This window comes from Podarcis vaucheri (assembly GCF_965113315.1).
Source record: "Podarcis vaucheri genome assembly, chromosome: Z".
Lineage (NCBI taxonomy): Eukaryota > Metazoa > Chordata > Lepidosauria > Squamata > Lacertidae > Podarcis > Podarcis vaucheri.
Genome location: NC_138758.1, coordinates 32,933,577 through 33,076,684, shown reverse-complemented (window position 1 = coordinate 33,076,684; position 143,108 = coordinate 32,933,577). Strand labels below are relative to the sequence as shown.

The 143,108-nt window shown below is 46.0% G+C and overlaps 3 protein-coding genes and 2 long non-coding RNA genes across 7 annotated transcripts in view; 4 read left to right on the top strand and 1 right to left on the bottom strand.

Moving 5' to 3' along the window:
- The window catches only part of UBAC1 (UBA domain containing 1), a 13,379-nt gene extending 3,163 nt beyond the window's left edge, over positions 1-10,216 (top strand). The window contains exons 5-10 of the mRNA XM_082208577.1: positions 4,188-4,290; positions 4,550-4,658; positions 6,288-6,525; positions 7,137-7,223; positions 8,484-8,622; positions 9,336-10,216. Of these exons, the coding sequence (XP_082064703.1) occupies positions 4,188-4,290; positions 4,550-4,658; positions 6,288-6,525; positions 7,137-7,223; positions 8,484-8,622; positions 9,336-9,451 (792 nt within the window). The 3' untranslated portion in view covers positions 9,452-10,216. The remainder of the gene's footprint in view (positions 1-4,187; positions 4,291-4,549; positions 4,659-6,287; positions 6,526-7,136; positions 7,224-8,483; positions 8,623-9,335) is intronic.
- Positions 10,217-28,995: 18,779 nt separating this feature from the next.
- GABRA3 (gamma-aminobutyric acid type A receptor subunit alpha3) lies at positions 28,996-72,669 on the top strand. 3 transcript variants are annotated; one of them, XM_082208551.1, is made up of 10 exons: positions 28,996-29,387; positions 39,196-39,326; positions 43,019-43,143; positions 47,382-47,449; positions 59,929-60,149; positions 61,025-61,107; positions 62,967-63,101; positions 64,190-64,342; positions 65,051-65,262; positions 66,574-72,669. In XM_082208551.1, the coding sequence occupies exons 2-10, from the start codon at positions 39,238-39,240 to the stop codon at positions 66,928-66,930; spliced, it is 1,443 nt and encodes a 480-aa protein (XP_082064677.1). In that variant the 5' UTR covers positions 28,996-29,387; positions 39,196-39,237; the 3' UTR covers positions 66,931-72,669. The 3 variants fall into 3 exon arrangements, with proteins under 3 accessions (XP_082064677.1, XP_082064678.1, XP_082064679.1); XM_082208552.1 differs by lacking the exon at positions 28,996-29,387 and adding an exon at positions 30,169-30,437; XM_082208553.1 differs by lacking the exon at positions 28,996-29,387 and adding an exon at positions 30,481-30,692.
- Positions 72,670-72,773: 104 nt separating this feature from the next.
- Positions 72,774-74,405, bottom strand: LOC309524153. Its single transcript, XR_014215820.1, has 2 exons — positions 74,335-74,405; positions 72,774-74,048 (listed from the first exon to the last, which is right to left on the bottom strand). It is a non-coding gene; the product is annotated as an uncharacterized lncRNA (long non-coding RNA).
- A 745-nt stretch (positions 74,406-75,150) lies between these two features.
- On the top strand, positions 75,151-80,559 carry LOC309524161. The gene is made up of 2 exons (XR_014215827.1): positions 75,151-75,224; positions 78,843-80,559. It is a non-coding gene; the product is annotated as an uncharacterized lncRNA (long non-coding RNA).
- A 16,318-nt stretch (positions 80,560-96,877) lies between these two features.
- LOC309524137 (gamma-aminobutyric acid receptor subunit gamma-4-like) lies at positions 96,878-138,794 on the top strand. The gene is given in 10 exon segments (XM_082208550.1): positions 96,878-97,968; positions 97,970-98,113; positions 114,094-114,245; positions 116,206-116,273; positions 125,041-125,261; positions 125,692-125,774; positions 131,923-132,060; positions 133,514-133,666; positions 136,569-136,771; positions 137,547-138,794. Coding segments are annotated over 10 exon segments (1,545 nt in total). The 5' UTR covers positions 96,878-97,894; the 3' UTR covers positions 137,856-138,794.
- Positions 138,795-143,108: the final 4,314 nt, after the last annotated feature.

Sequence of the window (143,108 nt, the reverse complement as noted above, 5' to 3'; positions counted from 1 at the left end):
AGAACAGTTTCAGGTTAAAAATGGACCTCCCGAACGAATTTAAGTTCATAACCAGAGGTACCACTGTATGGAGGAAAATAAAAAAAAAAATCGACCTAGTATCAGGTTTTAAATTAAATAAACAAAAACAAAACGTATAGTTAAAAATGTCTCAGGACAAGATAAAATTAAGATAGAAGAGAAGGCAGGTATAAATATTTATAAAAGAGTGAATTCTTTAGGAATTTGGCCAACAGGAAAAATATAAATATAATTAAAGATAACTATGAAAAAACATGGAAAGAGATAAAGAGGAATTTAGAGATTTGGAGAAGAATAAATATGTCATTGATAGGAAGAATATCATTGATAAAAATGAATGTGATAATAGAGTACAGTGGTACCTCAGATTAAGTACTTAATTCATTCTGGAGGTCCGTTCTTAACTTGAAACTGTTCTTAACCTAAAGCACTACTTTAGCTAATGGGGCCTCCTGCTGCCACTGCGCCGCTTTCTGTTCTCATCCTGAAGCAAAGTTCTTAACCTGAAGCACTATTTCTGGGTTAGTGGAGTCTGTAACCTGAAGCGTATGTAACCTGAGGTACCACTGTATTGTCAAGAGTATGTAGCTTGTTGCTTGAATGGGATACTAAGGATGAAGATGTCAAATGTGTAGTGATAAAGTGGGCCAAAGACATGGGACATAATATCCAAATGTCAGATTGGAAAAAATTGTGGGGAAATGATTTGTACATTGTACATTGTTAAAAGAAAATTATATGAAAATGATGTATAGGTGGTATTTAACGCCAGTAAAATTATCATAAATGTACAAATCAGAAGAAATGAAATGTTGGAAATGTAAAGAGGTAGAGGGTACATTTTATCATGTGTGGTGGCAATGCAAAGTTATAAAGAATTTTTGGGAAAGGATATACCGTATTTTTCGCCCTATAGGACGCACTGTCCCATAAGGCGCACCTAGTTTTTTGGGGGGGAAATAAAGGGAAAAATAAAGGGAAAAAAATATTTCCCCCCCAGGCGCGGGGCTGGGGCGGCCCGAGCTTCCCCTGACCCCAGCCCCCAAACAGGCAGCTCTCTGCAAGCCGTGGGAGCCCAGCACTGGCTCCCGCGGCTTGCGGAGAGGTCCGTGAAGCCTGGACGCGCTGATTTCAGCGCGCGCAGGCTTCGGGATGCCGGCAACTCTCCCCAAGCACCTGGAGCGCTCCCGCTGCTTGTGGAGAGGTATGCGAAGCCTGGGCGCGCTGATCTCAGCGCGCGCAGGCTTCGGCATGCCGGCAACTCTCCTCAAGCAGCGGGAGCGCTCCCGCTGCTTGCGGAGAGGTCCGCGAAGCCTGGAGAGTGAGAGGGGTAAGTGTGCACCGACCGCTCTCACTCTCCAGGCTTCAGCGAAAGCCTGCATTCGCCCCATAGGACGCACACACATTTCCCCTTCATTTTCGGAGGGGAAAAAGTGCGTCCTGTAGGGCGAAAAATACGGTATAATGAATTGGAAAAAAAAACTTAAAATAACTTTTGTTAAAAAGACAGAAGCCTTTTTATTAAGAATAACAGCAAGGGAAATACCCAAAAAAATATAAAAATCTATTTGTGTATGCAACCACGGCCGCACGAAAATTGATAACCAAATGCTGGAAAGAGGAAAAAATTTTCACGAAGAAAGATGGGCAAATTAAGTTGATGGAATATACAGAGATGGCAAAATTAACAGGAAGACTCAGTAAATTTGTTAACAAATTTAACAATGAATGGGAATTATTAATTTTTTTGCATATATGTCAAAGCATTGTATACAAGTTGATACATCAGGATTCGAAAAACATTTGCAGTATTATGATGATAGATAAGAATTAGATATATACAGATGGAAAATATGACCTGGACATGCTTGATATAACCAAAAATAATGGAACCATGGAGAGGGGAGAGGGGAGTCACAGGATGGGAAAATTCCCACATTGTGATATTGTATCAATGTTTATTTTATATGATGTTCGTTATGGAAAAACTACTTTAAAATTTTATTTTTTTAAAAAGAGACGAGCACCACACCCCATAGTCGATTTCAACTGGACTTAACTGTCCAGGGGTCCTTTACCTTTACTCTGTTGGCTATGAGCACCCAGGGACAGCTGCTCCCTCCTGCCCTTCAGGGGCCCAGTTTACAAATTATGGTTCTGTTTAGCCATCATTAAAAATAAGTGATGGTTCACTGCAAAGTAGTTGCATGCTTCTGTACTAATGAATCCTCGCTGGGTCCCTACACTGCTTCCTGTTATTGCTACATCAGGTCATAAACAAAGCTGAGTCTGGCTCCCATCTTGCTGGAGTCAGGGCAGCAGAAAAGGTACCCAGTCCAGACAGCACTGGATTCTAGCTGTGGCTGCCTCTCTGTCAGTGTCATGTGTGGAAGGTTGGCTGCTTAGGAATCTCAGACCAAAAGGTATTCTCCACCCCTGTGTTAAAGGTAAAGGTAAAGGTACCCCTGCCCGAACGGGCCAGTCTTGACAGACTCTGGGGTTTGTGCGCCCATCTCACATCTATTGGCCGGGGGCCAGCGCTGTCCGGAGACACTTCCGGGTCACGTGGCCAGCGTGACAAAGCTGCATCTGGCGAGCCAGCGCAGCACACGGAACGCCGTTTACCTTCCCGCTGGTAAGCGGTACCTATTTATCTACTTGCACCCGGGGGTGCTTTCGAACTGCTAGGTTGGCAGGCGCTGGGACCGAACGACGGGAGCGCACCCCGCCGCGGGGATTCGAACTGCCGACCTTTCGATCGGCAAGCCCTAGGCGCTGAGGCTTTAACCCACAGCGCCACCCGCGTCCCTACCCCTGTGTTAAGCCCTTATTTATTTATTTATTTATTTATTTAATTTTACTATATGCTACAAAAAAAGGAATAGAAAAAAAGAAATAGAAACAATACATAACCATACATAAAAACAATTTGTCTACACAATTTTCCAGAACGCAGACTAGAAAAGAAGAAAGACAAAAGATAAAAGAAAGAAACAAGAAAAAAATGAAGAGAAAAAATACTTTTCATAACCAGTTATTCCAAATTCATACTTCAAACATTACAATATTTAAATCCTAGTTAAAATATTATAAAAGACTTCCACCACATTCACCACACGTCTCTTGGTTATCTAATTCACCTTTACATCTGTTCTTCAGTCCCTTCCTTTCCTTAAATTATTTCGGAGTCCATCTAATCTTTGTATTCTCTGTATTCTTCACAAGGTTAGTCTAAGCACAACCAAACTTTCGTGTTTGATGCCTGTTTGTGTAAATATTCATTTAAGCATTCCCATTGTTTCTGTACCATAGTTTTAGATTTATGCCTTATTATATCCGTCAATTTTGCTAACTCCAGATACTCACATAGTTTACTTAACCATTCCTTTTTTTGTTGGGATGTTATTTACTTTCCAGTAACTGGCCACCAACATTCTCGCTGCTGTTGTTGCGTATAGGAATATGTTAATTTTATCTTTGGGGATATCTTTACTCAAAATTCCTAATAAGTACGTTTCTGCCCTTTTGTTATATGAAACCTTTATTATTTTTTTAATTTCTTCATGGGTTGTTTCTCAGAATTTTTTGATCTCTGAACATGTCCACCACATATGGTATAGAGTGCCCTTCATCTTATTGCATCTCCAACATTTATTACTAATCAATCTATTCATTTTTGCTAGTCTGTCTGGTGCCATATACCATCATTTATTTTTAACTATGGTTGAATGTCACTAGCAAACCAGGCCAGTGATTTGGCATCCTCCTTTTCTTGATGGAACTAATAACTTGTGTGTGTTGGAAAGCAATCAGGTTAATAAGATGTTGTGATCTGATTGACTTTTTGCAAGATTTCATGGATGGTGCTTTTCTAGTATTAGCGCAATATGAGTGTATTCTTAAGCTGCACCTCTTTCCCCGGGCCTTTGACACCTGAGCCCCACAGTGTTTTTCTGATTTGAACATTGTATTGTTATTTTATTGTAACCTACCTATAAACCTTATGGTGAAAAAAAGGTGTTTAAGAAACCCCCCATACCTTCCTCACCCCCTTCATTCTGCTCAGTACTCTTTGCCCTCCCTCGCTCCTGGCACAGGAACAAGGGCGGAAGGTGCATGCCTGACAAGTGACCTACAAAATGCCTTGACTGCCTTCCCTCTTTCAGTTCCAGACGGAGCTTCGGAAGATCTTGGTTTCTCTCATAGAGGTTGCCCAGAAGCTGCTAGCTTTGAACCCAGATGCAGTTGAGCTCTTTAAGAAAGCAAATGGTACGATGGGGTGTTTTCTGACCTTCTTCCTAGGACTTACATCCTGAGGTGTGTTTGGTCCACTGGTCATACAGAGGGGCTGACATGGCTCCTGCCGTGGACTGCAAGCACTGTTTTGGAGATTGGGAAGGTCTGGTGGGGAGCAAGTGCCCCCCTGCTTTCGTGAGTAGAGATCGATGCCCCAAGCACACATGGACCTGCTTTTCCGCAGCACTGGTAGAGCTGAGGTGTGAACTGACCTTGCCATTCTTGTCCCTAGCCATGCTGGATGAAGATGAGGACGACCGAGTGGATGAGATTGCCTTGCGCCAACTGACAGAAATGGGCTTCCCAGAAAGCAGAGCGGTCAAAGCCCTTCGCTTGAACCAGTAGGTGTCCCTGGCAATTGAGCCTCCCCTTGAGATGGGTCCCCGCCCCCCACAGAAGACTGTAAGTGAAGACTCATAGAATTGTAGAGCTGGAAGGAACCCTGAGGGCCATCTAGTCCAACCCCCTGCAATGCAGGAATCTCAACTAAAGCACTGATGGCAGATGTCCATCCAGCCTCTGCTTAAAAACCTCCAAGGAAGGAGAGTCCACCACCTTCCGAGGGAGTCCATTCCACTGTTGAACAGTTCTTACTGTCAGAAAAGTTCTTCCCAGTGTTTAGTTGGAATCTCCTTTCTTGTAACTTGAATCCATTAGTTCGGAACCTACTCTCCAAAGCAGGAGAAAGCAAGCTTGCCCCATCTTCCATGGGACAACCTTTGAGATATTTGAAGATAGCTATCATATCTCCTCTCATTGTCCTCTTATTGTCCTCTTCTCCTGGCTAAACATACTCAATTCCCTCAACTATTAAGACTTGGTTTCCATATCCTTGATTATTTTGGTTGCCCTCCTCTACACACCTTCCAGCTTGTCCATATCCACAGCACTCATTGAAATTAACCAACATGACAACAGGAGCTATAACCCTTTATATTGAACTTGTGCTTCGCTTCTGAGGATGAGCTGTTCCCTTTATTAAGCATTATATATATATTAAGTGATGGTCTGATGACTTGATACCAGTAAATGAATCCGAATTGGAGAGGCTCCTTCTCCCATGATTGCATTGCTATTTGGGAATGCTATGTATAGGCATGCTTAATTTTTTTTAAAAAAGAAAGGTTCCAGGGAGAGCCACCATGCGATTTCTCTCCCTGTTCCCTTTCCAACATATTCCCCAAGCATATTATAGGTTTTATGAGCCAGGGGAATGGCAGGGGGCTGTTGCTGGTAGACAGAACTGCAAGTGAGTGTGAAGAGATGGTTGGCTGCCTGTTTTCAAGTGACAGGAGCAAGTAGAGTTGGCCACTTGCTGCCTCTTCAGTTTTGTGAATACACAGAATATACAGAGGTTGTAGCTTTCTGCTGCTCTTGAGGGAATTGGTGGTGAATGGTGAATGCTCGAGCTTAGAATGGGAGGCCCAGCCAAGTTTCCAGGCTGAATTAGCCAGTTGGCGTTGAGTTCTGTGAGCACTTGCCATAGTTCCTGCCCCTCTATGGCTTGCTAAAGGTCCCCAGCAACACCCAGGTCTCTGTGTTCCAGGAGTGCAGTTCCACAGAGTTTCAGCTGTCCTTCATTTCCTCCAGCTTGTTTCTGGTGCACACGCATAATGCTCTTTCTCTCCCAGGCTCTCTTGTCTCATAGAATCATAAAACTGTAGAGTTGGAAGGGACCCTGTGGGTCATCCAGCCCAACCCCTTCAGTGCAGGAAGCTCAGCTAAAGCCACCCAACCTCTGCTTAAAAACCTCCAGTGAAGGAGAGCTCACCACTTTGCAAGGGAGTCCGTTCCACTGAAGTACAAAAGTGTGGCTGGTAGTCACTGTGGTTTGCAGGGCCACTGGCAAAAGTGGCAGGAGCCAAAGTCCACTGAGAATCGGCAAAGGGTAAACCCCCACCCCCACCCCAGTTTGTTTCTGCCCCAATGTAGTTGGTGCTGCTTCCTTACTTGTCAACTTTTTCACCCAGCATGTCTGTGACTCAGGCCATGGAGTGGCTGATTGAACACTCGGATGACCCCACCGTTGATGCCCCCCTGCCAGGTCAGTTCTCTCTGGAAAATGCCTCAGTGGAAGGAGTGGCAGCCCCCCCTGCCCAGGCGCTCGAGGGGCCCAACCAAGAAGTAGGGAGAGAAGAGCCAAAAGATGAGCTGACAGAAATATTCAAGAAGATCCGCAGGAAAAGAGAGTTCCGGCCTGATCCGCGGGTATGCTTTCTGTATGTGCACATGTGTTCTTTTGGATTTTGGTGTGAGAGTCTGCTGATGCCACTGGAAATGGTCCATAAATTCTCAGTCCACAGTGTGTCAGATTCCCAAAAAGGACATTTGATTCTATACAGTGGTGGTATTTTGTGGTAACTGCTTTTTTAATCTGAAAGCTGTGGCCGTCTGTTTTCCCCCCCAAAAGCCAACATGATAAAAATGCTTTTGGGTAGGATGGTAACCATTTAGAAATTGTTCAGCTTCCCAGCTTGTCCCCTGGGCTGTTGCAGGCATCTCTAGTGCTGCTGCTGTCAAAACACCCACTTCAAATTTTACAGCACTGACACCAAAAGGGCCCAATCTAGCCTGAGATATATTTTTGCATCTCTTTGATTTCACAGAGAGTGGTGACAAGTGGAGCTCAGCAAAATCAATGAATACCCTTTTATGGACAGGCTTATGTTTTACAATCTCCTTGCTCCTAGAAACTTGGCCTCTCTCCTCTTCTGCCTCGTACTTGGGTATGGCCGTCACCTCCTGGCCCTTGTATGTTGTAGACCTTTGGAAGGGCTTTGCCCTTGTCCCTGACATAAGCTCTGTGGTTCTGCTTTCAGGCTGTCATTGCCTTGATGGAGATGGGCTTTGATGAGAGAGAGGTGGTGGATGCCCTCCGAGTGAACAACAACCAGCAGAACGCAGCAGTGAGTACCTGTACCATCATGCCTGGGGGCTCTGCCTGTTCTCTTTTGCCTTCCAAACCATCACATGCACCTTGTGGGTGCCTTTTGTGTGATGAGCCTCATGATGTGGGTGAATTCTTTCAAGGTCCCTTCTGTGGGGAACGTTTAGCAGATGGCATGGCTTTTTCCTAGATGCACCAAGAATGGATCCTTTCATTTGAGAATGTGGTGGAGATGCATGTAATTCTCCCTCTTTAAAAACCCTGGGCCACCCCAGTGCAATTGAATTGGCACAATCCTTGATCCTTGCCATCAAATGCAGTAATTCCTGCTTAGTGGAGAATTTTATAAAGCTGAAGCTTATTTCAGCTCATCCTGTTAGGACTCCTTTGGGCTTGGGAGTTGGAAGCCACATGTGAGGAGCTAGTGTTAAGCAGGATAGCACATGGAAGTTGTACTTTGCAGTGGGTGGCAAATGCCAAGCCTTATACTGGAAAGGACCATTGCTGGGCTGGGGTGGTAGTAGTAGAGAGGGGTTAGAGCAGGTAGCCTGCTTCTGTGTGAAATCTCCATTGGCTTCCTTGGAGCTTGTGTTCGTCTGCCATACTTTTGTTTCCCTCATCAGAAAACAAATGTTGTTAGAAGATGGATGCTCTGTAAAAGTAAGCGAGGAGTGAGGCTGTTGCACTGGGGGGCTTTTCTTTAGTTCATCTGGTGGGCCACTGTGAGGACAGTATGCTGGGCTGGGTGGGTCTTCTGCTTCATCTGGCCACCAGATTCTCTAGAAAATGCTTGAAAAGCAGGTCTGTGTAGCAGGAGAAATTGTCTTCTTCCTGGGTGAGCTTCTGCTGCTTTCAGTTAAACTCTTAAGAAACTTTGTCTGTGTCTGAATTGTAACCCTTGTTTTTGTGCGGAAACTGTACTAAGAGTTCCAAACTAAGCATTAAAAAGCAGAGCCATGCATGAATTGTGTTTACAGCGAAAGGGAAGTACAGTGGTACCTCAGGTTACAAACGCTTCAGGTTACATATACTTCAGGTTACAGACTCCGCTAACCCAGAAATATTACCTCGGGTTAAGAACTTTGCTTCAGGATTAGAACAGAAATCGTGTGGCGGCGGCGCAGCAGCAGTGGGAGGCCCCTTTAGCTAAAGTGGTCTTCAGGTTAAGAACAGTTTCAGGTTAAGTATGGACCTCTGGAATGAATTAAGTACTTAACCCAAGGTACCACTGTAAAAGGATTTGCTGCCTTAACGTATTTCCTTCTGACTTGCTCTGCAGTGTGAGTGGCTGTTGGGAGACCGGAAGCCCACCCCAGAAGACTTAGACAAGGGAATAGATCCTGCCAGCCCCCTCTTCCAAGCCATCCTAGAAAACCCAGTGGTACAGTTGGGACTCACGAATCCTAAAACGCTACTCGGTCAGTACTCTTGGGCCAGTGGAAATCTGTGTGGGCTGAATTAGTATGACTCTTTGTAAAGGGACCCCTGACCATTAGGTCCAGTTGTGGCCGACTCTGGGAGTGCGGCGCTCATCTTGCTTTATTGGCTGAGGGAGCCGGCGTACAGCTTCCGGGTCATGTGGCCAGCATGACTAAGACGCTTCTGGCAAACCAGAGCAGTGCACGGAAACGCTGTTTACCTTCCTGCCGGAGTGGTACCTATTTATCTACTTGCACATTGATGTGCTTTCAAGCTGCTAGGTTGGCAGGAACAGGGACCGAGCAACAGGAGCTCACCTCGTCTTGGGGATTCGAACTGCCGACCTTCTGATCGGCAAGTCCTAGGCTCTGTGGTTTAACACACAGCGCCACCCGTGTCCCTTTGTGTTAAGCAGCCCCAAATCCTGCAGTATCTCAGGAGGCTTACAAAAAATGCTATTGCGTTTGAAATAAGAACCTAAAGACAGCAACAAAATGGAATCTGCAGCAATTAAACTGCAAAAGTAGTTCAGCCTATTGGACCAGTTACTTTTTGTAAGGGAATTTTCAGTCTCTCCAGTTGATGCTTGTTTTGGGGCTGCTTAACTGGACTCAGAGTCCAGGTTGGAAACTGAGATGGGGAAATGCATAAAATGTCGTAGTTTATCTTGTATCTTATAAATTGAACATCCCCACCCTCCTTTCTTTGGCAGCCTTTGAAGATATGCTTGAAAACCCTTTAAACAGCACTCAGTGGATGAACGATCCAGAAACAGGGCCAGTCATGTTACAGATTTCCCGAATCTTCCAGACGCTGAATCGCACATAGGAGGAAGAAGAGGAGGAAGAAGAACAAGATGACGAACAAGAAGAAGGGGGGAGGAGTAAACCTCCTTGCTTGTATGGTCATTTTGGACTCTTTTTGGCCCCGAGTCTCCAGAAGAACAAAAAGGGCAAATTGTTTACCAGGAGAGAGCAGAAGTAGTGTGTTGGGTGTTCACTCTTTGCATTTTGGGGTTGCTGTGTCACCCACTTTTTTGTTTGCAGTTCTGGCTTACATACTGTGTGATTATTATTATTATTCCACACACACACACACACACACACACACACACACACACACACACACACCGTGTTAGTGGAAGATGGTTTGAAGACTTAGGTGTTTGTTTTCTTTCAAGTGTTTCTATAGAAACAGGAAATTATACATCTAAATACATGAAAAGGTGTTCACAGTTATCTCAGAATGTGTTTATTGAAGAAATGAAAAGATAATTCATGTTTTTAATGTTCAGCCTGAGTGCAGAGGCCTCTTCCTGGCTGGCCCCACAGTGTCAGCTCCAGAATGTTTGTTTCTCCTCCTACAGTTACCTCTGCACTGAGATAACGAACGCCATTCTCGCATTCTGTTTTTTGTCATTGTAGAATAGAGAGACCCTGGAAGTAACCTTCCTCACCCCATCTGAAGGAGCTGGCATTAAGAACATAATAATTGGTCACCCCCAGCTTTTTCTTTCTGTCTGAAGCCCTTCTGAGGCCGGGTCTGGTTTTGGTCAGGGTTCCTTCGCAGAGAATAAAACACATCTTGCATGTGGCTGTCTGTGCTAGTTGTTTCTTGAGGGCAGCATGACCGGGTGGGGGGGGGGGAGACCAAGTGCTGTTAGACCTCTGGGAACAGGGTTGGTTTGTGCCTACCCTAAGAGCAGATTTGGTGTAACCAAGAAAAGCTGATTTGGTGGCTAGGAACAGGGTAACTGAATCAAGGCCATTACATATATCTTCAGGAACATGTCAACGCAAGTGTTCAGGAAGAGTAGCAAAGAAGGATAAATCCTGGCATTAAGCGGCTAATATCATGTACCTTTGGCCCTGTGAGAGAGGGGAGAAGTGTGCCGTTGTGTTAATGTTCCCTCATACTCAACTAGCAGAGAAATATTTAGCTTTGCACTCTCCCTAAGGTGCAACTAAAAACCCTAGGCCAAATGAACCTATGAATTGGATATGGAGGAAGCAGAACAAAACCAGTGTGAGTGCACCTATGCATGTAGAAGATTCCTAGTTCAATGCCCAGATACAGCTAGGAAAGACTCCCTTTGAGAGCAGCTGCCAGCCAGTGTAGGCAATACTGAGATGGATGTGACCAACATGATTCAGTATAAGGCAGTTGCTGCATGTGTTCTGTGAAATCTCTGAGCTTGGATTTCACAGGAGCCTTTCCAAGCATACTTGGACAATATAACATTTCCGCACATACAACAATTGATATGGACCAGAGGAACTACTGTCATAATTTTCAAACCAATTTATTATTATCATTATTATTATAATATTGTTTATACCCCGCCCATCTGGCTGGGTTTCCCCAGCCACTCTGTGTGGCGTCCAGCAAAATACAAAAAATAATAAAATGTCAGACATTAAAAACTTCCCTGAACAGGGCTGCCTTCAAATGTTTTCTAAAAGTTGTGTAAATCTTTATCTCCCTGACATCTGACGGGAGGGCATTTCACAGCCACTGCTGAGAAGGTCCTCTGCCTCTTTTCCAATGCAGACTGGAAAGGGATCTGCACTCTCAGCAGCAGTAGATTTCGGATGGCCTTGTCTGTTTTCAGACCCTCTTTGGACAGTTTCTAGCTTGAATGCAGTTCATGCAAAGTTGGAAAAATTAAGCTCAGCAAAACAAGATTACTGAATTTTTCAGAGTATAAGTATAATACAATGTTTCTTGCTATAAAAGTTTGTAAAAAATTGGGGGCCGTCCTTATACAGTGAATGCACAGGAGTTCGGGCTCTGTCGTGGGTGGCTCAGGTTCTAGTTCTGGTTCGGGCAGTCCAGGCTCGGGTTGGGTTCTGGCATGGATGTTTAAAATATTGATTTCTTAATTTGGGGTTCAGAAAAATAGAGGCCATCTTATACGTTGGGGCGTCTTATACACAGTATTACTCTTGTTTAGAGGTGGAAGCTTTTCTTTTGTCAATTAATTGACCCTTAGCTTGAAAGGAACTTTATACATTCAGAAAAGAGCATAGAGGAAGGAAGATTCCTTGCACACTGAAAAGTAGCAGTCATTTTTAGGAGGAGGCTCAAACCCTTCTTCTTGACACACTAGCTTTATTAGCATGAGGTTCCTTACTAGGCAAATGATTCATCCTAGCCATCCTTTCCTTGCATCCTGAAGTCATAGTTCCATGAAGGCTGCATCATGGGTTTTTTGTAAATAGGTCCCAAATAACAGAACAGGGAGTTGGAACTGTTGACCAGAAATAATACTACAGATTAAAACTGTTGCATACACAGGAAAGAGGGCAGGTTGGACTATTACACTCATCCTAAAGTGAAAAGGTGGGATGAAATTGGCTATCTGCAGGTGTTAATAGATGTGTGTTTCAATCTCTACTTGTCCTGTGGTTTATTGCTGTAGATCAAGCATGTCCAACAGGTAGATTGTGATCTACTGGGTGTTCCTGGTAGATTTGGCCCCGCAGTGATCTCCCCCCTCACCAAAAGGGAAAAAACCCCCACTGTGGCTTCCTGAAAATAGCTCAGCAACTTCGCCTTTTCAAAAAAAGCTGAACAACTCTAAAAAAAAGCTGAACAACTTTGGACCATCCAACGACAATGGGTAGATCACTGCCAGTTTTCCTATACTGTGAGTAGATCACAGTCTGTAGACTATTGCATAGGTATGACAGGAGACCTTCCACAATGAACTCTGCTGATCTTACTCTTGGTACAAGTCTGATCTCCAGATGTGTCCCGAAGGCATTCAGGAAACATCATGAGTTCCTCACACCTTGCATAAAGGTCAGCATGTGTACATTTTGTTGCTAGTTGTCTTATTTGGTGATCACTCGTAGCTGAGTAAGATTCCATGAACATGGTCTTAAGAGTGAGTCCGTAAGTGACTGTGGAGGCCAATTCTGGATCCACACATCCTTCCACAGTGGGGATGTAGGTTTACAGGTAGGAGTTGATCACAGTGAGGGTTTGCCAAATGTGCTTTCCTCTTAGCATGTTTCTCCCTTTTGTCCTGAGTTTGAGCATCTTCACAGTCCATGACACCTTTGGTAAAGGCTGTTCTCCAACTGGAGCACTCGCAGGCCAGTGTTTCCCAGTTGTCAGTGTTTATACTACATTTTAAAAGATTTGCCTTGAGAGAGTCTTCGTTGGCAACCAGCATTATGCTTTCCATTTTTAAGAATAGAGTAGTTGCTTTGGAAGATGATAATCAGGAATCCGAATAACATGACCAGTTCAACGAAGTTAATGTTGAAGAATCATTGCTTCAACACTGGTAATCTTTGCTTCTTCCAGTACACTTGCATTAGTTCACCTGTCTTCCCAAGTAATGTGTAAAAAATTTCAGTGACACTGTAGATGGAATTTTTCAAAGAGCTGGAGATGGCGCTTATAAATGGTCCAAGTTTCATAAGGATACAGTAAGGTTGGTAGTACAATAGCTTTGTAAACAAGCATTTTGGTTTCCCTGCAAATGTCCTGGTCCTCAAGCACTCTGCACTTCAATAGGGAGAAAGCTGCATTCACAGAGTTCAGGTGATGCTGGATTTCGGCATCAATGTTGGCCCTTGTGGAAAGATAACTACGCAGGGCGGAGAGGTGATTAACACTTTCCAACATGACACCGTTGAGTTGGATTTGTGGCACTGCAGAGTTGTTGTTTTGTGCTTGTTGGTGCAGCACTTGGTTTTTTTGGATGTTGAGTGATAGGCTAAGCTCTTCATAAGCTTCTATGAAGATATTTAAGATGGTTTGGAGGTCATCCTCTGAGTGTGCACACATTACGTTGTCATCAGCATACTGAAGCTCTATAACAGAACTTACAGTAACTTTACTTTTTGCTTTCAGCCTACTCAGATTGAAGAGCTTTCCATCGGTTCGATACATGATTTCTACTCCAGTGGGCAGTTTCCCTTCGCCAAAGTGTAGGATCATGGCAATGAAAATAATAAACAGAGTTGGGGTTGTTTAACACCTGATCCCATTGTGAATGATTCACTTTGAGAGCCATTGTTATCTGCTGGTTGTTGCTGTCATATTATCATGGAGGAGCTGAATGATGTTTACACATTTATCTGGGCAGCCAATTTTCAGAAGGACAGTCCACAGGGCATTACAATTTACAGCGCCGAAGGCCTTAGGTCAATAAACACCATATACAGGGGTTGGCTTTGCTCTCTGCATTTTTCTTGAAGTTGTTGAGTGGTGAAAATCATGTCCACTGTCCCCCTAGAAGTCATAAAACCATTTTGGGATTCAGGAAGGGTAGCCTCAGATATTGTTAGGTTTGCTAAGATCCTTGCAATAATTTTGCTGGCCTCAGCTAATCAAGAGATGTCTTGATAGTTTCTGCAATCCGTTCTATCACCTTTTTAAAAGAAATTGATAATTTTGGCATCCCTAAAATCTGCTGGAATCTCCTCTCCCAGATTTTTTCGATGAGCTTGTGAAGTTGTGTAAGTTCAATTCTTCCCACTTTGAAGACTTCAGCAGATATCTCATCAGGTCCTCTGGCTTTGTTGTTTTCTCATTTGGTTAATAGCTGTACACAACTCTCCCAGATTTGGAGATACTAAGCTGATCTCTAATTTGTTTTTGTGGAATTTGTAACCTCAGCAACTATGGGGGAGCTGCAGTTAAGGAGATGCTGGTAATGTTATTTCCAGTGCAATGCAATAGTTTCTTTGTTTTATAGAAGTGTGGTACCATCTGTTGAGCGTAGGGGGCATATGCCATGATTTATTGGCCCATAGATGGTCTTTGTGGCAAAGTCTACTCCATGTATTTAACGTTCTTGTTCTGGTAGGCCTTTCCAGAAGAATGTGTAGCCTCCTTTTTGTTCCTTCAGTTGTCAATCTTCTGCTCTTGAAACTCATTCTTGAAGCGCTGCCATAACAATGTTAAAACGTCGCAACTCTCTTGCTTTTTTTTATGGGGATATTTCAGGTTCTACTTTGGCCAGCAGGGGGTACCAGAGCTTCGAGAACAAAATCTAGTTCCCTTCCGTTCCAGCTGTGGAGTAAGGTGGGATTCTGACTGCTGGGGAAGGAAACTGGTGTGATTCGAGTCTTGCCAAACACAGTCATTTGCTCAGGTGCAAGTCCAGGGAAGGAAGAGCAGTGCCCACTGAAACCACTGTGGAGCCAGCCTGGGTACAGCTGTGCATTAGGTAGTTCCTTCTTTAGTTTATACCCCTCTGGGGGGAACAGTCTCTTAAGTGCCAAGGCAGACAGAGCCCAGATTGAGACCCACAACTAGCGATGTTAAATTCTCAAGAATAGTCTTTAAATGTACACACCTCATTAATCGATAATATTCTCCAGAATATTCTCTACAGTGGTGCCTCGCAAGAAGAAATTAATTCGTTCCGCGAGTTTTGTCGTCTTGCGATTTTTTCCGTCTTGCAAAGCACTGTGTCGGAAAAGTTTTGGAAAAGCTTCAAAAATCACCAAAGTCTTCAAAAACCTCAAAAAAGGCTACCACACCGCGTGCTATGAGTTGCTCCTCGAAGTCAAGTCACAACTGTATTAACGGTGTTAAGAAAAAGGAAACAAACTTGCAAGACGTTTCCGTCTTGCGAAGCAAGCCCATAGGGAAAATCGTCTTGCAAAGCAGCTCAAAAAACAAAAAACCCTTTCGTCTTGCGAGTTTTCCGTCTTGCGAGGCATTCGTCTCGCGAGGTACCACTGTATTAATGAGGTGTGTACATTTAAAGCAGCTGTATAGATGACACAGAATTTACAGTTTGCGGATGATATTCTCCGGAGAATTTTCTAGCAGAGAATATTCTCACATCACTACCCACAACTGCCTCTAGGCACAGCAGGACCCTGGATGCTGTGGAAGGGGTTTATCCATGGGTTTCCCTTACCATTTCACCCCCTGAGATGAAACGAGAATATGCTGCCCTGTGCGTGCACTGCACCCCTACCTCTTTGCCAAAGCCTCACTTACTGGGGTCATGCAACTGCGGCTTCCAGGTTCTGGAGAGAACTTGCAAAAGTCCTATGAGATTGTGAGAACCTTGGGAGATTGTCAAGATGCATCTCTACAATCTCGAGGGGCTCTTGCATGATCTCGCTGGATTCTGGAAGCTGCAGCAGCCACTTCTCCATGCTTCTCTTCTGGTGGTGGCAGGAAACAACTGTGTAGCAGAGATTGCCAAGTAAAAGCTAGCACACACCATGCACTCACAGTAATTACATTGGCTACAAGTTGTCCACTCTCTGAGCCCAGAGAGAGTTCTTTGCTTTCAAAGTCCTTGTTGTGCCAAAGTCCACAAGGTACGTGCTAAGTCTAGCTGCTTTCAAAGTCCTGAACTTTCAGAGTTCTCTGAGTCCAGACATCTTTTAAGTTGTCCAACTTAAAAGTGAACGCTTCTCTTCACAAAGTTTTCTAAATATTTCCAACAAATTCTCCTACAGGGAAATGCCGTAACTTGAGCCCTTTACATACCCAGCTCTATGTGCTTATCTGCACAGCAACACAGTAAAGACAAGAGTTACAAGAGTCTGCAGCTGCACCTGCACCGTGTGGGGGGAATCATTTCTGCCCACTCAAGTGAAATTAACATTTTCTCGCTTTTCCCCTCCCTCCCTTCTTGAAAGGAGCCTTTCCCCAACTAAACTGCACCTGGTGCATGTGTGCAGCTCTTCCTTGAAAGTGCTGATGGGGTAACAGGCTTTGCTTAGTGTGCTTTTGGGAATTGCTAGTGATCATGAAGGTGCTCATGTCTGCCAACTGCTTCTTTCCCCTGGACCAAATGCAGAGGTTGTACGCTTTGGGCTTTCTTTGACATTGCCTGCATGATCTCTAAACATCCAGAAGTGGAACATTGCTCCAGGATTGGCCAAGTCAGGAGGTGTGCCTGGGGATTCTGCTGTGGTCACTGCTGCCACTACTGCTGAGCATTGGCCCTCAAGCCTGATAATCATGTGATCCTCTAAGCTGATCTGAGGATCATAGGAAGGCTTACAATATAAAAACACAAAAATATGTACCATAACTGAGGAGGCACATGAAGAAGGGCCTCAGATGATAATCAACAGCTTAAAAACTCTACTTAAAAACTTCCAAGGAGCGAGAATCCACAACGTTCCAAGGGAGTCCATTCCACTGTTGAACAGCTCTTATCATTAGAAAGTTCTTCCTGATGTTTATTCAGAATCTCCTTTCTTGCAATGTGAAGTCATTGCTTTGGTCCTACCCTCCAGATCAGGAGAAAACAAGCTTGTTCAGTCTCCCATTTGACAGATTTAAAATAGATTTTAACCCATCCATTACCACTGATATCACTGGATCCTTACATTGGGCTGGGGTGAGGCCCTGGGTGGGACTTTATGGCAGAAAGGAAAGCTTAGCTAGGAGGGGTATTCTAGTCCAGAGCCATTTCCCTTTCCCACCGGAATGTCTCAGTGGCTGGAAATAAATTGCCATGAACCATGCTGCTTTAATCACCCATCCCTACTCCCATGGCATTGCTAATCACAAACCAGTGAAATGTTGAAATTCGTTTGGGAAAACAGTAGTGGAGAGATGGAACTGGTCAAACGCCGTAAGTGTAAAGCTGCAGGAAAGGGGAAATCCCCACCTTTCCAGGGCATGCTGATGAGGTGGAGATTGTGGAATCAGGGTGTGCTGCTCCTGTCCCTGCAGTCCTGTTAATCTGGAGCTGGAGAGTGTGTGATCTTTTGACTAAGCACAGTGCTTGCGAGTTGTGGAATATCTGCTCCTCTGAATGGGGACATTGAGCTGGGTATCTAGCCAGGCAAGGAGAGCTGGGGGTCTCCTTGAGTTGAGCTGTAGATTGGTTACTATGGAGACTGGCTAATGAAGCCCTTGGCAGCAGCTGCCTTTGACGATGAGCGCATCCCCTGATTCAGAAGCAAAAAGCAATTACAGCTGTGTGTGTTTGCACGCGCGTGCGCATGCATGTATGGGCAGGAGGAAGATGAGCTCCAAGCTGATGCAGCTCTTTTGTGGTGGGAGGGGGCAATGCTTAGTGAGTCAGAGGTCTCCCTCAGCATGTCAGAAGCCTTGCCAGGCCCCACCACAGGCAAAAGAAAATGCAGGATTTTGCATCTCTGAGAGAGAGCCGGAGTCAGCTGTAAAGAGATCACAACAATGGAACCATACTTCACTATGCACATGGCTTCCCGAATCCCCCCTGCAATATAAATTTTAAGCCTCTCCTGGCACTCCTGCCAGTACAGAGCTGCTGTTACTGCACACGTTGGCAGCCTCCTCACCACTCTTTCAGAGCTGTGCTTTTGTGCCTTTATTAAATGGGTCACCATAAAACATCCAGGTGCCAAAGGTCCTTGGCTTCTTCAATGCTTGGATGATTTCCTTTACAGGCTGAGAAGAAAAATGACCCCTCAGAACCACTGGCCTTTTGTCTTGTTTCCTTACAACCATATGCTTCTTAAGGGATCCGTGGGGCTGGCCAGCAAGCAAGGGCCACAGTCAGCCGTAGGTAACCATCAGACTTGATTCCAGTGGCGTAGCGTGGGTTGCCAGTGTCCAGGGCCACATGGAGGGATGGGGTAGGTGGGAGGGAGGGAAACAGGTGGAATACTCATACACATTCAACTGCCTAAGGGCATCCATGTTACCCAGGAGATTGCAGCTGCAGAGATACGAAGTCATTCCATGGTCTGAAGAGATCACTTCTTGATTTGCATGGAGAAGCCATTTTCAACGGAGACCAGCAATGGAAACATGCAGCTGTATTGAGGCAGCACCAGGTGTTGAAATTTTGTGCCCCTAACAATTTTGCACCTGGGGCAAATGCCCCTGCAGTCCCTTCCCATGATATGTCACTGCTTGATCCAAAGCTTTGACTTTTGCACAATTGCCCCTTCAGCAATTTCATTTCATTCATTCTGCCAGAAAAGCCAGTGGTAAGCAAAAGTGTAATGTAAGAAGAGCCCTGCTGGATCAGGCCAATAACGCATCTAGCCCAGCATCCTGGTCTCACAGTGGCCTACTGGATGCCCCAAAGGGAAACATACAAGCAGGAACTAAGCACAAGAGAACCCCCCCCCCCCCCGGTTTCTATGAACTGGTATTCAGAAACATTACTGCCTCTAGAAGTAAGACTTTTCCTTTATTGTTTATTTATTTGATTTCACAAAATCTATGCACCACTTGATTGTAAATAAAACACACACACACCCCAAAGCAGTTTCCAAAAGCAATAAAATCATCACAAAGAAAAAGGAACAATAATTTAAGACTATTGAAAAGTTAAAATAACAATAGACCGAAAACAGATTAAAACCCTTTCACCCCTACCACGCTTAATTTTATGCACTTCTGCCATGTTGACATATAAAACTCTAGAACTGATTCCGCCATAGAATCATGCAGGTGCACATTCATCACTGTGGCTGCTGTGGGGGGGGGGATGGAGCAGCCATGGAAATGTCTCTGGACTCCTTTCTTTCCGACAGTCCCTCTACACATATATACGAACATGTGAAGAAATTTGTCAGGGTGACCTGGCTCTGAGAGAGCAAACAGTTCAAGCTGTTTCAAAAAGGAATCCATACAAATAAGAAGGCAAGCCAAGGAAATGCCACGTGGGTGGCCGAAATCAGATGTCAGATGAGCCAGGAGCCTTTGTGTAGCAGAGAACAGCACTGAAGAATGTATCCCAAGTGATGCAGCCTTGATGAAAGGGCAAAGGCCTTCTTGTGTGTGGGAGGATGTTCAGCCAAAATCACGAATGCATGATTATTAGTCACAAACAGGGGCAATGGCACCATGGAGTTTCAGAACCTGTATAGAGAAGACCTTTATAGTGGGGATATCATAGTCATACCCCCAAACCTAGTGGTGGGAACTGACAATGGACTAATCCCCACCTCTTCCTACCTGTCATTACTCACCCTTTTCCTTACCTGCAATGAGGTCTGATGTCTGTAAGCTCTCCTCCAGATCGCACATGCCATTTTGAACTGGACTACGGACTTTTATAAAGTTTAAGAATTATTGCCTGCCTGATTTTCATGTTGAATTCTGGCAAGACTTTACTGATATGATGAACCTTTTTGTTTTCTTGTTTTACTTAAAGAGGCTGAGATTGATTGCTTGGTTAAGAGGGAAACCTAAAAAGGGAGAAGATAATCCAAGTCCACCTAATGCAACATTGGATATAATCATTGTTCTAGAAGGCTATGCAAATTTGCCCTAATAGCTTCTACAAATAAGCTGAGCATGGGTGGTGATTTTTGTGGGACATTATTGCAGTCAAACGAGCGATTCATGTTTTGCCAGATGCACACATGAAGGGGCTGAGGCTCATAGAGGTTTTCTGAAACAACAACAACAACAATAACAAACTGCTGGAAAGAACTCTGTGAGATCACTTCCTGTGTCTGCGTTGGCAAGAAGTTGTGACACTACTCTCTGTCTCTTTCTTCTTCATGCTTCCAAACTGACCACACGTGCATGTATGAGTTCTGCAGCTCCGACACCATCTTTGAACTTTCATTTTGTTTTTTCTTTTACTTTACAAAGTTATTATTGTACTTTGCCAGATCTTAACCTATTATAGTATTTGTAAGAATGGATTCCAAATACAGTGGTACCTCAGGTTAAGAACTTCTGGAGGTCCGTTCTTAACCTGAAACTGTTCTTAACCTGAGGTACCACTTTAGCTAATGGGGCCTCGCGCTGCCGCCACGCGATTTCTGTTCTCATCCTGAAGCTAAGTTCTTTTTTTAAAAAATCATTTTTATTAGCAATCTCAACATAACAAATTATCAAACCATATAATCACATACATTATTTTCCCCCTTTCCTCCTCCCTCCCTTCCATCCCTCCCCCCCACCAAAGACTTCCCTCAGCTCCTCTCTCTGATTTCTCAGCATGTATTATTCTCTTCATGTTATAAAATTTTAGATATCCTTACATTATCTATCTAACATGTTATCAACCAATAAATTTGTGTATGTTTATTCAAAACCTGCCAAGGAGTCCAGTTCATTTTGTTGTCTTTTTAAATAATTTGTAAAACGCTCCCATTCTTCCTTAAACCCACAGTTATCCTTATCCCGTAATATATATGTTAGTTTAGCCAACTCGGCATAACTCATCAGTTTCTCTTGCCACTGTTCTTTCGTTGGGATTTCCTCATTCTTCCATCCTTGTGCTATCAAGACTCTTGCCACTGTTGCAGCATACATAAATTCTTTATTTTTCTTGGCAGGACTTGTCCTACAATTCCTAACAAAAATGCTTCTGGTTTCTTGACAAATGTCATTTTAAACATTTTTTTCAATTCATTATATAGTGGTACCTCTGGTTGCGAATGGGATCCGTTCCAGAGGCCCGTTTGCAACCTGAAAAGAACACAACCCGCGTCTGCGCATGCGCGGGTCGTGATCCGCCGCTTATGCGCATGCATGTGATGTCATTTTGTGCATTTGCACATGCGTGAGTGGTGAAATCCAGAAGTAACCCGTTCCGGTGCTTCCGGGTTGCCGCGGGACGCAACCTGAAAATGCTCAACCTGAAGCAAACGTAACATGAGGTATGACTGTATATCATTTCTCAAAATTATTTAATTTCTCTACATTCCCACCACATATGATAAAAGGTCCCTTTTTTTCTTTACATTTCCAACATATATTTGACCCGGTTTTATACATTTTTGTAATCTGTATTAGTGTAATATACCATCTATACATCATTTTCATGTAATTTTCTTTCAAGAGAGAACAATTTGTAAATTTCAAGTTTACTTTCCACAACTTTTCCCAGTCTTCAAATTGTATATTATGTCCTATATCCTGTGCCCATGTGATCATAACCGATTCGAGCTCTTCATCTTTTGTTTCCCATTCTGGCAAAATACTATATGCTTTCTTCAGTAGCTTCACTTCTTCTTCTATAACTTCCTTTTGAAATCTAGAAGTTGTATAACTAAACCCTTTCTTATTATTCTCATGTAGTTGTCTGTAATGTAACCAACTCTGAAAATGATCTTTAATTTCCCCGTAATCTTTTAGCTTCCATCTCCCTTCTTGATCCTTCAGCAAATCTCTGTATGTAGGCCACTTCCCTTTTTCGCCAAGCGGTTTGAGTAACAAAGTTTCAATTGGTGATAACCACCAGGGTGTTTTTTTGTTCTATTAAGTCTTTATATCTCTCCCACACCCTCATTAGTGATCTCCAAATTATATGATTGTAGAATCCCTTGTGGACTTTAACTTTCCCATACCATAAGTATGCATGCCATTCAAATCTGTTATCATGACCTTCCAGATCTAATGTTTCTTCCTTTTCCCGTTTTATTCAGTCCCTAATCCATACCAAACATGCAGCCTCGTAGTATAATTTGAGGTCTGGGAGGGCAAACCCACCTCTTTCTTTTATATCTGTAAGTATCTTATGTTTAATCCTCAGCCTTTTGGCCCCTCCCCCCAGACAAACTTTGAAATATCCTGCCATTTTTTGAGGCAATCATCTTTCACCATTACTGGGACTGTCTGGAACAGAAAGAGCATTTTTGGCAATACATTCATTTTTATCGCTGCTATTTTCCCTGAATTTCTAAATTCCTTTTTATCTCAGACCACCCTTTTTCATAATTGTCTTTGTAAACATTTGTGGTTTTTGCTGTTAACCATATCCCTAAATATTTTACTTTTTTATGAACTTCTATCTCAATGCTTTGCATCAACTCTTTTTTCTCTTCTTCCTTCAAATTTTTTACTAATAGCTTAGTATTATTTCTGTTTAATTTAAATCCTGCCACTTCCCCAAATTCTTGAATCTTTTCTATCATTCTACTGAAACAAAGTTGTTAACCCAAGGTACTATTTCTGGATTGGTGGAGTCTGTAACCTGAAGTGTCTGTAACCCGAGGTACCACTGTATCATTGAATTTGTCCATTGCCAGTCTGCATTTATGTGCAAGTTGTTCATATGTTGCAAGTTTATATAAGTTTCCAATTCAATCATAGAAGTGAGCCGCATTTTTCTTTTTCCAATTCATCAATATCAGTCTTTTTGCTGTGGTAGGGGCACAGAGAGTCCACTCATAATGTCCTTTTGTAAGGTTCTACCTTGTACTTTTGTAACTTAGATAGTAGATTTAAACTTTCCTTCATTCTCCTACTGTAACTACTGCTTTGAGACCTAGATTAAGTAAGTAAACACTACTTTTATTCATAAAACAATGTGTGTGTGATTATTGTTTTTAAGGGGGAGAAAAGGGGTAATACCAGGAAAATCCAGTCTGCCTTACAGCACCCTGGATTATTGTTTGCAGAAGGTTAAATCAACCTTGTCTTAGCTTCCAAATTTAAGCAGCAAAGAATGGTATTCTGCTGATCTCACAAACATGAGCAAGGAAGGATAATAACTAAGCAATATAACCTCTCCTAGTGTCAAAACCCGTTCCTACAATTTTTACTCTGCTTAAATAGGTATTTGCATTCTCACACAAATGAGAAGAGGAAATATAATTAATAAATAAAATATCTTCTCCTACTCAACCAAATCCATCCAGCAAAGTGCAAGCCAGAGAGGCAGGGAGAAGCTGGAAAAAGAAAAGGGAAAAGTGGGAGTGTGGACTTTGGTGGTAAAAGGAAAGTTAAGTCCAGTCAAAGGCAACTTTGGGGTGGGCACTCATCTCACTTCAGGCCGAGGGAGTTTGTCCATAGACAGCTTTCTGGGTCATGTGGCCAGCATGACAAAACCACTTCTGGTGCAATGGAACACCGTGACAGAACTCAGAATGCACGGAAACACCATTTACCTTCCTGCCGCAGCGATACCTATTTCTCTTGCACTGGTGTGCTTTCAAACTGATAGGTTGGCAGAAGCTGGGACAGTGCAATGGGAGCTCACCCTGTCACAGGGATTCGAACCACCAACCTTCTGTTTGGCAAGCCCAAGAGACTCAGTGGTTTCTCTGAACTTCAGGTGGTGCTAGAATCAGAGATGGAAGGAAGGATCCCCAAGGAGAGCTTGCCCAGCAACTCCCCTTATCCACCAAGATAAAACTATGCAGAACAGAAAACAAAGGAGAGATCTATCTATGGCTACTAGACATGATGACTATGCTCTGCTCTCCACAGCTGGAAGCAGCAGGCAGCAATGCTTCTGAACAGCAGTTGCCTTAAATCACAGGACAAGTGAGTGCTCTTGTGCCCAGGTCGTGATTGCTGGTTTCCCACAGGTATCTGGCTGGGCATGGTGAGAACAGAATGCTGGACTAGATAGGCCATTGGCCTGATCCAGCAGGCTCTTCTTATGATTGCCGCAAACCAAGGGCAAGCTGGTGGCTGAGGTTTACAGGATGCCCCACGAGAGAGGAGCCAGGACCACCTTTGTGGCCTCCACGCCAGTGAAAAGTCAAACATGCTCTGCTGTGTTCTAACCAAACTACAAGTCTCTGAACTGACCCAAATTTCCAGCACTTGGGTGTGAATGTTCTGAGAGGTTATTTTTAAAACAATCTGCTAATTAGTTGCTGAATGCTGCTTAAGAAAAAGTAGTGAAAACAAGTTCAGACTGTGTGTCATATTGAGACCTGCTTGTCTAAAAAAGGTGTTGGTGACACAAAGGCAAGAGGCACCTGCTGTGTCACATATGAGTTTGCTCTTTTCTGTAGAGGTCCCAGTGCCAGCCCAGCCCCTGCTATGATCGTGTGATGGCAGACAGAACCACTATGGGGAGGACCCTGTCCCAGATGATGCAGCCACAAGCAAGCCCATGGATTTCACTGGGAAGGGCCCCATAGCACTATCTGGGGTTCTGACATTATTTCATGGGTGGCTCTCACATGGTTTACAAATCTAAGATTTGCCTTCCCCATGTATGTGGAACATTGTCCTTGACTCCATAGTGGCAGCCAGCCAGCCAGCCAGCTGTGGAGTTCTGAGGAGCTGCTCCACCCAGAAGAAGTCTCCATTGCCCACAACCCAGTCATGGCCCACAATCCAAGCGGGTGCAAAGGGCAGGAAAGTCACTGGCACATTCCTGGGCCAAGGGGAACTAGGAGCACAGCTTGCATCATCTACTGGCCTGGGACATTGTCTTAGAATCATAGAATCATAGAGTTGGAATAGACCACAAGGGCCATCGAGTCCAACCCCCTGCCAAGCAGGAAACACCATCAGAGCACTCCTGACATATGGTTGTCAAGCCTCTGCTTAAAGACCTCCAAAGTAGGAGACTCCACCACACTCCTTGGCAGCAAATTCCACTGTCGAACAGCTCTGTCAGGAAGTTCTTCCTTCTTGTAGTTTGAATCCATTGCTCCGTGTCCGCTTCTCTGGAGCAGCAGAAAACAACCTTTCTCCCTCCTCTATATGACATCCTTTTATATATTTGAACATGGCTATCATATCACCCCTTAACCTCCTCTTCTCCAGGCTAAACATGCCCAGCTCCCTTAGCCGTTCCTCATAAGGCATCGTTTCCAGGCCTTTGACCATTTTGGTTGCCCTCCTCTGGACATGTTCCAGTTTGTCAGTGTCCTTCTTGAATTGTGGTGCCCAGAACTGGACACAGTACTCCAGGTGAGGTCTGACCAGAGTAGAATACAGTGGCACTATTACTTCCCTTGATCTAGATGCTCCTATTGATGCAGCCCAGAATTGCATTGGCTTTTTTAGCTGCCGCATCACACTGTTGGCTCATGTCAAGTTTGTGGTCAACCAAGACTCCTAGATCCTTTTCACATATACTGGGAGGGGTGGCTAACACCCCAGAGGACAGGATCACACTTCAAAACGACCTTGATAGAGAACTGGGCCAAAACAAACAAGATGAATTTTAACAGGGAGAAATGTAAAGTATTGCACTTGGGCAAAAAAAATGAGAGGCACAAATACAAGATGGGTGACACCTGGCTTGAGAGCAGTACATGTCATGAGAGCAGTTTGCTGTCATCTGCAAATTTGATCAGGATGCCCTTGAGTCCATCATCCAAGTTGTTGATAAAGATGTTGAATAAGACTGGGCCCAAGACAGAACCCTGTGGCACCCCACTAGTCACTCTTCTCCAGGATGAAGAGGAACCATTAATGAGCACCCTTTGGGTTCGGTCAGTCAGCCAGTTACAAATCCACTGATTTTCTTGTTTTCTCTCAATGGAAGGAGAAAATCTGAAGCAGTTTTGTTGGATGATTTGGACAAAGTGCTTTACCTGTAGGCTCAAGCCTTTCCACCACCATTGCTAATTTTATCTAACAGGGAAGGAATGTCAATCTGGGTCTAGGTGGCTCTCTGTAAATGTTTCTCTAAGAGAGTAGGGGTGTCCCACTGTCTGTAAGTAAAAAAAGAAAAAGACCCCTCCTGAAAAAAATGAGACCTGTCCCTGGAAAAAATGGAAAGCTATAGGCTTTTTATGATCCCTGAAAGGAAATAGGATCTCCACCCACCCCTACCCTGAACCCCACAGACCTTTAGGGAAAGGATTGGGGTGGGGAGTTAATCTGCTCCTTGGGACAAATCTATCCTTTGCCCCATGGGTACACTTATGGGAACTGATAATGTGGAACAGGATATATGCAATATAATTCAAATGGAGGGATTTCCTTGCAATTCCCCATCCCAATTCTTTCCAGTCCCAGCTTAGGCATAGCTATGGGACTGAGTTTGGTGCCTTTGGCTGCACTACATGATTTGGGCCAGGTGCTTCTTCCCCCTGCCACCACTGCTGCTTTCAGAGGAGCCCTGCATTGTGTGCGCGCACGCTGCTATTTTCCCTTATGGGCCCTGCTCAGTTTCTCATGGCCTATGGTAACCCCAGGAGACTGTTATCCTGCAGAAACCTGCACATGGCAAAGCTGACCTCAGGGGCTGTTGCCTCCAAGAGGTTTTCCAGTGCTGCTGTGCTCAACTTCAGTAGCATCTATCTCTGGGCCCAGGGGAGAGCTTGACCCTTGCATCTGCACTGCTGGCCCCTTGGGGACTGGCACAGATGCTGTGATGAGTCTCCTGTGCCTTGCATCTGCCAAGGAAAGGCAATTATTTTGCAGTTGATTGGAGAGCATTTCAGGGCAGGCAGCAGGAGTGCACCTAGGGACCATCTGTGGCAAAGACTACATTCAGCCAAGAGAGGGGTGTGCACGGCCAAGCATATTTAAAGTCCCCACTTCCCACACCTGGCAGGAAAGCAGGATGGGTGGCTGACAAAAGCCTTTGCTGTGTTGGTTTTTGTTTTTTTTCATTCTCAGGGGTGGAGGGCTTTCCATACCCCAATATCCAAATACATTTTCACATGGGGTGGAGAAGGACATACTTCTACCCAAGCAGAGGACACTGGAGGACAGACAGATAGAGGGATCTGGGGCTGGTTAGTGAGGCCCATTTAACATTTTGGGATCCCTAAACCAACTCTGATCTCTTTTTTGCCATTATGTAGAGAAGTTGCAGTTTCTGTCTCTGTTCAATCTGACACTTAATCTGTTGTGGATGGAAGGAAATCCACTAGGTGCTCAAGGGACACATCAGGTGGCCAGGCTAAAAAGTACCCCCTCTCAAAGAGGTCATTGAGCACCATTCATTGCTGCCCTCTGTGACCATATTTATGTTCAGGCTGGTTACCCCAATGCTGTCCTCAAACCAAACACCCTGGGAAGACTCCTATTGATCATCCTCCAGGAACCCAAGATAGAGTCTGGTTTTAATGCTGCACTGGATATTTCTATGACTGTGGTATTTCACTTTTGAGTTCTTTAAGGGCTCAACAAATGTCAGTGATCCAGGCACCCAATTTGGCCTAGTTTGCTGATGCCTTGTTCTTTGCCATCTCCCTGCTTTGGTTCTGCTGAGGTGGGAAACCCATGTAGAAATGACTGAGATGTGGCTCAGCTCCTTCTGTGAGGAAGGAGCTGAGGTGGGAGAGGGGAACCTTCCTTTCCCATAGGTATCAGCATTAACATAAGTCCACTTTCCTCATTCCCCCAACATCTTCTGTGTCTGATATGGTTAAGATTTTTTAGTTGTTGCTCTTTACAGCAAAGTCATTTGAAATTTCTTAGGCTGCCTTATTTCAGGTTCCATTAAGTTTTGCTGATTTCAGGAAAGAGCAATTAGGGTGGATGAAGCCTTAGTGCATGTCATGGTCGACTTGGTGCTGCTGTGAGCCGCTATGTGCAGCCTTTTTATGTTTTTCCTTCTGCTTCTGCTGTTTTTATATTTAGCAGCCTCTCTCTAGAAATTCCACTGTTTGGAGTTAAACATGGCTGATGGGGCCATCTTCCCACCCATGTAAACATTGTCATCTAACAATGTGCTGACTGTTGCCAAGCTCTGCCTATGATAAGCTCTGAAGCTTCTCCTTTGGTTGGCTCTCACAACTCCTTAAGAACACAAGAAGAACCATGAGTCTGATCAAAGGCGGTCCATTTAAATCCAGCACCCAGTCCTCACACTAGCCAGCCATGTGTCCCAGTGTGAAGCCTATGAGGAAATGAGTACAATTCTCCACTCCTGCTCTTGATCTTGCTCCCAGGCAACTGATATTGGGTGGCTACTATTGTTGACTTTACCCTCCTCTGTTGATTGTCCATGTTCCAGTGTTTTGAGAGAAGCAAGCTCTAAAATGCTGTTTTTGAGATTAGGCAACAAAGCACTGTATACAATCTTGCTCTGTTTGATTTGCATGAAGGCCTTGGCCTTTCCTTGCATTGTATCCTCCTGTCAGCTCAGCCTTTCCAGTGGAAGCTGCTGCTTTTGCTCTAGCTTGGATCTTGGGGAGAGAGTGGCTGCTGCCCTCAGATCTAGTTTGTGGACCTCCCATGGGGGCATCTGGTCAACCACTGTGAGAACTTTAGCCTCATCCATCAGCCAGGCTCTTCTTATGTTCTCACAGACTGCAGCCACAGCCACCCTGATCCTGCCCACCAGGGCAGTCCACAGCCTCCTCCAGCAGTTCCCCTCTTCCCTGCACCACTGATTGCTCTTTCATCAGTCCACACCCTGCCTCTATCTGGCCCTGCTTTTAATAGCATTCATTTCTATTTGTCCTGCTTCTGCACACACACCCATGTTCAAGGCAGATTTTCCCCATCCACCAGGCCTTTGGGCAACAAGTGGCTTCTCCTTTATAGAAGATAAGGTGGTCTGTGGGGTCTGGCTGACACTTCAGGGTCTACCAGTGGGCATTGTGAAACGGTGAAGGAACCTGTTGGAAGGACTGGCTCAGACACCCCTGCTGATCTCTCTCGTCTACGGAGGTCCCAGATGGGCCATGCAGTACCCACCATGAGGCTAGCCGCCTGCCTCTAGCGGTGTGGGCAAAAAAGAGAGCGGTTGGAAAGAAGACCCTCCCCATGCTTTACTTCTAGTCAGTAGATGGTGCGCCATTGATGCGCCTTTTCTGTTTGTTGCTTTTGGGGAAGACGGGAGGGAGATACAGTATTGCTAAACCCTCCTCCAAGGAGGAGGAGGGGAGGGAGGAGGCTGCCTTGCTTTCCTTCATATTGTCAGTCTCAGGGTAACAGCGAGCAGAGAGTGGCGATAGAAGGCTGATCTTGCAACCCTCTGGAAGACGGAGAGACCACGAGGTTCGCGCGTCAGCCGAAACACCCAAGGTTTAAATGCGTTCATCTCCTCCTCTGGATCTGTCCACCGCTGGATCAGCCGCTGCCACAGTCTGCTCCTCGTCACCCGAGACAGAAGCGCCAGACTCTCGGGGGCGCAAAGGCAGGACTGAGAGAGAGCAGCCGCGAGTGCCGCCCCAGTAGGTTTCTGGATCCAGCAGCAGCTCCGCAGGAGGTAAGGACCTGGCCCTCGGTTGTTTGCTCTTCGGGGTTGGGATGGGGCTGGCGTCGAGGGTCGCGGGGGATAAGCCACCCGCTTGCAAGCAGCCGTCGGAGCTCTTCCTAGCCTCGCCACCGAGCGGGAGCGCCTTTATTTGCTCCTCCTCTGCGTGGGAGTGGGCTCGTGGGTTCCTCGGCAGAGCTAAGGGGTGGCCCTGAGAGAAGCGTTCGAGTGCGGTGACTATCTGGCTCTCCCGGTCCCGAAGCCAGAAGGCGAGCAGAATCCTGGCTTGCGGCCCCTCTCTGCTCTCCCGCTGTGCAGCGCAAGCAGCAAACGCCCAGCAAAGTTGCAAAGGAGGAGATCAATCTGGGAACTGGGGAGGGGTCGGGGAAAGAGAGGTTGTGTGTGGCAGGGGCGCGGGGGGACACACAAAGGCCGGCTCTTCTCCCGCTCCTGCGGGCGGCCCTGCAAATATTCTGGAGCTTGACGTGCCCCCAGCGCAGCCTGCAAAACGCACATTGCCGGCCTTTTGCTAAAACGAGTTAGCCCAGAGGACAAAGGCGCGCGGCAGCCGCTTTATCCGTTCCTTTATCCGTACGCATATGAGGCGTAGCGCTACAAGCCTTGGATTTACGCGCGTCGGCTAGTCTGGGGGTCGAGCTGCTGAGGGTTTCTAGCAAAAAGCAGGGGCCCCGCCAATTCTGCAAGGGAGACTGGGAGGGTCTCTGCGCGTGTGGCGTGGCGCTGTCCACGGTTCTGAATGGGAGGCGCGTCTTTATCTTCCTGGCTGACGCTTTTTCCAAGGGCCCGGTGGACCTGCCTTTGCGCCCCCGAGCGTCTGGCGCTTCTGTCTCAGGTGGCGGGAAGCTGACTGTGGCGGCAGTGGCTTATCCAGGGAGGAGATGAACGCATGCAGTGGGGCTCGCCCGCCCCTCATTCCAAAGGCAGGCCCGCTGGCTGGTGAGGGGGACTGTCTGGATTGCCCAGGAGTGGAGCCCACCCCCTCGCCTGCCCGCCCGCAGCTTCCAGGACGCTCTGCGTCTCCCCAGCCGGACAGCCCTCTGGGTACGGCTGATTAATGTGTTGCTGCAAAGGACGGGGAGGGAGTGTTTCTCGGTTCTTCTCAGTCAGTATAGCCCCGGGCTGCATGGAGGAAGGAGCCGCCTCGCAGGGAGGACGACTCTTGAGGGCTACGCCGAACAGGCAAAGGCAGGAAGTGGATGACGCCACTGAGCCCACCGCCTGCCGTGGCGCTTTCCGCCCCCTCCCCAGTCCAGAAACGTTCCCTGTCTTGGGATTTGGAGACCGCTGAGATTTGGGGTGAGAACTGTGAGGGCCGCAGGCTCCCCGGACCATTGCGCCCTGCCAGAGAAGGAACGGTTTAGCCATAGGTGGGAGCTGTGGTGAGCAGAGGCTGAAGGGCAGGGGATGGTGGGTGGGCGAGGCTGGTTAGGATACAGGCAGAGTGGGTGGAAGAGGAAAGGAGCAGCAGCTCTGCAGGTGGGGGGAAGGGGGGGGCCAAAAGAGCCAGGCCTCTGGAGGCTGCATTTGGGGGCGGGGGCGGGAGAGACGGGAAGGGGTGTGTGTGAAAGTCTTGGGATGAATGTGCCCATGACCTTAAGCTTTAGCACAGACAGGTTCCAAGCGAATTAAAAATAGCTCTGGGTCACCCAGGATGGAGTAGAGAACAGCACCAGCAGCAGCCCAGACTTCACAGCTTCACACAGGTGACTGATGAGAGAGTTGGATGGCTGGGCTCGCAAGTGTGCCAGCTGAGGTTGCTCCTGCTGCCCCAGTAGCAAACTGGAAAAGGCTGAGCAGAAACAGATGAACTTTCCAGCAGCATTTTGCTCCATTCAGTTTTCTTATCAGGATTCTGGAGGCTTTGCATTCAGCAGCAAACACAGAAGAGCCTAGTGACTTCAAGTGGTTCTGCATGGATGCCTGGGCAAAGGTCTGTACCTTCACAATGGAAGTTCCAAAGCAGGTGCAAATCTCAGGAAGTCCCAGGCCCCTTCTGGCTTTGCCATGGGCAGTGTGGTGAATGAGCCAGCAACCCAGGATTCAGTTGCCCTGTCCTCTGGCAGCTCCAGGGCCAAATGAACAGCAAGAGCAGTGGTGTGTCTACCGAGAGTCCAGACTTTGGAGAGATGGGCACTGGGTGGTGGGGCTGGTGCGGGCTGCTAGCCCTTAGATAGTACCAGGAAGTACCTGAGTCAGAAAGCAGGGGCTTGCTGGTGTGTTATTTGGGCCACGGGTTAGCCAGAAAGTGATCAGTTTGTACAATGACTTTGATTTATCATCACAAATAGGATAGTAGGGGGGGTCCCCCATGTGTGACTGTCTGTGCTCTCTCTCACATACACTCACTAACATACTGCTTCTCACTTTGTGCCTTTGCATGAGGCTGCTGTTCTTTGCAGAGGACACATTCTTCTCTTCCCCTCTTGCCATTGACCACCACAAGCACATCAGGCCACCCAGATTGCCTGCCCATCCATCTGGAGGATATGACCTTTCCCCTCCCTGCAGAGGGTAGCGTACATAGGATTGTTCCTTACAACTGAGGAGCACACAAAATAGCAACCTGCCTTGGAGGACTGTGGCTGGCCTGGCCATGGGGGTGGGGGTGAGCAGCTCTTGCTGCATCCAGTGCTTTCTGCTTTTTGTCTGCTGATGCATTTCTTCCCTGAAGCTGCTCTTTCTGCTGCCTTTATTCACCTTCCCATTGCTGTGTGTTGGCTCCCTTTGCCTACCTTCCCATTCAGTCATTTATCCAACTCACTCTCTCTCACACACATAAACACACACACACACACAGCTCTTTTCCTCCCGAGCCAGCTTCTCTCTCTCTCTCTCTCTCTCTCTCTCTCTCTCTCCATTCCACCCTGCATGCCCCTGGCTGTCCTCTTGAATCCCCTCAACCTCATCCTTTTGCTGTGTCTCCAGCAAGAAAACCCGTCCTACTCTCTCTGTGGGTATATCCCTGCCAAATGTTTACAACAAGTAGTTCGATGTACAGACTGAATCCTGGCATAATTATACACACAGACGGAGACCGCATAGTAAATAAGCCAGCTGCTGAAGACGCCCACTTTCCTCCTCGCTTGCTTTCATATTAGAGCTGTTGCTGCCACCGCTGCCACTCTCACCTCTTTTGCCTCTCTGCCAAACCCCATTTCCAGGGCATCAGCGAATGCTCTTCTGGAAAAGAGCTCCTGGACAACCCCTACATCTGGGGAATGAATCAGAGTTGAGAGCAGAGCCCCAGTTCAAAGGGGTGCTTCTTGTCTTGTCAAGCACCCACTTGCCTGGCTCAGCTTCAGGGAAGGTGCTTCACCCCCCTGCCCCCCACAGAGCTGGCAGAGGACCCCTGGAGTTGGAGAGGTGGGGGAGTTGGAGGCTATGGCTCCCCCTCCCCTCCCCACCACCCCACCCAACTGACCTGCTTATTTTACTGTTCCAACCGCAAGAGGGGCAGGACTACCCACAAGTCCACCATGTGCCCTTTCCCTTCCATTAAGCATCCTTCCTAAGAAAGGACAGTCAAGAGCAGAAATGGAGGGGCTGGTGGGATGGGCAAAACATCTGGTAGCTCAGCTCTATCTGTGAGCATGAACTATGACTGCTATGTGTGCAGCAGCATGATGGTGAGTGGGGAGGTTTTTGGCCAGAGCTGCTTATCTTCAATGGCAGGGGTTGTGAGTCTGGCTGGCCTGTGCTTGCTCCCCCACCCAACCCCCTGGTGTCCTGGACTAGCAGTTGCACTCTGGGACCTGTGCAGAGTTGCTGTTGCTTTGCTGTCAGTGGGCCCAGGTGGAGATTGATCCACTGACTTGGCTGGGAATCAATGTCCTCTCCTGGAGGAAGAAAAGGACACACACTGGTGTCTTATTTTTGTTTGGTGAAAATGCTGTTTGCTCAGCCTCTGGCTTGCACATCGGCCTCACCTTCAGGCATGTGTCACCAGATAAAGGCTCTGTTTGGGCATCCAATTCCCACTAAAGGCATTAGAGTCACAATGCGCCTTGCCTGCTTTTATTTTTGGGACTGGATTCTATGCTTGATGCGATGAAAAGATTTCAAGGTGCATGGTGGCTTCAGCATAGATACAGTTGCTACCTTTCAAGAGATGTTTTTGAGCTGGATGCAAGATGTAACAAAGCCAGATGGTTCTGATCTATTTCCATTTCTGCTCATGGGTGACTTTAAGTGCCAGAAGGCCAGGGATGTATCCAGTTGCTGGATGCTCTTTAATTCTTGTGTGGAACATCCCTTGGGATCTGTGGCAAGGGAAGGGAAACTGCAGACTGCCTGGTCACCACCAGCAACTGCAGTGGGGGCGGCTCCATTAGGGCAGATAGGGCACTGCCTCACTAGTCTCAGTTAACCCTCCAGTCCAGAGGATGACACCTCCTCTTCCACCTTCTCCTCTGTCTCAGCGTTACCCTTGTAGAACTCAGCAGGGAAGAGGAAAATGGGAACAAAACTAGATTTAGGACTTGTCTACACTTCTGCTTTTCCCATGCCCAGAAAGCATGAGTATGAGCTGTTTTCCCCTTTACCCCACTGCTTTCCAAGGGAAAACCCACTCTTTAGTGATAGAACAAATGGCAATCATGGGGAAACCCAGATTTCTGTTTGCTCCAGAGTAGTTTTCCTTGGGGAGAAAGCAGCAGGACAAGATGAAGTGTGGACAAACCCTTAGTTGACTCTGCCATTGGCTCTGGCTCTACCTGTGGTTGGTCTCCTTGCCTTCCACCATACCAGCCACCACTTTCTACGTATAGAGTCAATAGGCACATCATCTCAAAGACTTTAAGGATAGCATGATGCTCCAATATCTGGTTCTTCTTGTTCTGCTTGGTCCAAAACTAAAACAAACTGAAATATGTAAGAGTGAGGAAGCATAGGAAAAAAGAACTGTTGTCATATTTCTTACTTGGTTGTATGACAAACAGCATCTGCTAAATGCACCCACATAGTCAGAGGTCTGCATTATCCCCAAACAGAAGTAAACTCATTCATCTAATTGTGTTTGCCAAGGTAGCACGTAATGGGAATAAACTGGGGGACCTCACTCAGCTGGATTCCTGAGTCAGACAAAGCCCTCCTTCCCCTGATCAGGTGGCTATTAAGACTAATTACCATGAGTACCCAAACTCACTTTTCTTGGAACATAAGGCTGTCATTGGCTGCTAGCCATGATGGCTCTGCTCTGCCTCCACCATCAGAGGCAGTCATGCTTCTGGGCTTGGGTCCTGTTTGAGGGTTTCTCATGGGTGTCCACTGGGAGAACAGGATGCTGGACTAGGTGGCCTTGTGCAGCAGGGCTCTTTTTGTGCTCTTTTGCATTCACTTGTCACAAATTCCAGGTAATGCTACTCCCTCCAAATCTCATTTCCTACTAGAGAGGCTGAGAAAGGAATAAAGAGGGCAGCCTCATAATCTTTCCACTACAGGTGCTCCTGCTGAAGGAAAGCTAGACCTTGGTGGGCTTGGAGGAAAGCTCTACTCCTCCCCAGCTCGCCTTACAGATTCCCTTGAAGTGTGATGATGAGCCTTTGCAATTCATCACCTCTTGATACAGCTTTGCATCTGGCTCAGCTAACTAGATTTGTGGGTCTGTTAGACAAGAAAAGGCACTAATAGTGCGGGGTTTTTTAATATTCAGGGGGGGATGCAGAAGCGGATTTAGGGCAGCATGGCTGGTTCCTCACACACAAGGTGCCAAACAGAGAGGGCACCTTCCTGCCTCCTTCCCAAAGCCTTGTAAGCACTTACTTTGGGAAGGAGGTGTGAGGGCTCTGACAGGGTCCTAGAGTCCTCCTTTATCCTTCTCAAAGCATAGTTAACGTTTGCCCAGCTTTGGGAAGGATACAGGAAAGTTGGATGTGTGTGTTAAATCTTGGCCTTGTACAGGGTACCATATTACCAAAGTTGACCCCTGGGGCGTGGTTGGGACTTGTGGGGAAATTGCAAAATTATAGGGTGCAAATATTATCCACTTGGGTGCATGATTTCGGCTTCCTCAGCATTTAGCATTTCTTAGCATATTCCCCAAATTTTGTTCTACGGCTTTTCAGGGCTCAGCATAAACTACAAGTGTTGAAGTTCTTGGGGACCTGCATTATTGATGCTCTTCTGAATGGGCCGGTCCTGAGTGACATTCTTTGTGGAGGATGTTCCTGTGTTGATGCTGTCAAGAATACTGCAGTTTGGCATGCCAGTATTCCCCAAATTGCCTTTCCTGTGGTGTCTATCCCTCCCTCCCTCACCCTACCCCATCCTAACCCATCACCAGAAGTGTTACCTTCCCCCCCACCCCCACTCCCCAGGAGATGAGCTCTGTGTACCTGGGCTTCCAAATTCTGAGAATTTCAAAATGTTGCTTAGAAAATCTGGGGTTGTCTTTTTTGTTGTTCATTTACTTTAGTGCGAGGTTATGAGACATGGTGAATTGGCATAAATTACCTCCTTAGAGATAGGCATTCTAAAGAGTGCCTTAGGAGAGTAACAGTGAGAAATCAAGTAGAGAAAAGAAAGGCAGAAAAGAGAAGGAAATTTTTTAAAAAGTAAAAGGAGCACAGCCTATTTCCTTAAAAAACAAGAACAGCATTTGTCTTTCATATACCTGTCCCAGTTAAGGGCATCATCTGTGATATGGGTGCACTCAATCATGGGTGAGATACTCTGTCCCTTTTACTTCTTCCAAAAAGCAGTCATGGCTTCCCCAGTTTGTCTTGGGAGGAGCTGCTGGTCCTTCTTGCTTAGAGACATCACTTCTTCCACCTAAGAACAATTGAGCTTGGGTGGATGGGTGGGAGAAAGTGGCCACATTTAATTTCCCCAGTCCTTTCCCTTCTAGGATCTCAGTGTTGATGTTGGTTTGGGCAAACTCAAATGCCTCCTTTCAGCTGATCCCCAAACCATCTCAGTAATGAATTGTGGAGCACAGAGAGAACTATGTTTTTGTATTGCCACAGATTTGCAAGGGCTCTCTAATGGGACATGTGCGGGGGGGGGGGCATAGTGAAACACAGGCTTTATTGGTTTATTGTTTATTGTTGTTAATCTGTCTGCAACCAGTGTTGTGAATACATCTAAAATTTGCTTTTATGATGCACTGCTGTTTCATATGATGTATTATCCTCCTCCTCTTTTTTTGGGACACTGCTTGGATAGTTTGACGTTCAGCTTACTAAAAATTTTGCACACACACACAAAAAGAAAAAAGAAAAAAGAAGAAAAACCCCCAAAGGGATCAACCGAAATGCCACAAAAGCAGTTTATTTACTGTATTTGATTTATACCTTGTATTTCAACAAGTTCCCAAGGCATATAATGAGGGATGATGATAGGGAAGCATAATTGAGGATGACTGTATAACCCAAACATACAAAACAGCAGCAAAGCTTCGGACAGAGTTTAAGAGATGCATCTGCAGCACTCTCTACAGCTGTACAATGAAGCTGCCAGATACACCTCTGTGGGGAGGGAGTTCCACAACTTAGGGGCTGCTGCAGAGAAGCCTCTCTCTCCAGACTACACACACAACTCAAGTTTCTGGCGGCAATGGAGGAACCAAGAGGGCCACTCCCCTGCCAGTTTTAGCACCCATGAGGGTCTGTAGGGAAGCAGGTAGCCTTTTAGATATTTATACACAGACAATGTCTCACTGGCACCCGCAAGAGTTTCAGGGAGGTTGGTTAGCTGGACACAAGCCTGAGACACACATTTCATTATGGTGTGTACCCAGGGGGTTTTATTTAAAAAGGTGAATATTTGTTGAATACTCACAGACATTAAATCATAAAGGACAATATTTAAATTCATCAAACGAAAGAAAATAAAACTTAACCAAACATATTGCTTTTTTAAATTAACTTAATTACTTTAAAAATGCAAATTTTAAAAATGAGGCTCAAAAATCCCAATTTTTTGCTTTAGTGATAACCAAAGGTATGGTCAGCTCAGAGGCATGGTGGAAAAAAAGAGTCTCTTCACAGGCAGAAGGAAATACAAAGGAAATACAAAGCAAGTGACCACACACAAAGGGTCCTCTCTAGGAAGTTCAAGAACTCTTCGTTTACTAGCCCTGTTCTTGTCTACATTTTGCTTGCAGACCCCACAAAACAGGCTTAACTTGGCTGGATCTCCCCTTTACAAACCAAAATACCACCCTGCACTTAAAGAGAGCTTACTCTTCATTTTATTTTTAAAAAGAACTACTCATTAGTAGAAGGGAATTTCTTCCTCAATATTTCCTAAAGGAGAAATTCAAATGAGCCAAAATGGTTTTAAAAAATAAAGTAAGTGTTGAGGTTTTGTCTCAGTCTTACCAGTGTGCTTCTATCCATTAATACTGGTTCCCATCAAATACTTTAGCTGGTTAATTTACTATTGGAAGGTTGCATTCATAATTTACTAGTCACATTATCCTACTTCTGCTCCCACTCCCTCCCATTTCAGTTGGTTCAGTCCATCAAAACCTTCACAACTTGTCTTTCACTTTGCACCTCACCCAGCAGCTTCTCCCTCACTTTCCTCCCCACTTGCCCTATTCCACACAACAACTGCACATCCCACTGCCCACATTCATCACCACAGACAGATGCAGGCAGAAACTGCAGATTGATTCCATAGTGCCAGTTGATTGGGAACACCTAGACAACAGACTGAGCAGTCACACAGTTCCCTGGATGTATTGAATTTCTATTTAAATTACAGTAATGAAATATTTCTAAATTTGCATCTGCACATTTATGTCCTCTTTTTATGATGATGGTGGTGGTGCATTTCCTCTTTTGGGGAGAAATGGACAAGTGCCCCCCCGACCCCTGGGCAAAGCAGTCTTGCAAATGCTGCAGTATATGGCAAAGTCATGCCACATGGCCTGGTGCAGCCCAGTAGCAAAATGTTTACCAGCACAATATGAATTGTGGCCTTTTCACCAGCTGCATGTTTACACACACAGGAAATAAAAATCTCCAAAACCCAACACTTCTTACCAAAACCAAACTGTGACCATCTACCATGGCAGCCCAGATCCCCCCCTCTCTCACCTTTGTTCCTTCCTCATAGTGGTTGCTGTCACTACTACCAGGAAAACCACATATCTTCTCATATGGCATGCTGACTATTTTCACTGACCAGGAGAGCAACAGCAGAAATGGACTAGAGCCACTGACTGTGAGCCCTTGACTGAAATGATCTCACAAGGAAAGGAAGGGCCAGAATTTGCCTGGTTGTGAGGAGCTTCGGTGTGCACTCACCACTTGGGCTGTGCATGTTATGCAGACTCCTACCGGGAGAATGCAGGGACAGTGTGCTAGAAGTACTGGGATAATCGTCCTGATGAGATGTGGCCTTTGCTCTTATAAATACATGCATTTGCTTGTGTGGCATTTCAAAACCTCTGTGGTTACTGAGGTGCCTGAGTCATGTCATTTTGTAGGATGAGATGTCACAGATATTGTTTAAGGAAAGACCTCTTTCATTTCCTGATCTAGACCAAAAAAGGCAGGCACGTTTTCTACAGAGGCTCCAGTTGGCTGAGATTAGTAAGCCACACTTCCTACCGCAGATGGCCTTGGTGAAACTAGCTTGGCTAGGCTAAGTCCCAGTTGGGTCCATCACCTCTTGGTGCTTTCCTTTCCCCTTGATGTTCTGAGCCTGCTGCAGCTATCAGCTGTTTAGTCAGAGGCCCGTAAAGCACCTCAGGGACTTTCACAACAAGCTGGCCTTTGTGCACCCACGCCTCCATCATCAAAGAGAGTGACTGGTCCCCTTGACCATTTTCTTTTCTCTTCCTCCTTGGCAGGTGTGGACGTTCTGCTGGCTAGCATTGCTGCACCCTGAAGTGATGGCATTGACAAGGGTCTGGGCCATACCTCCGCTCTGTGTGACTAGCCTTGGCATTCTGCTGCTGGTTTATGCTCTCCCTGCAGAAGGGTAAGGTGGCAAGAGGCTGGGATTTTATTATATAGTGAGAGGGAGTGAGGAAGGGTCTGGGGCACTCCTTCTCAATCACTGTACCTGCAACACCCAATTGCAGTGAGGGAGGCTGTAAGGCAGGCTTTGGGACCCTGGTTAGGTTTCACCTTCTGTCTCTCTAAGACTTGGCCATGGCTCTTTGGAACCAGGAAAATCCCCAGCTTGGACCTGCAGCAAAGGCATCTAACAATAATCCCATTTTGCCCCACACAGCCACTCTCCATGCCAGCTTTTCTCCTGACTGTGCTAGAGAATGGTTGATCTGAGTAATTTGCCAAGGTGATCTTCCCCATGCCAGAATGGTCAGGACTTTTTCAGAGGCAGTTGAAGTGCCAGGGTCCAAAATGGAATCCTGCATACACAGCAGGCAGCTGCAGGCAACTGACTAACCAGATACCTGGAAAGCGCCAAGGAGCAGGTGATAGACTATATGGAATTGGCAGAAATGACTGGCAGAATCCGGGACCAGGAAGAAGAGTTGGTGGAAGAAGATTGGAAGAAATTTAAAGATTACTTACAGAAATATTGTAAAATTAATGAATGTTAGAATGATGTTGGATAGAAATTAAGTGGTTTCTAGCTGTAATGCTTTAAGAGAATATGAAACAAAGGTCTATAAATGGGTAAAAGCATAATGGTAAGGATTTGCTGAACTAATAAATTTAAGTGGAATACAAAAAAGGGAGGTATGAGGAGGTCCGGGGAAATAAGCTTAAGGAAAATAAGAAACGAAAAATTAATGTGTTTTTAACTGTTTTTATTTTGCATTTTTCTTTTTCTTTTTCCATTTTTATTGTAATGTATGAAAAAATCTTAATAAATATCTTATATATATAAAAAAGGAAAGCTCCAAGGAGCAAACAAAAAGCAGCTGGCAACCATAGAGACGGAGAGCAGTGGTTTGAATCACCTGGAGTTGCAAGTGCCCCTTTCCTTCCATTTTGGGAGACCTCCCCAGAGAGTGTTTACCTGACTTCCCTCCTCTCCCCCCTCCTTTTAAGGGGGAGGCAGAAGCTTTCTCTTCCTCTCTAAGTGATGACATTGGGAGACCCTTTGAGGAGTGGTAGTTCTGGCCTAGAGTGCCTAGGACAACAGTCTTCCCCACCCCCAACCTGATGTCTTCCAGCTTCCAACAGCCCCAGCCATCATGGACCCATGGATGGTGCCAGGTCAGAGAAGACTGTATGGTACCTCATTCACAAGAATTTTAGCTTTGTATCTCATTCAGCAAAAAAAACAAGACAAAAAAAACCCAAAACAAAAAAAACCACACACACCAGCACCTCCAACTCAATGCATTGGACACCTTCTCTGTGCTCTCTTCAGCATCTGCTTAAAGCATGTAGATGTTGACCTTTTAAAATATCTTTTTACTGCTAATTTTAAATATCTTTAAATGTTTTAAACTGTTTTTATTGCTGCTTTTCATTTTTCTAGTAAACCACTTATATATTAAGTAAAATGATTAAACAGTGTTCCCATGCTACCGGTGCCTTCATGAAGATGGTAGCACAAACGTTATTTCTTGAGTACATTTCTGTGATACTTTTGTCTAAGAGAACAGATCCAAGTTGGGTTGCAAATAATAAAACCAGCTCATGATGTGCTGGAACAGAACTCCTTCAAACACACACGCACACATACACCCAAATACAAATAGAGAGTACAAGTTGTACTTGCCCATGAGCTCAGGTGAGCTAGTTTTGTCTGGCAGCTGCTCTTGGGAGGCATAGTCCTTTCTACTGTCGTGGTAAGCAATGTACACAGAATTCTTAGGTTATCATTTCCCACCTGTTTGTTGATTTGATGGTTTGCTAATTTGTAATCAGTTTGTGTGATGATGGCATTTTAACACAGTAAGAAATGCAACTTAACAATTCTCAGTGAGACTTCTGTAATGTAAACATGTAAAAAGGTGCCACTCCTATCTCTGGGGAAGAGCAAGAATGACAAATAAATAAATGAAAATCTACATGCATGGATGGGGGTGGGGGACAAGACAGAAAGATGAGCATGTGAGGAGGCTGCAGGCCAAGGCAAGAAATGAGTGTGACAAGCACTCTTCTCCTGTGTGAACAAACAGGTTTGGGCATCCTCTTCTGCCTAGAGAAGATTCCAGCATAAATGCAACACTCTGCACCTTCCTGCCTCTCTCTACCTGCACGCTTGGAGCAAGCAGAGGCACCCAAGAGTGATGGGACACATTAGCATTGCTCAAGACACAACTGCAAGAGTTACGGTTATGTCAGCACTTTTGTAGTAAACCCAATCCTCTTCCCAGCTGGCCCAGCATAGCAAAGACTTGGCAGCTACAGCTCATAGCCTGGTAGCAATGATTTCATCTGCTTTTCCTTCCCATTTATCACAAATCTCCTAGTAACACTGAGCAGCAAGCAATAAAATTCTGGAAATAGGAAGCTTTTGATTAAAGGCACAGTTCGCCATTGGAAGCCTCAGTTGTTCTTTGCCAGTCCATGCAGGACAGGCAATTGCCACTGCCATTTATTGCAAATGATAAATTAGCCACCAATCAGGTGTAAACACAGGGTGGTATTCAACTAAGTTTTATTCGGGATTGACCTGCTAAAATCAATGGACACAACTCAGTTATGCTCATTCATTTCAATGGGTCTACACTAAGTAAATAACAGTCAGAAAATAGTTGAAGGCAATCATTTGACAAAGTAGTTGGTTGACAGATCTAACATCAAAATCGGGGTAGGCAACCTAAGGCCCGTGGGCTGGATGTGGCCCAATAGCCTTCTCAATCTGGCCCATGGACATTCCGGGAATCAGCGTGTTTTTACATAAGTAGAATGTGTCCTTTTATTTAAAATGCATCTCTGGGTTCTTTGTGGGGCATAGGAATTCAATCAGTTTTTTTTCTTCAAAATGTAGTCCAGTCCACCACATGGTCTGAGGGACGGTGGACTGGTCCATGGCTGAAAAAGGTTGCTGACCCCTGATCCAAGTGAATTAATGAAAAGTGGTGGTGGTTATGGTTACCCATGTGCTTCTCTCCCTCCAAATAGCCAACCCAGAGAAAAATGGAAGGGGTGGAGGAAGGAGTAACAGCTGACGCATCTTGTGAGGTGGCCTTAGACTGATTCACTATGCCTTTCCAAAGCAACCTCTAACCTTGGGCCCCACAAGGCTACTGTTTTGTTGCCATAGGTATGGTCTCTGCCACATGCTCTTGGCACATTAGTGGCGAATTTATTCCGCCTTATCAGTTGCTCTGCAATGCTCGCTTGGTGCTAACACATTATTGGTGTCCAGAGGGGCTATAGAGCAAGAAAAGCGAGAGGGAAATAAACCAGAGCATTTGTGGTGTAAAAAAAGTTATAAGGTTTCAGTTATGGGAAAGGCACTGACTGGAATGTGAAGCAGTGTGAATGTGCAATTAAAAAGGATGCCTGGAGGGGTCATGACTAACAGCTACTCTGTGTCCAGTTGGAGTTAACATAAGGACATGTGGAGGCAGGGCCAGGTCCATTAAAGGTAAAAAAGCAGAAAAATCTAGAAAAGGCCTAAAATCAGTGCAAGCCAGGGATGGGATTTTTTGTGTGTGTTTTTGTATGTGAGCACACACAGAGCATCATTGGAGAAGTGACAGACCTTAACCCTCCTGTTCTCCCTTGAAATGGCAGACTCGCTCAAAAGCATGGCCCAGATATTATCGATGATGACAACAAAGACAACATCACCATCTTCACACGCATCCTGGACCGGCTGCTGGATGGATATGACAACCGACTGAGACCTGGGCTTGGAGGTCAGTCTACTTCAGCTAATTGTCTGTGCAAGTTTGATGGCATTTCCTGATGTCACAGCAGGGGGAAAGTGTGGGGGTACAAACAAACAAACAAACAAACAAACAAACAAACAATATATGGACCATCCCTCCAATCTAACTGCATTTCCACTTAAAGCTGCCTGCCCCACATCCTCCTTGGAGTGCTTGCATAAGGGAAGGGCCCCCCCAGTTTGGCAGAAGCAACTCCTCCTTGGGAGGGGCTATTAATCCTAGGGCTCCCTGGAGTCTCTTGCTGGGGAATTGTGGTTTCTTGGGATCCTCTCCAGCCGATTACTTGAAGTCCTTCGGCCCAACAGTTAAGATAATGAAATGTCGGTTTCTGATCCAACAGAGGCTTCTTCATGTGGCTGTCTCATCCTTATACTCACATTCATGCACACTCTCTGCTGGCTTGCTCTCCCTGCAGAGCCCTTGAATGGGGTAGGGGTAGACTTTTCAAATTTCAGCAGTGCCCTGTGTGAGGCCAAAATTCAGCACCCCTGCCCCTTGCCGTGCGTTCTACTCAGTTTGGTACGTCATAGTTGCAACACGCTGCAACATCCCCTAGGCTTGGCACCCAGTGCAGTGCAAGCAGTCACACTGCTCAAAATCTGCCTCTGAATGGGGGAAGGAGATAAAGGTATGAAAGAAGAGAGAGATGATCAGCCCTCCTGCAGCAAGACCAGACGTTTCAGTTCAGGCATTGGCATTTTGCTTCCTGCTCACAGGGTCATAGGAAGCTGCCTTGAACCAAGTCAGGCAATTGGTCCATCTAGCTCAGTATTGTCTACAATGACTGCCAGTACATCTGTGGTTTCAGACAGGGTCCCTCTTGCCCTACCTGGAGATGCCATTGCAGAATGAACCTGGCACCTTCTGCATGCAAACCAGATGCTCCGCCACTGAGCTTTAATTGTAGCACATGCTCACTTGCTTAGGCAGACCAGGAAGATGCTTCTGTCTCCCCACCTCCAGTAGCAGGTGGCAGTAAGGTGTGGGTCCCACTGGCAGAGGAAGAGGAGTGCGGGGGGAGCGAACCACCCCTGGCAGCATGATCCTGGTGGGGTGCCATTGTGGCTGCTCCCCCGCCTGTGCTGGGTGCCATGCCCCCGCAGGCAGCGTGCCACACCCCCAGAATACATGCCACGTTCCTGCGGGCACTGTGCCACACCCCTGGGACGTGTGCCAGCCCCGCCCCACCTGCTCTCTGCCCCCTGATGCCGGAGCATGAAGCTCCGCCACTGGTGAGTCCTTCAGGGAACTTGGAAGCAAGGTGCCACCTGCTACAACTGACCTGTCAGCATCTCATTGCCACATCTAGCATCCGTGTGGGTTGGGTACTTCCTATCTGGTTTGTACTGAAATGGTGATCAATGAGGATGTAAAACCAGCTACAGGCAAGAGTGTCTGTCCCATGTGCTCCTTGCATTCTGTGCCACAGCAGCAGCAGCTAGACTGGGAATAAATGGCTCGGAGTGTGATGCTGGCCTCTGAACTCATGAAATGAGCACTCAGAGCTCCCAGAAGACAAAATGCAAGTCCACCAAATGACAATACATGAGACACACTAGGGCATTACAGAACTGTGGCCAAGAGCATCACCCAGGGCCTCATGGGAACCTATCACGAAATCAAAGTATTGTAGATTTGGAAGGATCTTCCACAATTTCTTTTTTGGATCAATCTAACTAACTAACCTCCCCAGGAGGTACTCAAGAGTACACAGTACTGGCACCTCTTTGGTTTTTTGGGTTAAAAAGTGTGACACTTTTGGTAACAACTTCATGATGAGTACCAGCACCTATTTTTCTAGAAAAAAGCACTTCTCTCTCTCTCTCTCTCTCTCTCTCTCTCTCTCTCTCTCTCACACACACACACACACACACACACACACACACCTTATAAAGTTGTAGAGTTGGAAGGGACCCCAAGGGTCATCTAGTCTAACCCCCAGCAATACAGGAATCTCAATTAAAGCATCCATGACGGATGGCCATCCAACCTCTGCTTAAACACCTCCAAGAAGGGAGAGTCCACAGCCTCCTAAGGGAGTCCATTCCACTGTTGGACAGGGCCTCTCCTCCTCCCAGAGGGGTGGAGTTTTGAGTGGGGGTAGGCGTATTCGGCTCCCTGCTCCTGATTGCTTCTGTTGCCGCGGCCAAGCCTTCCAGCCAACCAATAGGGCTGGCTAGTGGGCGGGGCTAAACACGTTTAAACAGTCATGGCAGTGCTCTGCTCCCAGTCTGTTCCTGCTTTCTTCGGATCTCCCACCCTCCCTCCTTCTTAGGTCAGCTTCTTTTTGCATATTGACCTTGCTGTAACCAATAAAAGTTGTGGCCTAATTTTGCCCATTAACCTAAAATGATGTGTCTTATTATAATCCTATGCGGGGGAGGGTCCTCGACTCACAACTCCTACTGTCAGAAAGCCCTGTTTCACACCACTCTTTATAGGGAAGGCACCCAAGGACGAACCCTCATACTGGATAGTGCTGTGTATTTTCTTGTGGAAGGACATGACTACATTGCAAAGATTAGGTGGGGTTCCTACCTTACTGATTTATGTGAAAAGTCCTTTTCAGCTGATGAAGCCAAAGGCCTTCATCAGGTCTATGAAGGAGCACCTCTGCCCTTGGCATTTCTCCTGCAGCTGGTGCAGTAAGAAAACCATGTTCACTGTTGACCTCATGGTAGTACAGCATATTATATGTAAATCATCTATGACATTTTTAAAAAAGTCTTCCTTTAGATTTGGTTCCTGGTTGTCTAGTGTTGGTTCTTCCACTTATACTAGAGGTTGCAGTTCACATTAATTTGCTTCCTGGGGCCCATAAGATCTATCTGCAGAACTAGTTCCCCACCTCTCTCTGTCCCCAGAGGTCTTCCAAAGCACCTGATTATGACAGTACTGCAATTTTGATTGTGCTGCAATTCCTGCATTTCAGTGAATTGGATTAAATGTTGCTTTGGTTCCTTCTAGCTCTACAGTTCAATGATTCTATGCTCTCCTCTGCCCTCCTCACTATGTGCACTGACATTCAGTTGTGCTTCCAGACAGAAGCTCTGCTTGTTGCTCTTCAGCTCTGCATGCCTTGATCCTTCTTGATCCTCTGCACCTAGCCTTGATTTGTCCTTTCCTTAGCATGGGGTAAGTTAATTCCTAGGCAGGCAAGTAGCTTTGAGAAGAGACTAGGCACTGATATAATGGCCCCTGACATCATAAAAGCATCCATGTCTACCCTGAGCAGAGAAGGGTGGTGCAGTGGGCCCCTTCTCAGCTCTATGTGGGATGTGCACCTGGAGACCCCTTTCTTCATGATCTTCATGTTGTGCCACCTGTCCAGGCAGCTCAGTATTCTCATCCCACCCACCATACAGGCTGGTCATCCTTGTCCAGGAAGGTGCAACTTCAGCCCATACAGACTCAGATGTTCCAGGTCTGAGCCCTCTCAGCTCCAGACAGGCAGGCAGCCCTGACAGGGTTGTGCGGCTTTGGTTATTTCAATTGAACTATGGCTTGGCAACAGATTAGCCCATGTCAACAAACAGCTCTAAGCCTTTAAATCAAGTGGTGCTAGCTTCATTTCTCACTGTAGGGGTGGATGTTCGGGAGACTTCAAAACTCACTAGCGCCTTGAGATACCATGGGGCTAGAGGTGTCCTTTTCTGTGAATGAGAGCAACCAGAGGAGAGGAGAAGGGGTGGAGGGAGGGAGGCATCTGTTGGGAGGACCTGCCCATTGCATCAGGATTTGCAAATATGTGCACCTCACCTGAGAGAGAAGCCTGTGAAGAGAGCCACTACTTGCATTTACAAACAAATCCAAAGCATTAATAAAATCACTGTTTTGTGAATTGAGTGAGTGTTTCATTTAAATGCTTCTCCAAAGGCACTGTGGAGCTCCTGGAGTCTAAGCTCAAAATGACTCTATTTTTGCAGAAGGCATTATGTGCTGTTTAAAGGCACTTGTAGGAAGTCATCCCTGATGAATGCCAGAGGGCCCTGATTAGAGGCCCACACACCCCATTTGTGTTTGTTTATGGAATTGGTCATTGTTCAGTGTCCACCACAACTAAGCACAAAAGTGGATTATTCGACTGTAATCCAGGGAAGGAGCAAGCCTGGAGATTTCAAACAAAGCTAAGGCAGAAATTACACAGGGAAACATTCACCATGCGAATCACCCCTAATTACTTTCTTCCGTTTTGCTTCTTCCAGATACAGTAACTGAAGTCAAGACCAACATTTATGTAACAAGTTTTGGGCCTGTTTCGGACACAGACATGGTAGGTGCTGTTGGGATGGATTTGGAAGGTAGGATAGGATCAATTATTTATTAATTATCCTTCCTCTTACATGCTTAAGTAATATTAGCATCTAGTTTAGCAGAGTTAAACATCCCATCCTTCGCAGTATTAACACGGAAACTAGGGAAAAAAGACTGTGTAGCTTTCTATCATTATCCAGGATGTCTTGGGCAGACTGCATCTTCCCCTTTTTTTATCCTTCTAAACAAAATAACAACATAAAAATCTGTTATTTTAGAATATAAAAATATTGTTTAGTTACAAAAAAGTTGCAGACTTGATTCAAGCAGAAAATAGCAGTGAAATAAGTCCAGAAAAATATACTCCTAGATTACAAAATACATGATTTTAGGAGCACACAGACCCTGCATCCTATCCCTACAGTTGCATGATGAGAAAAAGAATGTTCTCCGAGCAGGAAGGAAGGAATAAGAATCATATTGCTACTGCTACCTTTCCTGCCTCTCCAAGCAGAGGATGTGACCTCACAGACTGATCTCTAGGAGTTTACAGGGAACTCTATGTGCCTTAGCCTTTTGGTCACCTAGCAAACATGGAATTTTATATTTTGACTGGAGCATCATTTCCCCACATTTGTGGAGGTAGAACATAGCGATCATGGCTAGTAGTCATTGATAGCCTTATCCTGCATGAATCCTTATCCTTCCAGACCTTTGCATCTGGTCGTGACAGGCAAGGTCCCTTTGTGGGGGTGAATGGACATGTACCAGCTGCTGGTGGCAAAGTGTAAGTATCAGCTCTTCCCAGGTCAGTGCGGCTGGTGTGTCCTCTCAGCCTCTCCAAATAGCCATCCTCACCCCTGTTCCCTCCCAAAGTGGGTAGCAAGGGAAATGAAGGACAAGCTGTCATGGGAGCTAAGCACCTTTTTATGCTTGGGCAGGTAGGCAGCTCCCGCTTTCTCTACCAGGCATGCCCACTAGAAGAGCCACCTGTTTGCAGCTGATCCTTATTCCATTGGCAGCAAAGAAGAAAAGGGCAGAAGGAGATTCAAAGTGTTTGCTATCAGAAGGAAAATGTGAAGGGAGGGATGGCTGGAAGGTTGAGGGGACACAGCTGGCAGAAGTCCTAAGGACTGAATTGAGGCCTCTCTTCCCACAACTGCATGCCTAATTGAAATAGCCTAAATCATTGTCAGAAAGCAGCACACAGAGTTGCTTCTGTGCCCAAAAATCCCAAACCACAGAAAATGCTGATGAGGAATTAGTTCTTCCTGGGATTCCCCAATTAATAAAGGATGATGCAACCTTTGCGGGTGGGGACCCTCCTCGCCAGGAGAGGTGCTTTTTATGGGCTCCATGCCCTGTTTTCCTTTCGTGTTCTGAATGTGACCATGCTAGTCTGGAGGTCTCCAAGCACGTTGAACCGGGGGAGGGGGAGGGGAGAGACACTATAGGGAGTGGCTGTTCCTTCCTTGGCAACTGGATTTGTCTTCCACAGGAAGATCAAAACAGAGCCACCAGTCTATGCTGGTGAGACTTGTGCCTGATGGAGTCAGTCTAGACCATTCTTATGGTAGCCCGGTAGAATTGAGTGTTCTATTGTGCTTGTGCTCTCCACAACCCATGCATATTGCCATTTAGGACAAGGGATGCCATTTCCACAGCCCTTCTGGTGGGCTGCTCAGGAAGAGGAAGACAAGCAGCAGAATTCCAAGTCCCAGCTACTGATTTAAGACTATATAAAATAGGGAAAGGAGAGTGAGAATGAGTGTGCACAATCAAATTGAATATAAAATGCTAAATCAGAATTTTAAAACTGGGCATATACTAAGTCACCTTTGGCTTCCAACGTCAGCTGCAGGAGGGACAACAAAATACCAGGACTCTTATCCATAAGAGGTCTTTTGTGCCCAGATGACTTTAAGTGACAGGTCACTAAGCCCAGCCAGTCACAGGACAGCCACATACCACAGGGGTGATGTTGAAGAGAGAGTTTGGGAAGAGAGATTCTTACTCTCTTGTAACAGAGACAGCAGAATGGCAATTGCTCCAAACGTATTAGATTTGTTTCTGCCCTCAACCACCTTTAAACAAATGCTCCCCATGAAAATATTTATGGCTGGAATAAAGACACTTGGCTTTGCAAATAAGTGAAGTGTTTTATGCACAGAGTTCCAGGAGTTACAGCAAATAAGCTTCCATCCTTTGGCAGTAAAATAAAGAAGAATACCCCCATGACTTAAAAATAAAGAACTTGGTTTCCTTACAAAAGGATCATGTAAGATGTAAGCAGTAAAAATCTCTTTGAGAGAGATTCATTTGTTTTTTCTACAGCTGTGGGTATTCCTGGATCCTTTGCTGTCACTTGAGGCTCAGGTGGCCTCAGTGGCATGGAGTGCCTTCCATCAGCATCAGCTGGTGGCCCAGCTGCACCCATATCTGGACAAGGATAGTCTAACTTCTGTGGTCTATGTTTTGGCAATGTGTTATATGTGGGGCTGCCTCTGAAGACAGTTTGGAAACTTCAGCTGGTTCAGCAGCCAGGTTGCTCACCAGGGCAAGACGGGTTGAGCATATAATGCCATTCCTAGCCCAACTGCCCTGGCTACCAATTAGCTTCCAGGCCCAATTCAATGTGCTGGTTTTGATCTATAAAACGCTAAACACAATACTTCAAGGACCACTTTGCCCCATATGAACCAACCTGGACCCTGTGATCATCATTTGTAGCCCTTCAATGTGTGTCCCCTCCATGGGAGGTCTGGAGGTTGGCAAGATAAGGACAGTTTTTTTCTGCAGTAGATCCCTGCTTGTGGAATGTTCTCCCCAGGGATGCTCATCTGGTGCCCTGCTTACATACCTTTAGGTGCCAGGTAAAAACATTCCTCTTCTCCCAGGCCTTAGGCTACTTAAACAAACTATGGGCTTTTAAATGGGGATATTGTTTTTGTTTGTATTTTGTGTTTTTATATTCCAAACCACTCTGTGATCCTTGGGTAAAAGGTGGTATAGAAACTAGCAACAACAACAAACTTTTTAGCTTAGAGCAAAGGCAAGTAAGACGTTACATGATGGAAGTTTATGAAATCAGGCATGGCATGGAGAGAGTGGATAGAGAGGTTTTTCTCCCTCTTTCATAACTCTGGAACTCTTAGATATCCCATGAAGTTGAATGTTGGAAGGTTCAGGATAGAATAAAGGAAGTCCTCCTACATATAGCACAAACTATGAAACTCCTTCCCCCAGGAGGCAGTGATTTCCCCCCAATTTGGGTGGCTTTAGAAGAGGATTAGGCAAATTAATGGAGGATAAGACTACCAATGGTACTAGCCATGATGACTATCCATCTTCAGATTTGGAGACAGTGATGCTTCTGAATACCAGTTGCTGGAAACTGCAGGAGGGGAGAGTGTTTTTGTGCTCAATAGGCAACTGTTTTGGTGACTCTGAGAACAAGATTCTGTGTGAGATGGGCCTACTTTGACCTAATACAGCAAGCTCTTCTTATGATCTTCCATGGATATAGACTGTGAAGCTGCTCAGTCATGGGAGCTGGACTCCAAAGGATCAGGCAGAAATTGGAGTGACTGGCCCAGCAGGGCTGGGAAATAATGTATTGTAATATCCCATTTTGAGGAGTTCCCCATCAATAGGCTCTTTCTGGCTTTAGAAGGCCCTCTTCCTCTGGGGCAAGGAGTTAATTCAGTGTTACTGGAGCTGCTACTTTCCCACTTGGTCCGGCTTCTGACTCTTTCTCTGTCACACTCGCTTTTCTCTCTTCACACCAAAGCAAAGAGCCATAATATATTCAGTCATCCAAGCCTCAGGGAGTCTCTCATAATTACTTCTAAGGTGGAGCATATTTGAATAAGGAAGCTTGTATAATGAACTGTGGAGAACAGGGAAATGGGAGGTATTGAAGAACGGGGTCCCCCCCCCCCCGCTGTGTGATTTTGAAAAAGGGGCTCAGAACAAGGTGGGCTGGTAAAGAATAATATGGTCACATCCACACAAGCTTGTTTTGGTTCCACAGATGTCATCTGTGCATGGGAAATGTGATGCCCCTTTGGGTATTTTCTTTTTTGTGGGGGTTGGCATCTGAACTGAAGAAATGCTGCCGAAACTATTCCCTCTCTAGATAGAAGGGCACAGGGCTGACTCAACGCACGTTGTTGCCTGAGGAGGGGCAGCAAATGCCCCTTCCCCAACCAAGATGCACAGAAGTAGTACCTTGCAAGGCCAGTCAAGTTCTTTTGCCACCTGAGATCCAACAAATGCATTTTCCCTTCCCTGGCAGTCAACACCCAATAGTAAAAAGAGGGATAAGAATGAGATACCTTTTGATGACAACCCAAATCAGCTACGTGAGCCAGTCACATCACTCCATCCAATGGCATGGCTGGTCTCCCTCCTGCACACACAAACACCCACTCACACACCCCTTTAGTACAGGGATTATTAATCAGCTACCCTGGCCAAGCCGCGAGGAAACTTTGTTTGTGCCTTGTTGTTTTGGTTGAACTGGACATGTCATTACTATTATTATTTTCATTTAGGCTTGGGTGACTGAATATATTATGGCTCTTTGCTTTGGTGTGAAGAGAGAAAAGAGATTGTGACAGAGAAAGAAAGAATCGGAAGCCAGAGCAAGTGGAAAAGTAGCAGCTCCAGTAACACTAAATTTAACTCTTTTAAGAAAGATGTTGACAAACTGGAACGTGTGCATATGAAGGCAACCAAGATGATTAAGGGTCTGGAAACTAACCCGTACGAGGAGTGCTTGAAGGAGCTGGGTGTGTTTAGCCTGGAACCGATGAGAGTGAGAGGAGATATGATAGCAATCTTCAAATATCTCAAGGGCTGTTACATGGTAGAGGGAACACGCTTGTTTTCTCCTGCTATGGAAGGTGGACTCAAACCCATGGCTTCAAGTTACAAGAACTGAAATTCTGACTAAGCATTCGAAAAAACATTTTGACAGTAAGAGCTGTTCAACAGTGGAATAGACTCCGTTGGGAGGTTGTGGACTCCTCTTCCTTGGAGGTTTTTAAGCAGAGGTTGGATGGCCATCTGTCATGGATGCTTTAGCTGAGATTCCTGCATTGCAGGGGGTTGGATTAGATGACCCTTGGGTCTCTTCCAGTTCTAAGATTCTATGATTCTATGATTTGTATAAGGACATTATGATAATGGCAGTTTTATTTTAAACCCCTTTCCTAACAATCCCCAGCATGGAATTTGCCTTATTCATGTCTGCCACGTATTGGCTGACATCTTCATCAAGCTATCTACTATAGCCCCAGGTTCTTGTTCCTGGTCCATCACCTGCTGTTGAGGAGGAGAGGGGAGGGAGAAGAACTGCTGGATACTGGTGTGACAGAGACTTTGAGTGGATGAGCAAGAAGGCTCAGATCCAGAAGTCACGCTGTCTTTCTTGGCTGGAGAACAGGGAGTCAGTCTGTCCATGACTCCTCACATGAAGCTGCTTGCTGGGATAGCCTTGGTCCTGAATGCTCCAATTGGGGTCAGCAGGTCTTAGTTACAGGAAGGAGGCTTCAAAAGCAGCTGTACTGGTTCAAGGCTCACCTTAGCAGGGGGCATCAGAGATGAAGAAGTACCGACTTGTTGCTCGTTGGGGTGTTTCTATTCTTCCAAAGGGGAAGGAACGGGGGGGGGGGGCAGAATGCCCAGTATCTGTCAAGAGGAAGAGTAGGGCAGCACTGGATCGGGAGGAGGAGGAAGCAGCAGCAGCAACAACAACAACAACAACAACAACTGGTCATGTCTTGGGCACCATCTGCACTTACCAGCTGCACCAGCGTTGCCACAGAAACTGCTGCTGAAGGTTTTGTTTCCCTGAACTTGTTGCTGGGTCCTTGATACCACTGATGAATCATTGGGGGGGGGGGGAGTGCTTGGAGTGCTTGGAAAGAACTTTGCTACCCTTCCTATTCAGTTTCAGTGTTTGTGTAACTGAGAGGAGGGGTAGGGCAAGAGTATGAAATTCAGAGGAGAGTTGGGATCAGCTCTCTCATGCTCACACAAAGAATCATAGAACTGCAGAGTTGCAAGGACCCACGAGGGTCATCTAGTCCAACCCCCTGCAATGCAGGAATCTTTTGCTCAACACAGGGCTTGAACTCATGACTTTGAGATTAAGAGTCTCATGTTCTACCAACCGAAAACATTTTATTTGGGGGTATTTTTTTAATGTGCATTCTAATAATTAAAATAATTTGCACAAAAAAGAGAATGGTATTCAGTTAACTGCTTTTTGCAGGTCATGAGGCCTTGATACAACTTTGTGCATACACATGTGTTACTAGATTACTGTATCCCAGAATCTTCTTTTGAGATACAAGCAGGCCACCAGGACCAAAGCTGGACAGGCAGAGGGAAAGGGCAGTGCTTTTGTTTACAGTAGTTCTCTATATTCTTTTTGATTTGAGGAGACGTGAAAGGGAAAATACGATCATTTAAACTTTATCCAACCTCTTTAATTCATATACAGTCATACCTCATGTTACGTCTACTTCATGATACGTTTTTTCGGTTTGCATCCCGCGGCGACCCAGAAGTGCCAGAAAGGGTTACTTCCGGGTTTCACTGCTTGCGCATATGCAGGAGCGCAAAATGACATCCCGTGCATGCGCAGAAGCAGCTAATCGCATCCTGCGCGTGTGCAGATGCGCCGCTGCGGGTTGTGTTCTATTCATGTTGCGAACGGGCCTCCAGAACGGATCCTGTTCGCAACCAGAGGTGCCACTGTAAAGTAAAAACACCTAAAATAAGTAAAATCATTGACTCATACAACTGTAGAGTTGGAAGGGACCTTGAGGGCCATCTAATCCAACCCCCTGCATTGCAGCAATCTTAACTGAAGTATCCATGACTGATGGCCATCAAACCTCTGCTTAAAAACCTCAGTAGAAGGAGAACCCACAATCTCCCAATGGAGTCCAGTCAACTGTCGAACAGCTCTTACTGTCAGAAAGTTCTTCCTGATTTTTAGCCTGAATCTCCTTTCTTATAACTTGAAGCCATTGGTTTGAACCCTCCAGAGCAGAAAACAAGCTTGCTGCATTTTCCATGGGAAAGCTCTTTAGATATTTGAAGACTGCTATCATATTTTCTCTCAGACTCCTCTTTTCCTGGCTAAACATGCCCAGCTCCCTCAACCATTCCTCATGAGACTTGGTTTCCAGACCCTTGATCATCTTGGTCACTTTCTGCACACTTTCTAGCTTGTCTATATCTTTCTTAAATTGTGGCACTCAGAACTGGACTCAGTATTTCAGGTCTGGTCCAACAAGGGCAGAATAGACTGGTACTATTTCTTCCCTTGATCAGCACTTCTGTTGATATAGCCTAGAATAGCATTAGTTCCCCACCCCACCCCGCTGCATCACACTATTGACTCATGTTACCCTTGGGGTCTACTGAGACCCCTAGGTCCTTTTCACATGTACAACTGGCAAGCCTGGTGTCTTGCATCTTATATTTATGCAGCTCATTTTTTTCTGCCTAAGTGTAGAAGCGGACATTTGTCCCAACTGAAATTCATTTTGTTAGTTTGGGCCCAGTTCTCAAATCTGTTAAGGTCATATTGAATCCCATTTCTGTCTTCTGTGGCATTAGCTAGCCCTCCCATTTGGTGTCATCTGCAAAGTTGATGAGCTTCCCTTCAATTCCTTTGTCCAAGACATTTATAAAAACATTGAACTACTGCGGGCCTGGGTCAGAACTCTGCGATACCCCTCTTGTCACTTTTTTCCAGGATGATGAGGAACCAATAATGAACACTTAGGGTTCTGTCAGTCAGTATTTTACAAATCTACCTTATCCAGCCCACATTTTATCAGCTTCTGCGCAAGAATATCAGAGGAGACTTCATCAAAAGCCTTACCGAAATTGAGATACCCTATGTCCACCACATTCCCCTGATCTACTAAACTTGTAACTCTATCAAAGAAAGAATGAAATTCATCTGGCATGATTTATTTTTGACAAACCCATGCTGAGTCTTAGTAATCACAACATCCTTTTCTAAGTGGTCACTGACTGACGGTTGAATTATCTGTTCTTGGACCTTTCCTGGAACTGATGTTAAGCTGACCTGTCAGTAGTTATCTGGGTCCTCTCCCTCCGCTTTCAAGATGGAGACAACATTTGCTTGCCTCCAGTTTGCAAGGACCTCACTTGTTCTCCAGTAATTCTCAAATATTATAGACAGAGGCTCTGAGATTACAGTACATCTGCAAGCTCATCAGGCCCTGGAGATTCAAATTCATTTTAAGTAGCTGGGTATTCCCTTACCTCCTATTTTGGGTTGCAGCTCAAGAAGGCAATGCTTGTGGAATGTACAGTTCCAGTTTCAGGGCCAATTTTTATTATGATTCATCCACTTACTTCTCCTATTCAAGTGTGTGTGAGTGTGTTTAAGCTGTGTGTTTTCCACTTTCAGCCGTGTCTGGTTTATCAGACATATTTGCCTATTAATCAGTGATGCCCTGTCTGCAGAAACAACTCCAATCTTTATAGAAGGTGCTATGGACATAGTACCAAACACCTTAGTTCTAACTAAAGAGCTCATCCACTCTTACCTTCTTGCCCATGCTTTCTAGGCATAGGTGCACACCTTCCTGGTCTGTGTCCGAGTGCTTGGGTTTTTTGCCACTTCCCCCAGGAAAACCTACTCTTTAATGCTGAATCAGATCAAATGGCAATTTGGGTTCCCCGCAGATTGCTGTTTGCTCTGATTCAGCAGTAAAGAGTGGGTTTTCTTGGGGAAAGTACCATGACCCAAAAGAGAGAGAAAGCAGTAGGAAAAGGGGTTTTAAAGCACAGATATGTGCTTAAAAATGAAGAGCACAGGCAAGTGAGGATGAGCCCTGACTTGAAAAGGGGAATTGCAATCACCCTTCCTCCTCTATATGCACTGTGTAAAAGGCAGATTCCTTTTTTTTTAAAAAAAATATTTTTATTGGGTTTTCACATTTTATATAGACAAAAACAAAACACAGAACACCAAAACAAACATAAAAGACGACAAACATGTACAATTTCCTAACATCTTATTTTCTAACCCTAGTCCTTGACTTCCCCCCACCCCCACCCTTGCCTCCCTATTCCCAAATTTATGTCAGCAAGTTGGCATTTCCTTTTCCATCTTAATATTAATCCTTTTATAAAGAAAAACAAAAATAAATTTTCCCTAAGTTGGACCCCAATTCTCTTCCCTCGATTTCTCATTTTTTCTTGAATAATTTTCTTATTAACTAAACCCCCTGGTCTTGAGTGTTGTTTGAATTTAAATGCTTCCCTCCCTCCCATCCCCGGTTTGCGTCCTTTCCCAAGACATGTCCAAAATAACAGTTTTTAGCCTGGGTTCCGCACGTCCGAGGCTCTCAAATCTCTTTCAATCCCTCTCCGCCGGTTTTGTTGGTAGTCCTTTTTGTCGGTCATCGAGTCTCGAAAGAGTTCCTTCACAATCAATCCAATCAGTCCATAGTCTCTTCCCATATTTAGAAACAACTGCTGAAGAATTTCCACAAGGCCTGAGTCTTGATGATAATCAAAATCAAAGTCTATGTGGAGGCCCCAATTGTACTTCTTTATTTCAAGTTCCTGAATTCCATAAACTCCCGGGGCCTCCACTTTCGTCTTCTGTATCTTTCATAGGCTTAAAATGGATTTAATCCAATAGTCTCCTTGCTTGTGTTCTCCAGATGTCGGCTTCTGGTTAGTATTTTCCCACTTAACTTGTTCTCTTTCTTGTTTTGTCTTCTCCTCTTCTTTGTTTATTATTTCGAATTCAGCTGTGGGTTCTTTCTCACTCAAGTCCTCATTACATTCAGCAGAGCTACTTGTTTCAGAATTCAAGGTCATCAGTTGTTTACTCATAGCTGTAGTCTGCTCCTGTAAGGTTCCCACCAGTGAAAACATCCTTTCGATTTCTCTCAGTATCTTTCCACCCACAGCCATTGTAATTCCACAGAATTCCCCCTAGAGGGAATCTGGTTACTTAATGTTCTTTTCTCCAACAATCCTCTGTCCTGTTATTGTTTCTTTGTTTCCAACAATTTTGATTCAATTGTAACTCCTTTTAATCCGGAGAGATCTTAAATAGCAATTTTCCCACTGTTAACAGTCCATTTGACAGCTTTGACAGCTGTCAAATTCTGCTCCTCTATACAGGCTCCAAAGCAGGTCGCTCCCGGGCCCGGGAGGGAGGGTTGTTTACAACAAAACAAAGTCTCTTCCAACACTCCACTCTCCTGCTCAAATTTGCCTTTCCAAATCTTGGAAGTTGCTGTCTTTTTGAAACTCACCCTTTACAGGGTAGGCACTCCAGCTTAGCTCTTATATCGTTGCTCTGGATCGTCTGCAAGGGGGGGGGACTTCCTTTTAGCACACCCCCCGGTCGTCTCAAATTCAGAAGGTAAAATTTTTAAAGTTCAGTTCCAGATTACTCACGGGTTCTTTTTTTCAGTCCAAATTTCAAGGAAGGAAGTCAGCGCTCTCCAGTTATGGCTCGCGGCTTCGCTCAGCGGCGGTAGCGATCGACTCTCAGTGCCGCGCCGTCCCCCGTATCCCCTCCGTAGCCTTTAAAAAGGCTCTTCGCGAATCAGGGGGGGCGCTTAAGGCACCCGCCGAGTCTTCAGTCCGCAGGCTTCCGCGCCTGCGGTTTTTAAGGGTCCCCGTGTCGCCGGCACGGCAAAGACCCATCCACCGCTGAGCCGGTTCCCTCCGGAGCTCGGAGGGAATCCGCCATTTCCAGATCGCGCCAACCCGGAAGATTCCTTGCTATGGTTCATTAGAAAAGGAACTGCAAATACCATAACTCCATTTTGCATATCTATGGTGTGGCCACATTTAGAGTACTGTGCACAGATCTGTTTGCTTTACCTCTAAAAGGATATTATGGAGTTGGAAAAGGTTCAGAAAAGGGCCACCAGAATGGTCAAGAGGATGGTGCAATTCCCCTAAGAAGAAAGAAGACTTTTTAGTTTAGGGAAAAGGCAAGTAAGAGGCAACATGATGGGAGTTTATAAAATGATGGCATGGAGAAAGTACACAGAGAAAAATTTCTCTCTCTCATAACTCTAGAACTCCTGGACATCCAATGAAACTGAAAATTAGAAGATTTAGGATGGTTAAAAGAAAGTCCTTCACATAACTATGAAACTCACTCTCACAGGAGGCAATGATGGTCACTAACCTGGGTGGCTTTAAAAAGAATATTAGACACTTTCATGAAGGTGGAGAGAGCTATCAATGGCTACTAGCCAGGATGGCTGTGCTTTCATGGTCAGAGGCAGTAATGCTTCTGAATACCAGTGGCTGGAAACCACAGAGGGGAAGTGTGTTGCCCTTGTGCATGGCATCTGGGTGGCCACTGTGAGAACAGGATGCTGGACTTGATGGGCCATGGGCCTCATCCAGCAGGCTCTTCTTACGTTATTCCAGAGTCCACACCTTTTCTCAGTAGATGATCCTTCTACAGTACTGTGTTGTGTCACTTTTAACTGCCACTATTTCCTCCAGAGGAGAATTGTATTTTTGGAGATCTGTGGCACCTCTTCCCTCATCTGCATTCCAGACTCCTGGATAGAGGGGAGGGCTGTGAAAGCAGCTTAATCTGTAGATCTGACTAAATTCTACTAGCAGATCTATGTCATCCTCCTGGAGGCAGGCTAGGGCATTGCTGAGAAGGCAAAAAAGGAAGAGCCAAGATTAGCAGCAGGGAGGAAAGGTGGCTGCCAGGAGCAGATTAGAGACAGACACAGCAGCAGCAGGGAGGCAGGCGGGCAGGCAGGCAGGCAGAGCTTGGCAGGATGGGAATGAGTGCATGTTGGAGAGGTATAGAGGGGGGAAGACTATGGGGCAAATGGAAGAAGTAGTGGAAATGCTGAGGGCAGACCTCACCACACATCTGGTTCCCATGTCGGTGGGAAGAGGAGGATGTGAGCACATTGGTGGGCTCAGAATGCCAAGGACTATCCCAGTTCCTCCCCAGGCTCTCTGGCAGAAAGTAGCCCCACAACAATTATGCTGGAAAGGAATCTCTCTGTCTCTCTCCCTCTCCCCCTCTCCCTGGAAACCCCAGGCAGGGAGAGGGCTCTTGTGCTTGGATCCCACTTGCATAATCGGCATCTGGTTGGTCACTGTGAGAACAGGATGCTGGACTAGGTGGGACCCCCTTTGGCCTGATCCAGCAGAGTTCTCATATTTTCATGTCCTTATGTTCTTATATCTTTCACCTGTGGATCTAACTCTGCTGTAGGTAAGTATACAAGATAGGGAACTCCCCTGCCCCATAGATAGATGGAACAAGAATCTGCCTGGCTGAAAACTTTCAAGACCAAAGTACTTTAACTTTGTGAAGTCCACTGGAACAAGGATTTATTTTATTTTTTAGAAATATTTCTGCATATGTAGTGAACCATCTGCAAAATAACTATTTAAAATCTAAACCTGCATCTTCTCTTCTGGCAGGAGTACACAATTGATGTATTCTTCCGGCAGTCCTGGCGAGATGAGAGGCTAAAGTTTGATGGCCCCATGAAGATCCTCCCCCTCAACAACCTGCTGGCCAGCAAGATCTGGACACCTGACACCTTTTTCCACAATGGCAAGAAATCGGTGGCTCACAACATGACCACACCCAACAAGCTGCTTCGACTGGTGGACAATGGTACCCTCCTCTACACCATGAGGTAGGTGGTGGTTTTGCTTTCCAAAGGCATGTCTTCCTTACATTACCTCCTGGAAGGGATTGAGCCTCTCAGCTGAAATGGGCACCAGAGGGTTCGCCTTGGGCATCTTCCTCTGGCCTTCCTGCAGCTTGACTAGCATCTCCTGCTGCCCAAGCATCTTCACAGCCCTACAACCAACCTTAGTGTGTCACAGACACTGCAGGTTAGGCTCCACTGGGAAGAGTGAGCTGCCATGCAACTTTTCTGGAGACCACAGCTCAGGGGTAGTAGGAGGATATGATAAAGTATGCAGCTACTGGATCAATCCCGACAGCTTAGAGGAACCTGAAGTGCAGAATGGGATGGGGGTGGGGATCTCTGCCTTTCCCTGTCTGAGCTGTCAGCATAATCATATCACATGAGCCGTTGGCTGACTTAGTATGCATTTTCTCATTTTACTGACGGTCTTAATGATTTGCAGGATGTTGTTCAAAATCCATGGTTCAGTCCATCTCCTCCTCCCTTGGTCTTGTAGAAGACTTGTCACTCCAACTCACAAGGAATAAAGCTTCAGCCGAATGTTCTTGGTATTTTTTTTGCAGTTTGATGACTCCCAATCCTGCAATGCCTTTGTGTCCCTTTGTACTGGGAGAAGCATGTGCTGCTTATGCAGCTTTAAGAGTATGCATTTCAATCCCCCATGGAAATGTGTGGATGTGAGCATTTGGATTACAGTGATCATTTCAGAAAGCAGTGGCCTACAGGAGCACAACTCGCTCTTGGGAAATGTCCATTATCCAACAGGGAAACTCCTTGCTTGCAGTGGAAGAACAGGGTTGGCAACAGTGGGTTTAACACCTGGATATTCCATTGGCAGTGGTCATTGTTTCTTGTAGATTGACCATTCATGCGGAGTGTCCAATGCACCTGGAGGACTTCCCAATGGACGTACATGCCTGTCCACTGAAGTTTGGGAGCTGTAAGTACTTTCCAGACAGCACAAGCAAAGTGCCCTTGCATTCTTGGCTTGAAGGCAGCAGGTATGGGTCCTTGGCAGGCTAGCTATCAGGCGAGCAAACATCCCTGAGAGTGTGAGCTTATGCTACATCCTGCATTGCTATGAACCTCTATTTCCAAAGTGGCCTTCCAAAGTGAAGCTGTCATTTTAAGGTAATTTTTTCCTCACAGATAAATGACCTTTGAGGTTTACACCTCCATCTTATACAGAATTGGGTGAAAATTGATTGTAGGACAGCAGTCTCTAGAAAAAACCCCTTCCTGTAGAATTCCATGCTCCCCTTAATTGTCTTAATTCTTTCTAATATTGTATTTTTGAATTATTGCAATCCACTCATCATCATCTAAAACACTTATTTCACGTGTAAGGTATGGTAGAGGTAAAGGACCCCTGGATGTTTAAGTCCAGTCAAAGGCGACTATGAGGTGCGGTGCTCATCTTGCTTCAGGCTGAGGGAACCGGCGTTTGTCCACAGCACAGACAGTTTTCCGGGTCATGTGGCCAGCATGACTAAACCACTTCTGGTACGACAGTATACCGTGACGGAAACCAGAGCGCACAGAAACACCATTTACCTTCCTGCCACAGCGGTACCTATTTATCTACTTGCACTGGTGTGCTTTTGAGCTGCTAGGTTGGCAGGAGCTGGGACAGAGCATTGGGAGCTCACCCCATCGCATGGATTCGAGTCATGGACCTTCCGATTGGCAAGCCGAAGACGCTCAGTGGTTTAGACCACAGTGCCTCCCACTCCCTATTATTTCACATGTCTCTCTATGCCCTGCAGTATAGGAAATCACAAGCTCACATGCATACAGACTAGTCTAAAGGAAAGCATCAAATAACTGCAAATATTGTGCTTTGTTTAATAATGATAATGATAATGATAATGATAATAAATTGAACCCAAATCAATATTTGATCAACCAGCTAGGGGAAGATTTCCTTGGCACATGATATGGAAATGGGATCAATGTTGCTTTGCCATACTGGATCTGAGAGCTCCTGGACCTGGTGGCCCTATGACCCCCCCCCTGCTCCCCTCTGCTCAACCAGTGGAAATATATTTAGTAGACAGAGGTGCCCCACTGCCAGCTTCACTGTGTGGTGTGTCGAGCCAAGAGTCTGGTTCCCACAGGTGTGGTTCCCACAGGTGTGGCCAGCCTGGCAAACATCTGATATCTCTTTGACATGGCGCCTTAGGTGCCTCTCCTTGGGTCCCCATTTGGCCACAGCCCTGGCTGCTTTTGTGGCCTCTGTTTGTCTGCCATGAGCAGCCAGGTCTAATTGGAGCAACACATAAGCAGCACAACTGAACCTCCCAAGTCAGCAGCTCCTATCCAATTGCTGCTTCTGCTGCTTCAGAGCCCCATGGAAAGGAGGTGCTGTCACAGTGCCTACAGGGCCCCACTGAGGTTGCCTTCTGGGACAAGCCTCTGAGTGTGGGCTTATTATTTTCCACCTGCTTTGGCTAACTTGAGTGCCCACTGATGCTTCAGCATGGGCTGCAGTCCAGAAATATCTCTAGTGGTCCAGTAGCCTGGTTATTGGAGAGGCCAATGGAAGCCACTGCTCTTTTGCAGGGCGTGGAAGATCTCAGGTGGCAGCCTCCTTCCCTCCCACACCTTGAGGGAGTGCAGGGTTTCAGTCAGGCATCTCTGTGCCAGATACAGCTTTCTAATGGGTGTGTCTTTTCCTGGAGTTGGGGTTGACCTTTGGAAGCCATTCTTGGCACCATTTTGGAGATGCTCCTCATTGGGCAGGAGCTGCCAGGGTGTAGCTAAACCTCCTCCATCCCATCCTTTCTGCTTTCTCCACAGATGCTTACACCAAGACAGAGGTGATCTATACCTGGACCCATGGGAAAGTGGAGGTGGCCGAAGAAGGCTCCCGCCTGAATCAGTACGACCTCCTTGGCCACAATGTGGGGAGAGACTCCATTGAATCCAGCACAGGTAATGGAGAGCCTCCTTGGATGGTTTCCTGCAGGGTGTCGGACTACATGACCCTTGGGCATCCTTTCCAACTCTACAATTCTATGATTCTCCATGATGAGCAGCAACCGCAAAGGCAGGACTAAACATCTCACTTGTTTAACGAGGCTTACAGTACTAAAAAGCCCAAGCCCTGGTAAAAGAGGAATCGGGGCTTTTTTGCCTAGCACCTAAAGCTATGTAATGATGGCATCAGGTAATCCTCCCTGGGGATAGCATTGCACAAGTGGGGGGGGGGCTACAACTGAAAACTCCCAATTCTTCTGTCCCTACTCTCTGGACCTTCCACAGATGGGGCACTCAGAGAATGGTCTCAGGTGAAAATTGCAGGGTCAGTTTTTATGTGCATTGTTTTGCAGCCCCTCCTTTTCACAAATAGGCCACTATAGAGGTGGCATTGGGGAAGGTGCTGCCAAGGAGGAAGCAGATCCAGCTTCCAAGGAGCATGCCACAGCCATTGGTGCCACAGTGGCAAAGGCAGTGGTGTGGTGGTGGTGGCAGCAGTTGGTGATGCATTCCTTGGAGGTCGGATCTGTAGATCCCCTCAAGGTGGTCCCCTTACCTTGCTTCCTGGGTGGGCCAACCCTGAGGAGGGTGGCAGTGCAAGAACAGGCCTTTTCACTGGTGGCTCCCTGCTCGTGCAGTACTCTCCCCAGGGAGGCTCACCTTCCTCCTTCCTTACATATCTTCAGGCGCCAGGCAAAAACTTTCCTCTTCAATCAGGCCTTTGGCCTTTAACTATCTGTGACCTTTAAGAAGTGGGTGGGATGCTTTAAATGTATTCCCTCCCCTTGCTTTTAATGTATGTGGGGTTTAATCTATATGGAGTGTTTGTTTGTTTGTTTGTTTGTTTGTTTGTTTGTTTGTTTGTCTGGTTGTAAGTTGCCTTGACAAATTTAATAAACATAAACAAAAACGATTGCTTCCCATTGCAGGCTGTATCTCAACAATCATGTTTACTGGCAAGGATGCAAAAAAAGAAAAGAAAAAAGGCAAATAAAAAACCCCTTGTATCCCTCTCTACCCCCCACCCCTCCATATCACTGCAGGAACCTACATTGTGATGACCACTTACTTCCACCTTAAGCGTAAGATTGGGTATTTTGTGATCCAGACCTACTTACCCTGCATCATGACAGTCATCCTCTCCCAAGTCTCTTTCTGGCTCAACAGAGAGAGTGTTCCAGCACGGACAGTGTTTGGTGAGCTTCTGATGGAGGATGGTCTGAGGGCTGACTGGAGGAAACAGGGAGATGGGGAGAGCATCAAGACTGGTGCTGGAGAGAAGCAGCAGCAGCAGGGACCTTCCTGCCTGTCAGCCACACTCCCTTCATGTTGATGACAGACATTTGCACAAGGCTTAAACTCTGAGGTTTCCCGCAGGAATATCTGCTAGCCATGATGGCTATGTCCTCGCTCCACTGTCAGAGGCAGTAATGCTTCTGATTATCAGTTGCTGAGAACTGCAGGTAGGGATCCAGTTGGCTGCTGTGACAACAAGATGCTGAACCAGCTCTTCTTTAAATCAGGGGTGGCTAACCAATGCTGCTGCACTCCAACTCCCAGCAGCCATAGTGGCTAATGGTCAGGGATAGTGAGGATGATGGGATTTGTAGTCCAACATCACCTGGAGGGCCCTTACAGGTTCCCCATCGCCCTGTTTTAAATATCTTGCTAATTTAATTCTGCAACATAATTGTATAATTAGACACAGCTCCACTGGTGTTGAAAATGGGACTGTGCTCAGGTGTGGCACTGGCTCCTTCCACCTTTTATTGGGGCATCTAGGGCAGTGGCTGCTGTGACAAAGCAGCCCTAGGAGGCTCAATGGATCCCCCTCTACCCTCAAGAGGGAGAAAATCTCCTGTGGCCCCATTTCAGCAGTGCCTTTTCTGGTTTTGTTCCCACAGGCGTCACCACGGTCCTGACCATGACCACCCTGAGCATCAGTGCAAGAAACTCCTTGCCCAAAGTGGCATACGCAACGGCCATGGACTGGTTCATGGCTGTCTGTTATGCCTTTGTGTTCTCTGCACTGATTGAGTTTGCTGCCGTCAACTACTTCACTAAACGCAGCTGGTCTTGGGATGGCAAGAAGGTTCTGGAGGCCCAGGAATTGAAGGTGAGAGAGGGAGTCATTGGAGGGAGCAGGAGAGAAACAAAGAGGAGAGCAATCAGAACTTGATGTACAAGAAGAGGCATTGAAACCTTACTTTGGTTGTGTGGTAGCACAGCCTGGGGGGTTGGGATTCCCTAGGGCGTAGCAGGGGGTGCAGGAGGAGTAAATGACTATCAGATTTTGGAAAGCTGCTGTCACTGGATCAAGTTCATCAGTTTTGTTGAATTAATTAAATGAAAGGGTTTTAACTGGATTTTGAATAAAAGTGCAATTAATTGTCACTGTTTTGACTTATATGGTGTTGTTATCTTCCTTAGTGCATTAGGCAAACTGCTATTCTGAATAGTGCTTTTGTAGGGTAGGGGGCACTAGGGGTGAGATCATGGAACCAAGGGGGGATTGGCCCCCAACATTTTGAGAACCTCTGTCTTACTCCAAACAGAGCTAAACATCAAGGTTTTGCAGCCCAGAGAGGGGGAGAGGGAGGGAGGGAGGGAGGGAGGGAGGGAGGGAAAGAAAGAAAGAAAGAAAGAAAGAAAGAAAGAAAGAAAGAAAGAGGGAGTCCATTGGTGGTGCTGCCCCTAATCCCCCCTTTGCTTATCCTGTATGGCTTTTACGCGTCACCAAAGGAGCTCTGAGAATAACTATAACCCAGAAGCATTTTTTCACCTGTGAAAGGCCAGTTGGCTTCCCACATCAGTGGAGATGATCTCAAGCCCTGCAATGTGTTAAATGTCACCTGGAATTACACAGATGACCTGCTGTATAAAGGGGTTGAGAAATCACATAGATACTGCTCCTGTTCTAAAAGGGGGGAGGGGGAGAGAAGAGAAGAGCCCTACCTGCAGATTCCCTGTGGTGTGAGGCAGCACACGTACACGATTTGAGATTTCACTGGCCATAAATTTCCTGTTGGAGATGCCATGTTTGGCAAGGACTTGTAGCATTTGCAGCTCACAATGTGGTTTACTCTAGGAACATTGGAAGCTGCTTTATACTGAGTCAGACAGTTGGTTCATCTGACTCAGCATTGTATACACTGACAATACTCTTCAGGGTATCAGGCTGGGGATCTCTCCCATCACTGCCTGGAGATGCCATTGGGGATTGAACCTGAGACCTTCTGCATGCAAAGCAGATGCTCCCCTTCCCTCTGATCCAGGTTTGACGTGGTGCATTTTTGAATTGCACCAAGTTCATCTGGTTGGTTTTTTTTTTGGTTTTTTTTTTGCAAGCCTTTTATTTCTGCAGTAGCAAGTGTTTCTGGGAACTGTTTCTGGGCTGGTTTCCAAAAACTTTTTCATTCCTCCTCAGAAAAAAGAGCCCGTCATGCTGGCAAAGAAGACCAATAACACCTACAACATTGTTGGCACAACGTATGCCCTCAATATCACCAAGGAGCCAGGCCTGCCCACCATTGCCAAGAGCGCATCAGCAACTACTGCCACACCTGTCACGGCTGCTGCTGCTGCTGCTGCTGCTGCACCCCCAAAGGTGGCCCGGTTGGAAGAGAAGCCCCCTGAGAACAAGAAGACCTACAACAGTGTCAGCAAGGTAGACAAAATGTCCCGCATTGTCTTTCCGGTCTTGTTCACCATTTTCAACATGGTGTACTGGGCGACGTACGTCAACCGGGAGTCGGCTATCAAGGGCATGATCCCCAAGGAATGAAGCAAGCCCCTCACCCCTCTTCCATCTGTCCATGTGGCCCAGGCAGAGGAGTCTCTGTGGGGGCTCCTTTGTCCCCCGGCTGGTTCTATATTAATTTTATCTTCTTATTAATTTTATCAGCTGACTTATTCCTTCTCCCCATGCAAATCAAACTGTGATTTTTTACAAGGATAACCCCAAGAACTTTTCATTTGTTACTTGTTTGGTCTCTTCTATTTCGTTGTTGTTGTGGAGGTGTGTGGAGGTATGTGTTGAGAGGACGTATAATAGAAAAGTGGTGCCTCCTGCGTGGTGAGTCTGACATCCTTCTCCCCAGAGTCCCCTGCTTGCCCCACGTCAATGGGAGCTGGCTTCATTCCCAGTTCATTTCATGCTAAATTCTGCTGAGGAATGCAGGGCAGTTTCTTTTTCCCTTCTAGTGACCTCTAATGGTCTGCCCTGGTGTCTCCAGTGGTCACCTTTCTCATCCCTTGGTGAGTTTGTATTGGTGGTTCCTCTTCTGCTGTGCTTCTTTCCTCCAATGATGGTGGTGGGAAATTGTGGCCCTTCAGATGTTGCTGAACTGCAACTCCTATCAGCTCCAGCAAGCAGGGATGTTGGGAGTTGTAATTTGGAAATATTGGGTGGATTTGGGGGATAGGGGACAGTGCACCCCATCTTCTGATGATGAGGCCTCCCAGAACCACACAGACCCCTCCTGCCCTGGGTGTCTCCTTCCCTCTGCAGTTTTTAAGCAGGGAAAAGCAACCAGACCCTCTTTCCTTTTCCATACTCCACACAAATGAGAAGTGACCCTGTTCTCCGTGCCTACCAGTGGGGAGGGGACTGGTGGCAACCACAAATTATGGGTGGCTAGTTTGCTGAGTCAAACTTTATAATCCCTGAACAAAAGTAAGCCTGTGGGATGTTAGATGGGTTTGGAGCAAAGGATGAGATATTCTTCATTATTTATCCTTCCTCGTGCTCACTTGTGTGAGTTTATCGTCTGGTTAGCAGAGTTTAAAATTACCATCCCTTTGTGGTATAAAATGTGGAAACTTCTGGGACAAGGTTGCTTAACCTTAATAATTGTCCAGGGTGTTCTAGCTGACTGGACCTTCCCCCTTTTATCCATATAAACAAAAGAATAACACAGAAGTCTGTCATGTAAGAATAAAAAATATTGTTTACTTTCATAATGTCTCAGACTCAATTCAGCAGTAAGCAGCAGTGAAATAAAACAGGCAGAATATATTTTTTCAATTACAAAATAACTGGTTGAGATAAATAATGGAATCTGTCCAGGAAAGCACAGAGAAGCATTCCTCTCTTTAGTTACATGGTAAAGGAAAACAACAACCTGAACTTTTGGGAGGGAGTAAGTAGTAAGGATTGTTTTCCTTTTGTTACTTTCCCCCACCTAGGAAAGCAGGGGATATGACTTCACAGAATGCCCTGTCTCCATGTGTCTTAACCCTTTGTTTGTCTAGCAACACATGAATTCTTATTTTGGCTGAATGCTATTTACCACAGACTCCTCATACCTGCTCAAGGAGAAAGATGTTCCTGTTCTGGAGAACAATGCCATGGGGTGGTGATGGCCATCATGGGCAGCAGAAGGAAAAGATGCAAGGTTATGCAAATTTGGCCTGCAAACAGTCAGGACAGTCAGGGAGTTTGTGCAGGTTCTGTTCTCAGAAACTTGTAAGTTTAAATAACCTTGTTTAAGAGTGAGCCTGAGCTACAGGTGCTGTCAGCAGTAGGAATAGGTTTATCTCACTCTCTGCACTGTCTTGGCATCCCCTGGTTTCCTTGGAGATGCTTTCAAAACCTCTCTTTCCAAACAATGGATTTTGTAGTTCTGCACTGCCTGATAGTTATCTGCCATTTTGCTGGACTTGGATTTCTAGATTTTGTTTTAAAAGGGAGGTGGGACAGAGTTGACCCTTCCGGCAGTTCTCATTCTTTCATCATCCCCTCCCCCCCCCCGCTTCCCTCTTCGGTTGCTTTTGGGGTGAGATGCTAGGACAAATGTTCACACTGTGCCCTAAATGGTTTCTAGCCCCCTCAATGGTTTGTGTGAAGGAGTGGATTATCATCTGCATTTCTACTTTCATTCTTTGTGAATATAATGCTCCCTGTGGATTGTTACAATATCTTGACATTTGGGAGCATGAGAAATGCTTCTTTTAAAATGTTGTTGGGATATTACTTCAACCACCTCATGAAAATGGGCCTAGTTTGGAGGAAGCCAAAAGGCAAGTCAGCCTCTTCCCTCTTGGCAGGCCGAGGTTTGGGAGGGGACGGAAATTTCTCAGCTGCTTGTCCCTCTAAGGAACTGAACTGTTGGACAAAGAGGAGAAATAGGAAGTCGGAGTGCTGGTCTTTGCTTGGCAGCAGTGGGCAAATACACTGGGGGTGTTGTGTTCATTTGCATGTTCGTTCAGGGGGGAAGATATAGGTAGGGAAAGTAGAATTCCTGGATGCCATGATCCAAGTTTGGGACTAGTACTGTTTGGTGAGAGAACCCCAGCAGAGATTTTAAAAACATAAAGGTTGTAGACCTTTAACATATGCCCTTGAGAGTTCCAAAACTTCTCTCTTTCCCTAGCTTCTCACACATTTGAGAAGCTAAAAATGGTTTACTTACACACTCTCTAAAGGTCACATTCATGTGCTTATCCACAAGGGCCAGGAGACTTGGCTTAGTTACTAAGTGGTAAAAGTTCCTAAATTAATCAAGAGTGGCTTGTAAGAGCCATGCAGTCTGAGCTGCAACAACCAGCTCAGATCTCCTCACATGTTGAGCTTTCCTGATAGACAGTTTACTCTATGTTCTTAACCCCTTCATGCAATAATTAGACTTAATCATGTTGGGTATATGAGGCTGGTTATCTCACATTGCACACACACATATGCACATACCATTGGCCTCCACAAGACTTCATATATCTCAGGAAGAGAGCAGCCACTCACTCACTCATTCACATCCTTGCCATGATGGGTATCTGCTGCTGGGTGTCCTTTGTGGCATTCATGGAAGCAAGCCTTCTCTCCCCACCTGGACCTGTGTGCCATTGTAGGTGGGATTCCATAAAGAGAGAAAAAATGGGAATGGACAGAAGAGAGCTGCACATGGCAAATTCTCAAATGCTACCACCACCTTCTTTACTGTCTCTGAGAGGAGCTGTCCAAGGCGACCAGAGTCTCTCGCTTCCCCTGGAAGCCCCAGCCCAATTTAGAGTAGAATTAGGAATTTCTCTCCTTATAAGAAGAATGTTGGTCTTGAAAAGGGTTTTGTTTTTGTTTTGAATCAATATGCATCAAGCAACTCTCAGGGAAATCCTGGTGCTTTTCAATTTCCCTTTTGTTGGGGCTTAAAATGTTCAGCTTGTCACGTCTTGTGTGATGTATTGTGGTGCAACTATTGAAGGTTTTTTTGAAAATTTGAAAAGCCATTTTATTTTATTATTATTTTCTTTTTTATACAAAATAATATCAAGTCTTTACAAAATCGCATCACTGTGAAAATCCTTGAGACTAGTAGGGGGAGAATTGGTTTTGAAGCCACTACTTATAAATCTAAATATCAGGACAATGATGTTATTTTCTCCCCCCATCCCATGTCACTTTCCCCCATTTTTTCCTGCTACTCAGAGTGCAGCCCTGTCAAGCCTTGGCTTAACACCAGCCAAAGGCTTGTACTGGAGCATCAAAGCTGGGTAAGCCTGATTTTGTAATCAGCATCCCTTTACCCAACTGCAGAATGGCCATAATAACCATGGCCAGTCTCACAGGACAAGCACAAAGAAAGGCCTGCATTTTGCATAATTTACTGGTGTGACAGTGACTAGACTCACCCTTTCCTTGCTACGCTTCTCTTTCCTTCCATGGCACTTTCCTTTTGGGTTCACATTGTCCTGCCAGAACTGCATGCTTGAACTGTGTTTTTAAAGAAACGCTAATCTTGAACCCACACCTCTCAGTGTGCCGAACTTAATCAGATGTAGAGAGCAAAATGAATGTCAAGGAAGAGCATCTTGAGGCAGCAGGTTTAGCGGAGTTAAAAGAGCCTGAAAGAAGTTGTCCTTGGGAATGGCATAAATTCATAACTGATTTATTTTCAAAACTGCACAGTTGATGCAGGCAGAGTGTGCGCCTGCCCAAGGCAATGACTGAGTAGGACAAAAGCTTGAGAGACCTCACCTGGACCTCTCATGGGAAGTTTTGGGTCTTAAAATATCTGGAAATAATGTTTGCCACAAACTCAGACTGGTGGCTTGCAGATAGACCAGAGTCTCCTTCATCCTGTGCAGAAAGCTCCATAGATGAAAGGTGCTCTCAACACCTGCAGTGCTTGCTGGATTAGGAAGCACAGGTGTTAATCAGAGACACATTGGCACGTTCTTTCAAATGGGAGTCCTGCTTCTCATCCACACTACAATCATTATTTTCACCCTGAAATGTGCATCCACAATCTGGCACAAAATAGAATGGATTAGAATGCCAGCATCCTTATTCTCTAGCATCCTTATTCTCCCTCTCCCTCTCTCTCTGATTGTAGAATGATTCATTTGGAGGGAGGCACATGGGATATGCATTCTATTTTAATAGACCATGTAGATCAGGGTGGTCCAAAATGTGGCCCTTGAGGCCTTTTTTTGGTGGCCCTCAGCAACATTTGACCCCTTCCCCCTCAGCCCTCCCAAAGTCAGGTAAGCAAGGTGAGGTGCTGGGCTTTGGGAAGAAGGTATGAGGGCTCTGACATAGTCCTCCTCCTTCCTTCCCAGAGCCTGTTTAGCACCTTCCCAGCTTTGGGAAGAAGGTGGGCAGGATCTGGTACCCTGCTAGAGCCTCAAGCCTCCTCCCCAAAGCCCAGCACCTCACTTAGCCAGTTTTGGGAAGGCAGGCTTGTGGGTGTCAAATTTTGACTTCATTCCCCCCTCCCACACAAGGCAGTGTGTGGCCTGCAGGTTTTGTGTTGAAGTATTTTTGTGGCCCACTTAGTATGAAAAGTTGGACAGCCCTGATCAAGATGGATATTGCTTCCCACCCTCAAAGGAGGCCACTGGCTTCCAACTAAATCCTGGTGAAAAGCCTATTTCATGAAAATACAGGGGAAATAGAGACCCTGTCCTTGGGGGGAAGTCTTCCTCGGTAGAAAAGGGCTGTCCAGCCCAGCAAGGCTGGTTTGCATATACAAAACCTAATAAATATCATCCCATAAAAGCAACCTCATGAGAACAAATAAATTGTAATGCAAAATGTAATCTCTGGGGAGAAGACATTACATAAAGGAGTCTTAGATCACCAGCAACCTGCCTGGAGGGTTGATAAGCAACAGGTTCTGCTTGGATGCAGATGGACATCCTTGTGATCCATTCTGAGGCAGGATATGTGAATTCCTGAGCCTCTTCACTCTCTTAGCCATGTAACTGCCACCTACAGATCTGACTGCCATACATTTCCTTTGATGTCTGCTTAATGTATCACCATTCTAAATTATTGTGCAAACATATGAGATAAACAACCAAAGGCATTCAGGAAATCTCATTAGGCATCACAGTGCATAAGCTGAAATGGCAAATGTGATCCTCAGGTTGGAGTTTTGCTTTGCTTCAGAGGCCCAGTGAGTCAGCTGCTCTGCATCCAGTGTAGAGCTTAAAGCGTGGCAGGGGGAAGGAAAAGCCCCAGTCTCTTCTGTCTCTTTGATGCAGCACCTCAAGGTACATTTTTGGGGAAGCTCCTGAGAGTGACAAGGAGAGGTTGGAGTCACTGAGAATGCTAAGCCTGCAGTGCCCCCTAAAGCCTTGCATGTCTTCTTCTGTAACAGCAGTTCCTGGATTGTGCTTTGTTTTTTTTGGGGGGGGGGCAGCAACTCAGATGAGCCACTTGGGTAGGGTTGGCAAATGCTCTTTGGAATTCTGGCTTTTTGAGAGCGATCCAGCAAAGACAGCAGCTCAGGCACCTGCTGCCTGGCTTGGCTTTCTTGGAGCAGTTTCTTTGCCTATCATGAAAGAGAGAGAAGTGGGAAGAGATGGAATGCTCTAGCCTGACTTCCATTTCTGCAAAGAGATTACTTCAGTAACCCACTTGTCTTCCTTATGTCTGCTGCCCAATAAGTTATCGGGCTGATGAAGAGGATCAGCCTATCTTTGCAAGAAGCATAAGAGGGAATGGAATGGATTGACAGGGAGGGGTATGATTGATGATATGGTCAGAAGAACAATAAGACTTAGAAGAGCAGAGAGGGTTAGGAGGAGGAGACAGAAAAGAAAGACAAAAAGGAAGCTGGGGTACCATCACAACATTTGGGTCACTCCAACATAAAGCAAGCCAAGCTTGAGGAGGAGCCACGGGTTGGTGTGCAGAGCGAGGAGGAGGTTCTCTGCTTCCTGCTACTTAACCAATTCCTGATCCACAAGAGAACCTCTCCTCTTATTCCTTATTCCTGTTATGAAGATGTCAAATCATTAAGAGAACTCTGGTTTACACACACACACACACACACACACACACACACACACACTCACATGTGTATATGTAAGAGCCCATGAAAGAGAGCCTTTCATAAATTCCAAGTCACTTCTTCATAAAAACAGCTAAAATCGAAGTTAAAGAGAGGGAGGGAGTACAGCTTATCTATAAGATTGCAAGAATTAGAAGTGAGGCTCTGTTGTGGTTTGGAAGCAATGGAAGGGCAGAGCGGTGAGGAAGGGGCAATGGGCAAGAAAGAGGGCCAGGAATAGACTGTAGATCAAATGAAAAAGACAAAAACAAGGAGGCTTAAAGAAAGGAATATGTAAATGTTGGAATCCTGGCAGCTAAGACTCAAGTTTGAGGCAAGTACTCTTTGGTGAGAGAACTCCAGCAGAGATTTAGCATTGCAAAACATGCAGCAAAGAAAATCATGGAAATATAGGCTGTAAAACCTTTTAAATGTGCTAATCCAGTGAACCCCCAAATTGTCCCCTTTTAAAAGTTTCAAAAGTCAGTTTTATGTGCTTTTCCATACAGCAGTCAGAAAAAGATTCACAGGCAGTAAAACATTGCATGGGAGTACTGGTCTGAAGCAAAAGAGGCTGGTAAAAGACATGTACTGGAGCAACCAGCTCAGACCTGGGAGCTTGCGACCAGACCTTGCAAACAAGGACAGGGTTTGCTGGGGGAGACTGAAGAGAGTGAGCGTGTGTCTTTTGGAGCCTGAATCATAGAATCATAGAGTTGGAAGAGACCACAAGGGCCATTGAGTCCAACCCCCTGCCAAGCAGGAAACTGAGGGTGTGTGTGGTTGATTGCTCTGTGGGGACACAGGATCTGTTGGGGAGGAGTTACAGCTGAGAGAAAGCTGGGCTGAGGGAGGAGTTAGCAACCAGCAGCAGTCAAACTTAGCTCAGTGCAGATCCTGGGAGCTTGCGACCAGACCTCGCAAACAGGTCTGATATTCTTGCGAGGTAAAATGTGTGTTGAACAATGTAGGTTAGGTGGATTTGTAGCTGTTGACTAACTGAACCCAAAGAGTACTATTAATGGTTCCTCGCCATCCTGGGAAAAAGGGACACGTGGGGTGCTGCAGGGTTCTGTCCTGGGCCCGTTGTTGTTCAATGTCTTTATAAACAAATTGGATGAAATAATTGAGGGGATGCTCATCAAATTCACAAATGACACCAAGCTGGGAGGGGTAGCTAATGCCATAGAAGACAGAATCAGAATTCAAAATGACCTTAACAGAATGGAGAACTGGGTGCAAGCTAAGAAAATGAATTTCAATAAGGACAAATGTAAGGTTATGCCCTTAGGCAGAAAGAACCAGATGCACAAATAAAGGATGGGGGACACCTGGCTTTCTAGCAGTACATGTGAAAAAGATCTCAGGGTCTTGATGGACCACAAGCTTAACATGAGTCAACAGTGTGATGTAGCAGCAAAAAAAAAATAAAAAATCTAATGCTATTATAGGCTGTATCAACGTAAGTATAGTGTCCACATCAAGGAAAATAATAGTATCACTCTATTTTGCCTTAGTCAGACCACACTTGGAATACTGTGTCCAATTCTGGGCACCACAATTTAAGAAAGATGTTGACAAGCTGGAACGTGTGCAGTGGAGGGCAACCAAGATGATCTGGAAACTAAACCTTATGAGGAGCGCTTGAAGGAGCTGGGTATGTTTAGCCTAGAAAAGTGGAGACTGAGAGGAGATATGATAGCCATCTTCAAATATCTTAAGGGCTGTCACATGGAGGAGGGAGCACACTTAGCTTGAATGGCCATCTGTCATGGATGCTTTAGTTGAGATTCCTGCACTGCAGGGGGTTGAACTAGATGATCCTTGGGATCCCTTCCAACTCTAAGATTCTGTCATTCTATGATTCTATGAGCTCTAGAACTGAATTCCAGAGAGAGAGAGAGAGAGAGAGAGAGAGAGAGAGTGTGTGTAAAGGACTCGGTTAACTATTTCTTCCCAGGGTGTATGGAAATGTCATTGGTTAAGCCTGACAGGACAGCTTACTCTATGGTTTTAACCCCTTCATGCACTAATTTGACTGGTTATATGAAGCTGGTTACCCTACAGTAAAGAGTAGCCCACCTTCCAAAGCAAGTAAATTTTTGCTGGGAGCGTCAGTCATAGCACCAAGCCACCTATACCCATTCAGCATAAAGACTAAGAGTCCATGTTGAGGTAGCCTTTCTACTGGCTGCTGCCTCTAAGGTAACAAAGATGTCTTAATTTTTGCCTCTGGACTGGGGTGCTGGCAATGGCAGCAGCAACATTCATGAAAGCTTATACACCCGCTCTGTGAATGTGAAGCTAAATGGTGACAGGTGGTGTTCTGGAAGGAGGCCATGACTTGGTATGATATTGATAACTGCAAGGTATAAATATTTAATGTTTGACCTTGTTATTTCTCAGGCAGCCAAACGCTACCAGCTGGCTTGGGGGTGGTGCAGGCAGGGGGAAAGAAAGTGCTTTGTCTTTGTGGCTGGGGAAATGTCAGGCTTTTTGGAATGCTTTCCCTGTGTGTTTGTGTAGTAAATCTACAAAATCTGAAATTAGAATGGAGCAATGAGAACACAGGGCTCTACTTTTGGCAGCAGGAAAAGCAGAGGAGAAAAGAACCATATTTGCAGTCATGGTTCAATAGCGGTTTGCTTCCTGGGCCAATGACACGGTGGGGTAGGGTTGGGTGGAGCAGCTGGCACCTGTCAATAAAATCTGGTGCCTGGGAGGGTCACCCTTTCCACTGATGCTGCCCTCTGGTAGTCCTAGCTGGGAACACAACGTGACTTTCAAAAACCCTCAAGGCACAGCAGAAATCCTAGCAGGTGAAAATTGCTGCCTAAGTATTCTACGCTTCACATCTAAGAAGGGTAGGAAGTGGTTGTTTGGCCATATAAAGGGTAGTCTCTCATTCCCCAAGCCTTCAAAATCTTACCTGGGCTGGAGGTTCAGAAACTTCAGCTGGTGCAGAATTCAGCAGTCAGCTTGCTCACTGGGGCAAGGCAGTTTGAGCATATAACGCTAATCCTGGCCCCACTGCACTGGCTGCCAATTAGTTTCCAGGCTCAATTCAAAGTGCTGGTTTTGACCTATAAAGCCTTAAATGGCTAAGGCCACAATGCCTCCAGGACTGCCTCTCCCTATATCATGGGTAGGCAAACTAAGGCCCAGGGGCCGGATCCAGCCCAATCGCCTTCTTAATCCAGCCTGCGGAGGGTCTGGGAATCAGCATGTTTTTACATGAGTAGAATGTGTCCTTTTATTTAAAATGCATCTCTAGGTTATTTGCAGGGCATAGGAATTCATTCATTTTTTCCCTTCAAAATATAGTCCGGCCCTCCACAAGGTCTGAGGGACAGTGGACCAGCCCCCTGCTGAAAAATTTTGCTGACCCCTGCCCTATATGAACCAACACAAACCCTGTGACCATCATCTGAGGTCCTTCTTTGTGTGCCCCCTCCACAAGGTATCCGGAGGGCAGCAAGATGAGAGAGGGCCTTTTCTGCAGTGGCTCCCCGTTTGGGGAATGCTCTCCCCAGGGAGGCTTGCCAGGCATCCTCATTGCCTATCATTAGACACAGGATAAAAAATGTTTCTCTATAACCAGGTCTTCAGCTGATTAACAACTTATGGCCTTTTGAATGTGTTTGTCAGAGGGGAGTTATTGATTTGTTTTGGTTTCAATTCCATTTCTGTGTTTTGTGTTCTTATCTTGTATATTGATGTTGTGAACCACCCTGTGATCGTTGGATGAAGGGTGGTATACAAACTTAGCAAACTCTTGCCATAAAGTGCTACATTACAAGAAAATTCTGGAAACAAGTCTGTTTGATTTCTGAATTATTCTTACCTTGGCCTGTGTTCATCCCATACTTGTGGCACCCTCTGATCCAGGTGCAAATGTGGTGAGTTCATGGGGCAGTTCATAAAAATCATGTCTCATGGGGGGAGGCAGTGGGCTGGGCTAGACAACCTTGTTCAAATGTAGCCTTGTTTCTGTGTTCCGTTCTTTCTCTGATCAGAAGCGTTTCATGCTAGGATTTTCAGAGGATCAGCTTCTCATGCCCCAAAATCCATGTCACGTTTCTTCTCATCATGGGCTGAGGTTCATATCCTTCCTCTTTGGTTGTATGCATGGCCGTCTTACCCATAGATGCTAGGGGTGCGAGGCACCCAGGTGTGGGCTCTCAGGGGTGCCAGGCCGAGAGTCTAGGGCCCGAGAGCTGAGTCCAGGGGAGAGCCTGCCCATCAGTTGGAGTGCTGCAATGGGCTCTTATGCTGTGGGTGGCTCTGCACTGCTAGTTCGGGGGTGACCTAGCCTGCGAGACGCAAAGGCGGCCAGCTGGCTCCGCCCTCCTGCGCACCTAGGACTGGGCAACGGGGGGGGGGGAACCAGGCGGATCTTTGCACCCCGGTGCCGCATATGCTTAAGACAGCCCTGGTTGTGTGCTATGGAATGCCCTCCCACAGGAGGCAGGGATGGCCACCAACTTGGATGGCTGTAAAAGAAGATAAGAAGAATTCATGGAGGATGAGGCTATTAGTGGTTACTAGCTGTGCTCTCCCTTTCCAGTCTGAGGCAGTAATTCTTCTTACTACCATTTTCTGGAAACTCCAGGAGGGGAGAGTTGTGTTGCAATCAGGCAGGGGCATTGTATTTCACCCCTTGGGGTGAAATGATAATGTTTGGCCATGCCACCCCACTGCCCTTACCTGAAGAGCTTCCCTCCCAACCACCATCAGAGATGTGGCACTAGCAGCAGCATATGTTTCTGGTGAGTTCTTAGAATCATATTGTAGAGTTGGAAGGACCCATCTAGCCCGACCCCCTGCAATACAGGAATCTTTTGCCCAACATGGGGCTCAAACCCACAGCCCTGAGATTAAGAGTCTCAGCTATCCCAGAGTTGTTGCAAGATCTCACAATATTTTGGTGAGATCTGGTGGGTGGGGCACCATTTATTCAGCTTCTGCTGCCCAAAGTGGCTGCTTCACCCAAACCTCATGGGCTGGCTGGCCCTGTGCTCATGTCCTGCTTTCAGATTTCCTATTGGCTGCTCATTGTGAGAACAGGATGCTGGACTAGATGGGCCCCCTTTGGCCTGATCCAACAGGCTTACATTATGTTTTTATATTCTAAGCATCCTTGGAAGGCTCCGCTTGCAACATCCAGCTTCCTCCCTTTTATCATGTTCTGCTCCCGTTATTCTGACCCGGCCAACAATTTATGGAGCCCATAAAACTGATGGTGGAATGTATGCCTGGATGGAGCAAGCTCTGTTATTCTTCCTAGGGAGCGTTTGATCTTCAGTACCCTGCCACCTTGAAATCAGTATTCTCCCTCAATAAGAATCTGCTTTTGGACCTTGCCTTTGTCACTCTTTCCACCTCTTCTTAGGCTTTCTCACAATAGTAGTAGTAGTAGTAGTAGTAGTAGTAGTAACAGTAGTAGTAGAAAATTGCAGTGCACTGACCGTGGGTTATATCCAGCATAACTCCTTCTTAGTGAAGGTGTATTCAGATCAATGGACTTTATTTAGCTATTCCCGTCTACAGAGTAGTGGGTCTACTCTGAGTAGGAGTTAGTTGGATTCTCACAGTGTACTAGATTCTCACAGGTAGACCTACATTTTTTCTTTTATATGGAAGACGGATGGTGTAACCTTGGACGATGCCATCTTAAAAATAAAATAAATCCCTAAGTGAGCATGGAAGGTTATAAATTCAAAGTGCAGAGTCTGATCTTGTGAAAACCAATTTTTAAAATGAATATGTTAAGCGTCAGAAACAGATCAGGCCTTGGTGGTTGTGCTCAACCAAGGCTCTTACCTGAGCTAGCCAGTGACAACTTACTCATCTTCCTCACACTGTGTGACTAAAATATTTCAAGAAAAGGGGGCAGAGTCCAAGGTAGCGTAAAGGTATTTTGGGGTGGACATTAGTAATATGGCACCTTGAGCAAGGACAAAATCCACATACACACCCATTTCTTATTTTCACAATAATTCCTTTTGGTGCAGTTGCTTTTTTATGGATCTTCTCAGTAGGTCCCTGTATAAATATAGGCATTATTATTATCAACCTCCTCAGCTCGGCACCCTGTGCAGGGGAAACTGCCTGCACTGGCCTAAATCTGGCGCTGAGATCTTGGCATGCTGAATGCAACCCATGGGCCTTAAGCAACTCCCACCCTACCCTTGTATCCAGTGTAGTATACTGGCGTTGGCAGTCCTTTAGCACAGCCTTCAGAAGAGGAATTATTGGGGAAAGAGGAGCCGCCATTGCAGGCTCATCAGAGGCAATGCACAGCGCAGCCTTTTGCCAGCTGATGAGCTGCAGTTTTGAAGGTGCCCAGCAAGGAAACACCAAGGCAATCCATATCAACATGGCAGCCAGGACATCCTGGAGGTCCCGATCCAAGTCTGCCTTATGTTGCACCTGCTCCCTTCTGGCCTCCTCTTGTTTACTCTCTCATCTTATGGGACTGTCTTTCCTCAGCTAAGAGAGAGAAGCGAGCCAGCAGCAGTTGAATGCATGACAATCCTCTGACTACTCCTCAGACCACATCTGTAAATAATTTGTGACTAGGGGAAAAAAAATACATTTCCTTAATTTTGTTGTATTTTCTTTACTGAACTGGCTGTTAGCTGCAGTCTTAAGGGATGTACTCATGAAAACTGTGATTTCTTTCTCTCCTGTCTGAGATTGGTGTTCTGAGCACTTATGGTGCCCACATTTAAATGCCTGTTTGTATTTATGAATTGTATTTTTCAGCATTTGCTGTTGACTTGTACAGTTGGTTTTAACTGGCAGGATTTGCAGTCTTGCATCCCCCCTCCCCACCAGCTACTAGCTTTTTCAATAAGTTAAAGCAATTAAAATGTTAAAAAAAATATGCAGGAGGGGATGAAATACTACTGCTACTAATGATGACAACCCAATGGAATGCTTGAGGTGAATCAGAAAAGGTGGATGAAGATCTTTCCAACTGGAGCCTTCTCCTCCTCATCCTCTGCTCCCCAAAGAACACGTGACTTCAGATGATCGTGTAGCCCCTCCTTTGCCCAAAAACATCACTCTGGCACTCACTCCACACACACTCAAAACCCAACTGAAGCAAACAAATAAAATTCATATTTTAACAGAAACTGGCCTGTTATTTTCTTTCTTGGATTGTACAGTACTGAATTGAAGAGTGATTTCGCCTGGTAGGGAATTGGGGTTGGACAAGGCAGCCTGAGCTGGAAGGACCTAATCCTTAGCAGGAAATAAATGTTGCCATTCCCAGCGGGCAGTAGCAAACAATTTATGTTTGCAAATGAATGCCCCCCAAAGAAATGAAAGCCAGCTGAAACCCTTGTATTTTTTTCTCCAGCCATTGCGGCACTAAGTGGAAACAGCATTTTTAAACGAGCATAGCTTACCTCTCTGGCTGCTTGGGGGAAGGGTGGTGGCCCATTTGCTTGGCAAGGATAAAGGGCTAGGCTCCATCCCCAATGGCAACTCTGGGTGGGGGTGGGGAGGATGGGAACACCCCCTGCTCCTTATTGAGAACAGCTCAGTGGTGTCTCCTTCTGCATGAATGTGTTGATGTTCAGGTCTCTACTTGCATTCCTGCTTCTTATCTGCCCACAACATTCCTTGGTTGTTTGGCTTGAGGAATGAGCTCCATCAAGGCCAACCAGCGCCAGGGACAAGTCCCCTGTGAATCTCAGTCTCAAGGTGGAACAGAGGAAGCTGCCTCAGTCAGACCACAGGTCCATCTAGCTCAGTACTGTCTACACCAGTGTTTCCCAAACTTGGGTCTCCAGCTGTTTTTGGACTGTAACTCCCATTATCCCTAGCTAGCAGGACCAGTGGTCAGGGATGATGGGAACTGTAGTCCAAAAGAACACACCTGGAGACCCAAATTTGGTAAACACTGGCCTACAATTTCCAGCAGTGGCTCTCCAGGGTTGCAGGCAGGGTTTCTCTCACCCCTGCCAGGAGATTCTAGGGGTTGACTTTCTGCATGAAAAGCAGGTGCTCTGCCACCTGAGCCATGGCACCATTCCTTTCCATGGAGATTACTGCAGACAAATTGAATTAGTCTCTGCTAGCTGCTGGAGGTGTCAGGTCACAGCTAAGATTCTGGGGCACAGAAGTCATATCTGATCCCCATTTTTGAGAACATTAAGTGCAGCTTTTCCTAGAACAGTCTCCAATCTTAAGGGAAAAACACAGAGGTACCTCATTAGACAGCGATCAGAAATAAAAAGAAATATATGGTTTAAGGGAGATATTTCCCCACCTTCAACTTCTTGCTTATAGATGTCATTGAAACTTTTTAAGAGATCTTATAATTAGGAAAGTTCCATAGCTCAGCAGTAGATCGTATGACTTTGCAAGTAATTGGTCTTGGGTTCAATCCCTGGCATCTCCAGGTCATAGCTGTCAGCTTTTACCTTTTCTTGCGAGGAATCCTATTCAGAATAAGGGAACTTCCCTTAAAAAAAGGGAAACATTGACAGCTATGTTCCAGGTAGAATTGAGGGAGATTCTTGTCCCTGGAGAGATGGTGCTGTTCAGTGTAATAGACAATACTTGATGAATCAATGGTCTGGCTGAATACAAGTCAGCTTCCTATATTTCCTAAGCAGTTAAACAAATATGTGGGATTTGGGGGAACAGCACTTTGGAGAAATTACTTGCTCCAGTTTAATAAAATTGGGAGTATGTACTACATACAGAAGGACAATTCTCTTATAAACCACACACACACACACTATTCTTTCTATGATAGCAGAGCTGCATGGAGGATAAAGCTATCTGTGGCCACTAGTCATGATGGCTATGCTCTACTTCCGCAATTGGCAGTAGCCATGCTTCTGAATACCAGTTGCTGGAAACCAAAGGAGGAAAGAGTGTTGCTCTTGTGCTCAGGTCCTGGTTCCTGGTTTCCCAGGGACATCTGGTTGGCCACTGTGAATACAGGGTGCTGGACTAGATGGGCACCCTTTGACCTGACCCAGGAAGCTCTTTTTATGGAGAATGGGCAGTATCTCTATTTATTTAACCTGCAATTAGCCACCTGAACATGACTTTTGACACAACTAAATTGGCACATCAGCAAGTGGTTCAAACGGGTGGATCCATGCAGAAGATAGTGTTGTCTCACCTTTTTACTCAGTGGGATTTCAATAGCTTTTATAGCAAGGTAGGAGCTATGGGCTGAATTGCTGAACAGATGGGAGGGAAATCATGGGTCTTCTTTACCAAACTACAAACCCAAGCTGCCTCCCCACAGTCCTGATGTTGCTACTGTTGCTGCTGCTCTCCTGCTCTTGTGAACTGCCCCTTGGGTGATGGGCTCAATGCTGTCCCATTTATCCTGGCAGCTGGTTGGGTTGTGCACAACACCAAAATGCCTGGCATTTACTCTATTGTCATGTGTTGCTTTATATAACCAACCAAGTAGGTTAACACAAAACTTTTAACATCATTAAAAATGATATGAAAATCAAGGACTTTTCCTATAAGGCATCAGACATATTTTTATGTTGCAGATCACACACAGCTTCCTGTCCTTTACCTTATACTGTGGAACTCATCACCTTCAGTTGTCATCCTTGCCAAGAGTATAAATGAATCAGTTCACAAAAGGCAAGAGTGGGCGCCTGAGGTTATTCATTAATGAGAGTGGCAGGTGCAACGCATGAAAACTAACCAGGCAGTCGTGCCTATGAAACGGAACACTTAAATTCACACACATGCAGTTTTAAATTTTCTGAAAATGCAAATTTTGGAAGACAAAGCCAGCTTATTCAGTCTCAGCAGTGAAATTCAGGTGAGTGAGACCTGGATTTGGGGGTCGAAACCCAACAGAGTGCCTAGCGTTTTGCAAATGCAGTCATTGCGAGGCAGTTAAATCACCCAGTCGCACCCCACTCCAGGAACTTCTTCCAGCTAGCAAGGAGGTCCCAGAAGCCATGAGCCCCAACTGGCCCCACCCAGAGCTCAGTTCATGCATGAAGTTACTAGAAATGGGGCAAGCGTTGGGCCACAACACACTGTGGTGTGTGTGTTGTGTAGATCATCTGTTAAGTGAGGTGTACATGTAATCCATTTTCATGTAAGCTTTAGGGGAAATGTTACTGACAGCCTTTCTGATATTGTGAGGTTAAGCGTATTTCTTTGTTTGCTTGATTTTTGCTTTGCTCCATCTTCCTGACCTGCCCCTTTCATCTGCTCTATTCATGGCAGCTCTGTGGGGACAAAGCCTGTTCTTTGGTTAGGCTGAAGCCACTTGATGATGTCATTTAAACATTGTTTGATCTGACTTGGTTTGTTGCCATGGTAACTTCCTTGGCAGGAAGGTGAAGCAGGAAGAGCACAGGTCAATGTCTGAAAGGACGCCACCCTTTCACCCTTCCGCAATGAGTTGAATTTCAAGAACCTCTTTGCTGTTTCTGGCGGAGGAAAATGCTTCCTTTTATTGGGAGGAACAGATTGGAAGTGGGATCTGATTTTTGTGCTCAAGGGATCCAGAAAGTACTTCACAGTGCTGCAAATGGAGTGAAGTGGGCACTTGCCGTGTGGACTCCTCAGCCCACATGAACAGCAGCCCCAAACAATAGTGTGCTTCAAATACCCTGACATCCGGAACAAAACAACTCCCTTGCTGGCAACTTAACTAAAGAGCTTTTTGTCGCTTTTCATTCCTGAATGTTAATTTAAAGATGGTACAGCATGTTCTCTTTGTTATTCATTTTGAATATTTACACCCCAACACTGAAGCCAAGTTCTTGAGGTGGTGTTTACAATGCATAGTGTGATAAAATAGGCAAAAGAAATGAGGGGGGTTTTGAATCTGAAAACCAAAATGGGCAAATATTTGGTGCAACTCTAGTGATGACAATTCAACAAAAAGGGGAAATAACCGAAGAACCTTGTTGGTGGGGATTAAGTACAGCACACCTTAGCCCTCGAAGAGGAAGTCCCCCCCACACACACACACAAGAAGGGTGAATTTGTCACTTCTACTTCTTTTAGGCGTTAGAGAGTTTCCTTTCAGGAATTCAGACTTCAGATTGCAAAGAGCTCATGCCCCAGGTGGTGGTTAAGACACCCACCCACCCACACCACTTTGAGGAGTTGAAGGATGACTGATGGCATGACACCCTCCTGGAGTGTCAGCCCAGAAGCAGAGACAGTGTTATATTTAGATGGGACGAGGGGATGGGCAAGGGGAGGATGCCTCTTGAAAGGGGAAGTGGGGGGGGGGCAAACAGCGCTGTAGCTGTTGTTTTGACTAGGAAGCTGCAGGGAAGATGAGAGGGAATTCTGGAAAATGTGGAAGTTCCTCCTCTCTTTGCTCCCCTGCCCTCCATCCCACAAGCCCGGTTGTTGGAGACAAACTTCTGAATGACAGCCAACTTTATGAGCTTGTTCCTATTCCAGGGGCAGGGCAGAACTGAAATTCCCTGCCAGGCCTTTCTCTCTCCTTAAATACCAGCACTCCAGAGGCCTGGCTCAACAGTGGAACAAATTGATCACCTCGGTGTGGCACCAGTACTTTGCTAATTGCAAGGCAGTGATGAGCTGCTCTGTGTATTGGCCAGGCCAAGTCAGGAGGCTCCGATAAATGTGCTGCTTGCATCCCACAACATCCTTTCCCCCTTGGAGCAGAGAGTGGCATCCTTCCAGACTCACAGGCACGTGGAGAGATGTGCAAGGTGGAGAGCAAGCCATTTGTTCAGAGAGGGAGGCCCAGAACATTTAAGAGCATAAGAAGAGCCTGCTGGAGTAGGTCAATAGTTCCATCCTGTTCTCACAGTGGCCTACCAGATGCTTCTTCTAGGAAACCCTCAAGGAGGATTAAAGCACGAGAGCACTCTTCCCTCCAGTGGCTTCCAGCAACTGCTGCCTCCAACCATGGTTTCATGACCAGGTGAGGATTTTGTGGGATAACCAGCCTCATATAACCAACATGCTTAAGTCTAATTAATTTATGATGGGGTAAGTGCCATAGACTGTCCTGCCGGCTTAGCTAAGTCACTCCCCCTCATCTTGGGAGGAATATAATCAAGCTTATTGTTCTCCTTCATTCAACCTGAGAAGCTCAGTGTGAAAAGAGGTATGAGCTGGCTGCCCCAAGCTCCAAGCCATTCTGGTGTTCATATAACAATAATCTAGGAACGTTCACCACTGTACCTAAGGCAAGTTGTACTGCCTGTGTTTTCTGGCTGATGTATGGAAAAACACATGAAATTGATCTTTGAAGAGTTTGTAAGTAAACCATTTTTAAGTAACCCAGCATGGCCTTTTTCTATGCTAGGGCCAGATGGAAGTTTTTGGAACTCACAAGGGCATATTTTAAAAGTCTAACAACCTATATTTCAACGCTGCATATTTTGTGACTTTAAATATCTGTGGGAGCTCTGCCCAAAGAGTACTTGCTCCAAACCTGGATCTTGCCATCCAGGGAGTTCTCCTTTTCATACCTATCATATTTTTTCCTTGCCAGCCAATATATTTGAGCCTGGCATTTCTCACCCTATAAGCTGAGGGATGTTGCACAAAGAGGCTGAGTGTGAAAAGCCTGGAGGGGAGTGAAAAGCGGGGATGCCAGATTCAAGGAGTCTTGCAAAACAACATCAAACCTTGCATTATGTGAAATACATTCGACAAACACACAAGACGTAACCGGCTGTGCATTCACATAAACAATACTCTTCTATATATTCTTATCACAACATCAAATGTTTATCTTGCGCATAAACAACAAATAAAGTGCAATAATATAGACGGAAGTCTCAGTTCATTCATAAATAAATCAGTTCATTCATAAAGACCAAATGTCTGCTAGTGTCTGTTCCACATATGTTCATAAAGTCCAAATTGGAGCCTACTACAGTTCCACAGTGTTGACAAGGATTTCCAGAATAATGCCTTGTTTTGCTCTCATGTGCTTCATCAGTGGTACATGTTCATATGTAGTATATCAAAGTCATAGAACTCGCCCTCCTGGTCTTCATGTGTTGTACATATTCTAAGTAATATAAATGAATATAATGTTGTAATTCAACATATTTTGACAAAATTATATAAACAATTGTGCTATAGAAGTACATACCATATATGAAGTATCAAGATAATAGAACTTACAACATAGTGGTTTTTGCAGTGAACAACAACTGTTACAATGTAAGATTATATAGACAAGGTGGCTCCCCATAGCTTTGATGTATTTACTAATCTCACTCATCTATACTTCTCCTTCTGTGCTGGAAATGGCAAGTTCTTTGAAACAGCCCCAGGGTCAGGACTTGGCCACTAACAGCCCTTCCCTTGGATAATTAGTCCCCCCCCCCCTGGCTGCCTTCTTTGGACTAGTGGGGACCTGAAGACCAGTTGGCTTGCTCCAATCAGCTGGGCTGCCAGCACATCCCCTCCCTGACCTTCAGGGCTCCCATCCTTCAGTGACAGCAAACAACTCCTTCATGAATGAAGTTGCCCATTCCCCCTCCCCAGCCCCTTGGCAAGCAAAGGAGGGAAGGCAGGACACCACCAAGGAGAAGCACCTCCGAAAGAGCTTTCTTTAGCACGTGTTGTTTTCAGTAAAAGCAGTTCTCTGCCCTCTTCCCCATTCTGCTTGCATCCAATCCCTTGTTTTTTCCATGGGGAGTAGTGGGTGGGGGCTGTCCCTGCTTCCCACAGGTTGGCAGTTCCATAGTAGGAGGGTGTTTGTGGGTGGGGGTATGGATTAGAAGTGAGTAACAACGTTGGGAAGCCAATGGAAATGCCACTTATATTTAGCATCTAGAGGAAGTTTCTGCATCAGATTATGACACCGTTAAGTAGGTCAGAGCAAAGACACACAGTCGCGGAGGCAGCACTAGAGTCCCCTTCAAAGACGCCCGTCCCTCACTTGCTATTCCAGTCACTTCCCTCCTCCTGAAAGCCCTGTTCCTTTTGTCGGCCTCACAGTCCCTCCAGCGCAGAGCTTCCCACGACACTCCTTGTCCCTCAAGGGCTTCATTAGAGACGCCCCAGTTTCTCTTCTTTCCCCAGGGCCTGGAAGCAGGCACCTCCACTATTATTACTATTACTATTAATTATTACTATTAATCATCATTACCATTCTCTTCTGAGGGAGAAGTGCAGTGGGGAAGACAAAGGGGAAGGGCCATAGCTTAGAGGTAGAGGATCTATCTTGCAAGCAAAAGGTCCCAGGTTCAATCCCTGGCATCTCTAGATAGGGCTTGACAAGATCCCCCTGCCAGAAATCCTCAACAGCTTCTGTCAGTCAATGTAGACAATACTGAGCTAGATAGAGCAATGGTCTGACTCAGTATAAGGCAGCTTCCTATGTTCCTATGACCCATTCATCTTCTGGTTTCAAGTAGAAACGCTGGATAGGGAGGGGACCTTCCCTGCCAAGGAGGAGGAGGTGGCAGCTGCTGGCAGGAGGACCACACCAGCCTCCTTTTCTGCAAAATGATTTGGCTGGTGCTGCTTCAGCCTGGGGAAGCATGACACAGAACCCTGGGGCTGGAAAGGGATGTGCTGCAGGCAAAACAGGGTGCCAGAAATCTGCTGGTTGCATGTCTGAGTGAGTAATGGATGAATTCCAGAGCTGAAGCAGATGACTGGTGAGCTGAAGGTGGCAGCATCAGCCTCTTGACAGCTGCAGAAGGGAGGGACACTGGTGGGTATCTCCTGTGAAGATGGCAGAAGAACAACTTACTGCACATGGGTTTATGCACTCCCCCTTCCCAAATCTGTGGGAGCCTTTCATGAGGTCAGATGGATTGAGGAAGGAGTGCTCCAGAGATTTATGGGCCACTGTCCAGAGATTCACATTAGAGTGACACCATTATGCAGGCAACCAAAATGTCAGAAAAAGACATGGCAAAGAAATCAAAAGTGAGTTTGTGGGGGTGATTTGGCAGGTGCTGATTCAGCTTGCGGAAGCACAACAGTTGCATTGAGCTCTATGCCTGTTGATGAAGCTGTCTCTGTCTGAATCTAATATGGACCGAGGGAGTCTTGAGGACTTGAAAGCTGGCACACAGCCTTGTGACAGGTTGGTTGCTCACATTAAGGTATTGCAGATTTATTTAATTTTATTTGTAGGACAATGCACGTGCCTGTTGCTTTCTGTTCAAAGGCAGTTGCATGTCATGTGCTGTTAAGAGTATCTGACTATGAGAACATAAGCAGAGCCTGCTGGAACAAGACGAAGGGGCCCGTCTAATCTACCATCCTGTTCTCACAGTGGCAAACCAGATGCCCTCCAAGGAAGCCTCTTAAGGACATGAGTGTGAAAGCAAACTGGTATTCAAAGGTATACTGCTTCTGACAGTGGAAGCAGAGCATAGCCATCAAGGCTAGTAGCCATTGATAGCCCTCTCCTCCTCCATGTATTTGTGTAACTTATTTTAAAGCCAAGTTGGTGGCATCACTGCCTTCTAGAGGAGTGAGTTCTATACTTTCACTCTGCAGTGCATGAAGAAGTGATGTCTTTTCTCTGTCCTGAATCCTCCAACACTGAGCTTCACTGGATGCCCATGAGTTCTAGTGTTGGAGGAGGGAGCGGGGGGAACTGCTGTGGCTGCCTTGAGAAGAAGGCCACCGACTTGAAGCAGAGATATGTGCTGCACTGTGGATGTGCCTGAAGTGGGGGCTATATGCTTGCACAGCTCCCAGCCCAGCAAAAGAACCAGCAAGTAGAAGCTCAATTATCTGAGTTGCTGGATCTGGGGCAGCCTCACTGGTTTTTGCACCAGCCCACATACAGATATGTCATTAATCAGGTTTGCAAAGGTGCAGTAACACACACACACACTTCAGGCTACTTCTGCCAGCTGGCACCAGACTCAACACCTCTAAGGATGCATTTTTTTTAGATATTTGTTCTCCCCCCCCCCCTTGTCCATTGCTGAAAATTTCAACAAACAAACTTTTTGTTAAAAGGAAAGATGCTGCTTCTTTTCTCATCTCTCTTTGGCAATTCTGCTACCCAGGTTCCAACTGACTGGCGCCCTCCATGCTGCAATTCTGGGAGTTTGGAGCATCATTTGCCCAGCAGGTTACACCAAGGTCCAAAGGGCCGTCTGCCATTTCGCTTTGCATAACTGATAGAGCGTCATTGCCACAGCCGTCATGTCTGTGTAGAAAGTGCCCTAGGACTCCACCTTCCTGTATTCCAGCCTGCTGTCAATTGCAAAGAACTGTGGGGGGTGGGGGCTGTCAGTTTCCAGCCCATTTCCTTAGAAAGTCCACAAAGTGTGTGTCAGATTGTGGAAGAATCAGAGGGTTCTTGACATGATGCCTGCCTCTACAAGTCTCTGGGCAGGCCAGGATCCATGTGTCTGGGGGAAGCAGGCAGGCTCAAGTGGCAGCTATCACCACTAGGCAGGTCAGGAATCAGAGTCCATTTGCAAACACAGAAGGCAGGCCCACTCAGCTGTGCTGCAAAGTCTTCCACTTGTCAGATACTGTTAATCTTCCCAGTGGTTCCCTTCTTGAGGCTGTCACTGCTATGAAAGAAGTGGGAGGAAGGAGAAGGGGCATGGGCGCCACCTGGCCAGGGCTGCATTTGTTAAAGGAATTGTGAGTCCAGAAAGCTTGAGGCAATATCACTAGAGCAGAAGCCACATGATAAAACCCAGCTCCTTCCCTGCTGCACAGGCAGGCTCAGCACTGTTTGCTTTGGACTCAGGACAGCCCTTCTACTCCATGGGAAAAGAGAAGAATTGTGGTGGAGGTGGCAGCAATCTCTTCCTCATGCCAAGCAATATTGCAGAGGATGCCATCCTGCAGCTAATACCGAGGGGAATTGCTGTGGAACAGTCTCCCCATGAGTCATGTTCTGCAATGCCAAAGTTCTATACTAACTGTTCCAGGAAGGCAGGAAGAGTAATTCCCTTCAGTGAGCAAGAGCAGGAGCCTTTTTAGACTAACCCTCAGGTGTAGGAGCCGTGAGATGGGCTTTAGTAAGGTAGGAGAGGATATATTATTTACAATTTATTCCTCCAGTCTCCCATGTTTGAGGGTTTATACAGTGTTTTAAAATCCTATCCGTGGCAGCAAAAATAGAAGCTTTGGAAAATTAGCTTGCAAAGCCTTCTGTTTTGAGCAATTGCAGCTTAGGAATTAAGCTGGCTTCGCCTTGGTTTCCCCACATAACAAAGAATCAGGCAATGACTTGTAAAGTAAGCTTTAAAAATATTGTTTACTTACTTAACAGTCTTGCATTGGTTCACAGCAAAGGTAGCAGTAAAACTATGCAGGTAAAATACTTATATTTATAGCCTAACCACTATCAGGATTCTGCCTGAGCTAGATCAAGCATAGCCATGTGTGCATTCGTTGCTGCTTGAAGAAGAGAGACCGAGAGAGAGTGAGAGTGAGAGTGAGTGAGAGAGAGAGAGAGAGAGAGAGAGAGAGAACGACAGAAAGGAGAAGAGTTTATATCTCTTGTTTCTTCCTGCCATTGGAAACAGGGGGAATGACACCACACAGAGCTCTCTTTCCACCAATTACATTCCTATGGTCTGAGTCTGCCCACCTAGAAATTTACAGCACCTAGACTTACTCAGGGACGCAGGTGGCGCTGTGGGTTAAACCACAGAGCCTAGGACTTACTGATCAGAAGGTTGGTGGTTTGAATCCCCGTGACGGGCTGAGCTCCCATTGCTCGGTCCCTGCTCTTGCCAACCTAGCAGTTCGAAAGCACGTCAAAGTGCAAGTAGATAAATAGGTACCGCTCTGGCGGGAAGGTAAACGGTGTTTCCGTGCGCTGCTCTGGTTCGCCAGAAGCGTCTTAGTCATGCTGGTCACATGACCCGGAAGCTGTATGCCGGCTCCCTCGGCCAATAAAGCGAGATGAGCGCCGCAACCCCAGAGTTGGTCACGACTGGACCTAATGGTCAGGGGTCCCTTTACCTTTAGACTTACTCATCAACAAGAATACACATTTGTTGAATTTGACTGCAGTCTCCCACAGCAGGTACACTCATGTCCTACTTACAGGCTTCTCTTTGGGGTTTCTGGTTGACCAGTGTAAGAAGATGCTCAACAAAATGGGCCCCCTTTGAACTAATCCAGCTGCATGGCTCTTCTTATGTTTTTAACTTCTCTGTGCTATCAAAGAGCAATCCACTTACAAGGTTGCCAAGCTGGGCTAGGGGCTGCGGGGAATGTTGTCCAGAACTTAGACTGAACTTAGAGGAAGGGCTGTTTTGTCAGGGTTCATGAAAGGTGGTTCCTCAGCATCAGGGCTGAGCACTGGCCAGACTGACACCTCAACAAGGTAGGGCCTTATCCTCCACACTCCACATAGAGCTCCACACTGAGAGCCTCCTGCCCTGACCAACCCTTTCCAGGCACTAGTGGACCTAGTAGCAGAAGAGATTCAGAGTAGAGTCAACTCGCATGACACTAGGGTGAGAACTGGAGTTGAGACAATGATGCTTTTGACACAGAAGTGTGTTTCAAGTGAAATAATTATCATTACATAATAATGCATTATTTATAGCTTGCCGTCCTATTAAATGTAAAGTAGTGAACCACAGAGGCCCTGTTTTCCTGTTCTGAGGGGGACCCTGTTTGCCTGCTCCTGAGAGGGTTCTCTGCAAGGTTCTCCTTTGCTTCCCTTTCAGTCTCCTTGTTTCTGTTTTTCATGTTGCTGGGGCTTCCTGAGGCCTCCTTCCTTCCTCTCCTTGGAAGGGTGTTCCTCTTTGTGGTACATCTCCCCTTCATCTCTTCTAAGCATCTCAGGCTGTGAGATATCAACCCTCATATAACTAACATGCCTAAGTCTAATTAGTGCATGAAGGGGTTAACACTATAGAGAAAACTGTTCTGCCAGGCTTAGCTAGGTCACTTCCCCTCACCTTGGGAGGAAGGTATTCAAGCCTATTGTTCCCCTTCAGTCTACAAGAGAAGATCAACATGTGATGAGGTTTTGAGCTGGTTGCTGCAGCTCAGACTGCATGGCTCTTACAAGCCACTGTTTTGTTCCTATACCAATAATTTAGGAACTTTCACCACTGTTAACTAAGCCAAGCTTTACTGCCTGTGTAATGTTTCTGGAGAGTTTGTAAGTAAACCTTTTTTAACTTACCATGCATGTGGTCCTTTTACTATGCTAGGGGAAGAGGGAAACTTCAGTAGGAACTCACAAGGGCATATTTTAAAGGTCTAACAGCATATATTTTCACACTTTACCTTGCTGGATATTTTGTGATTTTAAATATCTGCAGGAGCGCTGACCAAAGAGTACTTGCTCCAAATTTGTATTTTGCCATCCAGAGAGTTCTCTGTTATATGTTAAGTTTTTCTTTGCCACCAACAGATTTATCCTGGGTTTAAGCGTGACAAACAAGATTAGCAAACATTAGGAGAGAAGACACCCAAGAGTCACAGCAATTTGCAGTTGTGTGTGCCGTCAAAAAGAGAGTGAATTGCATGTGTGTGATCATTTGTGCAAAGAGGTGCACCACTATTTGCATTCTGAGCATTAGGGTATGTGGGATTTTGGTGTAAACCACAGTTTGCAGCACTAGCATTCCTATGTTTCAAAACCAAACTGAAATTCAGCAGAGCAGGAAGGACACACAGAGAGAGAGAGAGAGAGAGAGAGAGAGAGAGAGAGAGAGAGAAATTAGCAAATCTGCCCACAAATAATAGGGTGTGGGCCCTAGTAATAACTCCTAGATATGCTGGGAAGAAACACTCAGACACCAATTTTTCAGCCACACCACAGGAAATTTCAAAGTCACCAGAGGATACTTTTGTTGACAACAGTGAAGGGAAGGAGTTTTTAGGCGGAGCTCCATGTATGCTTTTGTTTAATCTCACATGATGTCATCTGTTTCTTTATCTCTTTTCCACTTTGCCTCCTCTACTGGGAAATGGTTTTCTACACTGGGAGTTGGCCCTCTTGAAGAACAGAGGTGCTCAGATATATTGGGGAGGGGAGAGAGAGTAGGAGGGAAGCTACTTCTTTCCTTCCCTTTCCATCTCTTCTGAATTTCCATCTTGTCACAACTGCTCAACCTGCACTTCTAAAACACTTTCTGTTCCCTCTGTCAGCCCATGGAGCACAACCAGGCTCCTGGAAGCCAAATGAATCCTTCCTGCTTCATCCATGCAGCATCACTGGCTCTAATGATGCTGGAAGCAGAGACCAGCTGGAGGGCTGATCAATGATGTGCAAGACAGGACAGAGCATCTGCTCTGCGCTGGTTCTTCCCAGCTGGCTTGTCTGGTGTGGGACAACTGCCCTTGAAGAGGGACCATAGGACAGGAGAGATGCTTACATCATTGAGCATATTGCTCCACCCAGAGTCATTATCACCTCAGTGCGGCTGGGCTTCTCAAAGGCCCACAGGCCAGGTTACCCTTCAGTGAGTAGGGGCGGCAGTGCCACAACATGCCTTCCAATTATCATACAACAGAACAGGGCTGTAGGCTGGCACCCTTTGGAACAAATAGGGCAGTAAGCCGAGAGACCAAATGAAGCCAAATTCAGTGACCAGCAAAGCCAGTTAATCCTAGTTTTCTTCCCTCCTCCTCCTCCTCTTCCCTGCCAAATTCTACAAAGAGCAACAGTGAGCTTAAGGAGAAGGAAGCTGACAAGCAGACCATCTTCTGCACTGGTTGGAAGTAAGAAAGCAGGCAGGTGAGGGCTGGCTAATACCAGGTGGTGACTGATGCCCAAATACACCTGCCTCCTCTGGGGTTACATTTGCCAAGAGACAAACAATGCAGAACCCTAATTTTGCCTCATCATTGCCCAATAAGAATGAGCCCATTGAGGACAAGCACTGAGGGCAAGTTTGAGGAAGGGCACAGAGAGCAGGGGGCAATGGAAGAAAAAGTTCATTTTGTTTTGGGCTTAGAACCTTGAGCTCCTCAAATAGAAGACTGTGACCTAAACACAGAAAAGACACTCCTTAACAACAAACCACTTGGCCAGGAAGGGATGGGAGATTCAGCCTTCCTGCACCAAGGACCGGAACTATCAGTGTGAATCTGAGCAGCATGACTGTCAACTGCCACTTGTACTGCAGAACTCAGCAGTGCAACAACTGTTTACATGAGGCCATTGCCAGGCCACCATGAGCTGCCTTCTCGAACTTCTTATCTCTGCTGTAGGCCCAGTCTACCTCTTGAGGAAAAGGCCTGAGTTTTCCTCCCTCTCTCATAACACTAGAACTCATGGGCATCCAATGCAGGTGAATTTTGGAAGAATGGGGATGGATGAAAGGAAGTACTACCATGCAGCACATAAGCTATGGAATTCTCTCCCATGAGAGGCAGTGATGGGCACCAAATCTGATGGATTTAAAACAGTATTGGAAAAATTTATGTAGTGGCTCTTCTCTGCCTCCATGATCTGTTGTTGGAAAGCACAAGTCTCTGCTTCTTTGAGGAAGACCTTCTTGTAAAAGATGAGTTGTACCTCACAGCAGTTGGCAAGAATGTGCTTGCTAAGAGTCTTGTGAACCTGATTAGGAGAGCTTTAAACTAAATCCCGAGGGCGAGGGAAGCAACACTACAGATGACAGGGGAACACCTGGTCCTGGGGATAATAGCTTCATTGATGCACAGGAAACTGAGGTGGTACTCCAGAAACCTGCTAAAGGGCAGGGAACTACAAGAAGGAAGGAGGTGGAGAGAATGACTCATGGTATCATTGGCTCTACACAAATGCAGAGTATGGGAAACAAGGAAGACAAATCAGAGCTTTTAATGCAGGATGGCAGATATGACCTAGTAGGCATTACTGAAACCTGGTGGGATGAAACTAAGGACTAGAATGTAGAAATACAGGTGTATTAGAGGGAATAGACTAAACAGGAAGGGAGAAGTAGTAGCATTCTGCTTGTAAAGTGACCCATGACCCAGAAGGCATATTGAGAGTATATGGGTAAAAACTGTAGGATAAGGAAACAACAGAGACCTTACAGTGGGTGTTTGCCATAGATCGCCAAGCCAGACTTGGATAACGCCTTCCTAGAGCTGATTACCAAAGGTTCAAAAAGGAGAGATATAGTTGCAATGGGAGACTAGACATTTGTTGGGACTCAAACTCTGCCATGAATGTAAGGTCCAACAAATTGCTCCATAGCCTCGCTGACAGTTTCATTTCCCAGAAAGTGGAAGAAGCAACAAAGGAATCATCTGTCTTGGACCTGGTCCTCACCAAAAGAGAAGAACTGATCACCAAAATGGAAGTACTAAAAAAAACTTGGGAGGAAGTAATTGTTTTCTCCTGAGTTTCACTATACAGAGGTGAAAGAAAGCTGAGTGTAGTCAGGCATGCACTCTGGGCTTTAAGAAGGCTGATTTCCAAAAGCTGAAGGAACTACCAGGTGAAATACCATGTCAAAAATACTCAAAAGAGAGGGGAGTCCAAGATGGATGGGAATTTCTTAGAGGTGAAATACTGAAGGCACAAATGCAGACAATTCTAACAAGAAAGAGAAGTGGGAGGCATCTAAAGTAAATGGTGGGGCTGCATAAGGAGCTTAGAGATGAGCTAAGATTTAAGAAGGGCATGTATAATAAATTGAAGAAAGAGGAAATCACAAAAGGAGAGTATGCATGAATAGCCAACAGCTGCAGGGTGAATGTCACTCAGGCCAAAGCTCAGAATGAGCTCAGGCTTGCGAGACAGGTTAAAAAGAATAAAAAAGGTTTCTTCAGCTATGTTTGAAGCAAGAGGAAGAACAAGCAAGTAGTACATCCTCTGTGTGGAGAAGGTGGAAAAATGCTATTGGGTGGCATAGAGAAGGCAGAACTGCTGAACACCTACTTTGCCTCTGTCTACATCCAAAAGGAAAGCAGTGCCAAACCTGGTGATAACAGAATAAACAATGCCAGGAAGTAGCTGCAGCCAAAGATAGGAAAAGAGGTGGTAAAGGAACACCTAGTTACTTTAAATGAATTCAAATCTCCAGGGCCTGATGAGCTGAAGCCAAGGAGCTTGTGGATGTAATCTTGGAGCTTTTGTCTATAATCCTTGAGAATTCTTGGAGAACAGGTGAAGTCCCTGCAAACTGGAGGAGAGTAAATGTTGTCTCCCTCTTCAAAGAGGGAGGGGAGAAGACCCAGGTAACTACTGTCCAGTGAGCTTGACAGTGATAACAGGAAAGGTCCTAATTAAACAGTCAATCTGTGCGCACATACAAAAGGATGCTGTGATTACTAAGACCCAGCATGAGTTGCTCAAAAGCAAGTCATGCCAGACAAATCTCTTTCTTTTTGATAGAGTTACAAGCTTGGTAGATCAGGGGAACTCTGTGGATGTAGTGTATCTTGATATTCTTGCAGAAAATTTGGTAAAATGTTGGCTGGGCGAGGTAACTGTTATGTGGATTTGTAGCTGGTTGAGAAAACAAGCTTGCACCATCTTGCATTTGACAGTGCTTTATATATATTTGAAAATGGCTATCATATCTCCTCTCAGAAAAAGCCCACAAGCAGAACCCAGTCACAAGAGCACTCTGCTCTTACCCTGCAGTTCCCAACAACTAGTAGAAAAAAGCATTATTCCCTCTGACTGTGGAAACAGAGCATAACCATCATGGCTGGTAGCCACTTGTGTGTATGATATCCCCCAAAGTAGTTAGAAATTTGTGAGAGCCTCATGACTTGACAGGTCCACTGAATGAGAGAGGCCTTCTCAGTGGTAGCTGCTCACAAGCAAATTTGGAATTCCCTCTCTAGAGAAGTTATACTGGCTCCCTCCTTGCTCTCCTTCTAACAGCAGGTGAAGACCTTCCAGCATTTCCCGCGCAGCCCCTTCTAGCTTCCTTCGGCGCGTCCAGACCCTCCTTCCCCCGGGAGTAGCCCTCTGACATATCGAGGGACACTGCCTTTGGGGGCCTGGGGACGCTGCTCTTTGCCAATGTCGCCGGCTCCTTGTTCCACCCAAGACCAGCAGATGGGGCGTTAGGACCCAGTAGGATGGGAGCCGCTCTCCTGCACGCCCGCCAGCCCGGCCCGGTTGCGTCTCACGCACACACTTCGCTTGCTGGGCCAAAACAGCGGAGGGCGGCTAGGCGGCGCGATGCTAAACTTTTACCCTTCTCTCCCGAAGGATAAGGGGGAGCCAGGAGTCGGTAGCCCAAGCAAGAGAGCGAGGAGAGGGCTGGGCTGAGAGGCTGTGGACGTGTCGATCTCGCTCGACGGGCGGCAGCGCCTAGTCGCGCTTCGGCGGAGGTTTGGCGCGACTCCCCCACTCACGCGCCCTCCAGGCTTGGGGTTCGGATCGGATTGCGCTCGGCTGTGCTCGTTGCTGCCAGCACGTCGAGGCACCCTCCTGAGGGAATGCCGGTCCCTTCGCTGCCGCCGCCGCCACTTCTCCACCGATTCCTTCTCCCTTGCTCGCTGGTAGCGGCGGCGGCAGCCACAAGTGTTTGCGCTCCCGGAGCCCAGACCGTGTAGTCCCGCGTCCCGTCCCCGCAGAGGCCGTCCCCACGGCGGATGCGCTACTGTCCGGACCAGGAGGACGGGTTTCCTGCCGACGCCGACGCCTTTCTCGTCCGGTGGTCCGGCTGCCGGCCGGCCTGCCTGCCTGCCTCCCCGAAGGTGGAGGAGTACCTCCAGGTGCCTGCGGCGGGGCTCGGGCAGCGCCCTCCTGAGGATGAGCGCTGGGAAAGTTCTCCTGATGTGCCTGGTCCTCGGTTCAGCCTCCCGAACGAGGTGAGCAAGCGCCCTGCCTACGGCTCCAGCATGCCCCACACTCTCTCTGGGACCTACGACAAGTCGGCCACGGACACGTCGCCACCGCCGCCGCGCTCTGGCATATCCCAGCCCCAACAACTTGTTTGAGAATGATACACTTGTTCCCTGCATGCTGACTGAGGAGCGCGGGAGAGCTCTGGGGACCTTTTAGTCTGAGCGCAGGCACTCCGAGTCGTGTCCCGCGGAGAAAGGTGGAAGGGGAACTGCCTGCTTGGCCTCACCCTTCGCGCCTGTAAAATGGGGATGTGTGTGTGGAGGGGGGGGGGGATTCCAGGCTCTTTGCAAGCGCTTAGTGGAGCAGCATCAGGTCCCCTGGCTGGGAGGCTTCTCTGACCTTCTTTAAGACTCAAGTTAGGATGGTTCAGAACCAAGAGGGGGGAGAGAGGCAGCTGCTGGAATAGATTTGGAAGGTGGGATAGGATATATTATTTATTAACTATCTTTCCTTTTATTCACTTGAGTGAGATGCACATCTAGTTATCAGAGTTAAAAATATACCATCCTTCACAGCTTTGACAAGGAAACTAGGAACTAAGCTGTGTAGCTTTCTATAGTTATCCAGGATGCCTTTGGCAGGCTGGATCTTCTCCTTTATTTATTCCTGTAAATAAAATAACAACACAGGAGTCTGTAATGTAAGGACATAAAAATATTGTTTTCTTACATAATTGCAGACTCCAATCAAGTAGAAAATAGCAGTGAAATAAGTCAGGCAAAGTACACTTCTAGATTACAAAATACATTCTTTAGATCAGGACCACACAGACCCTGCATCCTATCCCTACAGCAGCATAGTGAGAAAGAGGGTGTTCTCTGAGCAGGAAGGAGGTAATAAGAATTATATTCCTACTGTTACCTTTCCTGCCCCTCCAAGCAGAGGGTGTGACCTCACGGAGTGCCCTCTAGGAATTTACAGGGGATGCCTTGTGTCTTCAGCCTTTGTTCATCCAGCAAATATGGAATTTTACATTTTGACTGAAGCATCATTTCTCCACAACCCCCTTCTCAGGCATATATAACAATTTCATGCACATTTTATTAACCACCCTGAGTCCCATCTTGACTCGAAGATTCTGGAAACTGTCTCTCAGTAGAGGTTTGGTGAGAAGATCAGCAGTTATTTATGTTGTCTGGCAATAAGCCAGTTCTACAAGTACATCTTGAATTGCCTCACACGCAAGGTGATAAATTCCCCCAATATGCTTGGTTCTTGAGTGAAAATTCTCACTCCATGACAGCTTCAGACAACTCTGGTTGTCCTCTATCAATCAGTCAAAAGGTCCTCTCCTGCAGTAACCCAAAGTCTTTGGTCAGTTGATTGAGCCAGGCTAACTCTCTGCACACCTCTGTAGCAGGCAGCTGCATGTTCAGACTGTGGAAGATAAACGTACACCATTCTGTTTATAATTGCTCAAAGAAATGGGAGCCTTTGCAAACATGAGAAAAAATAAACACCTGTGGATTTAAACTCTTTAGAGTCCCCAGCCTAGTCAATGTCCATTTAACCTATGAGTTCAGGGTGACTGTCAGCTGGCAACTTAAGTTTACAGTTCAGTGGGTGATCATACTTTTTTTGCTCAGAATTCCAACTGTGTTGCCAATATCTGGCCTAGTGGTGGTGGTCAGGTGCAAAAGTTTTCCTTTTGCTGACCTGTACTGATTGTTGTCAGGCAATAGTCTTGAGTGTTCTTGGCTCTTTAAAAAGCCAGTGTTCATAGCTGTTGCAACTGGGTGTGCTTCTTGCATCTCCAGATTGTCAAGCAGTTCAGTGACACTCTGCTTTTGACTTAGAATAAATTATTAATCTTCTTCTCTATTTGAAAACCTAAATAGTAGTGAGCTTTTCCTAATCCTTTAACTTCCATATCCTTGCTTAGATGCTTTAGCACTTGTGTGTAGTCCTGGTCATTTCAGTTGCAATAAAAACACCATCAACGAATGCCAAAACATAATGTCCATAATGTCCAAAATAGTCCATTTTTGCATTTAGTGTACAAATACTTTTCTGTGTAGCCTTGTTTGTACTCTAGTTGTATGAGCATGCTATGTAACTTTTTATTCCATGCTCTAGCACATGGGTTGGCAAACTAAGGTCCGGGGGCTGAATCCAGCCCAATCACTTTCTAAATCCAGTCCGTGGATGGTCTGGGAATCAGTGTGTTTTTACATGAGTAGAATGTGTCCTTTTATTTAAAATACATCTCTGGGTTATTTGTGGGGCCTGCCGGGTGTTTTTACATGAGTAGAATGTGTGCTTTTATTTAAAATGCATCTCTGGGTTATTTGTGGGGCATAGGAATTCGTTCGGGTTTTTTGTCCCCCCACCCCCAAAAAAAAAAAATAGTCTGGCCCTCCACAAGTTCTGAGGGACAGTAGACTGGCCCGGTGCTGAAAACGTTTGCTGATCCCTGCCTAGCAGCTTGCTTGAGGCCATAGAGTCACTTCTGAATTTTACACACTAAATGTGCTTAATTTGGTTAGATAAAAACTTTGGGTTACTTCATGTAAATCTTGTTGTCTGAGATTTTGCTGTGCAAAAATGCTGCTTTAATGTGTATGTGTCTCACTTCTATTCGCTTAGAAGCTGCTATGCTTAAAAGCATTCTAATGGTAGTGTATCTTACAACAGGATCAAATGTTCCATCATAGTCTTCTTCATATTTCTGAGAGGAGCCACAGGTTACCAACCTCACTTTATAGCACTGAATTATCTGCACCCTGCTTTACCTTGATCACCCACTTACTTCCAATCCCCTTCTTCTGAGGAAGCTTGGTGAGAGACTAGATTTTGTTCTGGTGCAGTGCATCTATTTTTTCCTGTGCAGGATTCATCCAGAGGCAAGCTTCAGTGTCTAGCATCCCTTCTATCTCTTCCCTGGTGAAAGGTTCTAGGGGTTGCATCAACCTCACAATGCAGGACAGTCTTAGTGGTGGAACACCTCTGTTTGAACTGGCTGAGTGTCTGACCTCTGGTTCTGGAATTGCCTCAGTTTCCTCATCACTTTCTTCAAATTCAGGCATCTCCCCATCACTTCTGCTGCATCTTCCTCATCACTTCTGCTGCTACTGCTGGTAGTCTAGTCCTCTGTGCCTTCTTCCTGTTCATCCCCTGTACAAGGGTGCTGTTACAGTAGACTGCAGATCTGGACTGTTATATTAGTTGTGGGAAGTACATGACGTCTTGTGTTTCTTCCTGTGGTTGCTCAGAGAAATTTACAACAGTTCCTCTTTTGTCAGCTTTGCTGTGCTCATCAAAATAAACTACATGTCTTGAGCTGACATTTCCTGTCTTTAAGCCCATAATTCTGTAGCATTCTCCTCCAGAAGAGTAACTAAGTAGAATTCGTTTTTTTCTGTTCTGGAGTCCAGCTTGTGCCCATTCTCTTTGAACATGTAGCTATGGACAATGCTGCCAAAAACATGTATGTGTAACAAGTTGGGTGTGAAAGTTCAAAAGGTGTGTATATAGTTACCTTAGTTGGTAGTCTGTTTTGGAGGTATTCCACAGTGGCTACTGCGTCTCCCCACATACGTTTGGGAAGATTTGCATGCATCTTGCCACTTCCGCACTAGATCTTTCTCTCTGCAGCTGCACTCTGTTGTGGGGTGTAGGGAACGCTCCTCTTCCAGAAGGCTTGTCATGACATTTGAACAATACTCTTTGCCATTATCTTTGACTAGAGTTTTCCGAAACTGAAACCTTTTCTGCCCAAAGTGGACACATTCATCATGTTGCAGTTCAGTTCTGGAACATACAGGACTCACTGCAAGGGGTTCTTTTTCACTTCGGTTGCCACTTAGTATACCTGAACCTATAGAATCATAGAATTGTAGAGCTGGAATGGATCCAGAGCATTATCTAGCCCAACCCCCTGCAATGCAAGAATCTCAACTAAAGCATCCAGGACAAATGGCCATCCAATCTCGGTGTAGAAACCTTCAAGGAAGAAGAGTGCACAGCTCTTACTGTTAGAAATCTCTTCCTGGTGTTTAGTCAGAATCTCCTTTCTTGTAACTTGGTCATTGGTTTGGGTTGTACCCTCCAGAGTAGGGGAAAACAAGCTTGCTCTATCTTCCATGTGGCAGCCCTTTGGATTTTTGAAGATGGCGATCATATCTCATACCAATCTCTTATTTTCTAAGCTAAACTCCTGTTAACTGTTTAATGTATACAGTTGTACCTCGGGTTACAGACGCTTCAGGTTACAGACTCCGCTAACCCAGAAATAGTACCTCGGGTTAAGAACTTTGCTTTAATATGAGAACAGAAATCGTGCAGCGGCGGCGCAGTGGCAGCAGGAGGCCCCATTAGCTAAAGTAGTGCTTCAGGTTAAGAACAGTTTCAGGTTAAGAATGGACCTCCGGAATGAATTAAGTACTTAACCCGAGGTACCACTGTATTGGAATGGAAAATAAATATATAATCTGCATGCGTTATACTGTGAAACATGAAACATGACTGGAAATTTCCATTGAAGCTGAAGAGAGCCTAACTGGTTAATCATTAAGTGGGGCTGTATCTTTGTGGCCCAGTCACAAGATGTTTAAATCTCATGAAAAAGGATTGTGTTACAGGTCTATGCATATGCTAATCTGTAGACATGCATCTTAGGTGGGGGTGCTCTTTTGTTTTTCAAGCTACTGAAGAGAAAGGATGTGTTGATTCTGTTTCCAGTAAACAGCCTCAGGATAATGGAGGCTGGAATGGAGAAGAGTCAGAGCTTTGATTTTTAACTCAGCATGCAAGTTATTTTTGATCTAAGACATTATGCCTTATGATGGGAACAGTGTAAGAAATCATGCATCTAACTGAATGTAACTTTTAGTGTTATGTTTGGAGTAAAGTTCTGTAAGTAAAGATTCTGAACCACATTTTTGCACTGGAGTATTTTTATTTCAAAGAAGAGTCAGTTTTTATTCATCCAACTGCTTCCAAATGTGCAGTATTAATAACCTCAAAAACTCCCTCAACTGTTTCTTATAAGGCTTGATTTTCAAACCCTTGATCATCTTGGTTGCCCTCCTCTGTACATGTTCCAGCTTGTCAATACCTTTCTTAAATGTGGCACCAAGAACTGGATTCAGTATTCTAGGTGTAGTCTGACCTAGGCAGAATAGAACAATACTTACTGTGATTATTTCCCTTGATCTGGACACTATACTTCTATTGATGCAGCCTAGAAGAGCATTAGGGTGTGTGTTTTTGCTGCTGTATCACATTGTTGACTCATGTTTAGCTTGTGGTCTACTAAAACCCTTAGGTCTTGCTTATATATGCAGATGCAGCCTCTAGATTATCAAGCATCTGAGCAGCAGTTTCGTCTTTCGCTGTGTGAATCATTTCAGAAGCTGAAATATTGTCAAAGGGGAGTGATGCTGCTATATCACTCTCTTAATCCCATTTCCCCTTTGCTGTTACGGCTTCTTGGCTCCCTCCTCTGATCCATTCTAGCTCAATGCATGGCAAAATGCATTTCATTTTAAATCTGGTTTCTGTTTAGGGAAGTTTTTAATGTTTGATGTTTTATCATGTTTTTAATATTCTGTTGGGAGCCGCCTAGAGTGTCTGGGGAAATTATTATTATTATTATTATTATTATTATTATTATTATTATTATTATTATTATTATTCTCCAGCAGATATAGTTGTCCTCTGTAAGTTTAGAGAGCTTAAAGTTTGCCTCAACAATAAAATTCTCACTAGCAATCTCAAATATTAAAAAATGGGGGGAGATCACAAAATTGAAAAATTGAGAAAAATGTGCCAAATTCAAAAATAAAACTTAAAATTCAAAATGAAAAACTTCACTGACAAAGAGATAGTCTGCTCATGAGCCAGAGGGGTCTTTGGTCCCATTGCAGTGCAGGCCCTCTTACCTGTCTCTTCTCTGCCATCACCCCAAGCGGTCACAGTGTCCTTTTGAGGGCAGTTGTGCAAAGGCTAGAGGCAGCAGACAACAACAGGAGAGGCAAGGAGGCAAGCTGAGCCCTGTCCAGGGCACCCTGAGGCCATGATGCTTTTCCAAGGGGGGGGAGGGAAAGATGGGGGGATTTGCTGTGATGATGACCTCAAGAGAAAAGTCCTGGGGCTGGATCCATAAACACAGACTAAGAAGCCTGGGCCCGCAGTTTGAAAGGTTGGTCCCAGATGCAGTTATTCAGTGATGGGGGACAGACAGGTATAGAACAACTCTCCTCTGGATGATGTTCTAACAGGTTCTGGGACAGAGCCCTCTGATGAGGCTCAGCTCAGTCTCCATCCTGGATACCTGCGGCTATTCCTTTGGCTGTTCTCTTTAAATCCTGAATAGACCCATTAGTGCTCCCTTTCAGTAGGTTTGTGCAGCCACAATCAAGGTCAAGGGGAGGCATTTGCCAAGGGCCAGATCCTAACCCCCACCACCCCTGCACAGAACCCACTGCCAGCCCCTGTAGCCCGCAGCTGCCATGCTCCTCCTCCTATTCCTTCTTCACCTTAAAACAACAACAACACCTGAACTAGTTTTGATTTTGAAACTAAACCAAAAGCTGAGCTTTCAACTTGGACTGAGAGGTATCCTAAGCCTTTAGTTTACATCAGATGATTAATTAATTTATTTATTTTACAGATCACTTCCTTTGAAACACATTGAAGCAATTTAGCAATGAAAACACATATAAAACAATTTCATATATATAAAAATGGATTTCAAATCCAACACAGATACAGTCTGAGATAATTAATTTGTTAGTTACCCACGTCAGGTGATTAATTGACTAGTTTGAAGTAATCCTCCCCCAAATTTCAGTGCATTATTTAGAAGATAGCATGACCATGATGGATATTCTCCTGGGAGGAGGGGGAGACCCAGTCCTTGCTTAGAAAATCATTTGAAACTGGAGCTGAGGTGTATATTGTTGTGTTGGCAACAATGCTGTCAGCTGATCAACCATCGTCTCACAGGACTTCTTTGAAAATGTGATGGGAAATCCACAGCAGGCTTTAAGTGAGGAACCAGTTTATCCATGCAAATTACTACATGCTGTTAGAGGGCACTTTGAGAGAAGAGTGAAGATGGTAAACTGAGACCTTGATCACTTCCTTGCTGCCAAGCCTCCTTGTCACAAATAATGCCCTTCTCCTACATCCCTCTTTTGCCAGAATGCAGGCAGGGGGCCAGTGATTGATCTCTCTCATGAACAGATGGAGCTGCCTTCAGTCCATCCTAGGCTTGCCACGCATAAGGAAAATTCCTGACATGTCCTGGTTTTGGGGTGTAAAAATGGGCGCGGGGGGGGGAGATTTGCCGAAGTGGCAAAATGTCAGGGGAAACCCAGATGTCTGGCAACATGGAAAAAACAGTGGAAACAGTTCCAAAACCTTAAAAATTACTGTTGGGGGAAAGAGCTAAACAATTTGGGTTTGTTCCCAAAAAATGCTCAACAATTTTGGGGTTTTTCAATTTTGCAGATGTCAGGAATTTTACTTTTTGATATATGGCAACTCTTGTCCATCCAGCCAAACAGGCTGCAGGCTGTGAGATCCATGGAACTGTGACCTTCTTCATGCAAAGTATGTCAATCAACTATGGTCCTCTCCCTTTGCAAACATCCTAAGGAGCAACCCAACTATGTCAGGCTAGAGATGACTTCAGAATCAGCTGTCACATGGGGATGGTGGCTTGGGGAAACCCCATGTCAAAATCAGGTCAATTAAAGAGGATCCTATCCAGCTTTTATATTCTTCCCTTTCCATGCCCTGCAAAAGCAATTTTGTGAGTGGTGCCCAAAATGATACCCTCTCATATGTGCCAGCAGGCCCCAAAGTTCATAGAATCATAGAATCATAGAATCATAGAATCATAGAGTTGGAAGAGACCACAAGGGCCATCGAGTCCAACCCCCTGCCAAGCAGGAAACACCATCAGAGCACTCCTGACATATGGTTGTCAAGCCTCTGCTTAAAGACCTCCAAAGTAGGAGACTCCACCACACTCCTTGGCAGCAAATTCCACTGTCGAACAGCTCTTACTGTCAGGAAGTTCTTCCTAATGTTTAGGTGGAATCTTCTTTCTTGTAGTTTGGATCCATTGCTCCGTGTCCGCTTCTCCGGAGCAGCAGAAAACAACCTTTCTCCCTCCTCTATGTGACATCCTTTTATATATTTGAACATGGCTATCATATCACCCCTTAACCTCCTCTTCTCCAGGCTAAACATGCCCAGCTCCCTTAGCCGTTCCTCATAAGGCATCGTTTCCAGGCCTTTGACCATTTTGGTTGCCCTCCTCTGGACACGTTCCAGTTTGTCAGTGTCCTTCTTGAACTGTGGTGCCCAGAACTGGACACAGTACTCCAGGTGTGGTCTGACCAGAGCAGAATACAGTGGCACTATTACTTCCCTTGATCTAGATGCTATACTCCTATTGATGCAGCCCAGAATTGCATTGGCTTTTTTAGCTGCCGCGTCACACTGTTGGCTCATGTCAAGTTTGTGGTCAACCAAGACTCCTAGATCCTTTTCACATGTACTGCTCTCAAGCCAGGTGTCACCCATCTTGTATTTGTGCCTCTCATTTTTTTTGCCCAAGTGCAATACTTTACATTTCTCCCTGTTAAAATCCATCTTGTTTATTTTTGCCCAGTTCTCTAATCTGTCAAGGTCGTTTTGAAGTGTGATCCTGTCCTCTGGGGTGTTAGCCACCCCTCCCAGTTTGGTGTCATCTGCAAATTTGATCAGGATGCCCTTGAGTCCATCATCCAAGTCGTTGATAAAGATGTTGAATAAGACCGGGCCCAAGACAGAACCCTGTGGCACCCCACTAGTCACTCTTCTCCAGGATGAAGAGGAACCATTGATGAGCACCCTTTGGGTTCGGTCAGTCAGCCAGTTACAAATCCACTGAGTGGTAGCAGAGTCAAGACCGCATTTTACCAGCTTCTTTACAAGAATATCATGGGGCACCTTGTCAAATGCCTTACTGAAATCAAGGTAGGCTATATCCACTGAGTTCCCTTCATCTACCAGGCTTGTAATTCTGTCAAAAAACGAGATCAGGTTAGTCTGACATGACTTATTTTTCAGAAATCCATGCTGACTATTGGTGATCACAGCATTCCTTTCTAGGTGCTCACAGACTGTTTGCTTAATGATCTGCTCCAGAATCTTCCCTGCTATTGATGTCAGACTGACTGGGCGGTAATTATTTGGGTCCTCTCTTTTCCCCTTTTTGAAAATAGGGACAACATTTGCCCTCCTCCAGTCTGCCGGGACTTCGCCTGTTCTCCAGGAATTCTCAAAGATGACTGCCAGTGGTTCTGAGATCACATCTGCCAGTTCTTTTAATACTCTTGGATGCAGTTCATCTGGCCCTGGAGACTTGAATACATCTAAACTAGCCAAATATTCTTGTACTATCTCCTTAGTTATTCTGGGCTGTGTTTCCTTTGCTGAATCATTTGCTCCAAATTCTTCAGGTCGGGCATTGTTTTCTTTATCGGAGAAGACTGAGGCAAAGAAGGCATTGAGTAGTTCAGCCCTTTCTGTGTCCCCTGTTTGCATTTCACCATCTTCTCCTCTGAGTGACCCCACAGTTTCTTTGTTCTTCCTTTTGCTACGAACATACCCATAAAAGCCTTTTTTGTTGCTTTTAACCTCTCTAGCAAGCCTGAGTTCATTCTGTGCTTTAGCTTTTCTGACTTTGTGTCTACATGTGCTGGCTATTTGTTTGAATTCCTCTTTGGTGGTTTCCCCCCTTTTCCATTTTTTGTACACATCCTTTTTTAATCTTAATTCAGTTAAAAGTTCTTTAGATAGCCACCCTGGCTTCTTTAGGCACCTTCCATGTTTCCGTCTCATTGGTATTGCCTGACGTTGTGCTTTTAGTATCTCCCTCTTAACAAACTCCCAGCCATCATGAACTCCCTTTCCTTTTAGTATTGTTGTCCATGGGATCTCACCCAGCACTTCCCTAAGTTTTATGAAGTCGGCTTTCTTAAAGTCAAGAAATTGAGTCCTAGTATGCTTGGCTGCTCCTTTCCGCTGTATAGTAAACTTCAGAAGAGCATGATCACTCGCGCCTAATGATCCTTCCACTTCTACCCCACTAACCAGGTCATCAACATTGGTTAGGACCAGATCTAAAATGGCTGTTCCTCTTGTTGCTTCTCCCACTTTCTGGACAATGAAGTTGTCTGCAAGGCCAGTGAGGAATCTGTTTGACCTTATGCTCTTGGCTGAGTTTGACGTCCAACAAATATCCGGGTAATTGAAGTCCCCCATTACTACTATCTCCCTTCCTTTTGCATGCTTGGCCATCTGTTCCAGGAAGGCATCATCTATGTCCTCCGTTTGGCTTGGGGATCTATAGTAAACTCCCACAATGAGGTCTCTGTTATTCTTCTCTCCCTTAATTTTGACCCAAATGCTCTCACTTTGGCTTTGAGGATCTAAATCTTGGATCTCTTCACAGGTATACACATCCCTGACATATAACGCCACTCCTCCTCCTTTCTTGTCTGGTCTGTTTCTCTGAAATAGATTGTATCCCCCCATTATTACATTCCAATCGTGGGACTTATCCCACCAGGTTTCAGTGATGCCTATTATGTCATATTTAGTTTGCTGTACCAAGAGCTCAAGCTCATCTTGTTTATTTCCCATGCTTTGCGCATTAGTGTACAGACATTGAAGTCCATTACTCATTCCCCCGTGTCTCTTATTTAAGGATTTTTTCCTCCCACCACTAGGTCCGTGTGCTGTTTTCTCCATTTGGTCTATGACATTTGGATGATCATCTTCATTAATTGATAGGCTCCTACCTTCAGGAGCACTGTCTCCCTCCCCCACATTAGTCAGTTTAAAGCCCTCCTGATGAGGTTTCTGAGATTTTTGGCAAAAACATTTCTCCCAACCGTTGTGAGGTGCAGCCCATCACTTGCCAGAAGTCCATCTTCAAGAAACTGCAGTCCGTGATCTAAGAATCCAAACCGTTCCTGTTTACACCATTTGCGAAGCCAGCTGTTCACTTCCACTATTTTCCCCTCTCTCCCTGGGCCATGTCGTTCAACTGGGAGGACAGATGAGATGACAATTTGTGCATTTAGTTGCTTCAATTTCCTGCCGAGAGCCTCGTAGTCTCTTTTGATCTTCTGGAGGCTATTGCTTGCAGTGTCATTGGTTCCCACATGAACCAAGAGGAAGGGGTATTTGTCAGTGGGTTTTATGATTCCTTGCAGTCGTTCAGTTACATCTTGGATCTTAGCCCCGGGGAGACAGCACACTTCCCGAGACATCTTGTCAGGCCCACAGATCACTGCTTCTGTTCCCAAGTTGGGGGGGGGGCTTGCACTGGAATCTAAGCATAACCTTTCTGAGTTATCCAAGGTCCATGTAGCCCAGTATTCTGCCACAATTGGTGTTCAGCAGCAGGTTGTTCTGCTACATGGGGGGATTGGTGGCTGCCCTGATGATTGAAGTTAGGCTGTTCACCTCTGAGTTTTAAAATCATCTGTATGACAGGCCATCCCAATATCTCAGCAGTGGACCGTGTCTGTGAATTATGAAGATGTTCTCCTTCCATCTGCTCTCTGCTGACAGCCATTTCAAGGGTAGAGGCCAAGATTTTTTGCTCTGTTAGCAAGGAAGAGTCTTGTAACACCTTAAAACTAACAAATCTTATCCCACAAACTGGTGTCTAAACCTCAAACGCTTCTGTCACAATGGCTCTACTCTGCCTCCACAGTCGGAGGATGTTTCTTTCAGATTACCAGTTGCTAGAAGCTACAGGAGGGTCCTGCTGGTGGGTTTCCCATTATGGGCATCTTATTGGTTCTTCTTACTGGCAACAAGTTTCATCAGATGTCCTCAAGTGATTACTGCTTTGAGAGAATCTCCTCCACTCCCCACAGTTTTATCAATCAACGATCAGGTCACCTTGTTCTCTGCCTTCATTTCCCCAAGCTAATCCTCCCTTTCCAACCCCAACTCCACTGTATGCCTTCCCTCATACAGGGGCGGAGGAAGGGGAGCAGTGGGGTTGGTCCACCTTGGGTGTTATCACTGAGGGGTGGTGACATTCGGCGTGCTGCCTGCCCGTGACTCCCAAGCCTACCCCGAGCCCTTCATCTTGACACCCCCTGCAAATGAGAGGTGACCCTGTTCTCTGTACCTACCAGGGGGGAAGAGACTGGTGGCAACCACAAATTATGGGTGACTGAACAAATGTAAGCCTGTGGGATGTTGGATGGATTTGGAGTGTATGGTAGGATATTCTTATTTATCCCTCCTCTTACTTGTATGAGCTTTATGCCTAGTAAGCAGAGTTTAAAATTGACATTTCTTTGCATTATAAAATGTGGAAACTCCTGAGACAAAGGGTTGCTTTACCATAATATTATTATCCAGGATGGTTCAGCAGATTGTATCTTCCCCTTTTTATCCCTCTAAACAAAATAAACATAGAGAAGTCTATAATGCAAGAATATATTTTTTGTTTACTTACATAAAGCTTCAGATTTGATTGAGCAGTAAGCAGCAGTAAAAAACAAGACAGGCAGAATCTACTTGTACATTACAAAATATATGGTTGAGATCAAAATGGAGTCTGTGCTCAGAAGAGCACAGACAAGCATCCTCTCTCTTTTGTTACATGGGGAAGAAGACTGAGCTCTGAGCAGGACATAAGTAGTAAGGATTCTTCTTCTTTTGGTTACCTTTCCCTGTGCAGATAAGCAGGGGATGTGACCTCACAAAGTGCTCTCTCTATGAATATACAGGGGAGCCCCATGTGCCTTTGCTTATCTAGCAACACATGAAATTTTATTTCGGCTGAACTATTATTTCCCACATGGACTGCCAATCAGAGTTGATGAGCTTACACACCTCCTCAGAAGTGTCTGGACCAGAAAAACAGCACAATTCAGATCTGGCAACTAATCTCTGAATCTGCCAATCTGGTGTGCTTTTGTTGCCCCCTTCTGAGCTGACTACAGTAGCTGAGGTCTGGGTGCTCTTTCTTTAATACCAAGTGTGCGTGGCCTCTGCTGACATGGCTTGATTTTGGGATAATGTCAAGCATCACCCAAGGAGGGGATGTCAAAACCCATCTTTCTCTTCTGAATCTGTTAATTAATATGGCTGACACATCCCTGGCCAGGGAGCAAAGCTGTCCCTTAGCTTGCCTGCCCCCCACAGCCCATCATGCACACCCACCATAAAATGTGTGTGTGTGTGTGTGCGCGTGTGCGTGCACTCACACACACACACACACACACACACACACACGATGATAGTGCTCCAGTAGGTCTCTCCCACCTGAGCTGCCTTTTCATGAATTGCCTGGTCAAGAGAGGTGCTTGTTTTGACAAGCAGGTTTTACAGTATGTCAGGCATGAATACCTTTTCCACTTGATTCTGTCTGAGCAAGACAAGAGCTGGGCTGTACCTTTCACAAGTTGCCAGATTGAATTGCTGTGTCTTGACACAACATCTCCTCCAGCCTGCTCAGCTCTTGATTGCAAAATGTTTGCTGCGTGTGACATTTCCATTAACAGGCACAAGGCATGTCCCCTGCACCTCCCTAATTGCTTGGTGCCTGCAGGAGCCTTGCCATCACTTATTACACCTGGGAGATGGAAGAGCTTCCCCTGCTTATTACTGGGAAGTGGAAGCTGGGAGGGGAGATTGTAAACTTCTCACTAAAATTGAATCAATAAGCAGGCAGAGGAAGGGGCATCTCGAGGCACACGTCTTTAAATCCAGTGCCTTATTGTATTACGGTGTGTGTGTGCGTGTGTGCACGTGTGCTGGGGCACATCACAGCAGCCAAGTTACCCAATGGCACATATTGAAATTATCTCTCAGTTTTCCTGCCTGGGATTCAAAAGAGCATAAGAACATAAAATGAGCCCTGATGTATCAGGCCAAAGGGGGCCCATCTAGCCCAGCATCCTGTTCTTGCAGTGGCCAAGCAGATGCTCAAAATGGAAGCCCACAAGTAGGACCTGAGCAAAAGAGCACTCTCCCTCCCCCAAGGTTTCCAGCAGCTGGCATTCCGAAGCATTACTGCCTGTAGAGGAAGAACATAGTTATTGTGGCAAGTAGCCATGGATAGCTTTCTCTTTTTTTAAAAAAATTAATATTTATTGAGTTTCCAAAAATTTAAACACTACAAACAAAAAACGAAAAAAACAAATGAAAAACAACACAATACAATACAAAAACACTACAAAACACTAACACATAAGACAAATAAAGCAAAACAAAGACCATTTAAAGCACATTAAACAATTTCAATGTCATATCTTTCGTTCGCTTATTTCCACGACTTCCTCACACCTCCCTTTTTGTATTCCACATTAATTAATTATTTCAGCAATTCCTTTCCATCTTCCTCTGTTTTCTATCCTATAATTATCTTAACACATTCTAACCTTATTTTGTTCCCTTTAATGCTCTATTAATCTATTTATACTTAATTCCTTATAACATTTCTGCTAAAGCCATATAACTTCATTCCAACTTTGTTCTAACATTCATTAATTTTGCAATATTTCTATAAATAGTCTTTAAACTTCCAGTCTTCTTCCACCAGCTCTTCTCCCTGGTCTCGGATTCTGCCGATTCTCTTTTTAAAAAAAATATATATATATTTATTGAATTTTTAAAAAATACACATAAAGACAAAGAGACAGACATACAAAAGACAGAAAATAGACAAACAGACACTACAAAACACACACCAATTTTCATCACAATCCTTATTTTCTAAAACTTATTTCCCTGACTTTCCCCACACACACACCCTCTTGTATTCTAGTTCAATGTCGGCTCAACAAGTTCTTATCCCTAATTTATGAACTCCTTATATTTAGTTCCTCTTTTTATTTTTTCTTCTTCTTCTTCTCTTACCTTATAAGCAACAATATTTATACATCAATACATATGTCTTAATTATTAATTATATCTTTCTTTCTTATTCTTGACACCTTATTCTAAAGGTTTTTGTATTTCACCCCCCCCCCCCAGTATTCTGCCTGTGTTCTTCTTGCTGCTGTTTGGATAAACGCATTCATCTAACCTTTTGAACAAGCTACTCTCTTTCTACCTCTCTTGCAATGAACAGACCACACACCTTTAAGCAAAGCATTTTAAATGTACTTAACAGTGTGTGGTCTGTTAATTGCAGGAGAGATAGAAAGAGGGGAGCTCTTTATGCTGCCAAACAGGATAAGGGGTCTAACAACCTATTTTCCCATGTTATACTGCTGCTAAACTTTTGTGAGTTTGAACTCTGCTACTGGGTGCTCTCTCCTACTACAAAGTGAGTTTAGCCCCACATGTTGAATCCAGGCACCTAGCTGATTCTTTTGTTATTTACCCCACACATATGGGTCACAGGGATTCGTATATTTATTTCCCCACAATTTGGACTCTGCTTCAGTGACTTGAACAGCATTTATTCAAATGAGCACCCCCTGGATCCCATGCCCTATGATTCCTTACCCTGGGAGTAAGCCTAAGCAGGGGGAACTGTCACAGGTGCATACTGCTTCTTGCTTTACCCCCTGCTGGTCATTTTCACCCATACTTCTCCTGCTTTCCCCTGTGCTGAATTTTGATTGTATGCTTTGTATGCTGCTTGGGACATGGAGTTCTCCTCTTGTGCTATGTAAAGTACCAGGAACACAGATAGTCCTATACTGTATTGATTTGTACTGCAGGAAAAGAAGCTGCAGTGCTATAGCACATCAACTTGTATTGAGGTTCACGTATGGCTGTTGTGTTATATACGTCCTCTCCAAAATGTTGCGATGGTGTTGGTGGGCAGAAATGTCCCCTGCTGCACCCACCTGCCCCTGAGTAGCTGCCCCTTTGACTGTCAGCAACTGTCCAGGGTCTGAGATCGACATATGCTTTTCCCATTGCCTGCTCCGCCATGGACTTCCTGTTTCCCTTGCAGGGCAGAGAGCACAGAGGAATATGACTACGATTACCTCAGCAACACCAACAAAACCTGGGTCCTGACCCCCAAAGCCCAGGAGACGGATGCCACACAGATCCTCAACTCCCTCCTCCAGAACTATGACAACAAGCTGCGCCCCGATATCAGCAGTAAGTTTTCCTCCTCCCAAGGAAGACCTCAGCTGGAAGGCACCCTTGACTGAAGGGTGCAGGTTGCAAAGAAAGGGGGAGCACATGGGACATGATTGATTGCTGGCATCAATGTTTTGTATGCTGAGCACCAGGTTCCCAAGTCCAGCAGCACTGGGGTGTAGAGGCAAAGGGCAAAAGTAGTAGAGGGTGAGCAATGAGAGCAAAAGGGGTGCAGCCCCAGTCTCAGTCTACCTCTTGCTTACTTATAGTCAGTCTGGGTGGGCAGGTGGGTGTACACTGGGTGCCAGCTTATTCTGGCTACTTTTACTTTTGAGGAAAAGCAGCCATAGAGGGGCCCCAGGCCAGTTTTCTACTGGAAAATTTTCCCTACCCAACTGCTAGATAGGGGACAATTTTCAGCAGAAAAACTAGCACATGCTCCTGATCCAGATCGAAAACACTTTCTGGATCAGGGCTCCACACCTGCTGTTTCTGCTTCTTTTTTATTGTGGCTACTTAAAAAAAAATGTTAGCATTAGTTTGCTCCTTAGGCTGCCCTTCCAAGTGAGCCCAGAAACTTTAGCTGACAGAGAGTTCTCTGGGAGCAGCAGAGCAGATTGTATTCTGCATTGGAGTCTAAAATGTTTCTGGGTTCAATTTGTGACACTTGCTTCAGCTGCTTCAGCTGCAAGGAACTGCCAACTTCCAAAGGAATCTTTTCAAGAACTTCTCTTAAGGGTGCTCTCCTCTGGGCCAGGGGTAGCCTGAGGTGTTTAGGCACCAGCAGCAAACTGTTCCACTGTTGGCCTCATGGTGGGCAGCTGTTAGGCTTCGCAAGGGCTTCCCCTCAAGGAGCAGTCCTTGCAAAGCCATGTCACCCTACCAGCAAGGTGGGGAGATTCAAGAAGAGCTTTTCCTTAAAGAGAAGTCTTTGCTTAATCTCCCCTTTTCCTGCTCAGCAGTGAGGTTTTGTAAGAGCTTCTTAAGGAGAAGCCCTTGCAAAGCCTCACCCAGGAGTGGCATGCACTCAGGGTGGGTGCGTGCGTGCCTGGGCATGCGGAGGGTGCACCAAGGGACAGGTCCATGGGCAGGGTGTGCTACTGGAGTGAGCCTTGCCCACTGCTGCAAAGCAGGGTGCACTCATGGTGCCCCACAGGCCCAGTGTCGCTTTGCAAAACTCACAAAACATGCTGTGAGCAGGTGTCCACCCTGGGCCCTGCGAGCACAGCACTGCTTTTACGAGTGTTGCTTGGCTCACAGGGAGGGCGCCATGACTCATTATGTCCTTCTCATAGTGCCCTCAGGCTCCAGGGTGCTGAGTACACAGCAGATCATGATGGGGCAGGGCACGTGATCCCCCCAACTGTGCCTGGGGTGACAGCCCCCTCAATCCCCCATGTTACACCACTATTGCACTGCCTGCCCTATTGCCTCCACTATGAGATCTCGGAGGAAATTGGCACCAGTGCTATTTCTCCAGTGGCAGAAGAAACAGGTGGCACAGGCAGGGTAGGTGGGGTGCCCATGAAAGTACCGCCTTGGGATCTTTTCCCATCTGAGGTGGCTGCTTCTCCATGTCTCATCATTGGGGCAATCTTGTTCTGGGCACAGGCATAGCAGGTGTGGACTTTTTGACTGTGGGTGACATCCAAATTATGGATCAGCCTCCCAATGAGAGATGCCCCAGGCCCCTTCATGGTTCACTTTTAAGTAGGCACAGAAAACTGATTTGTGTTCATGGGCATTTATTTTTTTAAAAGTTTTAAGTATTGTGTTTCTCTTACTGCTGTTAAGTTTGCTGTCTGCACATTCTCATTGAATTTCATTGCATTGCATTGTTGTATTGTTTTCAGAGCCACTTTTGGGTGCACTTTTGGGAACACATAAATCACTGAGCTCACCTATCCTCGTGGCTGCCCTTGGCATATACCCCTCTCCTATGGCTGACCTGTCCTCTCTTTTGCGGTCTCTTTTACAGTCAAGCCCACTTTCATTGATGTGGACATCTACGTAAACAGCATTGGGCCTGTCTCTGTGATCCACATGGTGAGTGTTGAATCCTTTGGGAGAACAGTGGAAACTGAAAGAAATGTGGAGTGGCGGATATGCGTATAAGTGGGTTGGGGAGGGGAAAGGAGAGAAGGAAAGAAAGAAAGTGACTTGTGGGCATCCAGTGAAGCTCAATGTTAGAAGATTCAGGATAGATTAAAAAAATAAAATCCTACATACAGTGCATTCTTCAACTATGGAACTTGCTTCCACAGGAGGCAATGATAACAACCAACATGGATGGCTTTAACAGAGGATCCTCCAAATTAATGGAAGAGGTGAAGAATATCAGTAGCTACTATCCTATATGGCTATGCTGTGCCTCCATGGTTGGAGGCTGTGATGCTTCCGAATCCTAGTTTCTGGAAACCGCAGAAGGGAAGGGTGCTCTTGTGGTTGAATCCTCCTTGAGGGTTTCCCACTGAGGTATCTAGTGGGCCACTGTGATAACAGGATGCTAGGCTAGGTGGGACACTGGCCTGATCCAGCAGGGCTATTCTTATGTTGTTATCTTCTTATCTCACCTGTATACTCACCAGAGAATATGCACACAGAGATAACCACCCACCCACCGCCAATATGTTAGGGACTTAGTACTGCCAGAATTACTAGATGCAAAGTCCCCCTGAAGTCAGCTGGGATTGAAGTTGCCCATGCCCTGTCCTCTTTCTTATATGGTCGGCTGAGACTAGGAATCTTCCAGCCCCACAGAATCATTCCTCCCCCTCCACCCTTGGCCTCATCGTTGCTCAGCCTTCCACTGGAGCAGGCTGAGCTAATCCCTTTTTCATTGCCAATTGCTTATTCAAAGGGGTGAAGAGACCCTTTCCCTGTTAAACCACTGAACATGTGTTTTCAGTAAGCCATCAGCATTTCCTCGGCAAATAATAAGAACCTTTTTAAAGCTATAATGCCGAGCCTCTTTGCTGAAGCTGCTGCCATGCATACTAAGAAAGGAGAGGTAGGGCGCTGTGCTAGAGGAGCAGCTTTCATTTGTGAAAAGCCTGCTCACAGGAAGGAACGAAGGCTGCAAAAACTCTTCCTTTGAACTAACAAATTTTAAGAGGCTCTTTTTATATTCTGTAAAGTGCTGTAAAGCTTCAGGATGAAGGACAGCACTCTTAAGACAGCAGAAAAATGTAAATATTAAATTCTTGCACGACAAATTTGATAACCAGGAGGAGGAGGAAGAGTAGAAGCTCTGGCTGGCTGCCGCTGATGAGGGTGATGCTATGCCTAGAAGACAAGACCAAGAGCCCTCCTGTGGTTTCCAGCAACTGGTTTGCAGAAGCTTTCGTTTCTCTGACTATGGAAGCAGAACATAGTCATTATGGCTAGCAGGCATCAATGGTCCTCTCCTCCACAAATTTGACCAGTTGTCTTTTAATGACATCCAGGTTGGTGGCCATCACTGCCTCTTGAGGGGACAAGCTCCAAAATTTAACTAAAATGTCCTTCTTTTTATCTGTCCTGAATCCCAACACTCAGCTTTGTAGGATGTCCATGAGCTCCAGGAGACAGGGAGAAAAACTTTTCTGTATACACTTTCTTTGTGCCATGCATAATTTTACAAACTATCATGTCACCTTTTCATTCCCTTTTCATTAAACTAAAAATTCCCAAACGCTGCAATCTTCCTTCACAGGGGAGTCATTCCAGCATCTTGCTGGACTATTTTGCTTGCCCTTTTCTGAATGTTTTCCAAGTCCAGAGTATCCTTTTTGAGGTGAGGTGACTAGAACTTCACACACTATAATAAATGTGGTTGCACCATAGATTTCAATAATGGCATTATGATACTGACACTTTTATTTTCAGATCCTTTTCTAATGACCCGTAGACCAGAGAAGGGGAAGGGACAGTACAGCCCATCTTCTTCTTGTGGGATGGATTTAGTAGGTAGGAGAGGATATATTACCGTATTTTTCGCCCTACAGGATGCACTTTTCTCCCTCCAAAAATGAAGGGGAAATGTGTGTGCATCCTATGGGGCGAATGCAGGCTTTCGCTGAAGCCTGGAGAGCGAGAGGGGTTAGTGCGCACCAACCCCTCTCGCTCTCCAGGCTTCAGGAAGCTATCAGCAAGCCTGGGGAGCCCGCAGGATTTCCCGCCGGGCTCCCAAGGCTTGCGGATAGCAGCCTGCAGCCCAAAACCCGGGGAGCACAGCGGAGCGCGCCCCAGGCTTCGGGCAGATATCCGCAAGCTTGGGGAGACCGGTGGGAAGTTGCACCGGTCTCCCCAGGCTTGCGGATAGCAGCCTGCATCCCGAAGCCTGGTGCGTGTTTAGCAGTGTGCCCTGGGCTTCGGGCAGATATCCGCAAGCTTGGGGAGACCGGTGGGAGTTCCTGCTGGGCTCCCAAGGCTTGCGGATAGCAACCTGTTCTGGGGGCTGGGGTCAGGGGAAGCTCAGCCTTCCCCCGGCCCAGCCCCGCGCCTGGTGGGGAAATAATTTTTTTTCTTTATTTTCCCCTCAAAATACTAGGTGCGCCCTATGGGCCGGTGCACCCTATGGGGCGAAAAATACGATAATTACAATTATCCCTCCAGTCCCCCATTATGTGTGGAGACTTAAATAGTTAGAATAGTCAGTTTAGCATTTGCACTTAGAAGCTGAGTAGGGCGGAGGTTTAGATTACCACCCCTTGGCAGAAAACTAGAAGCTTAGGAAAGGTTGATACAGCTCATTATATTTAGCAAGCTGACTCCCCCCCTCTATAATTACCATGATTGGTGTGTGTGTGTGTGTGTGTGAGAGAGAGAGAGAGAGAGAGAGAGAATCAAACCGTGTGTGTGTGTGTGTGTGTGAAAAATCAAACCACACGTGTGTGTGTGTGTGAAAAATCAAACCACACTGTAAAGTAAGTTGAAAATAGACTTTACTTACTTAAAGTATTGCACACATTTTCAGCAAACAACAGCAGCAAAAGCAATGCATGTAAAAATACTTCTAGGTTACAAAATACATAGCTGACTTCTAAAATGGAATTTGCATTCAGTGAGAGCATAGACATATATACATCTCCATTGAAAACATGGTGCAGAAGAACAAAGAGAGAGTGTGCAACAGGAAGGATAAGGGATTATATCTCTCATTTCTTCCTGCCACTGGAAACAGGGGAAATTACATCACATAGCCCTCTCTCTCCACCAATTGCATTTCTGTCATTCTGTGGTCATTAGCCCCTAGACTTACTAATTTCCAGAATATGTATTGTTAGATTTTGACTGCAAATCTCCTACACTTCTTGCCTGTTGGAGAGCAGAACCCCAGCTCAGCTGCAGCTCTCCCCAACTTTGAGTGGAAGTGTGTTAAAGTACTGTGAATAGGGGAAGGTCAGTGAGCAGGTGGTCCAGCGGTGGTGGTGACACTCCAATCCCATAATTATGCTGTACAGCCTCCAGCTTCTTCCTATCAAAAGCCTTTTCTTCTTAACTACAGACATGTTGTGTTATCCTGAGCAGAACTTGGATGATGTCATGCTCAAGTTCTCTCCTGGTCTCTTAGGTGAGGACTGCTAGTCATGAGCTGAGCATATGCATCTAGGTCATTATGATCTGCTGCTAATAGTGTCAGGCTGCACCTGCTTGGGAGGTGGTGTTGCCACAGGAGGTGCTACAGGAGTATAACTGGCCTCACTGCATGTGGTCTGGGGTGTGTGTGTTGTAAAAATGGTCCATGGGGAGGAGCAGACATACATCTCATTGCTGTAGCCGGTAGAGGGTGCCCTGACCTTCCTGGAAAGGCTCTCTGTCCCCTTACAGGCCCAATGGGAAGTTGAGGAACAGAGGCCAAAAGAGGAAATGTTAATCAAAGCTAAGCCACATTTGACCCCAAGGCTAAGACTTGAGCCACTGTATGATGCCTGTTGACTCTTTGCACCTGGGTTACTTAAAGGCCACCTTAACTGCAATGTGCATTAGAATTGGTGGAAGAAGCCTGTTGATGAGCAATTCTGCATTATGTGTATAATCTGTTTGTTTGTTTATTTAATTTATATCTAGCCCTTCTTCCCAAATTCCTCCAATAGGCTGGGGACAGGCCCTAGGATAGTCTGATTATTCAGCCTTTCTCAGAGAGCCTGTGGCAGATGTTGCTTCCAAGCCATATGGCAACCATTAATGGTGCAGGAGCAGGGTCTGATCAGGTAAAAGAAAGAGAACAGGAAGAGCAACTAAAAAAATTCCTTCCAGTAGCACCTTAAAGACCAACTAAGTTAGTTCTTGGTATGAGCTTTCGTGTGCATGCACACTTCTTCAGATATCTGAAGGTATCTGAAGAAGTGTGCATGCACACGAAAGCTCATACCAAGAACTAACTTAGTTGGTCTTTAAGGTGCTACTGGAAGGAATTTTTTTATTTTGACTATGGCAGACCAACACAGCTACCTATCTGTAACAGGAAGAGCAACTGTCATGTTTGTCCTGCAGTCTTTCTGAAGAAAAGGGAGACAAATGAGAGCAGCAACAGAGCCATTTTGGGGGGAATCTTATCTGAGTCAGGCCAGGCTCTAAAATAATTCAGATTCTCCATCAGAAAATTGTTTTGCTTCCATGGCACCAACCAGTTGGTCTATGCAGGCACTATTTCTTGTTACAGGTAGGTAGCCTTGTTGATCTGCCATAGTCAAAACAAAATTAAAAAATTCTTTCCAGTAACACCTTAGAGACCAACTAAGTTTGTTATTGGTATGAGCTTTCATGTGCATGCACACTTCTTCATATATCTTTAGGTACCTGAAGAAGTGTGCATGCACACGAAAGCTCATACCAATAACAAACTTAGTTGGTCTCTAAGGTGCTACTGGAAAGCACTTTTTCTTGACACTGAACCCCAATGACATTGTTCTGTGGTTCTCTTCCTGTTGCTGTTTTCTACACCTGATCTGTAGAGGCACTTTCCTCACTTAAGGAATGCAGTCATAATACCAGCGTAGCAGGTGTGTACTGGTGCAGTTCCACTGAGGCTTGGCAGGGTTACTGTGCCTTTAAGTGAAAGTTTCCTTTTTGAGCAGCTGTTTAGTTGCTTCTGGTTCTCTCACCTTCTTGAGTGACAATAATTATGGTGTGTCCAGTCTGTCAGTATTTTGAGGGAAGGATTCAAGGGCACACTGTAACTTTTTTGATTGGCATGTTTACAGTGGATTAAAGCACTCTTGTCACCACAGCACAATATATCTACTTTTAAAAAATGACTTTTTACAGTTTGGAAAGTTATGGGGAAATTGTGGGATGAACAACTCATTGACAGAGTATGTGTAAACCCACCACAAGCAAATCAGGATGAATTTAGGATGATTGTTCACCATTGCATACCCAACTTGTAATGAAATCAGAATGAATAGCCATTAAAACTGGATATAGTCTAACTACTACATAAGCTTTGTTCAAGCAAATCAGGATGAAGGCTGAATTGACAGGCCATCTGGTGGAATCCTTGGTCAGCTCCTGATCCTTAGGAGCAAGAAAGGGGAATTTAATTGCTGGTTTCTTCTTTGAAACAAAAGCAATTGCAAATAAAATAACAGGAAGTTGTTCTAGCTGGAGTGAGGAAACCAGTAATTAACTGAAAGCCAAAACTGACTAATTAACTTTCAGCCCAGGAATCACATGGCTAGAAAGGAACAGGAACTAACTAGGTGTTTTAAAGGGAAGGAGCAAGGAGGAATCTGCTTATCAAAGGGACAGAGAGAAACAGAACCATAGCGGAATGGGACTTAAGCCCCACAGAAGTATATAAGATCTTATCCATAGAGACAGGCAGTGCTGAGTTTGATGGGGCAAACAGCACTATATCTATGTGTGAATTTGCATTTTAATTCCACTTCCAGCTGAAAGTACTAGCGCAGTACCTCAGCAGCATTCAAGAGCTGTGTGGGCAGCCACATCAAAGCCAAACAAAGGACACTCCAGTCACTATGTTTCCAGGGGGTTAATATCTGATTTATTGCACAGAGCAGGGCATGGGGGACAATTGTCCAGGGCAAATTAATAGTTGCTCCAGGTTTTTTTTCAACTGCCCCCTTCCATAAAAGTTTATGGGGAGGGGAGCAGAAAAGAAGCTGCCCCTGAACCAAAGCAGCAACATATCCTGCCTGTGTGTTTTGACTGGGCTGTATTTAGTAATGTGCTTCAGATTTCTTGAGTGCATCTGGATGGGCTTGGGCATCTAGATGAATTAAATTATGAAACACATTAAATATTCACTAAACTATTGGGATGTTTCCTATGTCTTTAACTTGTGTCCCAGTGAAGCTTACAAGTTGCAAGGAGGTGGCCTTTGTTCTGGGCTGTGTTGCTTCATTGCTTCCATTCTCTCTGTGTGTGTCTACCTGCAGGAAATATTCCCAGCATGTATTTGAACTGAACTCTCAAAGCTCATAGCAGGGGAAGGGAATCCTGAGCTATATGCTCTAGGTTGCATTTCCAGAAACCCCCTACCTTGCAAAATCTAAGGCAATTCTCTTGCTCTCCAACTGCCCTTGTGGGACAGTCCTGTGCATCAGCCTCCTGGTCCTCAGGTGACCAAGAAATTTGCTTTTTGGAAAAGTGCCTTGTGACTGAGCCAGAGACAGCAATGACACCTCATCTCTGATCCTGTATAGTCTGTGTCAGCCTCAAGGTTCTTGGCAGAAGCACCTGGGTTCTGGTTCCTCCATACAGATGTATTCTTCTGTCACAAGGTAGCATGTGACATTTAGCAACTATGGGGACCTTTTACCCATCCCAGCACGAAACTGAGAGGATTAGTTTAGCAACTGCCCACCAGGGAGCACCTAGAAGGAACCCAATCCAACCAGGCAAGGTTTATCTTCATTATTTGCTCTAGAGGGCAGGGAATCTGCAGCACCACCATGGGTCAATCAAGTACAGTGGTACCTCAAGTTACACATGCTTCAGGTTACATACGCTTCAGGTTACAGACTCCGCTAACCCAGAAATATTACCTTGGGTTAAGAACTTTGCTTCAGGATGAGAACAGAAATCGTGCTCTGGCGGCACGGCTGCAGCAGGAGGCCCCATTAGCTAAAGTGGTGCTTCAGTTTAAGAACAGTTTCAGGTTAAGAACGGACCTCCGGAACGAATTAAGTACTTAACCCGAGGTACCACTGTAAATGAATAAAAATAACTAACTGACCAATTGTGTTGCAAATAACTCAGTTCTGCCCCCACCAAGATAAAGCCTGCCCCCCCCAAATAAATATTGGCTACACCCATGAGCACCACTTTGGGGCATGGGAGGTGAGGAGCAGTGGCATAGAATAGGACCTTCAGCCATTTTGTCTTTGGTTCTCCTTCACAGGAAGGTCGAAAGTTTGCACAAGAACAGGAGTGTCAGTAGTTCGTTAGAAAAGGTTTTACTTTTACAAAGGAGAGCAAAATGTTCAGCCCAGGAACCTGGCAATTAAGGAGGATGGAACTCTCCTTTTTGTTTTTGATTGAAAGGTTGTCAGGGGAAGGGAGTGAAAATATTGTATGTCAAACTAGAAAATAAGGTGTTTAGAAAGACAGTCAACAGAATGGAACAAAGAAAGTAAAGCGATGTGGGAGAGCTGCATTGCTGTTGAAGAAAGAAGCCAGGAAAAGGTTGAAAAGAGACCCTGAACTTCTCAAACTGTAATATTAGGTTTCTCTTTTAAAAGCATTTTGTCCAGAACTGTTGCCCAGGCACACTGAGTTGCCCCCCAACATTGCAAGGGCCCATTGTGCGTATATGATGTTGCATATGTGCCTCTCCTCCCCCAACCCAGCCAGGCCGACTTGGCCTGCCACCTGCCACTTCCTGACCACCAGCCACCTTACCTTCACTGCATCCCTGGCAGAAGATGTGCCAGCACGAAGATGCTTTGAACTGGTGTGTCCTTTGGGGAGCTTGCCAGAGCACTTTTCTAGAAGCCACTCTGGTGATCCTCAAAGGGACACGCCAGGGTGAAGATGCTTCCTGCTGCCACATGCTTTGAGTATCACAGTGGAATTGGGGGGGGGAGAGACTAGGGCCCTCCTTGAAAATATTGGGAGGTCCTGCCCCCCATAGCTACCCATAGATGGCACCAATTTGTTGCCTTATTCAAACTTTCAAGCATTTCAGAAGGAGGGAGCTGGTTTGACTGGCTTCCTTCTTGCCTAACCCTAACCTGTCCCCTCTACAGCCCCCTTTTTTGATGTCACAGGGACAGACATGGCCTCCCTCTGCTGGCTTACACGGCTAGTGAGCTGCTGCTGCTCAGTGAGTGCTCCCACCTTTCAAGGCTGTCTTTGCACATGTTTTTTCTGTATTTCGGAACATCTCTCAGTCTGGATAATGCAGATTTGGGACCACCATGTCACCCTACCTGTACACTACGACTAACATGTGTTTCAGAGGATCTGCTACCAGTAAAATCAATAGTTTAATATGTATGAGAGATGGAGTCTTCTTGAGAGGAAGTTATGGAGCCCCCATTTGAGTGAATTGCCCTTCAGTGCAAAGGACCTTGGAAACTCATCTCTTCATTGCTTCCTTTCCTTAAGCGGGTTCATTACTCGTGTGATTCTGAGCAAGTGATTGTACAGCCAATGTAACCTGTTATCATTCCTTTATGTGTATCACTTTGTGAGAGCCTGGTCCTGAAAAGCCACTTAAGGGACCCCCAAGAGTCATCTAGTCCAACCCCCTGCAATACAAATGCTAATAATGATCTCCACAAAATGTCACCCATCAGGATGAAGAGCTGCAGGTCTCAGTTTCAAGCAGGCTGTGGATAATGCTCTTTTGTGCCTCTCACAGGAATACACCATTGACATATTCTTCGCCCAAACGTGGTATGACCGGCGCCTTCGCTTCAACAGCACCCTCAAAGCTCTCACCCTCAACACTAATATGGTGAGCCGGATTTGGATCCCAGACACCTTTTTCAGGAACTCTAAGAGGGCTGACTCCCACTGGATCACCACTCCCAACCAGCTGCTCCGGATCTGGAATGATGGGAAAGTCCTCTATACGCTCAGGTAAACCTCTGGCTCCCAGGCAGTCATTCAACAGGGATGAAAGAGTCAGGGGAGAGAAAGGCAGCAAAAAATAGGCAAATTCAGGAAGGATGGGGGGGTCACACCACAAATGGTTTGTGGTTGTCTCTCCCTGGCTTTCACCTACAAAGAGACCATACAACTGGCCTCTTCGTGCAGAATGGATCCAATTCCATTTGCTCTCAGACTGGATCACAGAGGGAAGGAGACATCCAGCCTTAGAATGAAATAAATGGATCATGAAATGGGCCTAGATGTGGGTTTGGTGGCCTCAGGTGGCTTCTGACACACCCTTTGAGGGGATGCTAAAATGCTCCAGAGAGGCTCCAGAAGTATTGATGTTCATACAAGGTTAGTTGTGCTTCTGCAGCAGCTGTCAAACTAGTATTCCCCATCTCCATCTCTTCCCCAGGTTGACCATTGAAGCTGAGTGCCTCCTCCAGCTGCAGAACTTCCCAATGGATACCCACTCCTGCCCTCTGGTCTTCTCCAGTTGTGAGTACCGGTTGCATAGATGTCATGACAGGGCCATGGGACTGAAGGGTAGGGCAAAAAGATGCTAAACTTGCCCCACAAAGAGGCTGTGCATGGAACTAGAACACTCCACCTCAATCACCAAGCAAATAATGTTAGTGCAGAGGTTGCATGCCACCTCCAAGAGCAGTGTACGAGAATCCAGGGTGTTCCATGTGCTCATCCAGGGTTGGGTTTTTGTTGAAAATCAAGATACAGTGGAGGCTGTTGTGTCTAAGAAATGGGGGTCCCAGAAGACCACAAGCTTAACATGAGTCAACAGTGTGATGCAACAGCAAAAAAGCCAATGTTATGCTAGGCAACATCAACAGAAGTCTAGTGTCCAGGTCAAGGGACATGATAGTACCACTCTATTCTGCCTAGGTTAGACCACACCTGGAATACTGTGTCCAGTTCTGGGTGCCACAATTTAAGAAGGATGTTGACAAGCTAGAATGTATGCAGAGGAGGGTGACCATGATGATCAAGGGTCTGGAAACCAAGCCTTATGAGGAGTGGTTGAGGGAGCTGAGTATGTTTAGCTTGGATAAGAGGAGACAGAGAGAAGATATGATAGCTATCTTCAAATATCTAAAGAGCTGCCACATGGAAGATGGTTGTTTTCTCCTACTCAGGAGGGTAGGACCCAAACCAATGCATTCAAGGAGATTCCAATCAACTATCAGGAAGAACTTTCTGACAGCAAGAGCTGTTCGACTGGGGAACGGATTCCCTCAGGAGGTGGTGAACTCTCCTTCCTTGGAGTTTTTATGCAGAGGTTAGATGACCATCTGTCATGGATGCTTTAGTTGAGATTCCTGCCTTGCAGGGGGTTGGACTAGATGACCCTCGAGGTCCCTTCCAACTCTATCATTCTATGATTAGGTTGCCCCTTTTGGCCTGACTCAGCAGGCTCGTCTTATGTTCTTCCTTCTTCCCCAGATCTCTATAAATTCTGTGTGGGTGCAGTCCTCACAGCAGCCTCCCTCCCTCGCAGTGGCCCATGGAGTCCTTTTCTTTGTAGATTGTTAGCAATGACAGCTTTCTCTGTCTGTCTGTCTCTTTCTCTCTCACAGTGGCCATCATGTGCTTCCAAACACACAAAGCCCCTTTCAGCCCATAGACTCAGATTCTGATTTAGTGGCTCTGAGTATGGATGGGAGCCAAAGAGGACGCCATCATGATGCTCCTTCCTTCCCTCCCTCCCTGCCTTTTTAATGGGACAGTCGCCTTCCAAACCCCCTCCCACTCCCCGCCTTCAGCCTGTTCATTTGTTTGCTTTCTGGCTGGTGCTGCTGCTGTTTCCTGGACTGCACCAGCCCTTCAGCCTGCCACCGCCTGTCATGTCACTGCTACAGATCCTGTGTACAGCCTCCTCCCTCTCCCTGTTGCCCACCCACGTGGTTCTGAGCAGTCCCTCCCAGCCTGTCCCCATCTCCTCTGCATCTTAGCTAATTAACAGTACACGCCACGCATGCCTGGCAATTAATTATAAACATAGTTTAGCTATGCTACGAGGTATCTCCCACAGCCCCGGGAGGATTTATCATATATAGGCATCAAGATCGCTGCTTTGAAACAGTTTTGACGTTTCAATTTGCAGAGGAAAACCAGGATGCTAGAGACAGCTGCAGCTGGCAGCTCACTGGAGTCCCCATTTCTGCTTTGCCTGCCTCCTCTGCCACATCCTCACTTCCTAAACACAGGGAGAAGCAGGGAGTACCGGGAGGGGGGGGGAGGGATTGCACATGCAGAAACTCTACAAATGGGGCCCAGTGGTGGCCCTATGCTAATCCCACCTCATAGCTTCTCATGTGGCCCTGATGCGTGACTGGAACCTTATAGAAACTCATTTCCACTCTGATGGTGAGACTGCTGGGGGAGGGGATGTTATTTATGCCTATGGAGGGACTCAGAAATTGAGACTCTTCCCTGAATACATCTGTGCTCCTGCTGTGCGGAAGCTCCATACCCTTGATTGGTGTGTGTGTGTGTGTGTGTGTGTGTGCATGGGGCAGGGAGTCACCTGCAAAAGATGAGCAGTAAGAAAACTGTCTGAATCAATCCCCAAATCAGCCTGCACCCAACAATTACAAGTGGAACAATGATGGATGCTGTCTATAAGAACCTGTGCTGTCAAGCCCCCTGAGACCATCCAGAGTACGACTAGTGGCCTGTTGAGGTTAGAGGGCACACATGGGTCAGACACACTTCCAAAAATGTGCTAGAATTAGCACAGGAATGGATTGGCTTGCAAAGTCTTTGCTCTGTCACTGCCAGCAGGGCATCAGCTTGGACTAGCAATGGAAAGTTTTGTATGCCCATTGTTGATCAAAAGTCCCAGATGCTGTCGTGTCCTTTCATTCCAAGCCAGAAGGTCAGCTAAACACCTGTCTGTGTCCAGTGATGTTCCAGAAAAAGCAAACATGGCTTCAAAGCCATCTCTCTCTCCCCTTCTCCTTCCCTCCCTCCCTTCCTCCTCTTCCTTGAGAGAAAGACCATATCACGCCAACATTCCTCTTTCTGAGCAGCCCTTGCATCTGTGTCAGATTTTTGGTAGTAAACAAGTATAAATCCCAGCAGCATAAGACCTGTTTGGATCTTACCAGGTGCTGAGAGAATGGTGGGGAAGGCCTCCTGGTCAGAGGATATAGGGGCTTTTTGCATCTCTTGCTTGCCTGACAAGGGTGAACAGGTCACGAGTCCTTTCAAGCTGAGGGGGGTAGGGTGTCATGGCTGAGGGGCAGATTGCATGTCTTGCCCACAGTCTGTGTCCCAGTTGAAGGGCCTTGGGTAGCAGCATGGCTGGCAGTTATTATTCTCCAGCAGTCAGAGACAAAGCTGAGCAAGGCACCCAAAGCATTTGCAACCTGAGGGAAGGGGCTTGTGCCCCAGTCCCTGGGCAGAGGGAGGGCTGTGGTTCCATTAAAAATACAGTGGTACCTCGGGTTAAGAACTTAATTCGTTCTGGAGGTCCATTCTTAACCTGAAATTGTTCTTAACCTGAGGTACCACTTTAGCTAATGGGGCCTCCCACCACCGCCGCACGATTTCTGTTCTCATCCTGAAGCAAAGTTCTTTACCTGAGGTACTATTTCTGGGTTAGCGGAGTCTGTAACCTGAAGCGTCTGTAACCCAAGGTACCACTGCAAATGAAAAAGACAACACTGATTGAGGAAAGAACTCAAAGTGCTCTGCAGAATGCTGCCCATTTCAAATGTGGGGAGCTAACAGCCACTGTGTCCTCCTTCTGCTTTATCTCCAAGCCCTTTTGGGATTGGCAGCTTCCATCCTCCTCAACCACCGCCATTGTTGTTCCTGGGGGGCTTCTAGAGGCTGCTAGTGGCTGGATAGGAAGCTAAGGAGACATGAAAAAATGTTCCCACACTCACACATGACAGTGCCACATGCTTAGCTTGAACCCTGGTCTTCCAGGTCCTAGTCCAATACCATAACCAGTGAGCCACCACTTATGCTACCTCCTCAGAAGCAAATAAGGTGCCTGGGCCAGTTAAGGGTATGGGCACCTCCCCATACCACTCTCCAAATGCCCCAGTGGGGGCACCCTAAGAAGGAGTCACTGGGACATTTTTCAAGGGTATCTGCCCAGGGAGGAATGGTAAAGAGGAAACCACACCCAAAGCAGCAGTGGGAGAGGTGTGTGCATGTGTGCATGCTCGGATCTGTGGTTCAGCACCTGCTTAGCATGCAGAAGGTCCGGGATTCAATCCCTGGCAGCATCACCACCAAGAAGCACCTGGCATGCCATGAGCTGCTGTGAGGAGCCTCTCTCTGTGCTTGGTGGACCAACAGCCAGATTCAGAACGTAAGGCACTCCTTACATTTGTATACTGCATTTCCCTCATCATGGGTGGGGGCTCCCAGGTGGTCTCCCATACAAAACATTGACCAGGCCACTTGCAGGCTGCATAAGGCAGAATCTTAGGATCCCCATGTTCCAAATTTCCTCAGTCAATGTCCGCAAATTTTATTTATCATAAGTTCAACAGGGAACTTTCTTTATTATTTTTAAAAAGGCTCACTTAACCGTCCTAAGAGAAATACAAGATAAAACATTACCTAGCAAAGTGATTTATTTTTGTTATCTTATCAATATTTATCTTATTTATTTACCTATCTCATAAAACTTATACACCATGTGAATTGAAAGAAAATCCTCAAAGTAGTTTACAAAAAGAATAAAACAATTATCTGTTAAAGAACAGTTGAAAACAGCTGTTTAAATGTTCAGATAATAATTAAAAGATGTAACAAGCTAAAAATAGATTAAAACGTATGTAAACATATGTAGGCTTGTCTAAAAAAACATTTCCAGCAGGTGCTTAAAAGAGTACAGGGAAGGCACCTGCTTGGTGTCAATAGGCAGGGAGTTCCAAAGTGTAGGAGCTACCATACCGAAAGACTGATTCCTCCCAAATGGAGAATGAGCATTGTGTGGCACCTGTAACATGGCCAGTTCTGCAGATCGAAGTGGGTTGAGTTGTATAAACATTTATATAAATATTAAATTAAAGCAGCAATAATTTAAGATGTGGGGGTGAACAGTTCGCTAAGTTACTATTTAGCAAATGGATGCACCCAGTCAAAATCATTAAAAAATTGTAACATGGGTATAATGAAATATAACAATATAAAATATTCTGAAATCATTAGCAGTCAAAAAGCACGGGGATCCCAATGAAGGGACGTCTGAGGGTAACAGCCATACTTTTGAGAGAGGCAGTCTGATCACATTCAGGACCACAAACAGCTTCTGACAAAGGCTGAGTCTTTGAGCTATTTTTAATTTGGCAAAATCTACACTTCCAACATGGGCTGCCACACGTTCAGATTTCCCCAGACATTTCAGCAATTTTCACATGGTGACTGTTTACGAGGGCTGAATACCGACTGTGTCCGGGAAATTCCAGACATATGGCAACCTTAGATCTATAATAATAACAATAACAACAACAATAACAATAATTTATTATTTTTACCCTGCCCATCTGGCTGGGCCTCCCCAGCCACTCTGGGCGGCTTCCAACAAAATATTAAAATACAGTAATCCATCAAACATTAAAAGCTTCCCTAAACAGGGCTGCCTTCAGATGTGTTCTAAAAGTCTGGTAGTTGTTGTTTGGTGGAAGGGTGTTCCACAGGGTGGGTGCCACTACTGAGAAAGCCCTCTGCCTGGTTCCCTGTAACTTGGCTTCTCGCAGTGAGGGAACCGCCAGAAGGCCCTCGGCGCTGGACCTCAGTGTCTGGGTAGAACGATGGAGGTGGAGACGCTCCTTCAGGTATACTGGACCAAGGCCATTTAGGGCTTTAAAGGTCAACACCAACACTATGAATTGTGCTCAGAAATGTACTGGGAGCCAATGTAGGTCTTTCAAGACTGGTGTTATGTAGTCTCAGTGGCCGCTCTCAGTCACCATTCTAGCTGCGACATTCTGGATCAGTTGTAGTTTCCGGGTCACCTTGAAAGGTAGCCCCACATTGCAGTAGTAGAAGTGAGAGATAACCAGAGCATGCACCACTCTGGCGAGACAGTCTGTGGGCAGGTAGGGTCTCAGCCTGTGTACCAGATGGAGCTGGTAGACAGCTGCCCTGTCTTGTCCCTTGTTAGGAAGGGAGGTTGCCAGCTACAACCAGGCAGCTCATGGCCTCCTGACCCCCTCTGTTGCCCTGAATATAATGTGAAGCAAAAAAGGAAACATTCTATCTCAGTATTGTCTACACTGACTGGTAGCAGTGGTACCCCAGGGTTTCAAGAAAGAAATCCTTTGCAACCCTACCTGGAGATGATGCTGTGGATTGAACCTGGGACCTTCTGCATAAAAGGCAGATGCTCTACCACTGAGCTACATAGACGCTTCCCCGGTGAGGAGATGCAATCAGGAACCTTCCACAGATGGGCAGGGTGGTTAAAGAGAGTCCTTGCACATCTTCCTTGGCTAGCAGTTCTTCTGAGCCAGCCCAGTGGGCACATCACATATCTCCTGGGGGACAGAGTGTAAAGCCCCTTTCATCAAATTAACAGGAGGGAGGAGCTGTGAGGTGGCTTGCAAGAGAATCCACCTTACATGGGCCTTGACCTTCCTGCCTGTGTCTGCTCTGCTCCTTCCAGATGGCTACCCACGAGAGGAGATCATCTACCGCTGGAGAAGGTACTCTATTGAAGTCTCTGACCAGCGAACTTGGAGGCTCTACCAGTTTGACTTCACAGGTCTGAGGAACACATCTGAGGTGCTCAGGACAGGTGCTGGTAAGACATTTGTCCCACAGGAGTTGGGCACATTGTAGGTGGTGGCTTTTTCACATGAAAAACAAGTGAATAGTTTGGAGACTGGAGGGTTGGGAGGGCAGGAGGAGGCGGGAGTGGAGGGTGCAGAGGCAGCCTCTCTCTGGGCCCCCCCAGTTCTTGCTGAGAGTCCACAGAAGCTGTAGCTGCTTCCTTTTCCTTTCCCCGCTCCCAAAAGCAGATACCAGGCTGTCCTTAGGGCACCACCACCACATCCTTCAGGGCTTCCCCTCCACTCTGGCACAGGACCTCTTTGGGCTCTCTAGAGTTCATTTTAATACGTCCAGTTCCCTGGAAGTCCCCTTGCAGTTCCTGAGCCCTACTTACTGAGCACATTCAAAACTCCTACAAGCTATATTGGAAAAGGAAATATTTATGCTAAAATCATGCATTGATTAATCCATACTCTTAATCCATTTATGATTGGCAGACTGCAAATGAGGATTTTTTATTGCTTGGAAAAAGAAGGTTTTAATTGGAGCCATTCTCTCTGATAGGCCTAAAAGGCAAGTGTTCCTTCTTCCAGGAAGGTGGCTGCCTTAATCATGCATTTTCCCAGCTAGTTGAATTTGGTTGCTGGAGGCTGACCTCTGTGACTGAAAATGTTCAGAATGTCTCCTGCATTGTCCAATATGTTGTAATATTTGGCTAAAAGTAAGCAAGGTTATTCAGTTAATAAACTGAGGGGGGCGGGAATTCTCCAAGGGGCCTTCCTTTCACAAAGCAATCAAGTATCCCTCCTCATATATGCACATATATGGCACATTGTAAGCACGCATAGATCATCACACAGACCAGACTGTAGGGGGGCAGGACTGAACTCTGGTCTTCCTCCTGGTCTCTTATTCTGGACCCTCGTGTCGGCCACACCCAGAGTTCTCACAGACATGTTTCCTACAAAGTGGTGAGCAAAAGGATTTAGGAGCCAAGGAGGAAAATGGAGCAGGTGCAGCTCCAGTGGTGAAGGTAGTTCCAGAGATTGTTGAGCATTGCTGCAGAAGCACAGCCTCCCCCTTGGGAAGGGCCTATGTCTGGCAGAACACCTGCTTGGCATGCAGAAGATCCCAGTTTCAGTCTCATGCTGGGCATCTCCAGGTAGTGTTAAGAAACATTCACTGCCTAAACCCTGAGGAGCCATTGCTGCCAGTCAGCATAGACCTGTCATGGGCAAACTTGGCCCTCCAGATGGTTTGGGACTACAATTCCTATCATCCCTAACTAACAGGACCAGTGGTCAGGGATGATGGGAACTGTAGTCCCAAAGCATCTCGAGGGCCGAGTTTGCCCATGCCTTTCAAGCTGGAAGCCATGATTTCTGCAGAAGCCCAGCATAAAATCAAGGCATGCAGAGGTAGCAATGTGATTTGCGGAGTGGCCTGTTCTTCTGACCTGCCCGCCTCTCTGTGGCCTTCTCTAGGGGAGTACATAGTCATGACCGTCTCCTTTGACCTGAGCAGGCGGATGGGGTACTTTGCCATCCAGACCTACATCCCCTGCATCCTGACGGTGGTCCTTTCCTGGGTCTCCTTCTGGATCAAGAGAGACTCTACACCAGCCAGAACATCTCTGGGTAAGGAAGGCATTGCCCTCAGCTCTGGTTAACCCCTGCAGCACCCAAGAGGTGGAGCCAAGTACAGTGGTTATTCCATCTCAGTGGGATGACTACACCAGGCAGCATGGCGTGATGGAGCAAGAAGGCTAGTTCACTCAAAACTGAGAGGGAAGAGATGAAGCAAGCTGGAGGGAAGCTGAGGGAATTAGAATGACTCTTGTGAGGAGGGGAAGACCCTTGCCGGGGAGGGCTGTGGCCCAAAGGCAAAGAGGTCTAACACCACTGGTGTTGTTGGCAGCCGTCAGTCTCAAGACACAATGGAATATATCGTTAGGGGTGAAACTGCTGTGTTAGCAGCACCTCTCCAGTGGTCCAAAGGAAAGCAGAGCTATATGTTTGGCACCAACTCAGCTGCAGGAGCTGCCTAAAGGAAGCATACAAGGCACTATCCAACTGCCTTAGGGACTCCACTCCTGATTTGTGTTTTCTTTCTCAGCCTTTTCTTCTCCCAAATATGACCCACAAGGCAGGGGGTATGGACTGTTCATCAGGGTTTACTCTCGAAGCCTTTCTGATGAATGAGTATAGCTGCAAGGCAGTGGAGGTATAGAATCAAAGTTTACCTTTTCTTAGATGGGCTACCTTCCCAGGTTGATGAGCCCCATCTGCTCCTCCCTTCCCTCTACAGCATGTGCAGAAACTGCCTTCTTGACCATTGGACTGACTATTGGTCTCATCCGCTCAATCCAACATAGACTGCATGCAGTAAGAAGTCCCTAACTCACTGAGGGTTTGAGACCCATTGGCTACCTGGTTTAGCTGGTCAGTGGAAACCATTTCCCACGGTGTGCCCATCGTCACATTCTGACAGCTTCTAGGAGCCACAGTTGAGAGATGAGTGCATGGTGGGAACCAAAGGTAGACAAACGTCCCCAGAAGGAGCATAACCAGAAGTACTACCCCTCCCCTAAAACCTAACACATTCCATAAACTCAGGTGTAAATATGTGTAATTAAACCATATTTTTAAAAGACACTTCAACCTCCACTGTGCCTTGATTCTCAACAGAAACACATCTCTGGGTGAGCATCTGGAACCCCCTGGGATCTCATGCACTACTTGGCAGAATTGGGGTTGTGTGCAATCTTTGCAACAATAATAATCTACTTGGTGATTGTGGGTGATGTTCCAGTTCCATGCACACCCTCATTTGTGGGGCAGGTTTAGGGTACATGGGGATCTTCTTGGCTCAGCCCCAGGTCCTGTCATGGCATCTGTACAACTGGTACTCACAGCTGGAGAAGACCAGAGGACAAGTTCTGGAGCTGGAGGTGTGGGCTCTTTGAACAAATGCAGAGCTCATGGCTCCAGGCAGGCTATTTTTCCTACCAGAGAGTTGGTTCTTCCCCTGCCTCTGCACCCCTGTCTCTCTGCACTTCCTCCTGCCCTGCAACATGCCAAATTATTGTCCTGTGTGTGATAGGATCTCTGGACCACCCCCCCTTTGCCCACCAGGGGAAAAGATGCCAAGTTTCTTGGGAGGAACAAACCCATCTCCATCAGCAATTTCAACCACGGCCTAAAGCAGCTCCTTGTCTCAATCTCATTAGAATTCTCTGCATCCTGAGTCTTGTTTGGCTTTTAAGACAATTAAGGATGCTTTTCAAACATGGCATTTTAATGGCAAATATTTTGGGTGGGTGGGGGTCTAAATTAAACATAATCAAAAATGGGTGTGGATTGTGGGGGGGGGAGAGGAGAATTAGGAAGAATATATATTCGATTTTATTAGTAGCAGCATTGAAAAACCAATCCACGTGGATTTCATACACCTTCACAGCAACTGTGCTGACCCCTTCCAGCCCCTTCCCCGAAGCCTGTGAAGCCAAGCCCCATGTCCATGTTTTCCCATGGCTCACTCACTCCACTTGGTGGTAATAGGCATGTTAGATATGGTGCCAGAGGAAGATCTGATCTGACCCTTGTGTAGAAATAAATTTTCTTCAGCTCAAGAAATATATTTTTACTTGCAGAGCATGGTTTTAAATATTACAAAGTAACAAAAAGATACATTGCAGAAAAACAAGCACTGAGTTTCATTCTTACAAACCTTGCTTACACTAATCCTAGGGTGATGTTTTAAATGTCTTTAATAAAATGTAGCTTTCTGCTAAAGTCAACATACTGTGTTTTTGTCCTTCTCCTGCTTGCTGGCAACAGCCTACCTGCATCTTTGTGTTGCAAACAGTCTCATTTACATATATACAGGTGGCAACCATTTTTTTTTGGGGGGGTGTTCTGTTTCTGGCCCCAATGCACATTGGTGGAGTACTTATAACCATTACACCCTGTTCCTCCTCCATTCTGCCCTCTTCCAGGTCCAAAAGGACCTGTGCATTGGCAATTGCGCGTCAGTTGGATGTGCCTAAAATGGCCACCACTTGTACACATACATGGAAGCACTCATATTACAGCTTGTCTGTTGAGTAGCAATCCTAATACAGTGGAACCTTGTGTTACGTACCATCCTTCTTACAAATGCTTCGGGTAACGAGCTCCGCTAACCAGGCAGTAGATGCCCCTTGTTGCACACTTTGCCCTGGGATGGAGCGGAAGTTGTGCGCCAGTGGTGCGGCAGCAGCGGATCTCAGGTTAAGAACAGTTTCAGGTTAAGAATGGACATCCGGAACAAATTAAGATCGTAACTGGACGTACCACTGTATTCCTGATCTAGTCACAAGGCTTAGTCACTAGGTAGCCTGCCACACCAAGTGGAAAAATTACTAGCTATATGCCTAGAGCTTCTTTTACAACAACTTGAATACAATGCAATTAAATACAACATTTTATATACAATTAAACTTGTACCTTCAACAAGCCGTCCAGCAGTTTCACCCAGGTGTTCTCCTCCTATTCCCAGGAATCACCACCGTGCTCACCATGACTACCCTGAGCACCATCTCCCGCAAGCACCTGCCCCGGGTCTCGTACATCACTGCCATGGACCTCTTTGTCTCAGTGTGCTTCATCTTCGTCTTTGCAGCCCTCATGGAGTATGCCACCCTCAACTACCTGGCAGGAAACAAGAAGCCAACACAGCATAGCAGCAGGAAACCCAGACTGGTGAGTGGGATGGCGGGGCGGAGAGGACACTGCCTGGCAGAGCTTGGTGCCTCACCCAGGGTCCCTCTAAAGGATCCAGGTAAGGGAAGGAGCCAGCAGAGGGAGGAAAGTGATGAGGGACCCCTCCAGGCTGGCATTTTGCTGTAGCCGGTATGTTTTCTGCAACACGCTCTTGATGCAATAAATAGCACATTAGTGGTAGATTTATTCTGCCTTATCAGTAGCTCTGTGGTATTACCCTGATGCTACCATGTTATTGCTGTCCAGAGGGAAAAGCCAGAGAAAAATAAACCAGAGCGTTTTGCAGTATAACAAAGTTATGAGGTTTCAAGCAGCAAATTACGGGAGATGTGATGACTGGAAGTGAAGCACTGTGACTGCCCTGAAGCTTTCTGCAGCTGCAAATAGTATTCTTTTGTGCTCTTGATGCTTTTGGAGTGTGCAACCACCCCAAAAGCGTCAACAGTGCAAAGTTCATCAGGAATTTGCATTAAAAAGGATGTGGGGCAAGGTGGGGGGCTCCTCACTCCAGATGATCCTTGGGGGCCCCCAAATCTTGTCCCAGAAGGCAGTTGGGCTAATTGGTTAGGGAGGGGGTCAAGCTGGTCTATTCCCCCTCTGAAAGTTGTGCCAGAGGGATGGAGAAAAGGACACCCCTGAGCTGCGCCTGCTACCACCTTCCAAGCCAGCACTTGATTGCCAGTTCCACAAGGTATGGGGGGGAGCCCCTGTGCCCCTTCTCTGCTTCTCTCATTTGCTCCTTGTCCTTCTCCAGGCAGCCAGCCATGCCCACCTGATGATGCCCTCCTACACTGCCATCAACATCAACAGCCTGGTGCACTGGCCCCCTGAAGTCGAGGGCAACAGTGAAGAGGTGGAGAGTGAAGACTTGGAGCCCTCCTGCTTGGAAGGGAAGGAGTGTCAGCGGTTCTTCTGCTGCATTGAGGACTGTCAGACGGGCACCTGGCGAGAGGGCAGAATCCGCATCCACATTTCCCGCCTGGACTCCTACTCCCGGGTTTTCTTCCCCACAGCCTTCCTGCTGTTCAACATTGTGTACTGGATTGCTTATCTCTATCTCTGAGTTTCCTCCAGTAAATGTCTGCACAAAAGGAGGACTTTGAAGTTCGCCTCTCCTTTCCTCCTCACTTGCCAAAGCTGGGATTGTAGGGTGCAGCTGCCAGCCCCCTCTGGTCTAAAGAGTTGCTGCCCCGGGAGACTGTGAGGCTTCCCTCTTGACCCATGTTGGCTAGGACATATAGGGGTTTGGTGGTGCTGCAGTGGCCAGGGAGGCTTTCTATGTAGACTTGACACATTTAAAATGCTTTTGTCTGTAATATTCAGTTGAGAAAAAGCCATTGTTGTCCCCTCACTCACCCTACTGCATATCCTCCAAATTCCACCACCACTCCCACCCCCTGTAGTTTATTACAATGTCTGTTCTCTGTCTCCATGGCCAGAGACCGAACAGCTCTAAATTCCAGTTGCTGAAAATCACAAAGGAGAGAGGGCTCTTGTGCTCAGGTCCTGCTGGCAAGCTCCTTCCCTTTTGGGGCATCTGGCTGGCTACTGTGAGAACAGGATACTATACTAAGATGGGCCATTGGCCTGATCCCGCAGGGCTCATCTTATGTGTGGGATGTTTAAAAGGCTGTCAAATCAACAATTCATGTTTTGCTAGATAGGCACATAATAGGAGCTGAAGGAGTTTTCCTGTAAACTTGCTAGAGAACTTTGCAAGAGATGCTCCCACTGTGCCCTGACAGGGGGGAGGGTGTAGCTGTATATATTCTCCTGCCTGCCTTGGCAGACTCTCCTTATTCTTTTTCATCTCTTTCTGCTGTGCCAACAATGTGAGAACATCTGTCAAGTCTGAGCTCCAGCTCAGACGCCATTTTAAGCTAGACTTAAGTATGTCTTTGTAACTGAATTACCATTTTAAGCCTGCCTGAACAAAGCTGCTGTGTCTGTTACTCTTCAAAAAGTATTCTGAGTGAGTAAATGTTATTTTTACCTTTTACAAGACTGTTTGTGTGGTTATTGTTTTAAGGGGGAGTAAAGGGGGAAACTCCAGGAAAATCCAGTCTGCCTTAAAACGTCCCGGATTAGTTGAATGAAAAGGCTAAAATTAGCCTAAGATACCCTTTTAAGCTGCAATGAGATAACACTGCTGACTCACAAACATGAGGGAGGAGGGATAATAACTAATAAATATATCCTCTCCTAGGACTTGCCGATCAGAAGGTCGGTGGTTTGAATCCCCGAGACGGGTGAGCTCCTGTTGCTCGGTCCCTGCTCCTGCCCACCTAGCAGTTCGAAAGCACATCAAAATGCAAGTAGATAAATAGGTACCACTCCGGCGGGAAGGTAAACGGCATTTCCGTGCGCTGCTCTGGTTTGCCAGAAGTGGCTTAGTCATGCTGGCCACATGACCCGGAAGCTGTACGCCGGCTCCCTTGGCCAATAAAGAGAGATAAGCGCTGCAACCCCAGAGTCATCCACGACTGGACCTAATGGTCAGGGGTCCCTTTACCTTTAACTTTATATCCTCTCCTAGCATCTATTCACATCCCAGTATTATGTTCTTATAGGTAACGTGCTGGAAATGTAACGTGCTGGATGCAAGCAGCCAGCTTTCCCATCAAGGTTGGTGCTTTCAGCAATGGCCATTTCACACAAATCTGCTAAACAGAATGAGGGGAGGTGGTGGGAGGGGACCTTTTCTACTTCATCCCCCCCCTTGCAGGTCAAATAAATGGACATGGGGGCAGTCAATGCAGCCCTCACCAGAGCTGGAAAATGCACAGCTCAGTGAAAAGCACAGAGCATCTCCCTGAAGAACAGGATCCTGAACTGGTGTAAGCCACAGGGAAGGCAGTTGCCCCTGCTGTCAGCCTCACAATCTGTTTCCATTTGCTCAAAGCCTCATCCCATTAATATTTACTCATGATGTAAATTGCAAATAAATGTTTTAAAGAGAACATACTTTACGAGTGAGTGCTACATTAAAGGGCTGTCTCTGGGAGCGATCATGTGGGATGTGGAAAAGACACTGACAGGGATAGCCAGGCCCTCTTCTCAGAGAGAAAATCCAGGCAGACTGGGAGATGGGCTCTGACACTGTGGAATATGATCCGAATAATGATGTGTCATGTTCAATTCAGTCACAAAATGAGCCTCACAGGGACTCTGGGGAAGCGGGAGGGTGAACCTCACTACCTTGCAGCAGGCCCAACATTTGGAGAAGGAGCTCCTGGTGAGACCAAGCCAGGATTCAGCTGCGAGGCAGGAGCTACTTGGCCTGAGTGGCTGCATCGAGGACTAGCAAGATGGGGATGGGGATGGGGAGAGACACCTGTCCTTGGCCTCTGGCTTTGGGAAGGGAGGATGAGTCAATGGCCCTGCATGGGGGTTTCCCCTCCCCTGCCATATACATAGTGCTGCCCCCTGGACAGGTACTGCTGGCTCTGAGGTTACCCACAGGCACCTGCTGCCCATGTAGGCCAAGCCAGGATCTCCTGGCCTGGGGTGGGTGAGTTTCAGGTGCAAACTGCCTCCCTCTCAATCTCTCTTTGCAAACAAACCAAGGCTTCATGTGCAAAGGACTGAGGATTGATTCACAGGCCTGTTGCCATGTAGATGATTGACATAAAGAGCACGGTGGCGGATAGGTGTTGCCATAGGAGGTATTAGGGAAGGGGGAGGTGGACCTTCCCCCTGGCTTTCCTAACATATGACGGAAAGCTACCTCCATGCAGGTCAGAACAGTTTTTTCACTGAGCCCAGTATTGCCTGTTGTGGTCACAGGGGAGGCTCAGAAGGCTTTCCTAAACCCATCAGTGGTTGTGCTTGAGCCATGAAGTTGTTGCTAGGGAATGTTTCTGTGTCACAGGTGGGCTGAAGGTGGGCAGCACTGTGTTGATACTGCTTTTCACAGCACTGCTGAGTTGGAAGGATTCTCAGAGGTCATTAAGTTCAGCTCCCACAGTGTGCAGCTCAGCAGGGCTCTGCTTGAAGATGGATTAAGGAAGGCCCTCCCTCCAGCAAAGGTAAAAGGTAAAGGACCCCTGGATGGCTAAGTCCAGTCAAAGGTGACTATGGGGTGTGGCACTCATCTCACTTTTCAGTCCTCTTTCTGCTGGGAGCGCATTCTCTCTCACACACCTGCCTGTGAACATTTGCCCATGCTCAGTAGTCATGGGGAAATGGCCATGGTTAGGGTTGGAGGACAGCAGCAAGTTGTTGTTTTTTTGTAACTTGTCTTCCTACATGCACAAACATGCACCCAACTACAGTATTTCAATAAGGGCTCATCCATACTTCCTTTCGCCCCCAGTGCTTTCCCCCCGAGGAAAATGTCTCTTTAGCACTCAATCAGAACAAATGTCTCTGTATTGACCTTTGCTCTGATTTAGCACTAAAAAGTGGGGTTCCCCCGGCAATGGAGTGGGGCAAGGGGGAAACCACTCAGACTCGTGCCAGAAAGAAACTGCTCAGACCTGTGGTTACTAGGCATAGGGCAAGGGGAATGAGCCTAAAGATGGTTCCATGGAAGCCTTGGAAAGGACCTACAAGAACTCCCTGGCATGGGCCTGAGACTGTCTGTGCTTTGAGGTGTGTGTATGTGAGAGAGAGCTGTTTAAGCACAGAATGAAAAGGCCAACTTGAATCCAAAATGGGGGAGGGTAATGCAAGGGGAGGCAACCAAAGTAAACTGAATAACTAAAGGGAAATGTGATGCAAACATGAAGTGATGTGAGCAGAATAAGCATTTGTGTTTTATTTCAAGGTGGGGCTGCTAGGAGGACCCTCAATGTTCCCAGTAGAATAAAATGTAGCTCAGTGTGTAGAGTGGGAGGGTGGGGGCAGAGACGTTGAGGCAGAATGTAAGGGAGAGGAAATCATGTCAAATTGTGTCTGTCTTTTTTATCCTCTGATAATTAAATTTAGGAATATTCTGAACTAGCTGTGGTTGATACACAAGGTGACCTAAATTAGGGGTTGGTTCAGTTGCTGCCAGCACCTTCGTGAAAAGAGAACATCATTAGCATGAGGTGTGAATGTTGGGGACTCACAGACCAGGCAGCTCTGCAATGTTGGGAAACCTGGGGTGGGGGTATGTCCCATTCCTGCTATTCTGAGATTGGATCCTCCTGATGCTCCACAAGAGAGGATGCATGGGTTTGATCTGATAGGAAATCAACTGGGGAAGGAGGTAAGCCAATGTAAATTAATGATTGGCCATAAGAACAAATACAGAGCCTGCTCGATCAGGCCAATGGTTCAACTGGTCCTGCTCTCACAGTGACCATCCAGTTGCCCATTAAAGGAAACCAGCAAGTGGGACCTGGGCACAAGAGCCCTCTCCCCTCCTGCAGTTTCCAGCAACTGATATTAAGTAGCATTGCTGCCTCTGAATGTGGAGGCAAAGCACTGCCTACATGGCTAGTGTTATTGTTTAGTTGTTTAGTCGTGTCTGACTCTTCGTGACCCCATGGACCAGAGCACGCCAGGCACTCCTGTCTTCCACTGCCTCCCGCAGTTTGGTCAAACTCATGCTGGTAGCTTTGAAAACATTATCCAACCATCTCGTCCTATCTCGTCCCCTTCTCTTTGTGCCCCCCATCTTTCCCAACATCAGGGTCTTTTCCAGGGAGTCTTCTCTTCTCATGAGGTGGCCAAAGTATTGGAGTCTCAGCTTCAGGATCTGTCCTTCCAGTGAGCACTTCAGTGAGCACATCCGTTTCCTCAAGAATGGATAGCTTTGATCTTCTTGCAGTCCATGGGGCTCTCAAGAGTCTCCTCCAGCACCATAATTCAAAAGCATCAATTCTTCGGCCTTCTTTATGGTCCAGCTCTCACTTCCATGCATCACTACTGGGAAAACCATAGCTTTAACTATACGGATCTTTGTTGGCAAGGTCTCCTGATAGATCAAATCCTCTTTTGAAGCCATCATTTCCTCCTGTGTTAGTGAGCTCCATAGGCATGCATGAAGAATGACTGTCTTTTGTCTGTCCTGAACCTTCCATCCTTCAGCTTCATGTGGAGCCACTTGCTTTGTGTGTGTGACTCAGGGCTCATCCACATTTCCACTAGCCCTGCAACTTGCCCCTGGGAAGACCTACTGTTTACCTCTGAATCGAAGCAAACGTTAATTGGGTTTTCTCCAGATTGACTTTTGCTCCAATTTAGCACTAAAGTGTGGGTTTTCAAAGGCAGGGAAGAGGCAAAACCACTCAAGCCCATGCTTTCTAGGCAGGAAAAAGCAGAAGTGTGTACAAGCTCTCAGTATGGCTCTAGGGCTGGTCCAAGTAATTTGTGACATTGAAATATC

What these genes read in the sequence shown, in the direction of transcription:
- GABRA3 (XM_082208551.1), top strand. Translation starts at nt 39,238, where the DNA reads ATGGCATTGACAAGGGTCTGGGCCATACCTCCGCTCTGTGTGACTAGC. An exon ending in ACCCTCCTCTACACCATGAG is followed by an intron (nt 60,150 to 61,024) that starts GTAGGTGGTGGT and finishes TGTTTCTTGTAG; the next exon opens with ATTGACCATTCATGCGGAGT. An exon ending in TCCAGCACGGACAGTGTTTG is followed by an intron (nt 64,343 to 65,050) that starts GTGAGCTTCTGA and finishes TTGTTCCCACAG; the next exon opens with GCGTCACCACGGTCCTGACC.